At 36.4% G+C, this 144179-nt stretch overlaps 1 long non-coding RNA gene across 2 annotated transcripts; it reads left to right on the forward strand.

Annotated features, from left to right (window-relative positions):
- The first annotated feature begins 4858 nt into the window (after nt 1-4858).
- Nucleotides 4859-58909, forward strand: LOC140621530 (uncharacterized). Of its 2 annotated transcripts, XR_012021274.1 has the most exons (5): nt 4859-5007; nt 41471-41603; nt 43646-43879; nt 44507-44604; nt 58636-58909. It is a non-coding gene; the product is annotated as an uncharacterized lncRNA (long non-coding RNA). The 2 variants fall into 2 exon arrangements; XR_012021273.1 differs by lacking the exon at nt 44507-44604.
- Nucleotides 58910-144179: the final 85270 nt, after the last annotated feature.

Consider the following 144179-nt stretch of genomic DNA (forward strand, 5'->3'; position numbering starts at 1 on the left):
TTTTGGACCTTTATACCCATGACATTCTGGGAAATGACCTTACCATTCCTCAACAATATTTTACAAGTGAACTTGGTGTGGAAAGGATCACTGGCCTGAAATATATCTCTTTGATAGTGGAACTGTTAGCAGTCTTCTCAGTGACTATAGAACACAGTGATGTGCATGTGTGTAAATATCTTGAGATCATCCTAATGTACTTTACTATCGCATGAGATGCAGCATCAAAGGAAGTTGGATTAAACATACCCTGTTATCTTGCTCTTTCTTTTGCAACTCAAATCCATGTCGGAGCATAGCATACAGCAGCTTCAGGTGAGAAGAATTTATGAATGTGAACTTACTTAAATGGAATAAAATATAACCTATGCATATAATAATTTAATAATTTTATTATAATTCTGCACAGCACTTCATGGAATCATTGAACAAAAGATTTGTGAATCTTTAGAGATAATTCAGCTTCTACCTGACACAGACTTTACCTGATACGTGCTTTTCTAAATGCTCTCTTAACACCTCCAGGTGAGGAAGTTCATTATTTTATGATGCAATTTATTAATTTTTTATAGACTTCTATGTGCTTTTAGAGGACTCTTATGCTAATCCAAAATCTGTTTTCCTGTAATTTATATGGGTTTTTATTCTTCCCTGTGGTGCCATGTAGAATAACAGTTTAATTTCAGGCAAAGTCACATACACTTTTAAATTTTTCACAGTATTGGGGCACCTGGGCGGCTCAGTTGGTTAAGCGTCTGCCTTAGGTTCAGGTCATGATCTCAGGGTCCTTGGATAGAGCCCCATGTCAGACTCCCTGATCAGCAGAATGTCTGCTTCCCCCTCTCCCTCTGCTCCTCCCCTCTGCTCTTGCACTATCTCTCCAATAAGTAAATAAATCTTGTAAAAAAAATCAAAAACAAATTTTTGCAATATTTTTAGACTTTTTTTTTTAAGTTTTTTTTTTTTTTTTTTTATGATAGTCACAGAGAGAGAGAGAGAGGCAGAGACATAGGCAGAGGGAGAAGCAGGCTCCATGCACCGGGAGCCTGATGTGGGATTCGATCTTGGGTCTCCAGGATCACGCCCTGAGCCAAAGGCAGGTGCCAAACCGCTGCGCCACCCAGGGATCCCTATTTTTAGACTTCTAAATAAAATCAAATTGAAAAATAATCTAGTATATTTGAACTAGGCAACATATTACAGTCAGTAAACATTTCTTAAAAATGTATTTTGATTTTTCATGAATAAATTGCTAATTGGTTTCTACTCTAGACCTTCTTTATGCATGTCTTCTTCATCCAAAAGTACCTCATCATCAACTCACTCACTGAAGCCAGATATCCTTAGATCCTCTCTCTCTTCCTCAAACCCTCCATATCTAATCCATCAGCAAGTTCTATAGGCTGTACCTACATCATTTGCACCACTTTTGATCACTACAGTCCATTCTCCACATAGAGCTAGTAATCTTTCTAAAATCATAAAATGATGATATTTTGTAGTAGGCAGACTTCTAAGATAGCCCACAATAATTTCCATCTCCTGATATTCATGCCATTGTTCAATTCCTCCCCCTAAGAGTTGAATGGACATATTGGCATTTAATGAATAGAATATGGCAAAAGTAATGGTGCATTACTTCTGAGCTTAAGTTACAGAAGACTGTGACTTCTATCTTGTTTGCTCTTTCTCTCTGGCTCTTCTCAATCACACCCTCCAAAGAATCAAGCTGCCATGCTGTGAATTACCGTATGGGGAGACCCATGGGGCAAGAAAGTAAGGGTGGCCTCCAGCCAACAGCCAACAAGAAACTAAGGCTCTCAGTTCAACAGTTCACATGAAACTGAACCCTGCCAACAACTACATGAGTGAGCTCGGAAGTGATTTTTCCCCAGTGAAGCTTTGAGATGCCTACATCCTCAGCCAGGACTTTGCAGCTTTGTAAGAAACCATGAGCCAGAGGTCCCAGGTCAACTGCACTTCGATTCCTGTAGGAAATAGGGAGTGATAAAAGTTGTTGTCTTGAAACTCTAAGTTTTGGGACATTTGTTAGAAATAGATAACTAATACATACTCCTTTACTTCAAACCCTTCAATCACTTTCAATAAAAAAATCTTTTTGTCAACGATCAACAGCCCATTGCCTATGGCTCTGTCCTCCCCTTCTGCTTCTTGGCTGTTTACAGAGCTCCAGACTGAGTTTCTTTCAGCTCTTGGAGCTAGTGAAACTCTTGTTTACTTGAAACTTGTCCTTGCTGATCTCTCTGCTGGCATGTTTTCATGCCCTGTCTTCTCCGGCTGGTCTATTATCATCCTTTTATCTTCCCTGAACTTCTTCTAACCACTCTTTTTAGATACCTTAATCCTATGTTAGGTTCGGAGCACTTTTCTAACTTGACATGATTTCAGTTTTGGGGCTGCTTCTCTTTTTTAATCTTCCCTCCTACTGAGATCTGGTTAAGCCAGGATTCTGACCTGGAACCCAAGGATCCCCACTGTGCACTGCTGCCAAAACACTAGCCTATGCTCCTCTGTAACCTTCTAGAAGTTAATGCACTTGTCATCAAAATTTCTTTGTAGTTTTAGAGGATGCAATCTGAATAGGAAAAAAAAAAGTTCAAAGAGCATTTAGAATAAAGGGCAGTAAAGAGTTACAACAAAGAATAGGTCCAAATCTAAGTCAGGTGTTAGCCATTTCTTATTATATAGAACCTACTGCTCATGCTTTCTTGGTAGAAGTTTTTATTTTTATCCTCTAAGATTATACAGCAAAGAAATAATTTAGGAATTAATTTTTTTTTGTAATGTGATATGTAGATTACAATTAAACTTTTAAAATCCCTCAGAAGATTGAATTAGATTCTTAGCTGATAAAGAAACCGAGTATGTTTCTCCTTCACCAGCCATTACATCCAGCCTGAAGAACACTTGAAACTATTTAAAATATATTGGTATGAACTGTTTTACCTTAATATCTTCATAGTTATATATTAAGCAGAGAGCCATCTGAGATGAATGAATATTAAGAAAAATGATCAGGGAAAGGTTATATTTTAGGATTATATTACCATGTTTTCCTTGATAGTTTTGAAGACTCCACAAACCGAGTAAAGGCATACCAAAAGCATTAAAACCCAGAGCCTAGAAGACTGTAATATAGGAATTCAGAAATCCTGAAAAGTAGAGCCATGCATTACACCCCATTTCAATGAAACATAATAGCATTCAAGACAAGAGTCCATTACTTAGTTTTTACCACACGGGGTACCCAAAATCCCAGTTCCACTTTTAATGTGATTCCAACTATAAAATGAAATCATTCTCAGTCGGTCAATTTTATTTGCTCAATTTATCAAATGGTTCGCCGAACTACAAGAAAGGACAGTTAGTCCTTTCTTCCGTTTGAAAACATTCAAGCTTCCTTTTCTTTTTCCTTCTGCTGCTTGCCTCAGGGACATTTTATGCTTAAAAGCCTTTGGATTGATTTCTGTGCCCATTGGTGCTTCCATTTGCCATCTGTTAGTTGAAGTATTTATATATTTAGCAACACGGGAAAGATGGAACATGAAAAATTGGGGAAATTTGAATAGATAGGACAGAGCAACTGTCAAAGTCTTTGTATGAACAGTACTGCTTCATAATGTGTGGATAATTTCAAAAAGATATGAGGTTCTAAGATTCCTGAATAGCTTGTTATAAAAGCACCGAAACAAAGGAAAAAGTAGGGCTTTGATAACATAGGTTTATAAGAATGTGTAAAGAATGTTAATAGATACTGAGATTTTTGAAAACAGAGAAGTAGAAAAAACTTTACTCATGTTCTTAAAAAATTATTAACTTGTGAAAGGCCTTATTATTCATGGAGGGAAAATGTAGGCCTTAAACTTGACTGAAACCATCGTAACCCTTTTCAGCCACTGATAATTTATTGTTGCTTTGAGAGCAAAGGAAGCTCTTTAATGGGGCGAAAAAACTCCTCACCTTGTCGCAGAGAAGGCAATTAGATTAACTTGGTGAAAATGTTAGGATTTAATTGTGTAAGAGCTTTTGTAATTTTTACATTGTGCAGATTAATTCTCTTTTTAAAAGATTTTAATTATTTATTTGAGGAGAAAGAGAGAGAGAGGGAGAGAGCACGAGAAGGGGGAGGGGCAGAGAGAGGGAGAAGCAGGCTCCCTGAATGGGGAGCCCAAGGCAAGGGTTGGAGGGGCTTGATCCCAGGATCCTGAGATCATGATCTGAGCCAAAAGCAGACTTTTAATCAACTGAGCCACCCAGATGCCCCTAAATTAATCCTCTTAAAAGTGGATTGAAAGACAAGCATCTTAGAATAATGTGACGCTGGGGTCTTACAAACGCAAAGAGAGTAACTTGTAGAATCTTTTATTCCATAATTTATTCTCTGAACTTTTAACACACACTCACTCACTCACTCACTCACATTTGAACAACCAATGAAAAGCATTACTCATTTGTTTATGTGTCTGGCTTTCTTGGCATTCGCTCTCTCTTCTCCTCCTCTCACTGCTTCATATGTTTTGCCTTATTCTCTTCACTTCCCCTCTGGTTCTCCTGTGACTCTGCACCTCCTTATGGTGGAGCCTGGCCAATGTCAACCATTGTTCCCATGATGTTTACTACCTCAATTAAATCAGGCTGCAACTGGAATGTACTTCCAAGATTTCTCTTCCCACAGCAGTAACTGCTCCCACAAAGAATACATTTGCCTAATATGTCAACATCTGGAAAAGCTGTGGCAGTGGCAGCTTATGATCCACAGGCCAAGCCCTGACATCAGCAAACATGTGAGGCAATAAAGAGGAAGGAACTCAGGGCATCACAAACAATACACACGGGGAGTGTTTGACCCAATCCACTGCTCTGTCCTCTAAAGGAATTAAGCAAAAAAAACATTTTTTTTTTCTCTTCAGGACAGATCTTCAGAAGGGAAGGATCATAAAAGGATTATGGGAATTCAGAGCCATAAGAGAATTTAGAGATCATGTGGTTTGTATGCTCCGTATCCTAGTTTAGAGATAAGAATCCAGATAATGAGGGCAAAAAACTCCAAACTTGGTGATTTTTAATTATATGGGATTTTTTTTAAGATTTTATTTTATTTTTTATTTATTTATTCATGAGAGACAGAGACACAGAGAGAGAGAGAGAGAGAGAGAGAGAGGCAGAGACACAGGCAGAGGGAGAAGCAGGCTCCATGCAGGGAGCCTGACATGAGACTCGATCCTGAGTCTCTAGGATTACACCCTGGGCCGAAGGCGGCACCAAACCGCTAAACCACCAGGACTGCCCATATCTGGGATTTTTATATAGATGCAAATCAAAACTCGAATTAGATTAAGTTTTACTAATCACTATACTCTTAACCTGGGAAAAAATTGTGTATGTGTAGATAGATGAATATTTTTGATTTTGAAATGATTTTGAAAAATCATTTTTTAATCTACTTATATAATAAGAGAATCAAATTTTATATAATAATGAACATATTCTTATGAAAGGCACTTAATAAAATTAACATATAACTATATAAAACTGTAAAAGCCATGTTGTAACTGGTAGTTGACAATAATTAATGTTTTCTAGCTATTTAATGATTTATTTATGGATTTCAGTTTTGTACTTTAAAAAATATTTTCAAATCATGTAAGTAACTTTTTAAAGATTTATTTATTTATTTTAAAGAGAGAAAGAGAGAGCAAGTACAGAGTTGGGGGTGGGCAAAGAGAGAATCTCCAGCAGACTCTTCATTCAGCACAAAGCCTGATGCAGGGCTCAATTCCAGGACCTTGAGATCATGACCTGAGTCAAAATCAAAAGTCAGACGCTTAACCAACTGAGCCACCCACGGGCCCCTGTCAGTAAATATATTACCCATCCCAGGTCTCAAACTTTTATGATATGCCCTTGGAAAACTACTGGGCCACTGATACTATGACTACCTTGCCTAGGTAAATAGAATAGCCCTGAGTTGATATATTGGAAAGAGATCTGAACTAAGCAAAAGAATTAGGTTCATGTTTTGCCACTAAGTTAATATATAGTGTTTGGCAAGTCACTTTTCCTATCTGGACTTGAGTTGAGAATTGATGGGATTAAACCAGTCATCTTATGACAGTTTCAGCTCTAGGATACTCAGAGACTATTTTGAAAACAAGGAATCAAAATTTAAATCCAGGAAGGGAGGTGAAACATCAGTCAAGCAATAAATGTTGTTTGGCTTGGAATGAAGTTAAAGTGTTCATCAAAATTTACAGGTAATAATCACTCCCTGAAGAAAAATAGCTTACTTTTTTCTTTTCTTTTTTTAAGAATGTATTTATTTATTTGAGAGAGAGAGCATGAGTGGAGAAGAGAGGCAGAGGCAGAGGGAGAAGCAGACTCCTCACTGAGCAGGGATCCCAGGGCTCCCTCAGGACCATGAGATCATGACCTGAGCCAAAAGCAGACACTCAAATGACTGAACCACCCAGGTGCATCTTCATGGGGGTTGAACTAGAAAGAAATATACTATATTCTAGTCTCATTTTTACATGAACATGCTTACTTGGTCAACTTACACTAGATAGAATATTGTTATCTGAACAGAAACTAGGATCTTACAGGTTCAACCACCCATCTTTTCTTCTTTTTCTTCCTCTTCCTCTGCTTCTCCTTCCTCTTTTTCTCCTTCTCCTTCTCCTTCTTCTTTGGTTTATGAGTTTTAAGACCCAGGTAAAAATCTCAGAAACTCTCCTAAAGAACATCTAGCTTTCAGTTATTTCTGAGATTTTTCTAAAATGATTGATACATATCTCTATTGATTAAAATAATTAAAAATATATATATAGATAGATAGAGAGAACTTAGGAAGGCATCTCATCGGTGTTAAGGCAAATTCCTAAGTTTTCAGCATGTCCTTCAAGGCACTGCCCACCCTGGTCCAGCTCTGTGTCTCTGGCTCTCCCCCTTCAATCTTCCAGCTGTCTTCCCTAGAGGCTTCTCTCAGTGCTGGGAACACTTCATGTCCCTTCCCTCTCAGGGCCTTTTAAAAATATATATACTTTTAATCTAATTTTAAAAATGCACATGGTGTCAAAAGTCAAATTATTTTCTACTGTTTATAACTAAGCAAAACTCTGAAAGCTACAAAAAGAAAATAATTTCTCGCTACAAACTACTCTCATTCCCTAGAGGAATTCATGTTCACATCTTTTAGATATTTTTCTGATACTGTCCTCCATATTTCTATATAATGTGCTGTACTGCTATTGCTTGAATTTTAATTAAAGTAGTACTACTGATTTCCTGATTTGAAAAATAGTTCCCATCAACCCCTCTGTCCTTCAAACATGTGCACATCTACCCCCACTTCTCATCCCACCATAATTGTGTCAGAATTGGAAAAGTTCAGAATTGATGATCATAATGTGTGTTTATCTAAGTGTTATTTTCAAGTGAATCATGGTTTTATTTTCTTTCTTTAGTATTTTTTTCTTTATTTTTCTTGACTTTTTTGTTTGTCTAGTTTTGCTTGCATGTGACAGCCAATGATTATCTCCAAATTCTTGTACTAGAGGGTCAGATCTCCAAATATTGTGTTCTATAATACCCCAGAGTCTTTTTAAAATACTTTTTATTTAAAAATTGGTCTCCTTGAACATACTGTCTACCTACTGTAATCAGAATGGTCTGCACTTGGACCTATTGGACAGTTGTCATCCTGAGGTTTGCCTTCACTGTGGTCCTAGTGCTTCCTTACTCTTTTTTTGTTGTTGTTGGGCCCTCTGCTTCTTGGATTTTATGTTTTTCTCTTCTAGGTTTCTTTCCTTGACTAATGGAATGCATATTCTTAGATTCATAAAAAGTGAGGATAGGGAAGGGATTTAGCCTTTGAGATCTTGTTTTCCCAAAATTTCTTTGTTGTGCCTTCATACTTGATTGAGAATTAAACTGGCTGGATAATTCCAGATTATAAGTCATTTTCTCTTAAAATTTGATCTTCAACTTCTATTCAAATATTTATTTCTGCTATTGTATTTTTTTCATTTCTATTTCTAGAGTTATTTGAAGTTGCTACATGTTTCCAATATTTTTATAGATTTGTCTTCTTATTCCAAGTGTCTGTCTGTGGAACTCCACCACAATTTTTTTTAAAGATTTTTTTTAAGATTTTATTTATTTATCCATAGACACACACACACACACACACACACACACAGAGAGAGAGAGAGAGAGAGAGAGAGAGGCAGAGACACAGGCTCCATGCAGAGAGCCTGACCTGGGACTAGATCCAGGGTCTCCAGGATCAGGCCCTGGGCTGCAGGCGGCGCTAAATCGCTGCGCCACCGGGGCTGCCCCACCACCACAATTTTTGTTTCTTGAAAGTTCTTTGTGCTCCATGTATTGTTTCTATTTCTTAAACAATAAATAAATCTACAATGCGATTAGAACCGGTTTAGCACCGCCTTCAGCCCAGGGTGTGATCCTGGGGACCTGGGATGGAGTCCCATGTCCAGCTCCCTGCGTGGAGCCTGCTTCTCCTTCTGCCTGTGTCTCTGCCTCTCTCTCTCTCTCTGTGTCTCTCATGAATAAATAAATAAAATCTTAAAAAAAAAACAAACAAAAAAAACAGGAAACTCTGGATTTTCCTATAGCATAATCTGGATTGACTGTTTTGCTAGGTAACATCTTTCTCCAGAAAGGAATCTTATTTCGTGTCTACAAGTTATAATCCTGGTTGCTCATCTGGGGAGCTGTTTGTAAGGAGACCTAGTGTGGTCTTATCTTTCAAGGTGCAGACTTTCACTTCATCTATTGGTTCTCCATATTTTATTCCATCTTCAACTATGACTGGTGGCCAAGAGTCCAAAATTTATCTGGTTTTCTCTAATATAAATATCTAAATTTTGCCAGGGTTGGGAAACACTGAACTAATAGAACCAGAGGGTAAAATGGTGGCTTCCAGGGGCTGGTGGGTGGTGGAAATGGTGAGATATTGGGCAAACATCAAGTTATAAGATAAGCTCTGGGAATCCAATTTAAAGCTTGGTGACTATAGTTAATAATACTGTGTAGTATACTTGAGATTTGCCGAGAGAGTAGATCATAAGAGTTCTCACCACCACACACACAGAAAAAGGTGACTATATGAGATGATACATATGTTAATTACTTGATTATGGTATTAATTTTACAATGTCTACTTCTACTAAATCATCACATTGTACATCCTAAGCATACATAATTCTGTCAATTATACCTCAATAAATCTGAAAAAAATTAAAAATGAAACAAAGGTTTATTCTTCACTTACACTAAATCATCAATGAGATTGGCATTTTCACTCAGGGTCCTTTACTATCTGGAACATTGCTGATTGTAGAAGTTATTTTCACCCATCACCCATACACATTGGCCACAAGTAGTTATTTGACCCCATACTTCAAGGCAGCAGGAAAATGATCCATTTACTCCCACCTAGAAATCAATATAAACCTGACATTAGTGACTAGTTGTCATGCCTCACAGGCTAGTGGATGCCTCCTAATCAGAGCTTAGAACATATTGCCATATATGAGATAAGCACCTCCTGTGTACATTGGCCTCAAAATCTAACCCAACATTCCCCAAATGCTATCCCCAAGCAATGCACTATGAATGCCTGCTATTGTCAGGCAGGAACTAGGCATCCCTTCGAGAAAAGGGTCCAAATAAATAAATAAATAAATAAATAAATAAATAAGATAAAAGGGTCCTGAGAAATATAGTCTCAGGTTTCTTCTCTGGGATAGGACACAGAAGCAACCAAGGGTAATGAAATCATCTTGTCCAGAGACAATCTAAGCATACTCAAGAAAGTTAAATAACTGTCTAGGCCCAAACAGCAAATACAGACTAATCCTTTATGGGATCCATGTTCTTGCCTCTAATTTCAATATAATTTTCATGCTGGTGTATCTCAGACTTCACACAATTATAATTTGTACTCTACCTTTAAAAAGCCTATTATGATATTTATATCATTCTGGAAAGAACCTATCTTTGATTTAGATGCATCTATTTTAAAAGAAAATTAGTGCATAAGAAAATAAAAGTGAAAATTCAGGAGGGACCATGATGCTACACACAAAAAAGCTATTCCCGGAATTCAAAGGTAGAGGGAGTCTAGGAATGCCAGAGAAGAACAGAGATGCATGTACCTGGCCCCAAAGGACTGAGATGAACAGAAGGTAGGGCTAGAGAGTGGGGTTCTCATAGTTCTGCAAGAAAGGAGAAAACTTGAATTAGAGAAAGTTCTCCCAGGGATGAAGATGGAAATGGATTAAAGTTTGGAACTGAGGATCTGAGGCAGTTATGGGCCTCACTGACACAATGAAATAGAGGGTGCGTCTAGAGAAGAGCATTGGAGTTGAGGAGAGAGATCTTGAGGAGGAGAAATCAAGGAATAAATTGCCTAGGGAGGTGTGGAGCTGCCCAGGCATGACCCTAGGTGATAACTTAGGGAACAGTGATTCAGGAAGACTGTAGGGTCTTAGATTGTTTTTAGGGGAAGGCTGCAAGAAGGGGATTCTGAGGTTAGGGCAAAGGACTGGTTAGGGCTTTGGGACTGAGGTGAGGCAGCAGGAGCCCTGGGAACCAAGTGTCCTGACCTGGGCTGGAAAGAAAGAGTCATGCATCATATCAAAGCCATTACAGGTGGTGAGACCCCACTGTAGTAGGCATCTCTGCTTCTCTGAGGACTTTGAATGAATCCCTTCCTACTAGAAATGGGAAAGGAAACTGGCATGAATACCATACCCCTTCTTTTATTTTTGCTTAGTGCTCAAAAGTTTTCTTCCAAATCAAGTCCACACAAAGCAATAACAGTACAGAAAGAATGTTTTTATGATATGTATTATTTTAATAACATGTGCTTCCTTATCCTTTAATGTTTTTGTGGTTACAATAAATACCTGGAGAAAAGTACTGAGGAAATTCTAAATTGCTCACATTTGTTTTTTAGATTTTGCTTCATAGTTCAAACTGATGAAAATAATCAAGAGCTCAGTCAGTGGAGTAGGAACATGAAGATTATTTAATTTATTTAATGAACAATGAAAATATTTTCTATTTTTTTTCCCTCAATAAAATAACATGGTAAAGAACTCTGGCATTTTAAAATAGGGAAATCTGCTATTGAGACCATTGTTTATTTGGGGGAGGGGGTAGGATAAGAGGATATTTTATTCTCTTCTCTCTTTCTCTCTCTCTGTCTCTCTTTTTTTTCAGGAAGAAAGATTGAAATAAGTACTAAAATCTGGAGTGAAAGAGTTGCAAGTTTGCTTATCTTTATAAAGTTTGCTGATATCTAGACCTTGGGACCCAATGCTTTAAGGCATCTTGTTTCACCTTGAAAGGCACCTCCTCATTAGAAAGACTTGTCATTTCAACAAAGAAAAGTCACTGGCTGATAACCTAATCTTTGAAAAAGAGTTTGGATTTTCCTGCAACAAAGAAGAGAAATGCAGTATTGGAATCTATCTATCTATCTATCTATCTATCTATCTATCTATCTACCTATGAAACTAAAAGCTTAAGAGGAAGAGGGAAAAATGCCTTGAACATAATTAGTACTCAGGCTGTTTCATCTGTTAAAAGACTTAGTACTGGGTGAGAGAGCTTGGTATTGTGGTGTCCAGCTTCAGTTAGAAACCCATCCAGAGTTCACCAGAGGGAGGAAGCAACTCACAAAAGATAATTTTTCTCTTTAAGGATATTCTTGACTTTATTGATGAAAAAATAAAAAGAAGGAAAGAAAATCTCTCCCTCCCCATTTCCCCCAGACTGCTGTATTTTTAGCAACAAGAACAACAGCACAACAACATTTTTTACTGATCTGGAATAAGGCATGCCACATTTTTCTCTTGAAAATAATCATGATGATAAGAATGATTGGATTGTTGTTTTTGCTATTGTCACTGGGTCATATTGGCAAGCCTTAAAAACCAGAGTGTCAGGAAGTGATATGGGAAGGAACTCTTAAAAACAAATGTGCCCTCCTAACTTTGTAGATCCTTCCAAATTCTTTTCAGCTTAAAGTTTGTATTTTCTGCTCTAATGTTTCTTAAATTATGTTTTTCTGTAGTTCTCTGAAGTAGTGTATTTGTCTCTGCTATAACACCACAGGCTGGGTGGCTTAAGCAATGGAGACATATTTTCTCATAGTTCTGAAAGGTAGAAGTCAAAGATCAAGGTTCAGCCTATTTAGTTTCTGGTGGAAGCTCTCTTGCTGGCTTGCTGATGGCTGCTATCTTGCTATGTGGTCACATGGCCTCTTCACTGTGTCTGTGCATGGAGAGAGAAAGAGAGGGGGGTGGAGAGAGAGAGAAAAAAAATCTCCTCTTCTTATAAGGCCACTTGTCCTATTGGATTAGGGCTCTACCCTTATAACTTTATTTAACCTTAATTACCTCTTAAAGGCCCAGTCTCCAAATACAGGGGTTGGGGCTTCAACATGAATTGGGCAAGGGGGCTACAACTGAGTTCATAGCAATCCATATATGAAGTACATATTTATCAATGACAAATCATGACAAAAACATGAAAGACAATCTGTTTCTTGATAATACTGTGTTGTTATAAACACCTGAAATTACCTGTAAAGAGACCATTTGAACTTAACGGTTATTGTTTAACTTTAAAATATGCAACAGCTTACATTCTGGTTACACTTAATATTTTTTTTCGATGTACTTCCTGCTCAAATATTTTGTGTGATTCTTCCAAGGCACTTGTGACGAGAAACCTATCATTAAGCCTTGGCTGAGGAAACTGGGTCATAACATAGCGGAGAGAGTGGTAAGTGCCCTGTGAAATGAGATCAGAAGAGAAGCTCTTCTGCTGTAGGGGGTTCAGTTAGTGTCTTGGGATATGGGACCCTCTCTCTAGAGTGAAAGTGTCGTTTTGGATGAAACTCCAAGGTTCCTCCTGGCTGTAAAATGGTCTGTATTTCTATAAAACACAAAGAAAAGGAAGAGATCTTCTGACAGCCACACTGAGAATTAATAAAAGTTGTGGGTTTAAAACCCTGTTTTCCTGACTTACAGCTAATGGAAATTTCCAGAAATACTAAAGGTCTACTGTCAAGTCCCTCATCCTAATTCTCTTGACGGCATAGAAGTCTTATGTTTGCTTACTTCAGTGGTTAGAAACACAGAAGAACATCTCCCTTTAAGGCTTATTAAGAGAAAATAACTGCTTAACGTTCCATAGAGAGTGGTGCTTTTCCTTAAGAAAGAGGGGGAAAATGACGACTGCAGATGTTTAAGAGGTTGGCTATAAATTCAGTGAGCTATAAACAAGAATTGTGATGGGAATAAAATCCAATGCCCTTATAGGGAAACCCAGACATGCAGATTCGTACATGCGCCTCATGTTAGGTTTTTTTTTTTTTTTTTTTTTTAAGAAGCTTGTGGTGGTACTAAGGGTTTGCCTGTAAAATGAGACCTGAATGATGTCTGGCAGATCTGAAGCACAAAGAAAGATCTGAGAGCCCTTGTGTTTACACTTGCACGATGACGGTTGTAAGCAGATCTTTCTAAACACGACAGAGCAATTTAGAAGGATTAAGATCTGAATGTAGCCAAGTGTATGCCACAATTCTCCTGCTTGCTAAAGCTTCATGAAATTAAGTTCCCCCACGCTGATAAACCTAGAACAAAGGGATTTTGAAAGTTCCTCTTAAGGAATTTGCTCTCTCATGAGATCTTGTTGCTTGTCCCTTGAGTTTATAGTGTTGCTTCTTTGTTCTATGGGGATAATCCATGTTGGTTATTTTCCATGTAGTAGCAAACAATTTCTCTATGAGGTAACTCCCTAAAGCTAGGGAAGAAGGCACCGAGAGAGTTTTCAGTCTCATTCTGAAGAGAATGCTTGCATCGCTTGAGAATATAATGGAAAACGTCTTTCAGTTTGTAAGTCATTCTTGTTTTGTCTCCATTCCAAGATAAATTCCGTTTGGGGGAAATTGCAATACAGTGTTCGGTCATTTTTGATTTATGTTAGAATAAAAGAGTAACTCAAATGCTGGAGCTTTTTCTCTAATGCTGTCCTGAGAGTTCATGTCTCAGTGCTGCCTTTCAGGTGAAATCACATCATGATTAGTCCTTTGGCTACTGCATTCAGTTAACACTATCAAATTCTCAGCTCATGCTGGGGAGGAATCTCAGCTGTATGGGAAGAGGACATATGTTTTGATACATTAAATTAGAAGTAACTCACAGAAGATTCATGAGTTTATGACGAAGTTATATATCCAGACGGTTACATCACTGAGTACTTCACATAGGTAAGAATGCTGCTCGGAACATTATTATGTACAAAGACATAGGACTGATTAGCACCCTTTTGCTGACAGGAAATTATATATATATGATAGACATATTAAAATATGCATTATATATTAACATGTAACACATAATTGTATTCATAAAATATGATAACATTAATAACACATTAATTCTATATAAGATTTACCATATAATTATATCAGCCTTTCTTTTTTTAAGATTTATTTATTTATTCATGAGAGACACAAAGAGAGGCAGAGACACAGGCAGAGGGAGAATCAGGCTCCCTGCAAGGATCCCAATGTGGGACTTGATCCCGGATCCTGGGATCACACCCTGAGCCAAAGGCATATGCTCAACTGCTGAGCCATTTTTAACTGCTATTAACCATTTTTTAGATATGGATCCCATTCAATGAAGTGCTTTTTGAATAATTTTATGAATTCAGCACTCTTGTTGGTATTGCTGAAGATACAAAAGAATACGATAGCCCTCTAAGTGGTTCAGAGGGCTTTCAAGGAAGTTCTTTATTTCCATCCTTCCTAACATGAATCTTAACTCTTGGGATCCAGTGAGGAAAGTTACCTTCTTCTATTAAGTCTTTTTGGACTGTATTTCCAGTCTTTTGTGGAAAATAGGTTTTCCTTGTTTCAGTGACAATAGCCAACATTCCCCATGGATATAGACACTGTTACAAGATTTATGACCTGTTTTAGGTTTGAGCAAAGGGAAAGCCTAATCTTAATAAAAATAAACTTTTATGGAATAGAATATCATCAGTATTTTGTATCAGTTTGAAGATAAAGAAAAACTGTTCTGGGATGATGTTCTGAGGACTGATGCTCAGTTGTGCCAGAGTCTACTTTTGTTTGGTTGTGTAAGAATCCAAAATTATCATGTGAGGAGCAAGTTTGTGACTGATGGACTTCCAACACCACCTCCTACTGGGAAGGTAGTGGCCTCACAGATATTACTCCCAATACTGTGAGGTTGTTTGCACACTCTAATTTTTTTTTCCATACCTAAGGTAAGACAACATGACTTTATCAAATGAGTATATTCCCTCTGTGTCCCTGACAATTATCATTTCCAATCTTTATCAAGAAAATGGTTCAATAAGAAAATGTGTTAGGGTGCAGTGTTGGTTAGAAGGGCAGGGAAGGGGCACCTGAGTGAATCAGTTGGTTAAGTATCCAAATCTTGGTTTTGGATCAGGTCATGTTGTCATGTTTGTGAGATCAAGCCCCACATCTGTCTCCGTGCTCTGCACAGACTCTATTTGAGATTCTTTCTCCCCTTTCCCCCACCGTGCTTTCTCTGAAATAAATAAATAAGTCTTAAAATAAAAAAGGCAGAGAATACAGAAACAATGGAATTTTCTTTTTTTTCAGAAAGCAGCTTGATACTTAAAAAAAAAAAAAAAAATCCAGTTAGTGGATCAGGATCTACCAGTAAATCTTGGAACTATATTCCTTAGTTAGATGCTACTCCATTTTCCTTCTTTACCATGTTTCTCTTGCCAGTCTCAACTCCCTCATCTCCATTAGGCCCATCATCCAGCAGTTCATCAGAATTTCTAGAAGATGAGGAATACAGAGTTGTGCCACCAACAAGAACTTTAGATCATCAGCACATTCCATACCACCATGTGTTCTCAATTATCTCCAGAATTTGATTAGATGACTCCAAAAGGCTATAGACTCAATTTTAAATTCAAAGATATGATACTGTTAATGCATTTAATGAGCCTGTGGAATTCTCACACAAGATCTTGTGTAACTTTATTATTATTTATTATTATTCATATTAGTCTTTGTCTAATGTGTTTGAATAGATTTTTTTAAAAGACTTTATCTATTCATGAGAGACACACAGAGAGAGGCAGAGACATAGGCAAAGGGAGAAGCAGTCTCCCCTGCTGGGAGCCTGATATGGGACTCGATATCAGACCCCTGGGATCACGCCCTGAGCCAAAGGCAGATGCTCAACCTCTGAGTCACTCAGGTGTCCCCCTAGATTTTTATATGTAAATTAAATAACCATTCTTACTCTCACTGGCTTGTTTTTAGATAATTTTTTGACTCATAATGCTTTGCCTCTAAAAAGGTGAGATTTCTCTAACTTATTTAGATTACTTTATACAGTTATAACACATAATAATTTCTATTCATTCATTCAGCAAGTATTGATGCCTGTTTTTTAAAAGTTATGCTTTATCAAAAAAAAAAGTTATGCTTTATCAAATTCATACATATGCATGTTTAGTCATCCAATAACACAGAAGATTATGAATAAAAGCAATGGCCTCCTTCCAACCAATCAGCAGCCTCACAAGATAAAGAAAATCTTTTCAATGGTTTGTATTTTTATTTTCCAGTGTAATTTTTGTCATTATGTATCTCTTATTTGATCTCTCCATTTTCCAGATAAAACCTATTGGCTTCTCAGTATGAAAGACTATGATTTAGTTCAAAATCTTTACTTGTCTTGCACTTGGATGTTGATACCTTTATTATTATTTTTGTTCCTCAAGTAGTCAGCTTTGTAGCTACTATAAGCTTTCTTTTTAATTTTTTTTTCAATTTTTAAAAAAGATTTTATTTATTTATTCATGAGAGACCTAAAGAGAGAGGCAGAGACATAGACAGAGGGAGAAGCAGGCTCCCTTTGGGGAGCCTGATTCAGGACTTGATCTCAGGACCCCAAGATCATGGCCTGAGCCAAAGGCAGACACTCAACCACTGAGCCACCCAGGCATTCCTACTATTAGCTTTAATTTATTTTTTTCCACTAGCTTTCTACATCTCAATTTAAGCTAAGAGTACTATTTATCCTATTCTTTACTGTATCTTGTCTCTCTTCTTCCTGCTACCATATTCCATTGACCAAATCTTTTCTTTTATACTCTCAAGATCATTAACATTTACAATCTATCTAGCAACCAAAACCAATCAACTTCCCATACCCCTGGTGTGGAAGGTCCAAATGTTTTGAGTTGGTGAATAGATTTTATAAGTAGGTTTGGTTGAAAAAGCTATGGAGAACTGGGAGTCCTAGTATACCAGAGTATTGGCAGAAAAATAAACACATAGATCAACAGAACAGAATAGAGAGCCCAGAAATAAACCCATAATATTATAGCCAATTAATCTTCAGCAAAGGAGGAAAGTATCTTCAAAAGCATATTCAATGGGAAAAAATAGTCTCTTCAACAAACAGCATTGGGAAAATTGGATAGCTACATGCAAAATAATAAAACTTAACCACTTTCTTACACCATACACAAAAATAAACTCAAAATGGATTAAGGACTTAAATGTGAGACCTGAAACCATAAGAATTCCAGAAAAAAAGCACAGACAGGAACTTTTCTGACATAGGCCATAGTAACATTTTTCTAGATATGTCTCCTGAGGCAAAGGAAACAAAAACAAACTATTGGAGCTATGTCAAAATAAAAAGCTTCTGCACAGCAAAGAAAACAACCAATAAAACTAAGACGACTGATTGAATGAGAGAAGATATTTACAAATAATTTATCTGATAAAGGTTTGGTATCCAAAATATATAAAGAATTTATACAACTCCCTGCCCCCACAAATAATCCAAGTAAAAATGGGCACAAGATGTGAACAGACACTTCTCCACAGAAGATATACAGATGGCCAACAGATGCATGAAAAGACACTCAACATCACTCCTCATCATAGACATGCAAATCAAAGCCACAGTGAGATATCACCTTGTACTTGTCAGAATGGTTAAAATAAAAAAACACAAGAAACAACACGTATTGGTGAGGATGTAGAGAAAAAGAACCCTCTTGCACTGTTGGTAGGAATGTAAACTGGTGCAGCAACTGTGGAAAACAGTATGGGGGTTCCTCAAAATGTTAAAAATAGAACTACCATACGATCCAATAATTTTATTACTGGGTATACACTTTCCACCCAGAAGTAATATTTCATTCATATTTCATTGATCAAAGCAAGTGCCAACACCCCATCAAATATTAAAGGGAAAAGTGCAATCCTACAACATGCCTGGAAAAAGAAGGAAATCAGATGATTTGTGAGTAGTCATAATTCCATACATTGCTTATCAATGAGTTTCCCTTCCATTTCCAAGGCATTATCTCATTGTCTTCTAACTGCTCTTCCACTGCTGGTGACCCATACCCCGACGAGGTAAAATATTAGAAATTTCATTTTAACTTCTAATATTATACAATTTTATCCTGGTGCGATTCAGTGTGGATTTTTAAAATTTCTTTTACTGGGCATTGAGTAGGACTTTTAAGACTGAAGACTTGCATCCTCCAATTCTGAATGAATTCTTGAATTATTTCTTCAATAATTTTCTCCATGTCTTTGTTCTATCTTTCTGGAATGCCTACTAGTTTACTTAGAGGTAAAATAGAGCTTTGAAAATCTTACATGAGAGATCAGAAAAATGAAATATAGTAGACAGTTCTATGAACTTAGTTGAATGGTGAAAAGGAAAGATCTGTCTTGTAGGTCTGAAAACACCATAAAGAAGTAAATAAGTCACTAATCACTACACTTTTAGCTATAAATCCATCATATTAATGTCTTTTTCACCAAAATATTTTAATATTTTATTATATATTATATATTCATATTTTAATATTTTATCAAGGATATGAAGACTGATTTAAGTTATTTAAAAAATAGAAAAGAGAAATTATTACTTAGTATAATAGAAATTATTGCTTAAATATATATACCAGAAAATAAGAATAATATATGTCAAATTTTAAATACAAAATAATTATTTATAAATATAAAATCCAAAACTTACATTACATTTATTAATTATACTCTGTATTGATGAAGAATATTTTCAGCTGTAGGTAAAGCCAAGTAATAATGGCAGTGGATAAAAGTAAAAGGATAATTATTATCCACCTAAAAATAGGTCCAGAGGTGTAGACCTACTATTGTTTTGAAAGTTAAACCATATCACCAAGGAGCACAGCTCCTTATAGCCTTCCATTTTGCCAACCTCAGAAGGTTTATTTTTCTAGTGGATGTGGGTCACTTATTATAATACTATTACTTATATAGGTGGCAGCAATTAGGTGACTTAAGGGAAAATGGCTAATATATTTCCCAGAAGTCAAAATTATAAACTTATGCCTGGGATTTTCACCTTAACCAGACAAATGGTCTCATTTTGCTGTGCCATGTACTGTCCAAGACCAACCAAAACTCAATTAAATACAATGTTTTATAGGTGCCAGTTCTGAAATGTATGTGGGAAACAGAAATCTCCACCTCCACCCTCCTATACCAGTGATCAGATGTCAAATCTTCTTCAGGAGAAGAAAAATGATGTCATTTACTCTCTTGGGACCCAAGAGTTTGGATAAATGCTAATGCAAAGGTGTCAGATTCTATTCTCAACATCTGATACCTTGAGGAAGGTCCAATTTCATGGCCAAGAACCAATGCCAGGAACAGGAGCCAAGTACAGTTGGATTGACATGAAGGAAATTCTATTCTTGGGGCAACTTAGCAGCAATCAAGGTCCATGGAGCCTGGGATCGGATAAAGTGCCTGAGATACGGTGGCAAAAGTTACAGAACACATTTGCCAATAAGAAAATAGGCTGTCTTTTGTAATGATTGATCCTCTTTGTTCCTATTTGTTTAAAAGGCAGTGATTCTTTTGCTCTTAATTTTAGAACTAACAGAGGATAGATCAGCCCATAAGACAAAACCAAATCTATAGACACTACAGCAAGGAGGGATAGTCACTAGTTTAAGTGTGTTCTTTGCATTTAAGGCAACACTTTGTCCTGGTATTGTATTCATGTTCCTCTTATCCCAGAGGATGTTGTATTTTGGCCATTTCCCTTTTACCAGGTACATTCTTAAAACTTGGAGTGGTGTTTCCAGAGACTATTTTACAAATAAAGTCATTTGAGATGTTGGCAGTTTTTTACATACTTGAAATCTATTTCAGAATAGAAAGTACCCAAAGAAGCACTAAAGTTAAGGACACTGGGTATTTTGCCTGCAAGTGTCATGAACAGGCTATGTAAATGTTGGCAACATAAGCTTTCTAGAGCTTCTCATCTGTAATATGGAGCCACCAGGTGGCTAAAATCTTTCCAATTTCACTAGCGTGTGATTCCAAGATGATGAATGCTCTTAGGCTTCCCCTGGGATCACATCCCATGAGGCAACAAGGAAGCCAAGTATGGTGAACTCTCTTCTTCAGCCTGGCATAAACCACAGTTCTGGGGGCAGATTGGAGGTAGCTAGTTTTCACCCCATTTACTCCCTCTTACCTTACACGTTGCCATTTCTAGGCTAATTCCATGCTCTTATAATTTAGGCATGAAAGTTCTAAGAGTTTCCCAGCAGGCCTTTGGTTTGCCTGTTAACTTTGTGAATCTAAAATCCAGCTTCCTTTGTTTCTTTCACTTCCTTTCTCTTTCTTCCCCACAAGGTTTAGATAATCCTCTGCTGTCATATTCGATTTTCTAATTCTTCCTCAGAGTGACAAGCCTATTGTATGCATTATACTGCATACGAGAGATATGGAAATATAGATTCCTCAACTACAAACTATTGAGTTATACCTCAAATGAACTCTTGTCCTAAAATCTTTCACAACGTGTTTGTATCTGAAAGAGCTAAACCAGATTGTTTGACATCTCAGCTGTGGGGCTGAGAGATGAGAAGGCCCAATTTTTGAGTGCATGCAAGGAAAGAAATCTCAGAAAATGTGTTACTAAAATTCTTTCAGACTGGGATGCAACTCAGGTCATGTGGAAGCTGCTGCCATTTTGCATTGTCATCTATAGCTTGGCATCACTTTGGGGCTCTTTTCTTCATTTCTCTCATTTTATGGGCCGATGCTAACATTCTTCCTGATATACTTCAGCAATAGCTCAAGGTGCTCACCAGTTTATAGTCTACATACATTTTTTTAATAAATTTATTTTTTATTGGTGTTCAATTTGTCAACCCAGTGCTCATCCCATCAAGTGCCCACCTCAGTGCCCACCACCTAGTCACCCACACCCCCCGCCTACATTTATTGATCTGTATAGAACAAATAAAAGAAGCACAGCTTACACCGAGTTTTCTATGTATCATGTTGCAGTTTCTTATCACACAGGACAGAACAAGTTCTTTATTAGAACCTATAAATTGACCAGCATCAATAAAGGAATCAGATACTTCACTTTTATTGATTGCCTATTTTATGCAAGGGATTATAAAGAAAGCAGGGGAGTATAAGATGCGCTCATGAAGAGCTCAGAATCTAGCAGGGAAATAATCAGCTTATCATAAAAAGATATAAGACACATGGTAGGCAAAATAATGCCTCCTTTCCTCCCAAATGTCCAAGTCAAGATCTCTGAAATCTGTGAATATATTATTGACAAAGGAAAATTAAGATTGCAGATGGAATTAAGGATGTAATCACCTGATCTTAAAATAGAGAGATTATCCTGGATTTTCCAGAAGGGACCAATATAATCACAAAGGCCCTTAGAAGTGAAAAAAGGAGGGATGCCTGTGTGGCTCAGTCGGCTAAGCATCTGCCTTCCACTCAGGTCATGATCCCTGAGTCCTGGAATCTGGATCAAGTCCCATGTCTGGCTCCCTGCTTGGTGGGAAGTTTGCCACTGCCTCTGCCCTTCCTCCTATTTGTGATCTCTTTGTTTCTCTCTCAAATAAATAAATAAATAAAATCTTAAAAAAAAAAAAAAAAGAAGAAAGAAAAAGGGAGGCTGAAGAGGAGTCAAAGTGAAGCAGTGTGAGAGGATTTTGACCTGCTGCTGCTGGCTTTGAAGATGGAGGAAAGGGGACATGAACTTTCTACTTTAGATGCTAGAAAAGACAAGGAGATATAGGTTCTGTACAAGGGCCTCCAGGAGGAATGCAGTCCTGCCAACAGCTTGATTTTAGTCCAGGGAGGCCCAAGTCAGATATCTGACTTACACAACCAGAGGATAATAAATGTGTGTTATGTCAAGCTGCTAAATTTGTGGCCATTTGTTACAGCAGCAATGGAAAACTAATATAGGGCACATGATTAATGCCCATTGAAGGGTTATATTATAACCAGTCAGAAGAGAGAGAGAAAATATGCATGAAAGTACTTTTTTGAACTTGAAAGCACTATTGAAATGCAATGTCCGTTCTTAACTGCTTAAAAAAAATAAAAATAGCAAAAAAGAGGTTAATAATAGTACTTACCTCACAAGGCGGTAATGAGGATTAAGTAAATCTATACATATAAAGGGCTTGGAACAACGTCTGACATATAAGAAGTGACATATGAATGTGGAGTGTGACCATCACTTTAGTGTATTCTGTTAAACCACTTAAGTTCAATTAGCATTGCATAGGAGCAAAATATGCCACCCCAAAATACACCTCTTTGGCATAAAGATTATCCTGAGCTGGTTATTTTTAAGAAACTGCAGACATAGAAGAAGCTCTGAGAACAGAGTAGAAGTTACCCTTTTGTAAAGGACATTTACATTTATAAGAAAAATCTCCATGTAGAAGTTTGCCTCATTCTTTGTACCAGGAAGAGAAGGATGGGCTCTAAATCTCTAGAAACTCTTATCAATGGAGAAGGCCATGATTTACATCTTTATAACAACTTTACCCTTGTTTACTATGTTTTACTGGGAATCTCCCATAATGGGACCTTCTCCCCAACCTCTTCTTTTGTCTTAAAGCTGAAGATGCTATTTAAGGTGGTGGCTTGGGCCATTTCAAGAAGTTACTCAGCTTTTTTGCAAATCTCCCTTATGTACAAGAGGGATACTGATATTCAATTTTTTTTGTTTGTTTTTCTCCTGTTAATCTGTCTTTTTATTATAGGAGTAGAAGGATAGAGGAAAATAATTTGTCCTTACCTGCAGTATAGTTTCGAGTGGCTCAGTTCACTTCAGTATATTGCTAAGAGTATAGAACCCTGCGCCCGTTAACTTAAGATCAAACCCTGGTTCAATTACTTTCTAACGATGAGAACTTACTAGTTTTAGGCTCTCAAATTCCCTAAGCACTAGTCTCCCTTCTCTTGAATAGTAAGACAGCATAGAAGTCATATGTTACATATATATCACTGTTCGGTTAGGAAAGCAGAAATATTTGTAACTGGAACCCAAAGGGTCCAAGAGCACCTGGCTTTGGGCATCCCTAACAGACCAGATTCAGCTACTTACCACCGACAAAACCCAAAGGCAGACAGATCACTGGTGGTGAAAGGAGGGAAGCAATTTATTTCAGAAAGATCAACATAAGGAAGATAGCAGACTACTGTCCCCAAATCTATCTCTCAAGTATTGAAAATATTTCTAGGTTCATCTAAGTAAAGTGTAAAACAAAGGCAGGGGGTGTACGTGCATCTGGGCAGTAAAGGTCAGGTCAGTGATTGTCTTGGGGTCAATCACACGGGGCCTCACAGATCAGGGCAGTTGTTGCTGGAGGGGTTAGTTTGGGTTGCCTTCAAGAAACCCTTTTCCCACAGGGATTTTTGCCTGAGTTAAGAGATAAGCTGGAAAGAAGAATTTAATCAGTTAGAAGAAACACACTTAAGTCAAAATGGAGGTAGTTCAGGCAATAATTGGGTCCTCTTTCACACCCTGATGTTTGGGAATGCCACCTTCTCCTGTTGCCCTTCCATCCCTGGGGTGTTGGTGACTTTCTGCTGTGCTAGTCTCTGGATTGTCTCAGATCCTGGGCTGATGGGGAACCAGTCCACGGAAGGTGCTGCTGGTTGTATCCCACAAGAGCTGCTTTTTGAAAGGCGGTTGCAGCAGCCTAAGACTCCAGGGAGAAATATCTTGGCTTCACTTTCCTTCCATCCTCTGATCTCACAGTGCCTCCCACTGGTTGAACCCAGCCAGAAACCAATGAAGCAGTGCCTGGGAAATGCCTCTCTCCTTGCCCAACAGAGCAGAGCAGGAGGGGGAAGACAGGATCCGAGAGCAAGCAGCAAAAGAACTGCACACAGGCATAAAAATAGCCCCTATGTTATTGGCTTGCCGGTGAGGTTTAAGCAATCTTAACTGTGAGAGGTACTTACATGGCACCTGCAGGCCCTACACACATGGTATGTGTTCATTTTATGTTTATTACTATGGCTATTGCTTTATCTTTAATTACATAATTAAAGCAATGAAAGTGATGCTTAAATGTCTCACATAATCCAGGATTGCAAACTATTCTAAATGCTTTCAAATCTATTATTGTTTCCTCTGGAGGGAGCATATCAAGGTGTTGAGCTTTATAAGGTAACAAAATGCTGAAGAATGCTCTAGAGAGAGCTTGATTAGGGGAATGGTGATAAGGAATATTTGCTCTTTGGTTTCTCATACAGAGCTTCTAAAACACTAGCCCTTTCCTGATTGATAGTGGGGAGGGGTGCATCTAACTGTTATTCTTAATAAGTACCTTTCATCCATACCTGATGACTCTTGGTCATCTCATTGCATAGCTTCAGGATCATTGCCCAAGGAACCAACCATGTGATTAGAACGTTGAATATTTTAGCCCTATCACACAACTTCCAGGGAGGGGAGAGGGGTTGGATATTGAGTTCAATCACCAATGGCCAATAATTTTATTAATCATACCTATGTAATGAAACTCTCCTAACACCTCAGACAGTTTGGAGAGCTTCTAAGTTGGTGAACATTTCCGGACGCTGAGGGATGGTGTGCCTGGAGAGGACATTGGAGCTCTAAGCCCTTTCACCTATACCCTGCCCTATGCATCTCTTCCATTTGGCTACCCTTGAGCTGTATCCTTTAAAATAAGCCAGTATAAAAAAAAAAAAAAAAAAAAAAAAAGCCAGTATAATAGTGCTCCCCTTATTCATTGGGTGTACATTCCAGGATCCCCAGTGGATTCCTTAAACCATAGAGTCTTGAGCCCTATATATACTATGTTTTTTCCTATACATTCATGACTATGCATAAAATTTAATTTATAAATTAGGCACTGTAAGAGATTAGTAACAGTAACTGACAATACAATAAAATAGAACAATTATAACAATGTACTGAAACAAAAGCTATGTGAATGTGGTCACTCTCTCTCTCAAAATATCTTATTGTACTACACTCACCCTTCTTGATGTGAGATGATAACATGGCTTCCTGATGAGATAAAGTGAGGTGAATGACACAGGCCTTGTGACATAGCTTGTTAGGCTGCTATTGACCTTCTAGACTAGACATCAGAAGAAGGATCACCTGCTTCTGGAATGCTGTTGACCTCAGGTAACTGAAACTGTGAAAATCAAAACTGTGGTTAAGGGGCAGACTACTACAATGGTAAAGAAAGTGCTTCCTTGAGTTCTGTGAGCTGTTTTTGCACTGTTGGGCCTGAGGAAAGCATCTTGGGACCCTCAATTTAGAAAATGTAAGCCTGAAGTATGGGAGTTGTGGGCCTTGCACTTGGCTGCTGAAGTGGGGGGGCAGTCCTGTGGACTGAACCCTTCAATCTGTGGAGTCTAAGGCTAACTCGAGGTAGTTAGCTTCAGAGAGTTGGAGGACGGTGCTGGAAAAGACACCATGGATTTATTGTCAGGAGGAAGAAACCCTCTCATTTAGCGTCAAGTTGTTAAAAGTAAACACAGCACAGAGGGACACAAACTTCACCCAAGGTGACTGGTGCACACAAACCTTTCCCTCCTTCAGCTATATGATCTCGCTTTGAACACATGTTGGTGAACTGTACAAATAGCTTTTAAATCATCTTTTGAGAAAATTTAATAATAGTGCTTTGGCTGTCTCTTGAGTTTATTTAAGAAACTTATCTACTATATTGTCAGCATGGAAAATTGAATGTCTTGCCAAGTAAAATATACACGCAAGTCTTTGGTAAAGTGTTTCATTTTTATCTTGTTGCACATATATGTTTAGTGTTTGCATTAAAAAGGCTCATATAGTGTCCTCTCACTTCATTCCACTTTTCATTCTTTTAAAAACATCCACATTGTGTCTGAGATCCTAGCTTATTTTAAGTCACTGAAAATTCTTGTATGTGTCTATACTGTCTTACCTATCTTTCCATATTTCTGCTGAGCTCCGAACCCACATGTAGCTACTGAATGGGTGTTTTTAATGGGTTTTCCAACAGAAAATCATATCCTGAAAGCGGTATATTGTTGTTAACCTCAAACCATTGCTCTTGCTCCTGTCATTCATATTTCAATGTATGAAGCCATCTTCCCCACTCCCAACGTTAGAAATGAAGTCATAATAATGTCTCTCACTCACTTCCTTTTGCTTCTCTCCCTTCATACCACCTAAACAGCCACAAAGTTGTGAGTCTAGCCTGTTCAAGAGTTTCCAACCTTTTCTACCTTCCTCTCCTCCAACAACTACTGTTGTTGGCTCAGTCTCATGCCATTGTGCCTGGCTAACAGCCCAAGATTCTTATCTCATCTATTGCTTCCAATCTGGCTCTTTTCCCATCTATTAGCTACCATTACAACTTGAATATTTTTACAAACATAAATTTGGTCACAATATTTCCAAGTTTAAAAGTATTTGTTTGTTCCCTATAATTTCAAGTTAAAATTCAAACTGTTAAGCTAGCTTGCAATGCTGGCAAAATCTGTCATTGATTAACTCTCCAGCATTATGTCCTGCAAGTACTCTTTGATAATATGAACTTACTTTTAAGTATATCAACTAAGCAGCCTTTTCTCAAGAATGCTTTCCTGGAACTGCACCCTTTTTTAAGGAACATTTTTTGTTTGTTTGTTCAATGGATAAATTTCTATCACTGCAGTTATCATACAGTACTCTCCTTTTTTTTTAAACTTGTGTGTCTGACTTACTTGGCCATAAGCTATTTGGGGGCTGGTACCATACTTATTAGATTTTGTATGGCAAGTGCCTAGAACTGTGGTGTCCAATATGGGTGGTACCCACTGGTCATATAAAACATGAAATGTTGTTAGTCTATGTTGAAAGGCACTATAAATGTAAAATACACATGAAATTCTAAATATTTAGTATGAAAAAAAGTGTAAAATGTCTCATTAATCATTTTATATTGATTAAATGTTAAAATAACATTTTGGGTACATTAAGTTAAATAAAATTTATTGCTAAAATTAATTTCATGTGTTATTTTTACTTTCTTTTAATGTAGCTTCTAGAAGACTTGATTAGGTATGTGGTTTGTGTTTGTGGCTCACTTTAAAGCATCTATTAGACAGAACTGGCATACAGGTAATCAAGAAGTATTTGCAGGGGTGCCTGGGTGTCTCAGTTGGTTAAGTGTCTGACTTGATTTTGGCTCAGGTCATGACTTAGGGTCATGTCTGGCTCCCTGCTCAGTGGAGTATGTTTTTCTCCCTCTCCTTCTGCCCCTCCCCTTGTTCGATCTCTCTCAAATAAGTAAAAAAAAAAAAAAAAAAATATTAGAGCATTTGCAAACGGAGACATGTTTTTGAAAGAAGACTCGAGAACAGGTCTAGATTTTTGACTGGGATACAAACTGAAGGAGAAAAGATAAAGGAAACTGGATTATGCACTCAGCTAGGTAGTGGGGACCGAGTTGCCCTTGGAGGAACCAGAGGTCTATGTGTTGCTTTCGGTTTATTTGTGTTGGAGATAAATCTGAATTTGAATTCTAAAATATGAGAGCTGGAGAAAAACTTCTGAGGCAAGTGTTATTTGTGTTGGTTAAATATGGAGGGATGAATGCAAAAATTGACCTAGAGATCTCTTCAAACCCTTAAAGAAATGGCGGGCAAATACATTATTTGAAAAACAATAAACCCACAAAGACAAATAGAAAGATGTAGAAGATAACAGCAATACAATTAAAAAAAGGAAATGATAGAGAAAAATAAAAATGAGTAATATGTAAGAATTGAATATGGTTGGTCTTCTAACAGGGATGATCAAAGCACAGAGCAAGAACTTGAAGCATTTCAGAAAATATAAAAGAACCCTTGGAAGTTAAAAATATATTGATGGAAATGAAAAATTCAGTTGAAGAGTTGGAAGATGACATTGAAGAAACCTAGAAATCAGACCAAAAGACAGAGATACAAAATAGGATAAAGGGATCCCTGGGTGGCGCAGCGGTTTGGCGCCTGCCTTTGGCCCAGGGCGTGATCCTGGAGACCCGGGATCGAATCCCACATCGGGCTCCTGGTGCATGGAGCCTGCTTCTCCCTCTGCCTGTGTCTCTGCCTCTCTCTCTCTCTCTGTGACTATCATAAAATAAATAAAAATTAAAAAAAAAAAAAAAATAGGATAAAAAAGATAAAAATTAGATGATTAATTTAAGACTTCCAACATCCCAAAAAGAGGAGTTTCATAATAAGAAAATTGAAAAAAGAGAGAGAAGGAAATTATCAAAGACAGATATATTTAAAATATATTTAACTTTAAGGAACAGCCATTTTCTAATTTAAAAGATCTTGCTAAGTGAGTGAAAATAGACCCAGACCAAGAAGCATAATTGTGAAATTTTAGAACAGTTGAGGTAAAGAAAATCTAGAGGCTTCCAGAAAGAAAGTTTTATGCAAGGGATGACAACCAGAATGTCATCAAATTTTTAAGGAGAATGTAGGAAAACAGAAGACACCAGAGAAATACTTCCAAAATGTTTTACAAAAAATTATCTAAAACCAAACATCTGTAATACCTTAGACAAATATCCAGTGTGAGGTTAGGAATAAGATAATTTAACATATGCAAGAACTTAAATTATCTTTCATAACCATGCAATTATCTTTCATAACCTCCCAACTCAGGGAGGAAACCAAGAAACAAGAAGCCATAAGATTCAGCACAAGAAGGAGGCAACAGGAATTCCCAGGAAGGTGGGAAAGAAGTCTAAAAACTGTGGCTTTGCAGTAGGCCTGATCAACTGCTTTCTATTTTTGAGCACATCAGAATGAACCGAGAAAGATTTTTTTTTTTAAGATTACATTTTTAGAAAAAAAAAAAAAAAAAGAAGATTACATTTTTAGGATACTTAGTGTGTTTAAATGTACCACACCAAGAAGAGATTTATGTGCTTGGCACAGCATCTGGAAATAAATAAAAGATAAGAGGATAGTAAACTAAATAAAAAACAAAGCAAAGCAAATATAAACTTCAGGAAAGATAAATGTTTTGCAAGAAGGAAAAAAATAACTTGTCTACATTGCTGAGCTTAGGATCAATAACACCGATTATTGTTCTAAACAAATTAACAGTATAACTATCATGGATTGATGGACAGACTGAAGTTTATGTGTATGTGTGTGTTGGGCTTATGGGGTGGATGAATGTGGACAAGGTAAATCTTCCCTTTTCACAGGAAGAAAGTCAAGTGAAAATGTCTAAAGCTTAGCTTTTTAACATGCTCTTCAGGGATATAGAATCTTGTAATAATCACTGTTCCCCAGAGAAATCTTATAAAGCATATATTTATTAGATTTAATATAAAATAAACATAATATGAGATTTATAAAAGATATATGCATTTTATAAGGAGTTGGCTCACATGATTATGGAGGCTGAGAAGTTCCATAATCTGCCATCTGCACGTTGGAAATTCAAGAAAGCTGGTAGTGTAGTTCTAGTCCAAATCTGTAGACTTGAGAACCAGAAGCCCTGATGGTATATATCCCAGTTTGAGGGCAGGAGAAGACCTGCTATTCCAGCTTAGCCAGTCAGGTAGAAAGCGAATTTTCCATTCCTCCACCTGCTTGTTCTATTTAGACTCTCAAAGCATTGGATGGTTACTCTACCCACATTAGGGAGCGCAATTCATTTAACTTAGTCTATTAATTTAAATGCTAATCTCATCCAGAAACAGCATCACAGACAAACCCAGAAATAATATTTAACCAAACATCCTAGCACCCTGTGACCTAGTCACGTTGACACATAAAATTAACCATCATGGATGTAAATATAAAAAAAATATCCATTGAAGGAGCTTAATATGCATGCCTCTAGAAAATATCAGTTAATTTATTTCTCATAAACAGTCTTCTATAATTCTTAGAATTAAAAAGTGACAATGTGCATAAATAAACTTGATTACTTCATCACGTATGTGTGCATATGAGCAGGGACACTGCATAGTTAAATCATTGAGACACAATTAGATCAGTCAAAATCTATAGACTAAGTTCAAGTCATAGCATGTGCTAGTGCAGGCCAGATCAAAGGTCCCAACTTTTGGTTAGTGATAGAAAGCTCCATCCTCAGATTTTAGAGAGAGCCATGATTCAATTCCTAAACCTTTGGCTGATGGGATCCAAAACATCGTGTTCAATTTTTTAAATACATTTTCAATAACTGAATGTATCTTACATGAACTAGCACAGATTTTGTAATTTGTACAAATTTTGGTGCATGGTCTATGTGAAGTATGATTGCTGCAAGGCACCTATTTCCAAGGAATGAGGAGCATTCCTGAATGCTTTGTAGATGTGAAGCATTGTCATACTCCACGATATTTCCTCATTCAATAGTCTCATGAGATATAACAAGATGTAAGAATAATTATTTTCACTACACTGATGAATAAATTAAAGCATAAGATATAAAATAATTTGCTCAAGGTTCTACGTGCACTTTTAATCCCAGGACTGTAATGATTACTCTAAACAAGTGATGATTTTTTTCAGAATAATTATTTTGAGGGGTGTTATGTGTATTTAATTGATACTTCTGCCATTGCTAAAATACTAATAAGTATATGAATTTCCATTTTAGCATCACCTTTCACATCACTATTAAACAATCTCAGTCAGCAGATATTTTGTATTTCAAGAAAGGATTTGCATTTCCTTTAATATTTAGCTGAACTGATACTTGATAAGCTAAATTGATAATTAATTTGGACATTTATTTATTTATTTGATCAAAAACTACCAAATAAATCTTTCTATCTTGTCAATAGAAAGCATGATTTATGGCTAACAAATTTGCTTGGGGGGCAATTCCCCAAAAAGAATACCTAGTGTGTAGTGAGCAGACATTGTCATAAAAATATATGCAGCTTCATGTGGTAATGTTTTGAATGACAATATACATTCAAATATCTCTCTCTCTCTCTCTCTCTCTTTCTCTCTCTATCTATCCATCCATTCATATTTATCCAATACTCAGAAAGGGAAACTGAGGAGCATGCATTTAGGAGTAAATATTACCATCACACTGATCAAGATCAGTGTAATTGCCTCCCTTCTGGTCTTGCTATTTCATTATGCAATTTGGTGACAGACCACTGACACCATGACGATGAAGTGGCATAAGCATTCTGTTCACTGTGACAGGTATTCAAAACTGGTTAACCAAACAAATAACCTCACTCTGATGAAATGTTTAACTCTTTATTTCAATAGTGATATAGCACCTGTCTACTCATCTACCAAGTAGCCCTTTCTCTCTGTTTTCCTACTCTCAGCTACAATGTAAATATGGTTACTTTAGTTTCCTGTAAATAGGAAAGGAGCTTAGGTCAATATCCTCCCAGTTTCCAACTTTTAGCACAAACTTCCAGATTGTGGCTGCAAGTTCGTAAGTGCAGCTCAGTGCTTGCTGTGTGTTTTTATTATTCTCTTCTGCACCTTAATGCTTGTTTCAGTTATTTTGGAATCTGTAGTCTTCATCAGATGCTGAGTGGCTGAGAAGCAACTCTAACTGCAAAACTCATTAATACCAGGAAAGAAGATTTTGCTAGTGTAGGGGAGGAAAATTATTTTCTTTACTCTTCTAGATTCTTTGGCTGGTAAATTGATATAAGACAGATAAGCAACAGAAAAACAAATTTGCTTATGCATGTATGGGAGCCCCATAAGAATATGAGACCCAAGGACCAATCCTAATTGAGGTTTATAAGCCATCCTGAACTTAGAAATGGAATAGGAGCCTGGGGCTTCAAAGGGGAGGAGGGTAATCCACAAAAAAAAAAAAAAAAAAAAGAAGAGCAGATGTTTGGTAATTAGACATTTGTCTGCCATATAGATAGGCCATTCAGATAAAAGTTATCTCTGGTAATAGTTCTCTCTTTGAGCCAGGCTCCCTATCTAAATTCTTTTAGGTAGTTAAGGGAGTGGTAAAAGTTTTTAAGTCAGCTAGGTTTTGATTGCCTTCAACTCAAAATAATCAATATGCCAAAGTGGCATAATTGGGGGTTACATATTGGCTCTTCTTTAATAGAAAGACTAAGAATTAATATAGGCAGTTATTTCTGGTTTTCTATTAGCTTCAGTAGCCTGAATTCTAGTGTATACCTTACTGATTAAATCTTACACAGTCCTTCCTCCAAATCAACAAAGATGTGAGTGACTTTTGAAAGAACATCACCTGGTTGGAAGAATTAAACCCTCAGCTATCAGGGATACAAAATATATAAAGAAAATAGAAAGGAAAAAAAAAAGAAATAGAAAAGAACATCCATTTGCAACAACAGGGATGGACCTAGAGGATATAATGTTAAGTGAAATAATTCAGTAAGAGAAAGACAATTTTACGATCATACGATCATAAAATCATACGATTTTACTCACATGTGGAACAAAACAAAGAAAAAAAGAGAACAACAACAACAACAACAACAACAAAAAACAGACTCTTAAATATAGAGAACAAACAGATTGGTTGCCAGATGGGAGGTGGATGGGAGGAAGGGTGAAATAGGTAAAAAGGATTAAGAATGCACTTACCACGATGAGTACTGAGTAATGCACAAAATTGTTGAATCATTATATTGTTCACTTGTGGACAGTGAATATACAGTAAATTAATATAACTCTGTATATTAATTGTACTTGAATTTAAAAAAAGAGACAATAATGTCTTAGGGATAGGTGAATAATTCTATGTAAGAGATAAGTCACAACATTCTGCTATATCACCACTTCTGAATCATATAGAAGCTCTGGTGGAGACAGAAATATTAGACTTAGCTAAAAGGGAGATTGAGGGAATATGATTAAACTGCATTTTGCCCAATGTGGTTTAAAGTCATTATAGAAGGTTGGTGCAAATAAAGTGCATAATTTGTTAAAGATTGGAAAATAGAACCAAGGCTAGCTTTGGGCAAAATATTCAAGCAGAGATCTTTGTGACCTGTGCTCCTCAACTTTTTCTGCCAATGGATTTGCCTTATCTCTAATATCTATCACTAAGGGACCATGATTTGTAACTGAGATACTAAAATTTGCAGGTCCCAAAGGATTAATATATTATTCTCTTGGACCTTTTTTGGAGATCAAGAACAGATTTCTTCGGGATCTTAAGCTAAAAGATACCTCAGGGGACAGATGAGCAAAACTGAGGACTTTCTTGGTCAGAATTCTATTTTATTTACTTTTTTTATATCTTGTAAGTCAAAACCACAGAGATATTCATTTCACATCTTCCATCTGCTTTCAGAGAAAATAAAATTCCCTTTGCTTTTCCTTGTTTTCTGAAGTCCCATGGAGGAGTTAGCATGCCAGAAATAGTTTGCACTTTATGGTCATTCCTTTCGGAACAACAAAAACAATAACAAGAAAAGAAGAAAGCTCACAGTCTCTTTACTTTTGTAAAGTTATTTGCTTATATTTTTCTTCAGGGGACTTTGGAAATCACTAGAGAATTGCTGTGTGGTTTAATGGACAGTGACTGGGTTTGGTAATCAGGGAGATGAGGGACTGAATTCCAGCTCAACTGCTAAGTGGCTTTGTGATTGCTCTCCATTTAAATGTTCTAATCTGTAACAAGAGGGCAATAAAGTCCTCCTAACATAGTCCTTGAGTGTCTGACAGGAGACCGCCTTCAGACTTCAAGCACGACGTAAGTTTTTTCCTGGGTCTCAAGCTTGCCAGCCTACCATGCAGATTTTGGACTTAACAACCTTCAAAATGGCATGAGCCAATTACTTAAATCATTAAGAAATAAACTTCTTAAAATAAATCAATAATGCAATAAAAATATATAAAAACATATACAGAGAGCTCTTTCTTAGGAGAACCGTGACTAATACAGATTTTCAAAGTAAAATCCTTGACATTTGGTGGGTCTTCATTACATCCTCATTCTATCACCATATTCCTACGTGAGAGAAGGATCGTGGTCACCTTTTTTTTTATTATTCATTTTTATGTTCTTGGTTTATGTCAGAGAGGAAGGAGAACTGGGTAAACACTAGAGCTCAAATAAGTCTTAATAGTCAATGATGAAGTCTGTGGAAGACTTATTGGACACCTAACAAACATTTGATTTCTACTTGTCAATCCAGAATTTGTTAATTCATGTATTGATTTATATATCCATTCACTCATATATTCAACAAATATTGAAGTCACTATTATGTGCCAGACAGTGTGCTACTTGCAGAGGATACATAAATAATCTTCTAGTGGGAAGATGCATGACCAGACTAAATGAGGCACGAGCCAGCAAGCTCAACCAAGTTCGTGTCCTTCTGGGAGGCTGTGCTTCCACTCCCCTTACCAGAGGGAGGGCACCTAGGTCTGTCTCTGTGCTTCCAGGCATGGGTGGCCACAGCCAGTCCCATGAGCCACACAGAGTCAGCAGAGACTCTGCTTTGCCACCCAGCAGGCTCTTCCCCTCGTACAGGTCCAGGAGGGCCCACCCCACAGTGAGCAGTCTTTGTCTCACGAAAGGCACTGATTGCTTTGGCTTTCTGATCTTCATCTCATACCTTTTCCTGACCCCCACTGTGCCTTGAAGCTCATGGTGGGGGAGGGCCGCCAGCCCTCTCTTGCCATCTGTCTGCACTCTCCTCTCCTCCCCACATGTCCTATAATAAAGTTGGAGAGACTAAAAAAAAAAAAAGCATTATGATAATTATCACAATTAACATTTATTTGATGAATTCTCATTGAGTGCTGCACACTGTGCTAATTATTTTTACATAAATTATACTGCTTTTATCTAGGAAGGACACTATGAGATTGTGATATTGTAACTTAAAATAATAAATAGATATTTGGTCTTCACTTATTTTTTTAATGATTTTATTTATTTATTTATTTATTTATTTATTTATTTATTTATTTTTAAGGATTTTACTTATTTATTCATTCATGAGAGACACACAGAGAGAGAGAGAGAGAGGGAGAGACACAGGCAGAGGGAGAAGCAGGCTCCACGCAGGGGGCCCGATGTGGGACTTGATCCCGGGACTCTAGGATCACGTCCTGGGCTGAAGGCAGGTGCTAAACTGCTGAGCCACCCAGGGATCCCGATATTTGGTCTTCAATGCAGGTTTTGGCACAGAGTTCCCAAAACCCTTGGAATGTCTCAAATGAGGACAGCAATAAAGCTGTCTTTCATTATGCTAATGGAGTGACTTTTGGGAAGTATCTAAGGATGGGAGCTGGTTGACAGAGGAACGACCATGTGATTAGAAGTTGGACTGTTCAGTCCTACCCCCTTGATCTCTGCAAAGGAGAGAGGAGTTAGAGGTTTAATCAATAGCCAATGACCAATGATTTAATCAATGATGCCTATATAATGAAGCCTTCCTAGATACCCATAAGGACAGGGTTCAGATAGCTTATGGATTGGGGAAAACATGGAGATTCAGAGAGAATGTTGTGCCTGAAGAGAGCATGGAAGATTCATATACCTCCCCCATACCTGGTATTATGCATCTCTTCCATCTGGTTATTCCTGAGTTACATCCTTTTATAATAAATTGGTAATGTAGTAAATAAAGTGTTTCTTTTAAGTTTTGTAAGCCATTCTAGCAAACTAATCAAACCTGGAGAGGGGGTTCTGCGAACCTCTGATTTGTAGCTGGTTGGTCAGAAGCACTGGCTTTATTACTGGCAGTTCTTATAGGAATGAACGCTTACTTTGTGGGATCTGATGCTATCCCCAAGTATAGTGTCAGAGCAGAGTTGAATTATAGAACAGCCAGCTGATAAGCCAAGAATCACATTTTGGAATTGGTACCAGAACCTTTACATAGATAGATGTTGTTATTATAACAATTTTACAAATGAGAAGATATAGAGAGATTAAGTAACATTTAAGGACAAATATCTGAAAAGTCTGACAGCCAAGATTCTGAAGCCTCTTAGCCATTTTAATTTTACCTGGAAGATATGGGGCGTAGGAGCAGTTTGGAGCTATGAAGATTAATAATCAGTTTCACAGATGAGATCATCTTTGACCTGGGAAGGTGAGAAGAAATAAGGGAGGACAGATTAATAGGGCCCAGGCCAGAAATGGCTTTCATTTTTACAACATCTTGTGTGGATGTGAAGACATCTAAACCTTTTTAAAATGTAAATTATGTGATCTCATTTGGGTTTTAGAAAAGTAATCCTGGCAGTAAAAGGGAGGGATATTGGATGGGAATTGGACCAGAGACAAGGAGACAGGTGAGGGTACTTCTAGTCATCTGGGTAAAGTTGATGGAAAGCTGACCTAAGGCAGCAGGACTAAGAGGAGGGCTGAGTATGTCAAAAGGAGAAACGAGTGGCTGAGATAGGTATATTAATTTAGGGCTTTCAGGAGAGAAAGGAGTCCTGGATGACTCTTCCTCTTCCATACCATATTTCTATTTGGGGTAACTGGATCAGAGAAATAAGACTTCCATTCTCTATAATAGCAACTAAAGATGATGCATACCCTTCTCTGGGGTGAGGGGATAGGAGGATATGCTCAGTCTTGTCTGTGTTGAGTTTAAGGAGTCTATGGACACTGAGGTGGAGATTCCCTTATTCTGTGAAATATGTAGATCCAGAATCTCAGAAGAAAGACTGGGGCTGGCATATTGTGAAAGTCAACAGCATTTAGGAAGTACATGAGGCCAGGGAAAGTATGGACATAGAAGATGCTCCAGGTGAGAGTCCTGGCACAACCCAATATTTCAAGAGTGAGCAGAGGGGAGAGGCGACAAAGGAGACAATGAAGAAACAACCAGAGAAGCAGGAAACAAAACAGGATGCTTTATTATCCTAGAAACTGAGAAGCAAGGAAGTCTCAACAGTAATGGTTATTAGTAATCTATTTATTATAATAATATTAACAACACCATCAATAATTATTGCAATTTTATCTTGCTCACATTTTCTCACTGAACCTTCATAACACCCTAGTAGTTTACTATTACCACCTCTTAATTGAGGCTCCAAGGAGTTAAATAATCATCTAAGATTGCATAGAAAATAAGTATCAGAGCCAGGGTTTTAACTTGAGGAAACTGCTGCTAACGCTTTTGTGATTGACCATTGATTAGAAATTTAAAGGTCAAACAAAAAAGTTATGACCTGAGAAGGAATTTGATACATAAGAAATCGAACCAAAAGCCAGATTTCAGTTGGTTAAGGAGAAAATGAGAGTTAAAAAAATAATAATTCAAATACCCTTTGTAGAAATTTCACTGTACGAAGAGGGAAGGAGAGAGAGATCTTTTATTTTTATGACTTTTTTAGAGTAGTAGAGCTATGCAACCTAAGATGAAGTGAATATGCTGAAGAAGTGGAAAGTTGGTTCAGAAGGAGACGTTAACAATTTCTGGAAAATAGAAGTAGATGAAATTCACAGGAAAAGTGACTGACTGGCTTAACATATCTACTACGAAAGTGGTATTGACTTTTTCCTCTGTATTCAAACTCTGTTTGAGTCCTTAAAAAGATAATCAGTAGCTTTTCATCACTTTATTTTAGCTTTTGTTTTCTTTTTCATGATTCTTAACCATATGAAAGATGATACACATATGACTGCATTTTCATAATTTATAATCATTTATCCAAAAATCATCTTCTATTGTGGTCAGCTGTCTCCCAAATTTAATTTTTGTACATATAACTATGCATTTTGTCCTAGTGAAGAGATCTATGAGCTGACTTCTTTCCATCAAATGCCCCTAGACTCCTCACATTTTAGGAGTTTCAGTTGACAAAAGAATTTCTATCCCTCTTAGACTTTCTCCAAGTGCTCAATACTTTGGAATGGCCATATGCAGGAAACAAATGACTCTTCTGACGTTGGCTGCTGAATGGTTTTACTTTCTCACACATTCTTGGACCATGTAGTGTTTTTCCCGTGCAGGGCCTGTGACCTACAGATGGTTGTGGCAGATTCAATACATGGAAAAAATACAAAGATGTTCATTATTACATTATTCTACATTTTCCCTTCTCTTCTTGTGGGATTGTTTTACAATGGCTAAATTTAGTGGTTGGCATTTACCATAAGTGACTGGTGGCATAGGAGCCCAGCATATAGAAATTTATTTCAGCTGAATGGACTTCTAAAACACCATTGACATAGAAACAGGGGAATCATAAATTTTAGCTGAAAGCTAATATGCATATATCCCAAAAGGGAAAATGTCTCATTGGACAGTGTAAAAGAATTTTGAGGTAAAAGTTGCTAAGAAGAGTTCAAGATTTGAGAGTGAAAATATAGGAAGAAAAATTTTAAAATCAAATAAATGGGAAATAGTATCTTAGGAATTTTGATTACTCATGTAATCAAATATCTTTTACTGCTAAAATTACTTTTATATTCCTAGGTGAGTTCATTATAACATACTTGGAAACAGACTATTAATGCTAATCGATTGTGGAATAAAAGCAAATACATTTGTGTGTTTATGTGTGTGTGAAAGAAGGCCTCTATCTTCATGAAAGCCCATCTTGGGATTTCTTTTTTGTTTTGTTTTCTATTTTGAGAAAGGATAATCTATTAGACCATCAATGTCAGACTCGCCTGTCACAATATTTCCTTCCTGTTGAATACTCATTCACAAATACCATGCTAAGAATGTTCTAATTGTGTTCCTTTGTGTTTGAAATGCATCTTCACAGCTAATGGATGAAATAGGAAGGAATCATAATAAAAAAATTCACACCACTGTGGGCAGAAAAGTTAGGAGGAGGAGAGGCAATGGTTAAAGATTTTAGAGTTAATTATCTTCAAAATCCTAAGTTTTACTGTGTAATTTCGGGCAAGCTTTAGATTTTATTTTAAATCTTTCAGAACCTTGATTTCTCTGTCTGCAAAATGCTGATGTAATATCACTTCAAGCAGTAAAGTTTACCACAGTAGAAAAAGCTCAGTAAATGGTGGTTTTTGGTCAAAATGAACAAGTTACCTTAATGGAATTGTGTTCATTAGGCTGATGGGGATGAATTGTTTTGGAGTCTTCTGAAGCAAGGCTGTGGTAGAAATGTAGAGATGCATGTAAGCCTTTTGTGGGAGGTGAGAGGTGACAGGAAGTGGGGAGGGGAAGTTGCCCAAGACAGCCCAACTGTTTGGTAATGAGTGGAGTGTCTGTGGCAGAGTCTTAATTGAAGAACTAGCTATTAAGTAAGAGGCTCTTGTTATGTTCCAGTGACCATGTAAGTGAAGAAATCAGAAAGCAGGGTAGAGATGAAAACCTGGGAAGAAGGTAAACCAGATAAATTGTGGATAAATGGTTTGGAATTGAGGTGGTGGTGAAAGTCACTACAATATAGTATGTGGGGGAAGGATGTGGGGTGTCAACAGCTGTGAGCTTGGCTACTATAAGCTATAAACTATACAAATGTGTGCTGCTAGCATTGTGATGTTGAAGAATGGGGTGGACTCAGAACATCAGGGCCAACATTGTGAACTTATGACTTGTGTAGTCACGAGGAGCTGCATGCTTAGAAAGACTCATGCTTGGTTTGAGATTCTTAAAATTTTTGAACAAGTGGCCCACATAGTTATTTTGGAGTGGGCCCCAGAAATTTTGCAGACATCTCGTGTAACATGCTTGTGCTAGATGAGTAATTGTCAACCATCTAGTAGTTGTGCTACATGAGTGATAGCACACCCCCCCCCCCCAGACACTTGGTAATATCTGGGATCAATTTTGATTGCCATAACTGGGGGCATGCTACTGGCATCTATTGAGTAGAGCCCAGGAATGTTGCTAAACACCCCTAATCCACACTAGAGCCCCTCACAGCAAAGAATTATCTGGTCTATAAATGTCAGTGGTGCTGAGGTTGAGAAACTCTCATTTGGTTTGGTGGCAGTTTTATTAAAGGCAGATTTATCTGTGGATCTCTGGACAATATTATTGCTACCTAATCTGGAAAGGTGCTAAGTTAACTGGTAAACGTCAGACAAATTAAGCTGCGTACAGTACCAAGTTGCACATTTTGCATAACATTCTGGCTAATGGATGGATGTATTTTTATAACAGAGTCAAAGTGTCATAAAGTTGAACTGACTTGATGCCAGAAAAGACTCATTTGACTTGGCACCTATAATTAGCCCACCAGCAGCACCTGTGTAATTCTTACGATCCTTATTTTTTAAGTCCAGCAGTGAAAAGATGGATTCTGGCTTAGTGGTCAGAGGTTTCTTTCCTAAGTGCCAAATCAAGCTTCTTGCTATAGTTCACTTCTGGGTCAGTTTCCTATTAGCTCAGAGAAAACATCTCACTCTCTTACTTTCATTGGCTGAAACAATGCCTTGTACAAAGTAGTGTTTTCTTAAAAAATTTTGGAATAAGAGCTGTAACATGTAAGGAGGGCCTTGTCAACTGCTTGCTCTGTCGTTTTTGTTAATTTGTTCTTGTGGATTACAGAGATATTGAGCCAAATAGCTTTGCACACTAGGGATTATTTTACATGAACCCAAATTGTGAGTTTCTTCCCTACATAGGCAGGATTACTTCAGCCATGGGGAAGGTATTTTATGACCACAGATCTGACATGCACATCTAAGGGTCAGGTCAGATATATAGATGTGATGGCTAGGGACGTAAACGGGAAACAGATGATAGGAAGTGGATAGACTCATTAGCAAGACTGGAAAGAAGCACAAGGTGAATGCCCTAATTATTGTGGGACAATCACGGTTGATTTATGCAAGAGAGCCAGCAGGGTTGTTTTTAAATTTTAATTTTAGATCATGGGGTTTTCCTTTACATGTCTCTCTCAGATGTTTCTTCCTATTTGGCATGAGAATTCTTTATCACTCTTCTGGAAAGACTTTATGATTAATTTCAATTAAATTACATTGGATCTGAGGGAAATTTAAATGTATCATTGATTCTGACTTCTCTGCTTTCAAATTGTTCACATATTGGTTATGGAGACTTTATAAGCCCATTTGAATTTTAAAAAGTGATTTTCATGATATTTTGTATTCACCATATCTTATAGACATCCTGGAACTCAAGACCACAGAGAAAGTTTGCAAAATCTGGAATCTCTTAGGCTCTTTGGTATCGGAAATGTTTAACATGAAGAGATGTTCTACACATCAGATATCCACACATTTCTGATAAAATCTTAGGTAAAGTCTTTACATATAGTATAAACTAAAAAGTATGAAATCAGTCTTGTTAAATGGAATGATTTTAATGTATTATTTAATTGTATTTTTTTTTTCTATGTGGACAAATCAAACTTTGTTTCCTGGGGAAATTTTACATGTTTATACTGTTTAATATTATTTTTGATTCTGAAAATAAGAGACAGTAACTTATATTATGGTCTTTTTCTTTCTTTCTTCTTTCTTTCTTTCTTTCTTTCTTTCTTTCTTTCTTTCTTTCTCTTTCTTTTTCTTCTTTCTTTCTTTCTTTCTTTCTTTCTTTCTTTCTTTCTTCTTTCTTTCTTTCTCTTTCTTTCTTTCTTTCTTTTCTTTCTTTCTTCTGAGTGAGCCAGCAGTTAAAGAAAAAATGTATGCTATAGAAAGAATCACATTCTGTAGCGAAAAACATTGGATAAGATATTGCCTGTAATGCTTTGGAACACCAACTACTTGTTTACTAAGCCTATAGAGGAAAAAGGTGGGAAAAAGTCAGATATGAGAAGTTTATACTGATTATCATTTGATGAATTTAGGAAGTTATTACAAAGAAATAGATGAAGTCAGGTAATAATTGGCCTGATTGAGAGCATACATGGAAATAATAATAACTGTGCAGGAATTTGGGGCCTCTCAGGATTGGAAAAGCCTCCATTACCCAAATGGAAAGAGTTAAGGCCTAAAAAGCTTTCAGTTTCAAGGAACCATTAAGACCCAGCATTGTGTCAAAGATCATATTAATGATAAATCTTATTCTCCAGCGTATTGGCACAACAATGTAGCCACCACAGACCTGAAACAGAGTACTTACACCTACGAATTCAAGACATGAATCAGGTTTGATGATAAAATATAGAAAACACTTTGGGTATTATTATTGAAAATGTACATAAAGGATTCAGGATAAGATTGCCAGACTTAACAAATAAAAATACATAATACCCAATTAAATTTGAATTTCAGGTAAACAACAAACAGCATTTTAGCATAAGTATGTCTCAGGTATTATATATTATACTTACAGAAAATATTACAGGGGACATTCTTATACTGAAATATTATTTCTCATTTATCTGAAATTAGAATTTACCTGGGCATCCCGCATTTTATCCGCTAACCATAATTCAGATGCCTTCAGTATTTTGAAGGGGACTATATTACAAAGAACCCATGAACTCAAACAAAAGACATCCTTGAGTTTTGGAGTCTTTACACATCACTTGGGTCCCCAAAATTGCATGAAGGAAGTGAGCTAGGAAATCTGAGAAGCCCACTAGGAAGGCATACTTCCAAATGCCTACTTCAGTTGTGGCCATGGAGAGTAATGTTAAGAAAGAAGCTTCCAGAAATCAGAGCCAAGGGCTGAAGAGAACGATGGATAAAGGCATTCCTCAGACTCTACTCAAGGAAAAGCTTCCAGTGCTAGGGCATTCATACCTATTGGTGGTTTCCAATTATTACTGTGTATGTTGCTCTTGAGCCTCTTGTGTTTCCTTGTTGTGGAAGTTGATGAATGTTGTGCCATCCCTCCTTCCTCATTTTATATTGACTGTGGGAATGAGAGTGAAGGTGGGATGATAACTTGCACTTCAATATTTCCTGGATCATAAGAAGCTGTATCTGGACTGGAGGGTAGAGATCCTAGACTTGGAATTGAATGCTCTCCTTGGACGGTGGTTCTCTCAGAGAGATGTAAGTCTTCTCTATGTGGGAAGAAGTCTGTAGGCTACAAGGGCTGAAAAACCCAAGTCATAGGTTTCCCCCATAGTGTAGGGAAGAGTCAACAAAATGTTGGTCAAGTTCCGAATGGCAAACGTTTGATGCTTTGAGGGCCAATAGGTAAAACAAAGGACATAATGGAGCTATGTATTTAATAACTATTTTAAAATGTAAGAGGCATTCTTAGCTTATAGGCCATGCAAAAATAGGCAGCAGCCTAGATTTAGCCCCAGACTATAGTTTCTGACCCCTGAGATCATTCTGCTAGTAGGAGACAGCTTCTCACCTGGGATTTGATTTCTTTGCAGGCTCTCTTGTGGTTTGGTAGGTCATGTGACTAATTCTCACCAATGGAATGTGAGCAGAGATAAGTATGGTCACTTCTGGCCTGAAGGTTCTCATTTTCTTCTCTACTCCATCACCTGGTTTTCATGCAGAGGGTAACCTGGGCAGCCAGGAGGTAGAAATGCAGAACCAAAATCAGCTGGCTGCCTAATAAGAAGATGGGGCAGATATCTACAATCCCAGGAACACATGCTTGGGTAAATTATGTGAAACATAATACATTTCAATTACATTAAGCCATTGAAAAGTTGGTTGTGTTTTGTTTTTTAAAGTTACAGGTTTATTTAAAAGATGTATAACATAGTCAAATGATCACATTGTGTGGTCCCAGAATTTCAAGTGGTGTGATTTTTCTGGTTTGGTGTTATGCACTTTTTTTAATTTTTTAATTAATTTATTTATTTATGATAGTCACAGAGAGAGAGAGAGAGGCAGAGACACAGGCAGAGGGAGAAGCAGGCTCCATGCACCGGGAGCCCGACGTGGGATTTGATCCCGGGTCTCCAGGATCACGCCCTGGGCCAAAGGCAGGCGCCAAACCGCTGCGCCACCCAGGGATCCCTGGTTTGGTGTTAGAAATACTTATTTTGTTATCTAAAAAGTTACAAAGAGATAGATCTAGAAATAACTATCAGAAATATGGGTAGATACATCTATAGTCCACACAAAAATTTGTTGAGGTAATAAATGAAGCTAAGACTTCTATAAATCATATATTTCAAAACAAACAATAGATACTGTGTTCCTAAAATGGTAGGTAAATCAAAATAAAATCCCAGCTGGTAAGTACCTCCTGACCTCTTCCACCTGTCCCCTATCTTCAGTTTCTGAGGCTTTCCAGATCCTGGCCTATGGAGGGATGTCACACTGCCAGCTGAGGGGTCTTCTTTCCATGGTCTGCTAATTCAGTTAGCATTTGTCTGTAAGTTTTTCAACTTATCGCATTGTGTTGCTGTTTAATTCTCCTTCATTCTTTTTATTTTTGTGGGTGTATGATTTTTGTTTGGGGGAAAAATCCTCTTTTGACATATGTGTGAGGTCTTAGAAGGATATGGAACCAGATATACATCAAATCCACCCTGCCTATTTGTAAGATTAAGTATTTTTTAATAGTCAGATCAACACAGTTTGGTGATGCTGGAAACTGGGTTTTGGATAGGCAGAGTAGTTTCTTCAGAGGGAAATGTCTGCTTTTTATCAAAACAACAGTCCTCTTAGGAATGAATAGGATCTGACCACCAACCATTGGTGCCTAAATTACTCATGTCATTAAAATAGAACAGGGCATGGTCAATAGAATCCACCCAGGTTTGTTATAAATAGCCAGGATCTTACATGGGGAATTTAATCTCATTCTCCTGGAATCCAAACCTTGTACCAATTTACTCTAGGCTAGGAATGTACTTTTGTTTTCCTCCTAAGAAGAAAAATATGAAAATATAATTATACAGTTTGTTCTTGGATATGTTAGATTTGATGGGGCCAGCAAACTTTTTCTCAAAAGGGTACAATAGTAAATATTTTGGCTTTGTGGGCCATATGGTCTCTGTCATACTACTCAACTTTGTCACTCAAAAGCAGCCATAGACAACAGGCAAGCAGAGTATTCCTAGGGTACATTGGGAGGTACCTGATGGCTAGGTATGACCATGGAATCATTTTTTAAAAAATTTATTTATGTATTTGAGAAAGAGAGAGAGAATAAGCACCTGTGAGCAGGAGGAGGAGGGGCAGGGGGGAGGGAGAGAATCTCAAGCAGACTCAGAGCTTTATCCTAGGACCCTGAGATCATGACCTGAGCCAAACTTAAGAGTCAGATGCTTAACTGACTAAGCCACCCAGGTACCTGATGGAAGCATTTTTTTTTTTTTTTTCATGGTGGATAGTTTGTTTGTTTTAAATATTTTCTTTCTTGGGGATCCCTGGGTGGCTCAGCAGTTTAGCGCCTGCCTTCCGCCCAGGGCATGATCCTGGAGTCCTGGGATCAAGTCCCACATCAGGCTTCCTGCATGGAACCTGCTTCTACCTCTGCCTGTTTCTCTGCCTCTCTCTCCCTCTATCTGTGTATCTCATGAATAAATAAATAAAATCTTTAAAAAAATATTTTCTTTCTTTATTTGAGAGAGAGAGAGTGAGTAAAGGAGAGAGAGAGACAGAAAGCATGACTGGGGGGAGGAGCAGAGAGATAGTGAGAAGAAGATTCCCTACCAAGCAGGGATGGAAGGTGGGACTCCATTCTGGGACTCCAGGATGATCGAAGCAAAGGCATTTAACCAACTGAGCCACCCAGGTGCTCCCCCATGGAGGCATTTTAAATGAAGCATTTCAGTAGCCCAGATAACAATGTAAGAAGACAAATTGTTATTATAGAGCACACCACTGTAAACTATCAAACAAATATCAGTTCCTGAAAAATAATTTTTAGCCAATTGGGAATTTCTTTTACCCAGGATATTACTCCACAGCTGCTAAAACATAGGTATTTACATAAACCATCTGTAATAAAATGAGGCTCAGAGACATGGTCAGCTAAACTAAAAAAGATAGAAAATAGTTTGTATTGATATTTCCTTTGTTTTTTGTTTTATTTCATCTTTTCTTTTTTTAAAAAGATTTTTAAATTTATTTATTCACGAAAGACACAGAGAGACAGGAGAGACATAGGCAGAGGGAGAAGCAGGTTCCCTGCAGGGAGCCTGATGTGGGACTCAATCCCAGGACTCTGGGATCACACACTGAGCCAAAGGCAGACGCTCAACCACTGAGCTATCCAAGTGCCTTTTTATTTCATCTTTTCAAGTTCAAGTAGCTCTATAAGATAGGGTAGGGTGCTGAACCTCAAACTTTAGCGTGTATAAGGATCACCTGGAGGGCTTTTTAAACTATGAATTACTGAATCCCACTACAGGAGGTTCTGGTTTGGTAGATCTGGCATGGTGCCTGGAATTTTGAATTTCCAACTTTCCAAGTGCTACTATTTCAATATAACCACCCAGGGAAATCTTCACTCAACACCTACTTAAGTAAATTCTCTAGGATTGGGGTCTGGGCATATAAATTCTTAAAATTTCCATCCTGAGATTTCAGTATTCAACTGGATTTGAAATCAATGTCATATATATATATATGTGTGTGTATATATATATATATATATATATATATATACACACACACATCTAATATTTTCCCCTCAATGCTTTTGTAGAATAACTCTATTTTTGAAATCTTGCTGATATCTGGCTATTAGAAAACCAATTTTAGTTATTAGAAATGGACTTCAGAAAAGACAACATCTCCATTTGAGACATTCACAAATATTGGATAACTGCTTGTAGCCTCAGGAAACTAAACCACCTTTCCACTCTGGTCTTTCATGAATATGGAAAGTTGATGAAGTCTGTTTTCCACATTCCTTCCAGACTGATGATAATGACAGAAAGGATAATGATGATAATGATAATGATGATGATGATGATGATGATTTAACAAGTACATAGACTGATGTGTTTCTACATTTCTATTTACTAGCACTCTGTCAGCCTGGATAAGTAATTTTGTCAACTGAAAAATTGACTTCACTTTATAATATGTGCCATATTAGATGTTAGAATACTGATGCAGGTATTAGATTTTTAGAGTTACTACCTATCTTTTCCTTTGTTGCTATCTTAACTGGCAAGACCACCTGTTATTTCAAAACAGAGTCACAAATAAAAAGCATGTGCACTGTAATACCTGTGTATTTATGAGCAGTGGTAAAACAGAAAGAAAATTTCCTAAGACTGGACAGCGCAATTGCATAATTTTTCTTAGAAAACAACCATAATTCTTATTCTTTTATTATAAACATGTGATTTAGGGGAATTCAAAAGCTATAAATTATTTGAATGTCTCTTTGTATATTAAAGTTTTAAAATAACATTGGGTTTTATGAGTGCATTCCATTTCTTTTCTTAATCATTCTCTTGAATAAGCCAGATTTTTAAATGTTTTCTTTGAAGTTCAGAGTTCGTTCCTCAAAAGTTTATGTCTTTCCTCTTTGCCTTTTTTTGTTTGTTTGCTTCCTTCTTACATCTACCAGGATTCAAGTTTGAGTGGAAAACTCCTGGACTTCCTTTGTAGGAGGTCTCTGTTTGCAGGCACCATCACTCTCTTGTATAAGACTTTGCATTGGCTTTCTACTTGTGAGCAGAGCCGTAAAAAAAAAGAATGAAAACCTTCTGGACTTTCCTTCCAGGAGGTTTTGATCCTTTTTGATAATTCTGATGCTTTAACATATAGTTTGATTGATAATAGGACAGGACAATAAGATGATACTGCATGCGAATTGTTTCTTACTTTCAATGATCACAATATAGTGTTCTTTAAACATCACCTGAGGGGAAACAGGGAACCCCAATCTTGCTCACTTTGTTGCTTTCCTTATTGGAATCATGGAATTGCATAGATAGATGTTTGGGAGAGTCCTTTAGCACTATAGTAAGTTGAACTTTGCATATTAATAACTTTTGGATAAATCTACTTTTCAAAAACATATTTTTTTAAATTTATTTTAATTGATTTATTTAAGTTTTTATTTTAATTCCAGTTAATTATGTTAGTTATACAGTGTTATGTTATATTAGTATTATATTAGCTGTACAATACAGTGATTGAACAATTCCATCCATTACCCAGTGCTGATCACAAGTGCCCTTCTTAGGATGATGGGGTGACTCCAGTCGATCAAGCATCCCACTCTTGATTTCAACTCGGGTCGTGACCTCAGGTTCCTAGGACTGAGCCTCGTGTTGGCCTCCACACTCACTGGAGAGCCTGCTTGAGAATTCTCTCTCTTTCTCCCTTTACCTACCCCCACTCACATGCTCTCTCTTTCTCAAATAAATAAATTAATTAACAAACAAACAAACAATACACCCATTTGCCATCACCTATTTCATCTATTCTCCCCCCTCCCCTCTGGTAAACATCAATTTGCTCTCCGTATTCAAAAGCATATTTTTAATCTCTTATTCTGACTTCCCCAAAGTTATTTGGTCTGCAGATAACACAATTGTCAATAAATGAAAATATGAAAGGAAGGAAAGGAAGGAAAAATATAATGGTTTGGCAGAAAACATAAGGCAATCTAGTCTTTTGTTATATATAAACATTTGATAATGGGATTCTACAACAAGGGGGATTTAGATTACACCGCCAATTGTTTTCTCATGGGAGAAAATCCAATTAGGAGAGAAAACCCAGCCTCACAATTATTTTATGTGTCACTTCTGCTGTCTTGATCAAATGCCCCTTGTTTAATGATTGCTTAGTTATTATGAGTTTTACTGACCTTTCCCACAGGCTTTGAAAATCCATTCAAATTCCTTTTCTCTCTTGCAGTTTCTTTACTTAGCACTTATTCACTCTACCCGAACATTTTCTGTTTTCTTTTCCTGTTCTCACTTTCTTTTTGCCACTGTTTTTCCTTGCTGGTAAGATTAGTTACTTTCCCATTAACTCAGGCCACATATTTTTCTACACTGCCTGCATTCTTTGGCTGGTGTACGCTCCCACAGATAGGTCCTAAGTCCCCAGGTTCACTAAACGATTCCATTCTGGGCATCTGGTCCTTTTGATCAAGGTTTTGAATCATTGTAGGAGATAAATATCTATTGACTCTGATACCCAGAGAGATTGCACTTTATTGAAGGCTGCAAGCTAGAAATGATCTAGGGTGTAAAGGGATTTCGTTTAAAGCCTGCTTATTGAAGAGGCATGGGCTTTACCAATCCCTCAAGTATAGAACTGCACAGAACACGTGAGTTAAAGAAAGAGGATATACTATGTGCAGTTGAAAAGGAGAGAGAAAGAGAAGTGATATAAAACTTCCTGTTGGGTTTCCTGCAGCTAAAATAAATGAGTGATGCATTCCTGACACAGGTAATAAACTAGTGAAAAAATGAATTAGTCTTCTGAGGAGGATTTTCAACTAACAGCCTGTTTGCACAAAATCTCTTTCAACTGAATACAGAGGGATTGAAAAGATCTTGACTTTTTCCAATCCTATTTGAAAGGAGGCAGAAGAAAGGAATAGAGACATCAGTCTACATAATTCTCATCAGTAGGGAGTAATTGATTGGTTGCTGGACAGAAGAGGATGGTAGAAACTTGAGGACAAGAGACTATGCCGTTTTTGTTTGTTTGTAATAGTAAAGATTTGCAAGAAAGGAGTGCAGTGTGAGCTGCCATGTTTTGGAAGACAGGTTTTAAAATGTTCAGATAAAGTAATTCCATTGTTTGAAATTATGAAAGATGATATGTTTTAGGAGAAGAGATAAACTTAATATAATTCTAACTGTAATCACAAATGTTATCAAGACTGAATAATGGGAGATGAGATTTTAAAATGATATCTCTGCCATTAAATGTGGAAATAAAACAATACAGTACTGAAGAGTTTAGGCTTTGGAGCCAGACTACCTGGCTTTGAATCCCAACGACTGTACTGATCCACTGAGGGATACTGTCAAATTACTCAACCTCTCAATGCTTCAGTTTCCCATTTAAGAAGTAGAAGATACAATTTTACCTACATTTTAGGTTTTTGTGAAAGTTAAATTAATAATACATGTAAAAAAATTACCAAACTTACTAGCACTTGGCATGTAGCAAAAATACAAATCCTAGGTATTATTTAAAAGGAAAAGTTATAGAAAATGGATGACAAAGAGTATTATAAAATTATATACACTAAGATAGTTAAAAGACAGGCAGAAAAATATTCTCAATTGAGCTGAATCATACAAACAATATTTTCCCCCATTACCACAATATACTGAACGAGAAAGATAAACTCTCTGTGTTCGGTAATGCAACACTGATGGATAAAAAGAAAAACAAATAAACCCCTGTCTTTCTCGTAAATTATCTGGCCTGAATGATCTACAGAAGGAAAGTGATAGGAATGGACATAATTTAAACTCAAGATATAAGAACACTGAATAAGCAAACATCTCGGATGTTTTAAATTATAAATAGTCTTGTGTTTAGAATAATTGTATGTAATTTGATCAGGATTTGAATGAAAATGTAGAGATTGAGAAGGTTCCGGAAAACTGGAGAAAAGCAAATGTTTACTAGCATTCCAAAAAGGAAGAGAGTGAATTCCACACTTAGCAATAGTAACAATGGTAACAATAGTAGTAGTTACAGAGGAGTTGCAGCAGCGAAATAATTGTCGGAGGAAATGACAATAGTGTACTTAGAATAGACTCACTACAGTATACAAAATGCTTCAATTAGTTTAAACTTTATGAAAAAATGTATAAAGTATATATTGTTATTATTCATATTTTACATATAAGGAAATTAAGAAAAAGAAATGGAAGTCATGGAACTATACATGATGGAACAGAAATAGAACCCAAGCAGCCTGATTCACCTAAAACAGGTGTCCTTGTTTTAACCCTGTTCAGTAATGAATGAAATACATTTTTCATGTATTTAACTTACATTTGCAGAGGAATGCTGCAACAGGATCTAATGTAAATAATATGTAGGCTTTATTTTAGCAATGATTTTGAGAGAAATAAAATGCATAGTAACTTTTCAATCTGTTCTTTTTTTTTGCTAAGAAAAAAATTGTAATTTAATATTTGATCCATGTGATTTGGCTTTCATACAAAGTATTTGCCTAGTGTCTTTAATGAATTTTGGGTTGTTTAATTTTCCAGTTACTTGATTTATGACGTCTTGGCACCTTTCTGACAAAAACTGATGACATGCAAAACAGTGATAAATTGGAATCTTCAAGCACAGTGCAAAATTGATGCTTTGGCCTATTTGTTGATTGTGTAAAGACTAGCAAATATTCTAAAGGGGATACACCCTTTTCTTCTGTAAATTATCATGATGTTACAAAATATTTGGGAAATATAATATAAAATCCTTGTTTGAAAGTTAGTGGCTTACTCTCAGATTTGTTCTCTTTCTCACTCTGTATTTACTAGGATTCTATTGACCAGGATCCCCTGCCTTTGACTTCCATGTAATGTTAGGAGGCCTGACTTCTGAGTATGGAAGACTGGATATTAGATTCTAAGTTGACAGTCTTCTACTTTCTGAATCCTGTCATCCTGGGTTACAGATGTCTATTCCAGTAGAGATTGCCTGTAGGTTAGAGCTAGGTTGGCCTTGCCTTTCCATGCTTGCCAATTTCTACACCAAGGTCTGGAGCAGACACCTTATTACCTAAGAAATTCTAGTTATTCTACTTGGACCATCTACACTTCTGTCCTCAATTTCAGTCTCTCATGGAGACTGCACACATTTTTCTCCCTGCATTGTTCTCATACGTAGTTTATTCCCCACTGAAATGCTTGCCAAGCAACTCTAGGGCAGGATTGTCTTATTCCTCTATGTGACACCAGCCTACTGCAGGTTGACCTAAGTAAACATATAAAGTAAACATATAACCTTAGGTGACTCATTTAGTCATAGTTTGAAATATACCATAAAGAGACTGGTGTCAAAATTGTGAGCAGCCCCCTAAAAAATTAATACACTCAATGAATCTTCTGTTTTTCCTTCAAGTATCAGCATGGGCCACAATCTCAGATGACCGTCTTGAGCTTCATGTCTGTGGAGCTCACCATGCTTCTTCCCATCCTCGTAGCATGGCACTTCTGAAAACTATCTGAGAGATTCCATTATTCTTAGGTCAAGATACAAACTCATTCATAATATATTGCAAGTGATCCATCATCTGGCCCCTGCCTAGTTAGTGTTGTTATGTGCCAAATAACATTCATTCTGATTGCCATGTTCCAGCAGTACCAAACTCTTATCCTCCGTATGCTACTATATTATTTGTTCCACTGGTGCCTCTAAGTTTTTACACCTGCTGATTTCTCTGCTATGAGTTACTTATAACCCATCTTCCAATATTCTTGAACCTTTATCTGACTGAATTTAATACAACTTCCTCTTGGGAGGTTTCCCTGATGCCTAGTGACTGACTTATAAATCTGCTATCATAGCACAAAAGATTTATTTTTCTAACAGCATTATTTACTTGCCTTTGTACCTCAAAAGATGATAGTTTCCTTGTAGGCAGGGATGTTTCCTTTATCTTTTTTTTTAAAGATTTATCTATTTAATGGAGGAGGGGGGCAAGCAGAGTGGGGGGATGGGCAGAAGGAGAGGGAGAGAAAGAGAATCTCAAGCAGACTCCATACTGAATGCAAAGCCTGATGTGGGGCTCAATCCCACAACCCTGAGATCATGACCTGAGCTGAAACCAATAGTTGGTAACTTAACCTACTGAGCCACCAGGTACCCCTGCTTTGTCTTTGTATTTCTACAATTTGATGTAACACGAGGCTAGCAAAATATAATAGATTTTAAAATTCTAAAGCATGAACACCTTTGTAAAGTCTTACCAAACTGTTCTGAGTTCTACCATTCTGAATCCATTGTAACTCAAATCTCTTACTTCCATATTTTATTGTTGGTCAAAACTTTGTACAGTATTTTACTTTTCATGTACTATTGTTTGTCAAGCATTTGGTTTACATGCTTAACTCCACTGAATAGTTTTGTGAGAAAGTAGTGTGGGTCTCCCCTTTTTCATGTACTATTGCACAATTCTGGCATAGTTCTTTATAGTACAGCATTCATGATTTTCATTAATAAAGAGAAATAAATGATCTCATAAAGTAAAGCAAATTTCTGCCTTGGTAGTAGGGCTGAAATCTTCTTGGAGTGAAGTCTATTTAGACTCATTCTAGCAAAGCTTAAAAACACATATCAAAAAGTATAATGCTAATATGCTAGTAACTTAACTGTCTACCAAAACAAAGTCTACAGTCTTTAAAGAAAGTCAACAGAGTCTGGACACTGAGCAATCTAAATTCATAATACTTAACATCCAGTCAAAACATATGAAACATTCTAAAGAGCAAGGAAACATTACCCATAACAAGAAGATCAATCAATAAATATAAACAGATGCAGAGATATCTGTAATAACAGCCATGCTTTCTAGTTTTTGTATTTGATGCTTTGACATCTTGGAACCCCTGTCAGGGTCAGCCAATTTCTAGAGATTGTAAAGGACTTCGCTATAAGCCTGTCTTTCACATGAGAGTCAAACAATCCAGAGCCCACACCTCAACCACCTCATTTTCTAGGTTTTCTTACTCAGGGCCACTTTTCCCCTATCCTGATTACCTGAGGTCCAGGTACCAGACAACTAGTGACAACTCCTATGCCTCAGAGCCTGTGAAATTACTCAAATTAGTCAATCTGAAACCTGCTTACTCATCCAATTTCTGTCTAGGGTAGCCATAATAAGGACTCTAGCCCACATTTCCCCTTACTCTCTCTGCCTTCTGATGGACCCTGTTTAAAAGGAGCACATAAACATAATAAGAAGACAAGAGGGAAGGAGAAGGGAGAAGCAGATATTTAAAAATGGAAATAGTAAAAAAAAAATCTATCCAGTAAAATACAGGGAGAAAAAGTCTAATAAAAATAAAGCCTCAGCCACTTCTGGGAGAGTATTAAATGGTTTAACATCTGTGTAATGGAAGTCTCTAAAATGGGAGACAGCCAAAAAAATACTTGAAGAAATAATAACCAAAACCTTTCTAAATTTGATGAAAACTCTATCAAGTCACATTTCCAAGAATCTCAACAAACAGGCAGGAGAACATATATGCACTTAGAAAAAAAGGAAAAAAAAAAAGGTAGTATACAAACCTGAAGACTTTTTCTGCATGCATGCCTGCATATATGTACCCTGTACACAGAAAAGAAGAAGAAAGAAGAAAGAAGAAAGAAAGAAAGAAAGAAAGAAAGAAAGAAAGAAAGAAAGAAAGAGAAAGGAGGAAGGAGGGAAGGGCAAACCATCCAACCTTTTTTATCAAATTACTGAAAACAATGATAGAGTAAATTTTAAAGGTATCTTCAGATTAAGACACATTACCTTCAAAAGAATAAAAATGAAAATAATTGCACACTTTGAAAGAGATACTACTAAAGTGTATGAATAACATCGTTAACATCTAGAAAGGCTACACTCTGGGGTCTTAGAAGCAAGGGCTTCAACATAGGGATACTCAAGGGACACAATTCAACCCATGGATTATCCATACAAGATTGGATAAGGAGAGAGTAAGCCGTGCAAATGCATGTATTGGTTGGAGGTGATTAACTCATGTTTGAGTAGAATTGGTTGTTACGAAGGAAGACAAAATGATGGAAATGGCCATAAGATAAGACTTACAGTGTCTGTACACAATGGATTAGCTTGACAAAGCTATGGAGCAGAAAAATTTTGCACTGAGACATCTTTCCCTGCTGCATTAGAAAATTATATTTTTCTCTCTTTTTTTTTTAGAATTCTACTGCCCATTTTGGCTTGTAAATTCTCTGATTAAAAATTCTCCCATTAATTAATTCTCTCTGGGGCTTGGTTACTAGGTTTTAGAATAATCACTATTATATTATTATTATTATTGTTATTATTATTATTTATACAAAATGAGAATAATGATCATTTTTATCTATTTCTTTTAGTGTTAAGTCAGGGTATGATTAAATAAAGTTCCACAAATAACTTTATCGCTATGAAATGAAATCTACCTCACTGTATTTAGCATTGTGTTGGTTATATCAGATGCTCAGTGGTTTAACACCACCTTCAGCCCAGGGTGTGGTCCTGGAGACCTGGGATCGAGTCCCATGTCAGGCTCCCTGCATGGAGCCTGCTTCTGTCTCTGCCTCTCTCTCTCTGTATCTCTCGTGAATAAGTAAATAAAATCTTTTTTTAAAAAGTTCTTACTCAATAACAATAAAATACTCAGTCTTGATATCTCAATTGAGAATATACCTAATTCTTTTGACCTAGAACAGCAAAGTAGTAGAAAAATCACACCCATGTTAAAATAGATACATTGCTCTTACCTCTATAGAAACAAATACTGGATACACTATTAAAAATGAAATAATGGTTTAATTTTTTTGGATCAATAATTAAGTACAAATTTATTCCTTTCCTGAATTTGTTGAAAACTATTTTTATTTTTTATTTTTTATTATTTTTTTTTGAAAACTATTTTTATTGCTTGAGGTACTCTTGAGGAAATCAGGAATATGGACTTTGACTCAAGATTCCACCATTTTTTCGAGGTTGCTGGCTTCATTTTGTTTTCTCACAGCTGACCATCTTTCTCCATAAAACAAGCCAGTCAACAATTCTAGAACCTTAACTATCTAAACTTTAACCAAACAAGAAGAGATGGACTCTATCTTCTATAGCTCCTAAATATTTCACTTAGGACTGACATCCACTCCTGACTTATCAGCTGTGTACAGGTGTGGAATCTTGGAGGAGACTGTCTATCTTCTGTGAGGTAATGATCACTAGACAAATCCATTTATAGGATTAGGAACTAACAGAACATATCAGAGCTAACATAAAACCATATGTATGGGTGCAAAGAGGTAGGTGGGACATGAAGAAGAGAAGCAATTTCTGGAAAGAAAAAGATGCTGAGTAGATGTCCCCCAAAATGGGTATCCTACAATTTTGTGTCTCTAAATCTTGCTCAAATTATATATTCATTTTTGGTGTGTTGTTTTTGGTTTTTTTTCCAATGGTTTTTAATTGGTTACCATTATGAATAATATAATCTTTTTTTTTTTTTTTTTACAGAATTGTTGTTGCTTTTTTAGTATAGTTGATACACAGTGTTACATTAATTTCAGGTGTACAATATAGTGATTAATTCTTTATTTACTCAGTAAAACCTTTCTGAGTATCTCTGTGCCTGACACTGCTCTAGGGTTTGAAATAAGGCAGTGAATAAAACAGAGTGCATGATACCATGATGCTTACTTTCTGGTGTGAGGTCAAAAGATGGGCAGTAAACAAAGGTATGGATAAATACCTTGTTCCATGGTGTGAGAATCATAGAAAAGAAGTTAAACAAAGAAAAAGAAAGAGAGAGAGCTGAAGTGACTGGACGATGTTTTATATTGGTGATTAGCAAGATTCTCTGATAAGGTGATGTTTGAAGAAAGGCCAGAAGGAAGTGAAGGAGTGACCCACGAGGCTATGAAGGGAGAAGATTTCTGATAGCAGGAAGGGCATATTAAAATCACCTAAAATAAACAAAAATTATATTTTGCTCTAATCATGGTAGATATGTAGATTAGCATGTTTTAAAACTTAATTTTCTTTAAATAATAATTGTAAATATTATTTATGTAAATAATAATTATGTAAATAATTGTACGTAAAACTGAATAAAGATTTTGTTAACATTAGATTTGCTTACTCAGGACTATGTGACCCTCACATTAAAACATATTCCCATTTCTCTTTCCTGTAATGGAAAGAAACATAAATATTTCAATGTCCGTTAACATTTGAAACTAAAACCTATAAAATAATGATAAATGATAAAATACTATCTGTAAGATAGGGATTATATTCCCCATCTCTAACAGTCACCAAAAGAAGCAACAAGAAAAATAAAACGTATATAACTCCCCAATTCCTCTTGATTTGTGTCAGTTTTCCCCAATCACTCCTGTATGAGTAACTCATTTACCTTAAAAGTGAATTTCATGTTTGATGATGCAACCATTTTTGCCATGGCTTACCAAGGCAATTACCAACATCAATATGGCTAGTGACTTTCACAGACATCTTTACACTCTAGCTTGATCACCTTTATTTATAGCGATGGGCAATATTCCATATATAGTGATGGGCACTATCACTATAATATTCATTTTAAAGAGTGAAAAAATGCAAAGATCATTTATTGAAGGTATTGGCATCTGCAGATGTGAACAGTTGTAGTCATTATATTTGTTTTGTGACTGTTGGCTGAAGGGCTTCCCATTCAATGCAAAAAGAGTATTTTCATTTCCTTCAAGTTCTCCCCCAACATACCATGGGGCACAGTCTCGGAGTCATGCTGAATAATCAGTATGGCTTAAAAAAGACTGGCAATAAAGAATACCAATCATGAAAGAGAGTTCGATTTAGATATCTTGGGAAATAAAGAGATATTTGGCAGCTGCTGGCAGTTATGTCTTTGTTACAGTTTCCTAATCTCCTGCAAAGAAAGAGATGTAATGTATCTGACAGGTTCCTCTACTAACTGCTCAGGCAACTGCTCAGTCTGGAGGAGAGGCTGTCAAAGACTGCCTCCCCTTTCATTCCATGCATTCCCTACCCCCTCCTCTTTTGTCTACAAGGCCCCCTTCCACTTGTTACATTGAAATGTCTGTCATCCATTTCTATTAGTTCTACAGAACTTTGATTTTTGCATTCAGAATAGCATTAAAATAACCATCGGAAGATAGTGTTTGAAAGATAATTTCTGGGCTTATTTTTGTTTTGCCTAATAAACATGTTTTGCTACACACAATACTCTATAAATTTATTCTCTTAGTAGATATGACTTGAAAAAGGATTTTAAACAACATTTAGTATTCAGCGACATCTTCAAAGTACATCTGAATTATCTGTCACTGCTATTAAATACTGTTTAGGACTATACATGTAGAATGTAGAAAGAAATAATGCAACTTGAAGCTTATACTATGATTTATCAGTTCTTACATCAGATATAATCTTGAATGTTTATATTTGTTTGTATGAGTTCTAGGATGAGACATTTGATTGCTCACATGAGACTCCAGCATTCTCTGGGGAATTGTGAAGGGTCAGGTTGTAATGGAGGTGCCACAAGACCACCGAAGCAGCCTTGATATCTGGCTCACCAAATAGAGATGAGTTGTCTTGGATAGTCACCGTGACCCACAGTTAGCCTTAGAGAACCAAAGCAAAATTGAATTGCTAAGACAGGGACAAAAATGGAAGATACTCAATGAGGGGTATGAAGTAGAAAGAAACTTAACCTCATCTAACAGGAATTTGCACTCTTTTCAGAGATCAGCAGAAGATGGCAGCCAATCCTCAAATGCCAAATCTTTTCACACCATGTCTGGACTTCCTTGCTCCCCTGATTCAGCTATTCTTATCCAAATGAGAAAGAACACCAGTAGGCAACTAATCAGCTGAAGAAGCCAAATAGCTCCTGCATTTATCCCATAAAAATCCCTTAGTTTGGGAGCAACTCAGAACTCACTGTTCCCATGGCCTTGAATTTTCTGGCTTGCAAGTGCAAACCCCTGAAATAAATTCATCTTTCTGTTTTGCTCTATTTGGTACACAGAGTTTGTTTTTTTGACAGCTTTCCATGAACAGGATATAAACTGTTCAAGTGTTGAGTTAGATTGTGTCGTGTTTGCTATTGTTGGGTACTTTAGTATAAACTTAATTAATTAATTCAGATACTGATACTATAATTAGTATGGTACTATTAAAAAATAGAAAACCCTGAAGATATAAGGTACTGACTTAATTGTTAGGCAGTGTTTAGCTTCTAGGAATATGATTCCAGAGACTAAAAATATGACAAAGGACTTTATTACTCATCGTGCAACGTGTTCAGATTGGTTCTCCTTTGTATCCATTGAGGTGTCCTGGAGAGACGCAAGTGGATGCTGCACACACAGTAGGTTTGCATCATACCTGAAGGGCTCTAAGTTTTGGACACCCAGATCATTTATAGCTGGCTGTAAGCATACCTGCCTGACCTTTGCCCCAGAGGGAGACATTACCTTTATTTTACTGGAGAGCAAATAAACCTGCCTTCTGTTTCACAGGGAGAGACTGTGGCTCCCAAAGCTGTTTTTATACTCACCTTCTAGAAAAAATGATCTGGAACAAGGATGGCCAGTGCCCACAAGACCTACAGAAATGCAACAAACTGTGGAGGATTGTCCCCTATCCATCGTGCTATTTGTTTCCTTGCTCAGTCTCTAAGAATCCATCTCACATTCTACTCCTTCATGACTTCTTTCTTAACTCCACCAATTAAGTACATTTTCCTCCTCTCAACCCTACTGTATATTGTGTTTCTTTTTTTAGATGCATGTTGGTCTGCACTTTTTTCTATTTTCTTTTTATCCTATACCCTACAAATTGAATGTATCTTGATGGCAAGGGAGGTTTTATTCATCTTTATATTTCTTATAGGAGATGATGCATCTCTTACCTATTTCTTGTCCTTTTTTCCTAGAAAATGTTTTCCTGACATAATATCTCATGAAATTCTCCCCAGTGAATCACATAAGCAGCAACCCTATAGTGAGATATGGTCAACAGACCAGAATACAACAAAACACCTAAAACATCTTTTGGATGCATTAATTTACTTGAGTCAAATGACATCCCTGAAATATTCAATAACGAGAATGTTTTTATGTAGTTGATCTCTGAAGAAAATCCAGGTTATTCTACAATTACATGACATATTCTACAATTACATGAAGGATATGAAATGTCTTACAGTTACTAACATTGCTTCTGCTATCACTTGTACTACTTCAATCATTTTTACTTCTACTAGTGTTTAAGTATTCTGTGGAAAGCTAGAACCTATGTCAAGCACTTTGTAACATTGAGGCTTTCATTATTTCTCAGAATTCTAGGATATTGGGATGTTTTTCATTTCAACTTTAAGATCAAGAAATCCAGACTTCTAGGGGCATCTGGCTGGTTCAGCCAGTACAGCATGTGACTCTTGATCTCAAGGTCATATGAGTTAAAGCTCCACGTTGGGCATAGAGCTTACTTTAAAAAAAAAAAAATCTAGGTTTCTAATCTACCTAAACTCACATAGCAAATAAGTGATAGCGTTGGAACTCAAACCCCTCTGTTGCTTGATACTAATCTGAACTCTTAATCATCTTACAATCATAATGCCCTGGGATGAGTTTATAGAGACTCATGACTAAGTCTACAATTGATTAGTGAGAGAATATTCTCCATGTTGATTGTATGCTATTTCTTAAACAGTCTCCAGTTCAGTTTAACAAATTGCAACACCCTATTGTTCTCAGCTACTGAGGATGGAACTCTCATGATGTGTAACTATAAATTATTTTCACTCTTCTGCTGCTCCCACTGGTATATGCAGAGTATTAATTTATAAACTATGATAAAAACCAAGAGGAGTAAAAAACTCAGTCACTGACTCCTGGAACAAGTCCCATTCCTGAGGATAATAAAGTTCATAATATTTTGGGTAGCTTTTTCCCAAATACTAATCAACGTAGTGATAACTTTAAGGATGCTGATAGTTGAAGTCAGAATTCAAAATCAACATCAAGATGTTACCTGGATTGTTGTCTATTACTTGTGGGAGAGGTAATTAGAGGCTATTTCTCATAGGGTACCACTGGGCAGCCTAGCTTTAGCATTCTGATTTGTATGGTCATAGTTATGTTACCCTAAAGCTAACCTTCTAGCTGCACTACCTCTCATTGAACCATTGTAAATGGAGATAACATTTTTTTTTTTTAATAGAGGAAATTGGGCTTCATCTCATGTCAAGACATGCTATTTAAATTTGGGTGACTTCTAAAGTACGAGACAGTTTTTCATGGGATTTGGCTTTGGTTGCTTTTTTCCTCCATCAGATGGTCTCACACTGCCAAGTTTTGAAGTTTGCATGTTCAGGTTATTGAGAGTGCTGTTTTTCTGAGTGCAGATAGAGTTCAAGTTGCTTAAAATAGGGAAAATTATTGCTCCCTACCCCCTCCCACTTACAAAGAGGCTACGGTTCAACATTATTTGATTTAGGTCGAAACTAAAAATAAAGTTCCTCCACGATGTGACTAAACAAGGAAAACTTCTCAAAAGCACTTTAAAAAGTCACAATTGAGTGTGAAGGAGGTAGATGAAGGTAGCATTTGGCTTTGAAATTTAAGCTTGAGGAAGTATCTTCTGAAAATAACTGCAAGCCCAAAGCTAATGCTTTCTAGATCTGTGAGCTTTGATTAAAACCTGATTTTGTTATTGATTTGCTGATTTCTGTCAACAAGTGAGATTTTTAGGTTTCCAGCCTTCAAACTAGGTGTTGCTTAATTTGCATACATTCACGAGAAAGCCAATTACCAGCATTCTTAGAAGGAGGAAGTATTTTACAGATGCTTTCTCATAAATAGTGTCAAGTTTCAATAGGACTACAACCATGGCAAGGCATTTTAGTTCCCTCCCAATTTTCCTTTCTGTTGCTCCTTCTCTTCTAAGGTCTCAGCATCTTTCTGCCTGTTTGCCATACCATGACCTTCTTTGTAAGGTCCTTGTCTACATTATCCCTCCTTTAGCAACACAATCTTGGGTTGTATATAGTCTTCTTCTCTACAGTTTTTTTTTTTTCATGACTTCTGTTACATGTATGTACTTTTACTAACTGTCCTTCTGAAGAATCAAATATATTTTTCTGTATTTTACTCAGCACTTGTCACTCTATATATAATGTCTTCTCTGAGCCAGACACTATTAGAATCATTAAGAATGTGGAGATATACAAGACAGTGGGTTACTGCCTTAAAGGAATTTATATTCTACAGGGAAAACACCTAAATAATAAGGAGCCAAATAAAAATGAGACATGATTGCTGATTGCAGTGATTGCCAAGACAGAGGTAACCATGGTGATAATGAAGAGGGATTCTAGTTGTTGCTTGTGGCAGGGGATAGGTGATGGAGATAGTATGATATATAGGAATGTTGAAGGAAGCCTTTCTGAGATATTTTTCTGCTAAGACTTGAAGGTCAAATAAAAGTCAGTTGGGTAATCATGGGAAGAACATAACTCTACCTGTTCCAGGACAGTGTGTCCAGAGAATGGTCTACAAGTGGCAGGATGATGTGAAATGGGGTGGAAAAGTAGGGAGGGGCCTGCTTTGAAAAAATGTCCTTAATCCATCATGAGATGTTTGGTTTTTGTTCTACAAGCAATGAGATACTATTGTGAAATCAGTAGTTTGCTCAATTCTGAAATAGTGTTTTGCCCTGACACAGTATGAAGTCAGGAGCATGTGTTTGTTGACAATATAATGCCTTGATCAAGTGAATGGTTCTACACTGAAAGAAATTTTAGGCAATATGAGCTATGTGTCATTTTGAGGTAAAAGGAAGACTTGAAAGTGTCCTAAATCTCATTAAGTAGGCAAGTGTTTATTGACATTTTTATTTTTCCCTAGAAAAATAAAAGGTATAAGCTTTTTTTCTTATTTTGGGAGTAATTCAGGAAATCTGGATGGTGCATTGACTTTATCAATAATGTTTTCAGCATCCATGTGACCTGATACAATTTGTATAAGCTTCCAAGAATTTTCATTTACTCATTTGGAAAATTTGGCTATTAAATGCCATTCTCAGTATAACGAATTAAAAGTTAATACCAATCATGTCACAGAAGTGACATGTTAAGAACAGCAAATTTCTATCCTTGTGAAATTTTCAACCTAAGATAGTCCACATATAGATATAATTAAGAGCAAAGTCTTATTGGAAGTAAATGGTAAGATGGATTATATATGTTTGATGTTCATTATTATTTTTGGAATCTTTTTAAGTTTTAACCAATTATATCATATATCCTATAATATAAGATTGTTGCACCTTAGCTGCTCTTCCTACAAATCTCCTAGATTTTGCCTATCCATTTTCAGGCAATATGGGCAAATAGTATTGACAGGAGGCAAAAGAGATCACTGGACTCAAGGCTGGCTTCATATGTATGTGACCTGAACTGTCACACAAAGCTCCGTGCTCAGAATGCTACCATTCAGCTAAAATCTTGAAGTTCTTAATAAGTTTTTCCTTGACCTTCTGTTTTATGAGTGAAATTTGACGGGGCAGTGGAGCATGCATTTTTTTCTTTTCTTTTCTTTCTTTCTTTCTTTCTTTCTTTCTTTCTTTCTTTCTTTCTTTCTTTCTTTCTTTCTTTCTTTCTTTCTTTTTTTAATTTTCCACTTGACCTCTAAAAACTATATAGCCTGTCCTGAATGACCCATCACACACATGCCTATTGTCATTAATCTGTGGGGGCCAGTTTCCTCTATCTCTGTATGATCATCAGACCACGTAACCAGGTTAATTGTTGGTTGGGCATTGACAATTTTGAGCTTTGAGGTATGAGATAAGCTTCCAAGGTGTGTGCCAGGATGATGAGCTACAAGTAAAATATTTTCTTTCCTGAAATTGCGGTAAATCTGTCTTAAAATTGTAAATGTTTTCAAAATTTGTGTTGCTAAATACCTATGCCTTTAAAACAGAGGTTGCAAACTAAGGGCTGGCTAGTGGGTCAAATGAAGTCTATAATTATGTTTGACCAGCATAGAGATTTACAAATGTGAATGTGATTGCTTTTAACTGGGGCCTGAAGTTCTAAGAAGCCAATGGCCTAAACATTGGATTGTCTTTTATAAGCCAGTTTTTATAAGACAGTTATATGAATTGGTTTACCTTTTCTGGTCTTGGAGAACATTCACAGTGGTTCCCAAACTTTAGCATATGTCTAAATCACCTATAGGACATCTTTAGAAAGATTGTTAACCCCATCCCCAGAGTTTCTGATTATGGTAGGCCTGGGGTAGGACCTGGTAATTTTTAACAAATTCCCAGGTGATGCCAGTGCCACTGGCCATTGACTATAATACACATCACCTATCAGTTATGAATAAAATTATCTAAAGAAAGCATATATATTTTAGTCAAGCTAATTGAATAGAAAGTGTAGCTGTGATAGCATATATTAACTGAAGCAATTAGTCAATCCGCAAATGTTTTCTCTCCTAGAGGGAAAACTATGCCACTCTTCACCGATCATCTCACAATCTCATTTCAGAGTTCTCCATTTTGTCTACCAATATGCTTTGCTTTTTCCCAAAATAGTAAAATACCTTTAAGATAATCTGATTTAAAATGAAGTAAAGTTTTGTCACTCTAGTAAATATCAAGAGCAATGAGGTAATGGAACAAGATTGCTGGGAGTGTTGATGATCGATTCACATTGGACGGACCCTTATCTGACTGTCAAGGGGTTGTAAGTGCCCTGAGCCCACATGCCAAGATTTTCCTAGATATTTAAGAACTCTGCAATCTCCTTCACTTAAATGGGACTCTAGGCTGGCAGCCGTGTGGCTAAGTGTTCCAATAGAATATGCAGTTCACTCTGGAGTCATTGCTCTGCCCAGTTACCTCTTTGAGATTTAGTGTCAAGTCATTCAAACAATGTTGCTCTGTGATCATAATCGGCCATTGGCTTCTCAAACCCACACCTTTTTGAGGATATGTGATACAGCTGTGAACTGGTTTTTTTAAAGCTAATGTGTCCTAAAATCCCTCTTTATGTCTGCTTTCCATTTGTTTAATATCTTTGGTTGGATAATGGAATGGAAGGTGACTTTAAATGAAATTAGCATCTTAATTTTACCTTTTTTTCATTTTTTTGTGTGGGGAGTAAAGAGTAATTATTAATACGCTTTTATTTGGCGCACCGGTGGAATTTCCTTTAAAATTTGCCTGTAATAGGTTCATTACTTTTACATATTTCTTTAACCATCACCAGGCATAACTACAGTTCATTTAGTTTTCATATTCAGATCATCCATTTTCTGTAATAATGGGAGATTGTGAGAATGTGAATAAATTAAATCCGCAGTCCCGCAATTACGCACAGGCCTCTCTAATCCTCCAGACTGCAAATCACTTGAGCTGGGAACCGTGTGTCATTTATCTTTGTCCCACACGGCAGTGAACATAAAGTTGCTGTGTATTATAGCTGATATTCAATAAAGGTAGATTGAATCGAAATGACCCCCTCACCTCCACCTAACACACACACAACTTTTTGTTTTAGCTTCTCACTTATTAAAGAGGAGTAATGGTTTCTACCTCACCAGTTTCTCAAATGGACTAATAATGTCCATGTAAAGCACTTAGCTCCATGCCAGGTAATAAATGAGCATTCGATCTATGTTGGCTTTAAATTATTAATAGCTACGCTTACTGCTTTTCTGATTATTACCTGTATTAATGGTTTCAAGCTCTCCTATGGTAAATGCTTTAATGAGAGGGCCATTTTACTGAGCAAATCGAACTGAGTTACCTTCTCTCTTCCTTATTTTCTGTCCAATGTTTTGTTAATTCCTTCATATTCCTGTAATTTGGATTGATGTTAAATCCTGATGTGAACAAAACACTCTAATGCATGCACTATAGCCTCAAGGGTCAGGGATATAAAGCTGTGATAGAGCAAAAGCATAGTTGAAGAATAAACACAGAACATTCCCTCTTCTCAAAAGACAATTCCCTCTCCAAGGTGAGGAAGGAGGCATGATTCCTGGGGGTGTCTGGACTGAGCATTCAGTGTACTGTGAGACAGAATCATTTTTTATTCAAAGTTATATTTTTTTTCAAAGTTATATTTTAATCAGTCATTTATGCTGATACCTATTGCATATCATTATAATATGTGATATTTCATTAAACCTTCTTTTCTCTGAAGGTTTATTCACAATAATGCTGCAAGATAAGTCAGAAGATCTGGGCTATTTTCTACTTTCTCACTTTTTCTTGAACATATCATTCATTTCTGAATACCAATCACTTCACTTGCAAACAGAGTAATCTCTAACATAGATATAATGTTGCTGCCTGGGACTTGTGAACTCTCTTCCCAAGGTTACCCTAAAGCTGGTCCAGATTGGACCCTGCACAACTCAGGGGTGAAATTCACATTGATTCACAAAAATACTGACTATCCCTTCCACTTCTTTTCACCCACGAGAAAACAAGAGAATTAAGCAAACAGGTGTGAAAGGCTTTGGTCATCAGGCCATCCCTTCCCTGACATGAAGAAGTGTGGCCTATTACATAAATTATTTGTGTGCATTTCCAAAAGCAACCAAGAGAACAAGGAGGTCATTAACCATACCTCATGGATTTACTTTCTGTTTTTACTGCTTAATCTTTAAATGGACTGGCTTTGGTGGATTCCCTAGAATTGAGGATTTACATGGAGCCATACGACTGTGTAGGACAGGATTATAAAACTAAAAACACTGTCAAAAATCTTTTTCATCTAAATACAGATTGGGTTTTGTGTGTGTGTGTGTGTGTGTGTGTATGTGTGTTGTGTGTGTTGTGTGTGTGTGTGTGTATTTTTTGTTTTTGTTTTTGTTTTTGTTTTTTTGAAGGAGCACAGTTGCTTGTTTACCTGCAAATATATCTAGCAGATACAAGGAAGTCATCTCTATGCGTTAGCTGCTTCTGGTACTCCACATCTAGGAGAAAGTGGGGCTGTATGGTGAGCCCAAAACAGCACAGCTGTTAGCAATAAGGGGCTGTCTATGTAATTCAGGACTAAGGTCAGATTTGCCTCTGTAGCACATCTTGTTTTTAGCACACGATTCCCTATTTCACTTCTTGACTTGATTTCATAGAACTCAGAAATTACTACGGAAAGGAAAAAAGTATAATGAACTCTTGTTATTCACTGGAATGGTGCCAATGGGAAATTAATGGGCTTTTCTGTAATTACTGAATCATCTCAATTGATGAAGTATTGGGCACTCTGGGATTTCATATGAAGAGACCCATGTGGTTTCAAAATCTGAAAATTGGTAAAAGCCTTTGACAACAATCTCATCTGTATTGGACTCAGTTTTAGCCCACCCCCAGCTCCTTTTGGCCCTGTTCCTTCCCCCCTGTCATGGGCAAGACATTAGGTTATCACCACCAGTCTTTTAGTTCTGGGCCTATCTCTGCCTCCCTGGGAGCAAGGCTGGCCTTCGCCACAGTCTAGGCTGTAGCTGTTCTTAAGGGAGCTGTCCTGCTGCTGGGATCCCAGTCTGACTCCACTATGCCCACATTGGCTGGGCTTTGTCTACCTGTTTCTGTGCTGGAGAGACAAGAAACTGGAAGTAGCTAGCATATTTGTTCGCCTTCTTCCCTTCACCTGATAGACTGTTCTGAAATCTGGAGGTATGATCTCCCTGGAGACTCTTCTTCATGTCTAACCATGTGTTTTCCTTTCAAAGCTGTGGCCAGTTCAACTACTTCCCACCTTTTATCTGTGTCCTTCCTTCTCTGCCTTGTTTTCCTTTGTCCCTCACCCTTGCCCTAACATTGCACTTCCCATTCCTCACCCCCACACCCCAGAGCCTTAGTGTGTAAGCTTTACATTAGGTTCTGTGCTTTGGAACCTGGGCCAAGCCATGTTTTAAACTCTTGTCTAAAGGACAGGAAATGGAGATGCAGGGCAATTACATTACTTTTCCATCGTCAAAGATTGTAAAGTACATTTTTAAAAAGTTCATTTCCTTTGCTCTCCTTATGAAATATCTATGAAACAGCTACCCTGTTATCAACATCCAATTTAAACAACCCTTCTCTGTATCGCTTTCCCACCCCTTCCAACTCCTGCTGATCACTCTCTGATGAATAAAACACATACTTTCTTATTTTGCTGCTATTTGACTATTTCAGTCTCATAATTTCAGTTGAAATATGACTTATCTCCATCTAAACTAGTAAGTTCCCTGAGTGCAAGAAGCTCATTTTGATTTTTTTTTAATTCCCTTGAGTTGGAATCAGCAAAGACACTCCATGCAGGTTAGGGAGCTTTGGTATATTTATAGAATTCTTCTATCTCCCGTGAATGTTTACAATCACTGTGAGACTTCTGAGAAATTCTCCATTGCAAACTTTTAAAAATATCAATGACAAATTATTTTATACTGTTGTACTTCTCATGGATTTTGTGGCTCTTTTTCTCTAACATCTTTCTATCTATACTTGAGCATTTTTGTATCTTGGACTCATTCTTTTATAAGAAGGATAAATTCCCTCCCAAATGAAATATTCTAAGAGTACATACTGCTTCCATTATGCCTTCCAGAAAATTTATAAGACCTAGTATGTTGCTAAATGTCTCGGGGGTATGCATTAATGAACAGTTACTGCATGATCTCCATGTTTAAGGTAATTAAAGGCAAATTTATGAAACATTATAAGTAAAAGGCCACTGATTATGACAGGAAAGCTATTGAATTCAGGATGAGTAGTTCAGCATTTGAATCTTTAAGTCATAATATATTCATAGAGTAGATCCAGGAATACCTCATTTGATTGCGTGTCACTTTATTGCATTTTGCAGATACTGCATTTTTTACAAATTGAAGGTTTGGGGCAACCCTGAGTTTAGCAAGTGTATTGGCACCATTTTTCCAACAGCATTTGCTCACTTTGGGTCTCTATCACATTTTGGTAATTCTTACAATATTTCAAACATTTTATTATTATTGTATCTGTTATGCTGATCTATGATCAGTGATTATAACTCACCGAGAGCTCAGATAATGGTAGCATTCTTTAACAATAAAGTAATTTTAAATTATGTACATTTTTTAGACATGTTATTTCGTACTTAATAGATTACAATATAGTATAAACATAATTTTTATAAATATATACTGGAAAACCAAAAGTTCATTTGACTGATTTTATTGCAATATCTGCTTTATTGCAGTGTTCTGGAACCAAACTTGCAATATCTTCAAGGTATGTCTGTATGTCTAGACCAGTCCTTTTTCTGTAAAATAACCCTAATCAAAGTAACATGTAGGAAACATGTAACTACATGTTAATTATAGACAATACTATAATTAAAATTATCAAGAGTATAATGAATGTGATGCTGTCAAATTAAGTACAGCTCTTTGAAGTGGACAAATAAAGTCATGCCAATTTGCAAGATTACTTTGGCACATTTGACAATCTTGAATTTCTCAATCTCTTGAAGTATGTTACTTTGACCAATAGGCCATCATTCTCCTTATTTATCATCTTCCTTCCCTTAGGAGCTTTTGCCAGGGCTTTATGGCATTCTCCATTCATGAATCATGGACTCATTCCTTGTTTTTCTTCCATATTAAAATCTACTTCTGGGGGAAAATGATCTGTTATAGGCAATAACAGTAAAGTAATATCAGAAAGCATGGTTTACCACTTCCATGATCCTATGAGTTATTCCAAGGCTTATCAATGAATTCAGTTTTTGGTCATGTTTAGAATTCCATTGCTTGTGAACAAAGGAAGCTCAACTAATACAAGCACTCTGTGAGATAGTCTGAAGAACAAAGTTATTCTGTAGGAAGAGTCCTGTGAAGTGGATTTATGATGGGCTTAGGATTCAGGTAGGTAGTTCTACTTCCTGTGTAATATCTCCTGAGAAGTCTCTTTCGTTCTCTTTCTGTTAGCTCACTTGTTTAGGTTTTATTAGTTTTTGGCTGGTTTATAGAAACAGGTCTGCCCTCATATCTCTGCCTTTAATATTTCCAAGGGCAGTAATTCTGAACTGACCATCTCAGTCACTCTTTTTATTTGTATAACTCACTTATCTTCAAGCTTTCACTAGCTCTTTATGACCTCTTTGAACACTCTTCCCATCAAAAGCCAGACGCTTACAATCCATTCTTATGTAGAACTTTATACTAGGAAACACTTTGAAATGAGCTTGGTTTTCTCGGTGTTATCCATGTGCAAATGCTCATTGCAAACTTCATCCTTGCACCAAGTTCTCATGCTTTAGTCTTAACATTAACCATAATGCCCTGGTCCATAGAGTTTTTACCTATTGGAGAATAGCACAAATGATCTTCCTAGAGACTAATTTTTCCTATCTAGTTAAGGAACACATTTAAATCCATGTTCTTGTTAAAAATTTGGACCTAATTTCAAGTATATCTAAAACTGGCTCACTGTAATGCTATACCTAGGTGTGTACCAGGGAGTAGAAGAGCATATAAAATTTATCAAACACAGTTGACAAATACTTTAACCTAAAAGTATGTGTTATAAATTATACATATAGGTATAAATTAATTCATACCTTTCTCTAGAAAACTAAGTGTATGAGGTTTTCTGCAGGTTGGTGAACAGTGTAACAAAATTTATTGCAGTTTTAAATGAAAAGGAATCGACCTCCATTTTTTTTTTAGCTTCTTTCTATCTCATCCCTTTGTTAAAGATATCTGTTCTTATAGATGGTAATAATGTAAATTTGAAAAATAACATTAACCAAATAACATTAATAACCAAGCAAAATTATATAAATGGCTATAATTTTAAACTCCCTTATTCAAAGAAATACACGTGCATTAGTGGCAAAATCAATGATTCTCTTTTCTTCTTAATTACATTTCCATATTTATTATATATCATTTCTGTATTTGTTTTAATTACTTTAGTAAGCTCATATCCTGCCTTTATGTATGTTTCTTTATGTGATACTGGGGTTAATTTTGTTTCAACACTTATACTTTCTTACCTAATATTTCTTCCTTTTTTGCTTACCTAAGTTTATTGTTAAGTATTATTATGACTTCAGACATAACACTCCAATGATGATATAAATAGCTATGTGTTTAAAATAGCTTCAATGTTTCAATCTTTGCTTTTGTTGTGAAAAATACTAACATTGGAAAAGATTTCCATACATATTTACTTCATGCCATAAGGGTGAAGTGAAGCACTCCCTTGAACTTTCTCATTTCATTTTACCTTTCCAACATCATTTCCTTCTTCAGAAGACGTGAAGCCTTCAGTGTGTTAATCCTGTTTAAGTCCCTAAGTGAAGGGTGTCAAGTAGAGTCACTGTCTTCTCTTAAATGTATCTTTTCAGATGAAACTGCAGTCAACAGTTCATTTAAGTAATTAGTCTGAGAGAAAATCTCTGCAACTTCTTTCTACTGCAGAAAGACAGAACAAATATAGTGCCAAGACAACAACTTAGTTTTTTTGTGTGTAGGACTGCCTGTCATTGTAATCTATGTAATCAGAACAGTATCTTTTGAGTTATTAGGATTAGAATTTCCTGATTGAACAAGGAAAAGCATGACAATTGAATTATGAAATAAACACTTCATATGGTTGAACATTATGAGGCTCGGTGGGTATTACATAAAATTTTTAAAAGATTTTATTTATTTATTCATAGAGACACACACAAAGAAAGAGAGGCAGAGACCCAGGCAGAGGGAAAAGCAGGCTCCATGCAGGGAACCTGACACAGGACTCGATCCCGGGTCTCCAGAATCATGCCCTGGACCGAAGGCAGCGCTAAACCGCTGAGCCACCCGGGCTGCCCGATATTGCATAATTTCTAAAGAAAATATCCAGTGTTTACTTCATTAATTAGGAAAAAGAGAGAAAATATGGCATTGATCTTAAGGCATCAATTAGGTATTTTACTTCTATTTCTTCATATCTGAAACAATCCTTCAACATTAAACAATAGAAATCCTCATGGTTCTATTTTTCACCCTTGATGCTCATGTTATTTGGTTAGGGATAGTCCTGAATAGTTAACTGATGAAGGTAGGTTGAGTAAAAAAGAATCATTGGCTTTTGTTTACCTTAGTTTGATGATTTAGTTGCTCATGGTTAGATAACTTAACCATGACAGCTTTGTCACAGTCATGAAAGTATAAGCGTTCTGCAACTTTTGCCCAAAAGGCAGTTTTATAATATTGTAATACATGCCTGAAACTTATCCCTTAAAACAGAAAAAGAAATTCCTTTGCCTCACATGTGTTTGGCACTGAAATGTGTTTGAAGAAGGCCACTTAAAATTTGACAATTTTCTGACATCTCACAATTTCTTCCACAATTTTTATATATAATAGTACAATGTTTATTCTAAAAAAATCATTCTTAAATTTGACAGAACAATTCTTTATTAATTTTAAATGCACATGGCAATACCAAGAGGTTTTGTTGTTCTTCAACATTTCTGACTCAATTTACTATAAATCAGTTATATTTCCTGCAGTGGTTTTTAAATTAAGCTTTTGGCTTCCTTAAATAGAGAATATTGATGGAGTGGAGTGAAAGTGTGGGGAGAGAAGACTTAAAATCAACTTAAGTCGATTATTAAGGAGTCAGGTTTCATGGCAAGCAGTTACCTGAGGATGTTCTGTGAACACCATTTTTTCATTTATTTTTTTGATCATTTATTTATCAAATGATACTACATGACATGAGTTATACTGGCTGCCACTGTCAGCACTTTTTTGTGATTAGAAGGTATATAAGCCAGGGTCATTAAGCTAAAGAGGTATACAGTCAAAGGAGTATCTCCTACACAGATGTGGATAAAATTAAATGATACCATTCAGGAAATTAATCAAAAATTTTACTTCTTTTTTTTGTTTGTTTTTTTAGATGTGATTTATTTATTCACGAAAGACACAAAGAAAAAGGCAGAGACATAGGGAGAAGGAGAAAGCAGGCTTGCTGTGCGGAGCTGCTTGTGGGACTTGATCCCTGGATCAGGGGATCATGACCTCAGCCAAATGCAGAGGCTCAACCACTGAACCATCCAGGTGCCCGCCCCCCCCCCCCCAATTTTACTTCTTTCTGAAATAATTAGCAATGAGATTTTGAAAGTATGATATTTATGTAGAGGAAAGGATCTTTCAAAGTCAAAGTTAACAAGAATAAACTATAGAATATGGAGTATGTTTTAAAATCTAGTCTGAGCTCATTTAGAAAATAGAGACATTCTGATAATTTTGTCAATCAATTTACCCAATGAATTGGGTCAAGTGAGAATTCCTTGATTTTTAATTTAGGTTTTAGTTCTAGAAATTACTCATATATATTTTTTCTCTCTAGATGGCTTGTTTGAGACAAGTTCCAAAAAACAGTCCATGCTTTGCATCTGGTGGAGTCTCTTGAGTCTTTTTTTCTATCAGCTTCCTCTTCCATTCTGTTATCCTTGCAAATTACTTGTTGGATAAACAAGATTGTTTGACGTGTACAGTTTTCCCATGTCTTGGATTTTGCTGATTGCAGCTTGTGAAGTCCTTAATATGTTTCTCTTTCTTTTTGTAAGTAGTTGGATGCAGATGTCTGATCAAGTTCCAGCTCCAATTTTGGGGCAAGAATACTCCCCTCCATAGGTAATCATGTGACTTCTATCAGGTGACATAGTGTTTGTCTCTTATTTTGTGACATTAGAAGCCAATGGTAATCATTGTCTACTTACATTATTTTATTAGAATTTAGCAAAATGGTGATTCTCTAATACAATCATTCTTTCCATTTCTATTAATTTGGACTATTTTTATGGAGAGGTTTTCCCAAGACTGTTTATGCTGAGGTACAACTTATATAGGAAAGGCATAGTAAATACTTATTTTTCCCTTTATTAAATAGCAGAAGATAGAGCTGGTCGGTGAGCATCTTCTAAATGTGATAGACTATTTTTCCTCTAAATATCATTAGGAATTCATGGATTTTAGCATACTTGATGAATTTGAATCAATTGCAGATTTTACTATATTGAAGCTCAATATAATTTTGCTCTTTTAAAACCTGGAACACTCTGATAGTCTCCTTGCTCTCAGGTAAGACAAGCTGTTGTAGGCCCTTCTTATGCATTTCCAATCGAGGACCTTAATCAGTTATTTTCCAAAAAAAACCCTCTGATTTTGTTTAATAGGGGCATTTATTAGAGACCACAGTAGAGATGCTAGTACGTGTACAATTTTTAAACTTAGAAATATTTACTGTGAACATACTAATGAATGCTAATATTTCTGGTTTTCCTCCTGTTCCTAGAATATGCATTTCTGAGTACTTTACTATTGACTTGGGGACACAGAGTTGGTAGATGGGATAAAAGGGTTATTACTGAAGGTGACACGTCACTTTCCAAAGTGAGCACTTAAGAGCTAATATGTGATTTTCCTCGTTCTGCTCCATCACCAGAAACAGAAATCTTGTGTTTAGTCAATGTCATAATGTGGTGATGAATCCTTCAACAAGCTGAGTGACCAGAGAACACAGCCACTCCCATTGATCCATATTTATCATTTTGCACACCTGAGAGTTAATTCTCTGTTGTTTAAGCCTCTAAGGTTTTTAGAATAATATGTTCTACAGTGTAATCTGGACTGACAAAACACTTTTTTAAACACACAGAGAAACTATGCTACATCACCTTTGTTTCTTAGTTTAAATCCCCAGTCTAAAGTTGGCTAATATAGTTAAATTTCTGTTCTTCACTAATGGCAATGGGTTCTCTCTTTCAGCATTCAGCACATTTGTATTTCTTTTGACGTATGGTTTTCTAAAGTATAGTATAATAACCCTAAGTGTTAGTTGTCTTGCAAACATACCTGTTGATCATTTTCAGCAAGTCTGGATTTGAATCACTTCATCCTGGAGACAGTCTGTGACATTTTAGGACACTGATTTTACTTAAGTTTGTTTGTTTATATTCAGTCATGTATATAATCTGCAAAGTATGTTGTGTTGATGATTTGACTGAATGTTTCCATTTTCTGTGGTATGGAGATATGACCTCATGTATATATATCATATATCTATCACCTCATAGAATCTTTTCAGCATAGGTCATTGTAGCTGTAAACTTACTTTGCTTTGGAAAATATTTTGGTGATGCATAATCATTTTGGGCCCAAAGAATCTACTGTTCCTGCTACGACTACATATAAAAGAGCTCTCTATAATAGGACAGAATCAGCATGTAATGCTGGCATAAGCAGGTGCTTAATAAATATTTATTAAATAAAGGGATAAAAGTTGTTATATTTCACATCTTCTGTCAAGAAATAAATATATGTAGAATATTAGAAAATTTCACATCAGAAAAGGTTGTATTCCACTATTATGACCAGGGATAGCTCATAGCGAAGTCTTACTAACACAAATGTACAAAGCCTGATCCTCTTGCCACAAGGTCAGATAACCCAGTGGTGTGATTTTTTACTCAAGGGCACCCCATAGATCAGGTCAAGGTTGAACTTTACTTAAGTCACATCCTTGTTCAGCAATTTCTTTTCCTTACATTTTCTTTTCTTGTTTTCTTATGAGGTTTTTTTTTTTTTTTTCCTAAAGACTAAACCATCAATATAGCACATGCATTCACATTTCTATTTTACTCTCTGCTTTTAGAAAATCTCATCTAAGAGATTTGGTCAAGAATCTACCCTAGGAAGCAGTCTCTAAGATGAGATTCTGGAGTTAAATCTCCCACTGGCTGTATGACAATGAGGACCACATCACTGAAGATAGTGACACCACTGAGTGTCACCATTCCCTGGAATGCTGTAGCAATAAGAGTGAACTGGAATAAGAGGCAATTGGACGTGAAGAACTGGCCTGTGCAATGTGTCTAATGTTTGAGAAGTATAGGGAGGTAGTTATTAGGACAATTGTGATATTGGATGACTATAGCTCTTGATTTCAAAGGTGAAAATTACATGTTCCGGGAGGTCAAACACAAATCCAGAAAGACATGTGGAAGTCAGAGGCTATCAACGGCAGTGTTTTTAAAGGTCTCATCTCCACTAGCCTGAGAAATGGCCAATTTAAAGACTAGACTTACAATGATAAGAGTAGTAGAGCTTCAGAAGTGAATAAATAATCAGCTCATCAAATTGATGCCAAAATAAAGACTCTGATAAGGAAAGAGTGGGGCTCTGAATCTTAGCATGGAGATGCTCTTAAGAACCTGGCACTTACAGATTTCCTTGCACTCACTGAGCCTACACAAATGTCCTGCTCTTCTCTTGTAGAGAAACATAACTTCACTCTATTTCCTTTCCATTTGGGAGCCCTCAAATGTGTTGGACAATGTTGCCCTCCTTATGTGCAGCATCAACTCCTTACCCCCTTAGCATCCCTTAGCCCATGCTACTCACAACCAGAACAATAACTACTACCATAAACTTAGTTAATAGTAGCCCAAATAAAAATTTCTGTGTCAGCTATGGTATCTTCATTAAAGCAGATGAATAGCCTCTGGTGTGGCTACTGACCCAGTGAATGCATTATTTTTCAAAGTCATTAGAAAGTAGGATTAGAAAATAATAGTTCACCCATAACACTTAATTATGTTTATCTATTGTCTTGTCCCAGAGGTACGTTATGTCTGCTCTTGACCACAATATACGGTCCAAAGTGCCTTGGTCCATCCGGATATCTTGCAGACCCTTCATTGGTCCACAATTTGATGACATTATGTTGCCTGGAACTGATAGACAAGTAATTTCACATGCTTTGTCAAGAAATATTTACTGCAGAGGATGGAAAATAAACTAAAACATTCAAAATCCTACTGCATTGGTATTATTTTAGAGGCTCCAGTTGTCTGTGGCAACCTGAGATTTCCTTTTCAAGGTCAAGGACAAGTTACTGAACTTCACATTTATTTCTACTAAAACAGAAGCACAAACCTACTAGGATTATTCAAATCCACTTATACTCCACAGCCCATTTATTAAGTGGTATGGTAGGTCTCTAGTTGTAAGTGGCATAAAGAGATTTGACTTTGTGGCCACTCTAGGCAGTTATGCCCATAATGCAAAGTTGGATCCGATAGACTCCTTTGTGCTAGATATATCTGTGATTTAAAACAAAACAAAAAGAGCTCATGTGGAGTCTCTGGCAAACTCTAAAAAGAGCCTTGCCATGAAAATTCCTAGTGTTGTGGGGCAAGTTCATGCCGTGTGCAGAAGGGAGGTACCCATCATTAATAAAGCAGCTTTTGAAATGCTACTGAGCCCTGATAGAGACAGAATATCCAACCATGGGACACCAAGTGACCTGTTGCCCAGAACTTCCCAACAGGAGCTGGATACTCTCAGAGCCCTTAAGTCATGAGTTTGGGTATCATAGAGGGCTGGTGATCATCACTGGTAAGTTTCAAATAGAAAGTGATGCAGAAAATTAAAGGTGGGAATATTTGAATCTCTCCTTTTTCTTATCTCAGAAAGAAAAAAAAAAAGAATTCCTATATGTACATGATATTTGAAGCTCTAGTGGAGAGATATGAGATAACATTTTTTGAAAATATGATGCTTTAAAATAAATATAAATCATTGGAAACCATTTATGGAGAGAAAAAGTAGTTATAAACTCTAAATCTATTATCCATGATATTAAATTCCATCCTGTTTCTGAAAAACTTCTTTCCAAACCAGAACAGATAATTTTGTAATGGTCTTCAACTGATTTTCAATTTTTTCACCCAAGGAAATCTAGACTAGGTGATATGAATATCTTTTGATCCAAGGAAGATGAAAATGATATAATAGTTTGAGACCAGGAAGGGATACTGAAAGGTGATTTCCCTTCCCGCTAGAGAAAATCTAATAAGAATACTAGTTTATATTTTTTATAAAGAAAGTCATTATGATAGTTTTTCTTATACCTTAACATAGAGAACTATATTTGCCCCCTTAATATGATATTTGAAGGTATCAGAGAGGGGGTATTCTGGAAAGATCCTGGACTTGCATGAACAAATGATATACATAACATATCTGTCTGATATTCTGCAAAATTAATGTTTCCACGATCCATGAGCTATATGCCTGTATATTGTCGAGAAGGGGCCAATTCCTTTCATTTAATACTTTGGGAGTTAATACTAGAATGCATATAAAATCTGATCTTCGGTTGTCTAAGACATCGCCTAAGAAAAGACAAACACTGGAATAAATGTACCATGAAAACTGAGAACCACTGAGCGAGGAATGTGAAATTGCAAGTTGTACTGGTAATTAAATTGCATTGTGTGAAGATCACAGATGTGTTTCTTGTTAATATTCAGTCCATTGAGCTGTTTAATTAATTTATCCTCTGTTTAAAAAGAAGAAAAGAAAATGAAGGTGTTAAATAGACCATTAAAAACTAAAACTAGAAAAATGCCTTTAATTGTTATCTATTTAATTTGCTAATTAGATCATATGGTTAATTTAAATGTTTAAAAAAGTAACAAATTGTTTACTGATCTTGCATAAAATAGCCTATTTATTTTTAAAGAAACTACTTTGAATTTAATTGACTCTACCAATGAGGTAGAAAATAACAGCAACTTAGAAAAGTGTATAACATTATGGTTGGTCACAGTGTTTTCTGGAATGGAATAATTCCTATTCCTTCATAGGTAATTATATATGATTCAATATATTGAAAACAACATAAATGATGTTTTCTAGTAAAAATGTATATTACATTACATACTATGTATGTCTTCATATAATCAAATATTTTATAGTCTATGTCCCATTAGCTGGCCACATCTCTTTTGTGAATAAAGTTTTATCAGAACACTGTCATGCACATTTGGTTACATATGTCCATGGCTGTTTTCATTCTACAACAGCATAGGTGATTTGTTGCAAATAATACCTTATGACCTACAAAATCTAAAATATTTGCTCTTTGTCCCTTTACAGAAAAAGTTTGCTGACCCCTATTACGTTACATAAAATAAAGTAATATACAACATATAATATTACCTATAATAAATACATGATGGCCTCATATTTTAAACTACCATGTAGTAGCTGCTTTAGAAATCTCATTTCAGGGATGCCTGGGACGCTCAGTGGTTGAGTGTCTGCCTTCAGCTTAGGTCATGATCCCAGGGTCCTGGGATTGAGTCCTGTATCAGGCTCCCCTCAGGGAGCCTGGTTCTCCCTCTGCCTATATTTCTCTCTCTCTCTCTCTCTGTGTCTCTCATGAATAAATAAATAAAATATATTTTTTAAAAGAAATCTCGCTTTATTCTCCTAATATTGTAGAAATATGCTCTGTTTTCACTTAAAGCATCTGTAGAAAGTAGGAATTAATGAGTATTTATTTATATATTTATTTCTCGGGTCAGTGCCTGTTGAGAAGCTCTGGAGAAGATTCTAATAATAGCCAAGATCACCTGATCTCTGGTGCTGAGTTGAGATTTGCTCTGCCAGTTCTTGGGAAGAATCCAGAAGGATTTCAAAGGAGGCTGTATCTGGTGATGCAGAATCCTCCACAAGCTGTGACCTTGCATCTACTCTGAGAGTAACCTTCAAATAAGATTAACAGAATTTGTTTCCACTCTTAAAATAAAGTGATAATTTGAGCCATTAAAATAATTTACTTGAATGATTTGAAATATATTTGTTAACTATAAATATGAATATACAAGATAAATTATAGAATATAAAAATAAATTCTATAATTATAATTTATATAAATAGCTATTTTTATTTTAATGAACAAATGAGGAATTTCTTATAGAAAATGGTTGAGACTTTAAGGCTATGACAACTTGTTAGAAATACAATATGAAAAAAATGTGTCTATTAGTGTGTCGTGTATGTGTGTGTGTGTGTGTTTCTTTTTGGCACCAAGCATAAACTAGATCCTTTGCCTGGGAAGAAAAAACAATTTTCAAAATGCTGATATGGGTTGTGGGGGTTGGAAAACTTGATCTGGCCAGTGAATGTTGTGTTGTTTGGGATGGAAGAGGATTGACGTGTGGAGCCATTTTAAGAGGGGGTACAAAGGTTTTGGATTTAATTCTACGAAAATAAAAAAAGTCAGAACTGGGTAGGTCAACCATTTCAGTATGTGGTAGTATGGATAGTTTGTTTAGCATGCATGAGGTCAGGATTCTGGGATGTCTGTCCAAGCAGAAAAAGAAAGCCAACAAGAAGGCTCGAACAGGCACGTGTTAGGTCCCTGTGTGGCACAGGGAAAGGAAGAACAAAATTATGTACTTAGGCATTGGTTTTCCATCACTTGGATGGGGCCTAAGTGTGGGAATTCAGTCTACAGAGGGAATAGATACTGGATGGAATAACAAACTTTTGGACTTCCAAGGGAATATCAATATATTTGACCTTGGCAGTCAAGGAATGATGGTAAATTAAGGACTGTTCCTTGGCAAAGTTACCTTTGCCTGGAGGCCAGAAATACTTGAAGGAAATTGTACCTGTTTCTAGGCTCTGAAAGTAGAACTATTTGAAACTCCCTGTTCTCCGGTGGGTGAGAGGAGACATTTTCAAAATAGGCCTTTCAGTTGTGACTGATCTAAGCTGTGGAGTTGGTCAGAAGACAGCCAACAAGCCAGGACATATTGTATTCATTGGAGTTTCCTTTGGAGCCATCAAACAGATCTGAATTACACAACTCAACCCATTCTACTTAGGAATGGCAGAGGGTAGTGGAGAGTTCTCTGACAAATTTCAAAATATACTTACTAAGTAAGAAGTAGTGGCCAAAGGACCTATCAGATATTGTGGAACTCCCATATTGACTTTAATTTGGTGATCTGATTTATATCTCCTGTGTTTCAGCTTTTCATTCCTGCTTACTGCACCTACTTCATATTACATCATGATTTCAGAGTTTCTAACACCAGGCCAGCAAGGTAATCCTTGTTTTTCCCAGGAATTGATAGTTTGATATGTGTTCTTGACCTCAGGTGTACTCTGGCTGCAATTAACCTGCCTTAGTGACTCAGCAGGAAAGGCTCAAATCCCTTCCACATGCAAAATGATGATCTTGTTATTTTTTTTTTAACACTGCTTTGTTCTGCCTTTCCAAAATCTATCTAGCTGGGTTGTTGCCTGATAGCATGCCAATCAATGCTCACTTGCACAGAGGCCACGCTTACAGTAAGTGCTCCAAGAATACTTGTTTATTGAATTCTAATGACAATCAAAAGCTTGTAGTAATTATTAAATCACCTCAAACCATAGTGGGAAATCAAAAGAGAATGGCATGAACTCTAGCTTTCAATCCGGCAGCTTAGATATATATATGTAAGCTTCTGAGAATTTACATGTTTACTCATCACAGGTTATTACAATTATTTAAAAAATCAAAAGGTAGCTAGAGGATGAAAATTTAATTGCAAATGCTTTAAAATAGGAAATTCCTAGGGATGATATTAGTATTAACTTACAAACCCATGGTTCAAATTGAAAGAAAAGCTATTGAGTGTAATAGACTTACATCACTTCTCATAGCCTTAATCGAAAGAACATACTTCTCACAAATTCTAGGGAAATATAAGGTTGCTCTATTTTAGGTTTAGGTCTGGTTTGTCAAAGTATAAACTACGTACTTGTATTCCATTCAATTATGCATAAAATCATAAAAAATATTGGTTTTGAAAATAAGTTTGATGCAAGAACTACAGGGAAATTAGAGAAAATATGGAATTTAATTTAATAGCAAATCAATTGGCCAATAATCAATTACAAGAGAAGATTATAAAATGTTGATAGCTTGAAAAGAGATATAAGAAAGACAGCAGATTGCATGTTTCTTCCCTGCATCAAAGGATATTTTAGGAGCCCAAGTAAGCAAACAAGTCAATGAAATTGAGACAAAAGAAAGAAAAATATGATGGAAGGATGAGTGTTTATTCTAGGTTTGTCCATGTTAAAGTCTGCAACATAGCAGGAACATAAATTTAACTAAGAAATATAGATTTTGTTAGATTTTTTGGTATTTCTTTTAAATGTTTTTTTTTTTTATTTTTTTATTTATGATAGTCACACACACAGAGAGAGAGGCAGAGACACAGGCAGAGGGAGAAGCAGGCTCCATGCACCGGGAGCCCGATGTGGGATTCGATCCCGGGTCTCCAGGATCGCGCCCTGGGCCAAAGGCAGGCGCCAAACCGCTGCGCCACCCAGGGATCCCAAGATTTTTTGGTATTTCTAATTTACCAAATGATCATTGTATATTGATACTAATTCAATACACCAGGGACTAATGACAAATTTATAAGCCTAAACTGTGTTTTGCGGTAGGTACTTTATAGCCAACTGGTAGGTCCTGAGATGATTTCAGGTGTATGTTAATAGACATTTAAAACATTTTTATTTAGGCATTAAATATGAACTTGAAAATGTAACTGGCACATTAACATGATTTAGGTAGTTGCCCAAAGTTTTGGGTTTTTTTCCCCTAAATTATGTAAGTTCAAAGCATAAGAGAGACTCTAAATGAAATGTTAAATATATAATGAATCATGTCATATACAGATTTGACAAAATGTGTAAAAGTAACATGAAGTCAACTGAGGTTTTGGAAATCCTGAAATAGAATTCCAATGAGACCAGATCTTTTCAGGAATTGAAATGCTCCCATTTATCCTTGGCATACTTCTTTCCTGGATAAGGGATTTGTGAAGCCAAATTGGAAATTGGAAAGTTGACTGGTAATCATAGACCCAACAGTGAAGGGATTTGGCTAGTTTTGATAACCATATCAGTGGGGTCCTGGACAAATCAGGAACCCACTTTGGAACAATGTTGGCCTGTTACAGCTCACTATGGCTGTATATATAGATGTAGATAGAGTTAGATATGAATTTTTTACAATACATAAGACTTCCCTCTATTATCAAGGGATAGTCTTTATAGGATCACTTTGTAGGAACATCCAGAGAAGCTCTTAAAACATTGAGAGTAGGTGGCCCCGGTGGCGCAGTGGTTTAGTGCTACCTGAACCCCAGGGTGTGATCCTGGAGACCCAGGATCGAGTCCCACATCAGGCTCCTTGCATGGAGCCTGCTTCTCCCTCTGCTTGTGTCTCTGCCTCTCTCTCTCTCTCTCTGTGTGTGTCTCTCATGAATAAATAAAATTAAAAAAAAAAAAAAACATTGAGAGTTACACTCCTGAGAAAACAAAGTGTGTCAGCTTCTAAAGGGGACAAAGTTCCTAAGAATGTAGGGCCTCCCCTTGAGAGAGGCAGTAACTGAAACATATATACTCACAGTAGGAAGTACCAGACTTTAGTCAATGGAGGCGTGCTCTTGTTGAGTATAAAATAAACATAATATTCCACTTTGCCCTTATTTACTAACTCTCTAGTCTGTAAAATAACTTACAGGGTTGCTGAGAAGATTAAATACAATTCACATATTCACATGGTAGGCACTCAATAATAAAACTATGATCTTTTCCCTGAGAAGCTGGTCATTGTGTGTGTGTGTGTGTGTGTGTGTGTGTGAGAGAGAGAGAGAGAGAGAGAGAGAAAGAGAGAGAGAGAGAGAGAGAGAGAGAGAGAGAATGTAAATTGTGAAATTGAAGAAACCATATTGTTTGGACAGACATGTGGGAAGTGTGGGCAGGCTTAAGTATAGACTCGAAATCGTTCTGAGGGAGAACATTCTTTCCGCAGTGGAGCTCTGGCAGTAAAGGCTGCTGGGGTGGCAGCAGCAACTATAGTTAGCACGTGGCATGGAAGTAGCAAGGCTGACCTGGCAGTGTCAGTGGGGAGTTGATAGCAGCATGAGTGAAGAGAGACCTCAAGATTCCAGGAAGTATCTGGGGAGAGAAAGGATGATCCATTTTAAGTCCCAACACAAAGAGGGTCTTTGAGAGCAGTGTAACACGATGGTTACAATGGTGGTTAAAATAAGGGATTTTTTTTTTTAAGATTTTATTTATTTATTCATGTGAGACACACAGAGAGAGGCAGAGACATAGGCAGAGGGAGAAGAAGGCTCCTCTCAGGAAGCTTGATGCAGGACTCGATCCCAGGACCTGGAATCAGGCCCTGAGCCAAAGGCAGACTCTCAACCACTGAGCCACCCAGGTGTCCCTAAAATAAGGGATTCTAAACTTGAATAGGTTCACTGCCATTTATACAACTTTGGACAAGTTATTTTAAAAGTCTGTGGACTCATCTGTAATAGGTATAATTGATGCCAACCTCAGAGGATTTGGGGGGCATTCAATGAGAAACCCAGATAATGTGCCCTGCCCCATTAAAAGCACTCGTAAATCCTGGCTCTGAAGGAAAAACAAAAGAAATAAACAGAAACAGGGAATCCCTGGGTGGCTCAGTGGTTTAGCACCTGCCTTGGGCCCCGGGTGTGATCCTGGGGTTCCGGAATCAAGTCCCACATTGGGTTCCCTGCGTGGAGCCTGCTTCTCCCTCTGCCCATGTCTCTGCCTCTCTCTCTCTCTCTCTCTCTCTCTCTCTGTGTGCCTTTCATGAATAAATAAATAAAATCTTAAAAAAAAGAAATAAACAGAAACAAAGCACTGTTATCTGCCTTGTTATAGTGTTGAGAAAAGAATAGAGCCTTGACACATGCCCATACTGAATCTATGATTACATATAAAATGTGTGTGCGTGTGTGTTTTCATACTGAACCTTTTGATTTTGGCACTCACTAGGAAAGCCAAAGCATCAGGGGTTTCTTGTCCACATTTATGATGATTAAATATTCATTTTCAGAGTGTCCTTTGTCAGAATGCCAGTCAGATCCATCTCTAGACATCCTTTTGGAATAAAGATGAGCAGCTTATCTTCTCAGCATGTAAAATAAAGGGTCCTCTATTTCTAAGAAATTAGTGACAAGCTAGTATCTTTGAAAATATCTGTCCTAGCAAATTTGATAAAACACTCTATAGAAAAAAAAAAAAACACTCTATAGAAATGGGAAAGCATCAAAGTAAGGAGAGAGGATATCAGTTGCCCTAAAAAGTCCTAGTGGAGAGCAACGTGCCACTGGGGAGATGCTGCTAGGAATGCTGAGCAGGCCAAGGCCTGTACTTGGGGCAGGATACACAGACGGCTGCTTCTGGATCTGATGTCAAGGATCACTGCAAGGTACCTCCCTGTTCACAGTATGGGAGGGTCTTCCTATGCTAGGGTCCTCATACAACACAGAAATAGCATTGGAATGTTGACACATCAGGCTCGTGTTCAAGAATTTTATTCTTTCCTGTTTCTGTTTCTAGATCTTGAGTATTTAGTTACAGGCATCCCCAGTGCAAAAATTCATCCTCAGGATATGAATGAGAAATTTGCCTTCAAGAGTGTGATGGCATCCAGAACAAAGAGTATTAAGTGAACCAAAGGAGGGTTTTTATCTAAATGTATCAGTGTAATGGACTTCGATTATCATTGCTTTTGTCCGTGCAACACAGGAAGTGCTTACGAAAATTGAAGAACCTTACTAGAATCCCTTTTGTGTGCATTTGTCAGCTCTGTTGCCTCTCTGAATCTGTGCAAAAATACCCCTTTAAAGACCGAAGTTAGAGGGGGTGCCTTCTAGTTCTGTTTTCTCATTCATTTGTGACAGATTATATGAGTGGGAATGTCAAAGCTAAATATCCCAAAATAAGTTTGTGCGTCTTCTCCCCAAAACAATGTTTACAAGTTAGAGAGAGAAAGGGGGGTACACTGTTTGAGTTCTGAAGAGGGGGAGATTAATGCCAGATACTGGAAAGGTATGAAGGTCTTTTCTGAAGGTCCTGAAAGGTGGTTCAATGTTGTGGATGAGAGCAGAGCCTGGCTTCAGATGATCCTCATTCAAAACAGACTCCACTACTTGCTAAGAGTGTAGCCTAGATGGGGATGCCTGGGTGGCTCAGCGGATGAGCGTCTGCCTTTGGCTCAGGGCATGATCCTGGGGTCCTGGAATTGAGAGCCCTGCTTCTCTCTCTGCCTGTGTCTCTGCCTCTGTGTGTCTCTCATGAATAAATAACATCTTTTTTTTTTTTTTTTTTAAGAGGGTAGCCTGGATCAAGTTACCTAGCATTCTGTACCTTAGTATCTCCACCTCTCAAAAATCAGTAGTAATAAAACTTACCTCATAATACTTGTAGATATTAAATAAAATATTAAATGAAAAACACTAGAGGCACCTATGTGGCTTTCAGCTTACTTTATCTACATAAGTATTAGTTATCATTATTACAGAAAAGTATGCATGTAAGTCAGACGTATTTCCCTTGTATGTTCCTTCATGAACTTGTTTTCTGATCCTTGAATTCTAAGATTACAGTATGGACTACGCTTTCTTTCTCATTTTGTGTACATTTGTAAAGATGCCTATGAGTCTTGGCTGGCAGCCACAGCATCTGACTCTAATGGTTGAGGAAACAGAGATGTAATTTTAAGGAGGTTTTTTTTTTTTTTTAAATCTTCACAAATTCGACATATAAGAACTAGTGACTTCTGAATCAAATTATGCAAGTTAATGTGTTTGAAATAAAAATAACGAAAGATGTTTAAATATGGACATTTCTGAGGTAATCCTTTTAACTGTGTCCTTCACATAAAGTAACAGAGTGGAATGTTGAGACTAATTTAATTTTGATAGCCTGAATTTCTGTACTGTTTTAAATAGAGTTTCATCATAGCTTGTCAAAGACATCTGCGGTGTAGTGGAAAGTTGATTGGATTTGAAATTAGACTAATGCTTTCCAAGCTGTTGTCTTCAGGAAACAGGTCCTGCAAGATGTTTACAAGTAGTTGATGAAGAGAAAATTCTTTGACCAAATAAGTGGAAAAATGCTGAATTAACAGGTCTAAGTTCTGAATCTAGCTCTGCCATTTGGAGGAAATGAAAGAAGTCACAGGTTTTCTGAACCCTATTTGTAAGAAACTCAAAATGCTATCTCACAAGTTTTGTTTTTTTTTTTGTGTGTGTGTGTGTGTAATAAATTAGATAATACTAATGAAATGACCCAAGAAAATACCCTTGATGTATGTTGATGAACTCATCTTTTGAGTTCACAATGAAATGGGCCTGAAATCAGGCATTCTTTTCATGTGGTTGAGAGAAATTTTAGAGAGAAATGGAGATGGAAAAATCTTCTGTTTATTAGGAAGAATTTTATCTGCAATTTCAAACCTAGAACTGAATAGAGAAGTTGATATATTATTAATGTTGATAAAACATCATTTGTTGCATGAGAATACTTTCTCTTTGGTGCTTTTTAAATTTATATAATATTTTGTTATTATGTTTACCAACAGGTAAAATGAAAAAAAAAAAAGGGGGGGAGGAGAATCATGAGAATGATATCTGAATAGGAAGCGGGAAAGATTGAAAACTTTATGATGCTGAACTCATCAGTTAAAATGGATGCAATTACAAAAATAGTTCGGTTCTTATGTGTTTAGGAAGCCTATGAAAAATAGCAGTGGAGAAGCTACTGTGTTTCAAAAAGCAATACTAATGGTGTCTGTATTGAAAATCAAGTGGAGTAACCAGAAATATCACACACTGGTGGGAATGTGAAGCGTACGACCATTTTGGAAAATGATTCAAAGGTGTCTACTAAAGCTGGACGTAGGCATACCTCAAGGACCTACAATTTCAGAAACACATGTTTGTCAAAAGGCATGCATTAGAATCTGAAGATTAGCACTATTTGAAATAATCCTCAAGTGGAAGCTACCATCAACAGTAGAATGGATAAGTGAGCAGTGGTCAATTTCCTCAATGGAATGCTATGGAAGAAGGGAACAAACCACCTAGAACTTAAGCAATAATGCAAGTGCTTCTCAAAAACAAATTTGAACGACAGAATGCAGACATGCAAGAGTGTGTGCTGTGCGGTTTTATTTGTGTAAAATAGACAAAACCTATCTATGTTAGAAGTTAGACTAGTGATCACCTCAAAGAGGCAGTGACTGGAACAGAACCCAGTGGGCCTGCCCAAGATCTGGACAGGTTCTGTTTCTTGATCTGGTGCCGGTTATAGGGATGAGGTTAGTTTATAAATATGTATTGAGTCTTATACCCAGGCTATGTATACTTTTTTGTGGTATAGTTTTCAGTAAAAAGAGAAAATCTTTTTTAAAATTTTAAAATAATTAAATTTTACCCACCCTCTACCCCTTACCCCCGACTGCATCCAATTTCAAAAATGAAAATTATCTCTAGATGTTACCTGAGATACCCAATGATTGGTTTCTGCTTTATATACAAGATGCTTATTATTTTCTTCTTTTTATACAGTATTAGAGTTGATCTGCTGTGGAATAATGTTTTATATTTGTTTTGGCTACCGAGCCACTTCTTTCCTTAAGTTGTATTAAGTACTCTTTAAACACCAACTAGCGAGAGCCTTCAGAGCAGGTTGTGTCATAGGCCATTTTTAGGTCCAGCAGCTGTCCTTACTCTGTGACTTAGCCAAAGCTATCCTTTCTCCAGTCACCTTAGAAAACAAAGAAAGAATAGATACACCAATTATTACTCTATCAACTGCAGTTAAGCCAGATCCAGAGACTTTAAACATACAAGTAACTGAATGTTTGCCATCGGTGCTGACACTAGAGTTCAGCAAGTACAAAGGAATTCTAAAAATTCATATTATGGAGAATTGGCAGTGAGATCTCAGGAAGAACTTGGCAATTAAGACAATTATTCTGCAAAATGAAAATAATCTGCATATGGGCATGAGTTATATTTTAATAAAACTATGTAGTCTGTGAATGTATTTTTCTGAAGCATAAGCTTCTGATTTTCCTCTTCATTCCCTTCCTTCTCTTCTAAAATGCTAGGGCTTTGCCACTGTAACTTCTCTGCTTTGCCCTGTTTTCATTTCTCATGGCTTACTTAGTGTAGACTTGCAACATAAAAGCAGGAAGGATGTGTGAGCGGCATGAAGAATCATTAAAATGTATATCCCCAGAACATGAGTAGGAAGGAATTGGGTAAGTAGACAAATTGCTGACCAGGATTTCAAAGATTCATTCTCTAATTTTGCAGTCTTCCAGGAAAATGAGATTATTGTTTTTTCTTCAGTAGTGACACATGCTCACTGCTATTTAATACATTGAAATATTGCAAATGCTGAAAGTGTCTAAATAAAACTTTGAAGTATTATTTAAAAAATGAATAGATTATTACATTAAGAAAAATAAATTTGTAGAGGCGTCCTTGCAATATGCAAAAGTAAGCTGTTTATGTCTGATACTTTACATTAGCCAATAATTTATTTATTTATTTATTTATTTTTTTTTTAATTTTATTTATTTATGATAGTCACATAGAGAGAGAGAGAGAGAGAGGCAGAGACATAGGCAGAGGGAGAAGCAGGCTCCATGCACCCGGAGCCTGACGTGGGATTCGATCTGGGGTCTCCAGGATCGCACCCTGGGCCAAAGGCAGGCGCCAAACCGCTGCGCCACCCAGGGATCCCTAGCCAATAATTTATTAACAGTGACTTTTAAAATTTAAGATCATGGGGCTACCCCAGGGGCTCAGTGGTTTAGCACCGCCTTTGACCCAGGGTGTGATCCTGGAGACCCGGAATCGAGTCCCACATCGGGCTCCCTGCATGGAGCCTGCTTCTCCCTCTGCCTGTGTCTCTGCCTCTCTCTCTTCTCTGTGTATTCTCATGAATAAATAAATAAAATCTTTAAAAAAATTTAGGATCATGAAAAGACTATTTTGAAATAGTCAAGTGTCTTAAATTTTCTTCAGCTCATGATGGTGCCGTGAAGAATCTTTAACGCCCAGGACTACTTTTGAAATAAAATATTTAATTCATGAAAACACATTTAAAAAAGACACTTTCTAAAACTTCTTTAAAAATACGTTAACAAGTAACATGGCTCACAGCATCATGTGGATGCGATATCCTCTCCTATGCCATTAGCGGACGAATAGTCCATGTTCAATTATATTCTTAGAAATAGGTTACTATTATTATTAAGTTATACTTTGAGTAGTTAGTTTTCCTAGTTTCATTGCATTGCATTTCCTCATTAAAGTGATGTATTTTCTGGTGAGGCTGTTGGTAAATTTAACAACAACAAAACACAAACCCAAAAACCTGCTTATGTTATTACAACCAGTATAAGATAAGCCAAGCCATATTCATTGCCCATTAATGAATTCTACCTCCTATTCTCAAAATACAAGACTCCTCATTCTCATCTGATGACTTATGGTAAATACCTACAAATGAATTTTGACAATGAATGGCTCAGTGGCTGATAGCCAAGGTGATGTGTAGTAATTGCACATTAACATTTTCACTTAATAGAAATATGGATTTAGCTATTAACCAACATACTGAGAAAAAAATGCTAGATAGAATCACAAATATTGATACTCTGTGCCATTTGCACATATAACATCCATCCTTTCCCAGTTGTTTTAGAGATCTTGCCTGTTACTGAATCCAGAATGTCTTCTTAAATCAAAGTCATTTCCTTTTAGGTTATCTCATATTTTAAGTAGGTGCATATTGCATTTTTATTGTCAAATTCTCCATGGCTATTCACGAGTGAATAACATTAGAAGTTTGTGTTTTTGTTTATTTATATTTTTTAAAGATTTATTTACTCATGAGAGACAGAGAGAGAGACAGAGACATAGGCAGAGGGAGAAGCAGGCTCCCCACAAGGAGCCCAATGTGAAACTCAATCCCAGACCCTGGGGTCACACCCTGAGCTGAAGGCAGACACTCAACTGCTGAGCCACCCAGGTCTCCCTAGAAGTTTATTTAAAAACACCATACTCTTTTACATTAGTTTTATAGTAAAGTTGGGATGGTAAGTTGCTTATCAAGTTTTTTGAAGTCTTTTAGTGGATAGACCAAAATTTTAAGACCTTATTCAGAGGATCCAAGCTTTTGATTTTAAGAAACTCTTGCATATAAGACTTTATCCATTTCAGAAATCTTGAGAAAATATAAACATAAAAGGATTTTGATAGATATTTCTTTTCCATGTTCTATTTCCCAAATACAGAGTTCATAAACAATTATAGATACTTTCCAGATAGTGTCATCAAGAAAGCATATTATGATTATTATGTGAGTATGGGTATGGTAAAATTGTTATCCATATTATAGAAGGTTGAATGTCCTGAGTAAGTAAGTCTTCTCTATATCAAAATTTTCATTTGTCTTTATGCATGTTGAATGCCAATTTTGCTCTGATGTATTGCAAATGAGCTGCAAAAAACTCTCAGGCTTTCTTGATGACTTCAATTATGCTCAAGGTCTGGAGCCAAAGCTTTTCAGCCTTGGACTAAATTCTTGAGGTCATTAAATCCAGTTAACTATTTGATGAAGGTTTCTTTATCAGTCAGCTGTTTCCTTCCAAATGTAAATGAGTAGCCTGACCAAGTGTCCTGTAGGAGCAAAACAAGGCTTGAATTTCAGATCTGGCTCTTTAATTACAGCTCTGCTATTTTAGGTAAAGCACATGGTCTCACTGAGCTTCACTTTTCCAGGTATAGAATGAAAATAATATTTACTAGGACCGTGATAAGGATTCAATATAATATGATATGATGAAGCATAGTGAGCTAAGTTTCTACTATACAGAAAATTACAAAATATGGAGGGAGGGATATCAATATGATATTGGTTGCTCCCAATATCAGAATCACAGATAGGCATATTTATAAATAAGTATATGGATATTTATAGATAGATTTAATATAAGTATCAAATATCAGTTACATGTCAATTGTGACTTGAGGTTTTTAAATCACTGCAGGTAAAATTGCTTTTAAAAATTACTTATGATATTTAAGTATGATATTTAGTTCACTAAGATGTATTAGAAACACTGCAGCCCTATATTGCATATGACAATTTCAAAAGCCACTTTTATTTTGAGAAACAACAGTAGGGAGTTGATAAAATGGCTCCTTTGTGCAGCTAAGAGGAAAGTTACTGGAGGAGAGTGCTGCTGGCTGACTCTGCTCCTACCTGATTTGAAAAGCTCACTTCTCACTCTGGATCTCAGACTCTTCATCTGTGAAATTGGGCCAAGAATCCACAACTGAGCTGATGTCCAATTATACATACGTGATCTTTTCTCAAGTTCAAATAAAAATCTCTTCTGTAGAGTTTTTTTCAGTAATAAGGCAATCCGATACCCAATATTAGAGTTTTCATAATTAGAGCATCTGAAGTTATTCACAGAGCAAAACATGACATTAAAAACTATTAGACTTTCAATCTAGAGAGAAAATGTATAGGTTTTCAGTAAGTTATGGTAGCAGATGCAGGTACTTATTGGCTTTACAGCACCTTCCCACCCTCTTTCCTCCTTCCTTCTTTCCTAAAATAAACCTTTAGATTTTTCAGGAATCTTATCTGTTACATATATTTCAGGAAAGTCTGGGCTCCTTCAACCTTTACCAACAATCTTAATTAGTTAATTTAAATAATGGTAACTCTATACTCTTTGGGATTGATTTAGAAGGGTTATTGTGACATAAATCATGCCAATGACACATTAGAAGACATATGCTTGGTGGCTTTGGGAAAGATTACTTCTTTTTTCAAAGGAACTGAGAAAAGGAGTTCTCTCCCGGTCCTAGTGTATTGTTGTGTAAAGATTTGGCACATGAGTCTGAGGCAGCTATCTTGTCACCATGAGGATTGTTTTGGTTAGGGTCCAGTAAGGAATTAGAAGCCACAGAGGTTATTTTAATACCATAGAGGATTTAGTTTAAAGAATGATTGATCACATACTGGAGGGATGCCTGGGTAGCTCAGTCAGTTAAGAATGAAACTCTTCATTTTGGCTCAGGCCGTGATCTCAGGATCATGAGAATGCACGCAGACTTGCACTCAGACCAGAATCTGCTTAAGATTCTTTCCCCCTCTGCTCCTCTTCCTCCTGCTCACAGACCTGTGTGCCTGTGCAGGCGCTCTCTCAAATAAAAAGTCTTTAAAAAGAAAAAACAAACAAACCATACATTGGAGAACTCAAAAGGGATAAGAGAACATTAAGGTATCATGGCATGGTAACTGTAGGAAGCATCTTCCACCTTTATGGTTGAGGAAACAGGAAAGAGTTTGGAATTACTGAACTGTACAGTTAGAGGAAGGGCTCTGACAACTTCTATTCTGACCACTAGCTCTGGTGTCTGGGAGGGTGAAATGGGACTGCTTCAGAGGCCAGGAGCACCTGCAAACTACAGTCGCCTCATGGCAGTGGAAGGAGCTGCCCCCGTGCAGTTCACCTCACAGGGACAGGGACAGGCAACAGAGGAGAGCCAGTCCCTTCACACATCCAGTGCAGTCTCTCTCTCTCTCTCTCTCTCTCTCTCATGCCTCCTACTGGGCTATCTCGCAAGGAACCACCTGGCTTCCCAGCCTCAGCCTCACAGTACTAGAGCATGACTTTGACACTGATGGACAGTTGCTCAGGGGCTGGCACAGGGTACAAGTATCAGGACAAAACCATCATGATGAGGATAGAAAAATGGAAAACGACATCACTGAGCTCCTAAATTAGCCAACTCTGAAAAACATAGTATCCCTCTTTGTGTGTACATCATGACTTCCTTTTGTCTAAGCCCATTGAGTTAGATCTTCTCTTTCTTGCTGTTTAAAGTGTCCATATTGGCAAAAGTTCAGTAAAAGGTCACTCTGAAATATCGATTGTACCAGTAAAAATTGATAAAACAAATGAAGACAATTATAAAGTTAAACGATTTTTTTAAAAAAATGTGTGTACATTTTGACATAAATAGTTACGCCATTCAAAAAGAATTATCGAGGGATGCCTGGGTGGCTCAGAGGTAGGGCAGCTGCCTTTGGCTCAGGGAGTGATCTGGGATCGAGTCCCACATCAGGCTCCTGCATGGAGCGTGCTTCTCCCTCTGCCTGTGTCTCTGCCTCTCTCTTTCTCTCTGTGTCTCTCATGAATAAATAAATAAATCTTAAAAAAAAACCACATAAAGAATTATCGAGGTATGTGCAAGAATGTATGTGTGGTTATTTCCTTCACAGTGTCATTTTAACAACAAAACCTGAAAAGTTTTAAAAATTGTTTTAAAAGACTGTTTGCATAAGAATTGGACTCACAGTGTGAAATTGAGTACGTTCTCAATTCTCTAAATAACCTGTATATTCTTCCTCTCTCTCTCCATCCTTGTCTGTTTCTCTATCACACACACACACACACACACACACACACACAGAGCTCAGCCATACCCAAAGACTAGGATAAGTCTATATCAAATTTTACACAAAGACTAACTACAAATGATAGAATTACCCCTTCTCCCCCTTCAGTGGATATCTATTCTTTTTGTAATTACAAAAATAGTTTTTAAACATTTATTCCTTTGATCTTTGTTTTAATGGTATTTCCTCACGTGGGTTTTCCTGGTATATCATGTCAAATTATAATCTACTAGAGACTTTCAATTCTCCTTTTTTTTGTTTTATTTTTCTTTTTAGCACTTAACAGTAACATATTATACATTATATTTATTTTTTGTTTGTCTGAGAGCCAGGATTATTTCCTGTTTTGTTCACTGATGTGTCCCTAACACCCACAATGGCCCCTGATACAGTGTATGGGCTCAAGAAATATTTGCTGAAAATAAATTACTTTGTTAAGTTCACATTTGTGATATTTGCGTAATATGAAGCTTATTTGTTATGCTAAGCAAGGCAAACAGTAAAGGAATTAAGGTATTGTCCTCATGAATAAGGGATTAAAAATCAAAAAACCTTTTAGTGAGATTAGCAAGATCAAATAAATACCACACACAGAGGCCTCCCCTTAGTCAATTTGATACTATCTAGAAGCACGGATGTCTTTGCTAATGACTTTCATATTATAGCTTTTGCTAAAGCTGAGCAGTGGTTTGAGGGTGGGCCCCTGTGGGAGGGAGGCAAAATACTCAGTGCAGAGGGAGATAAATGGCCTTTACAGAGAATACAAATGCATTTTTTGATGCTGTGGAAAACCAGTTCTAAGAAAAGTTGGCTTTTAAATGTTTGGATAGTTCTTGCAATTCCGGTTATGCTAGTATTGAGGCAAAAAGGGTGGCAGCCTTGTAGCAGTTCCTACAAAAACTGGCTGGAGCCCCCACTGCTGTTGTGATCCACTGAGACCTGGCAGGAAAATGAGACTTCAGTTCTTTCATCCCTTTTCTTCTGCTACTTATTTGCTTTGGAGCTTGGGACCTCACTCGTTAGTGAGTGTTAACAAGGCCTTTTAAAAGAAGCAAGTAGTAAGGAGAAAAATAATAAAAGAGTGAAGAAGAGAAGTCAAACCAAAAGCAGGAATAGAGTGGAAAGCAAAAGAGAAAGGAACAATTCCAAAATTGTTTAAGTGACTGTATTTTAATATAGATGCTATGACAATCTGGTTTGTTACCAAACCATGGGAATAGCATCTTCCAAAAATCCATCACTTCCTTTAAACTAAATTTCTTCAGTGTGCAAGTTACTGAAAGTGAAGTCACACCATAATAAACATCATACTAAACCAGATTCAATTACTGAATAGTAGATTCATCCCGGCTGTTAGGATCATTGAAATGACGGGACCACCAACATCTTCATCAGTTTTATTTCCTTATAAAATAAATAGTTTTGATGTTTGAGGCACTTGATGTTAGTGACTAAAAAATTAAAAACAACCAAACACTTGGTTTGTTTTATATGGATATCATTTGAATAAACAGTTATTAAAAAACACATGTACTCTTTTCATTTATTAGAATAGTAGTTAGCATCCTGACTAATAATTAAATCAATGATATTTGAGGGACTTGAAAGAGGTCAATTATATGAATACCTAAATTAATCCTAGTGGATAGTTTGTGTACCAGATGCTCAGAATTAGGATAGTACAAAAAAGGTTAATTAGAAAGTTATTTAATCCTAATTTATTAACTCAAACACATTTATCAAGCACCCTCTATGCACCAAGCATAGTACTTGGGATATGCATGAGTCAGCTCTTTCCTGGAGCTATATTATATAATATATAACCCCTTACCGCTTTGTCATGGATCCATGGGTTATCTGTAGCTCTTCTGGGCTCTGTAGGGCTCGGTTGAATTTGGATTTAGGCACGTGTAGGATTCAGGTCTGATCTCCTATCATTCCAGGAACATGTCCAAAAAAGTAGCATTTACCATGGACATGCCCTTTTCATGGAGGAAAGCCTTTGTTTAAAAGTGGCACACTGTCATTTCTGCCCACATTCCATTGACCAGAACAAGATACAGAGCCAAGTTCAACATTAGTGGGGTAGTAAAGTATAGCCTTCAAAAGTACATATTTGATGAATAAGAAAAAAAAAAATAAAGGAATCTGTCAAAAGTATAGCAAAGAACAAAAGAGAAAAAGATACCTATAGTTGTAGAGCTTACATTTTTGTGGGGGATAAGTAATAAGAAAATAATGTAATACAAATACATTAATGCATGTCAGAAGATAGCATTTTAAATAAAGTAGTGCAGCACTCATTGAAAAGGTGAGCTATGAGCAAAGACTTTAAGTAGTGCTGCATTGGGCCATGAGGATATTTAGAAGGAAATCCCTGCAGACTGAGGGACTAGCCTTTGCTGAAGTCCTAAACTGAGGACTTGCATGCTAGAAAAAGAATAAGAAACCAATGTGTCTGGAAGGAGATGGACAAAGGGGAGAAAAACAGTGGCTGAAGTCAGAGAAGCAATGGGGCAAGGCATTATGTGGGTCTTTCACAGCTAATTATTAGGATTGTGGCTTTCATTCTGATTGAATTATGGAATCAGGGCAGCCCGGGTGGCTCAGTGGTTTAGCGCAGACTTCGGTCCAGGGCATGATCCTGGAGACTCGGGATCGAGTCCCACGTCGGGCTCCCAGCATGGAGCCTGCTTCTCCCTCTGCCTGTCTCTGCCCCTCTCTCTCTCTCTCTCTCTCTCTCTTTCTATGTGTGTCTCCATGAATAAATAAATAAATAAATAGATAAATAAATAAATAAATAAATCTTTAAAAAAATTGTATGGATTATGGAATCATCGAGGGAGACAACATATGTCCAGAAATACATAGTACCAGTGTTTTATGGCATTAAAAATCACGAACAAGAGAAAATTATCAAGGAACAGGTGTACATTGTGAAAGTAAGGAAGACTACAGGCAGAAAATCAAAGGGTACTACACAATCCATGAGAAGTTTCCTGTAGAATATTTGTTTGCCTCACACTTGCTCAATATCAGTCAATACAGCTACAAAACCTCGGTGGTTTTCTTGTCTACTTGCTTCTCTAATTCAGAAAATATCTGTGTGGGTGTGGAATCTACCTATGTATCCTGCCGAAATCGCTGTTGTCCTTTCTGATTAGTGGAATTATGCTTATTGGCTGCTAAACCTTTTGAACATGGCTTTATTCTGATAAACACCTACAAATGTTTATCTGGTTTCTCTTTTCATGTTTCCAATGATGAAATGGGCTCACGTCTACATCAAGTAGCCCATGACTTTATTGGCTACTTCTAGTCGTAAGAATCTTGCTAGTCTTTATCTGATGTCTCTCTCCCTGTAATTCCCAGCCTTTGGTTCCAGTCCTGGCCTTAGGAAAGTCACCATTTGCCAGTGGTTCAAATATTTGTAGGAAGCTGTCCTTTCTTTAAGTCTCAGCTCTGCTAAGCAAAACATTTTAATATCATTCACTCTGTTGTGTAATATGGTTAATTGAGCCTGTACATGATACTGCGCACTCTCTTTTGGGTGTTTTCTAGTTTGCAGCTTACAACCGAAGTGACTTAAAACAGGACTTCTCATTATAGAAGACAGTGAGTGCATATTCTGGCTTTTAGAATTACCGTTATTTTATGAATGTTTTTATTTTGCAACAGTGCTTATAAAATTATTACTTTATAAATGCTTCAATTTTGTGATCTATTTATAGACAGCCACTTATTTATATTTGTCAAATTGTAGAAAATACTCTAACATTCGTCACTGCCTGTGAAACGAACTAATATGTAGATTCAAATCATCTACTCATGTTTTCCTTTACTTTTTTGAAAACAAAAGTTTAAACATCTTTATTGAAATAACATTTTAAAATCACATTTAAAAAATAACCTTAAATGCTCAGTTTATCCCAAATCGCCTATTTAGTGACCTAACGGTTACTCTCTTTTCTTCTTCATGACAATGTGTCACTACATAAGCAAAGGTCCATTTCTGAGATGTTATTCTTTTACATCATTTTTTATGTCTCTTTACTCTTAACTTGGCCATAGGATCGCTCCCAAATTGTTAATTCCACAAAACCTGCCTGGAAATGCAACTTCTTCCTGGCTATTGGTAAGCTTAGGCTTTCCTCCTCTCAAAGTTCTTGTCATTTCCACTTCCCCAACCTGATAACAATTTTTGATAAGAATAAAGTTAGAGAAAAAGAAATTCTAATAACAACAATAATATTTGAAGTCATGGACTCTTCTAAATGCTCTACATTTGTTAACTCCTTTAATTATCACAAAATAGCTTCATTTTAAGGATGATGTAGTAAAAGCACAGAGAGATGGAAAATTTGCTCATCATTAATTTAGTTAAGCTCATGAGGCAAACAACTAGTTAGTGGTTGCTCTACTGGGATTCTACTTCAGGCAATCTGCTGTAGAGTGTGCACTATTGGCCACTAGGCAGTTCATATGCGGGTTGAGTTGCTGGATCAATTTTATTCAAAATTCAGCAAATATGAATTGAGCCCTGCTACATTTGAGGCACCATGTTATTTGCTCTGGACTCTACCTGGTATTATCAGAGACTAAAAAAAGGAGATATTACTGAGTCAGCAGGTCTGAGAGTATTTAACAATGAAAATGACATTATAGTAGACCTAAAAATGTGAGTTTAATTCCCAGTAGAGAAGGATATGGAGAGGGGACAGCCTATTAGGAAAATATCTGATAAGAAGGGAAGGAAGAAGATAGAGGTGAGAGTGTATGGAAGAAAATAAAATGCAATGGAATAGTCTGGCTATAAGAACGTGATCAGTAGTTTGGATTTGTCCTGCAAGCAACAACAGGGTCATCTTTGAACATTTCAAAGCAGAGGGGAGATTCAAACATCGATAGATTTGAAAGATGTCTCTAGCTATGTTATGAAAATTTATGAAGATTTGTGAAACAATTTATAAAATAAGGCACGTCTTTTTAAAAGGTAAATTATTAGTTTTTGTGAGTGTTTTTTGAGGCTTTCTCTTACTCTGAAATTTAAAAAAGAAATATGTCGTAATCTGTATCACACTTTCCAGGCTATCAGTCTGTGTAATGGAACTCAGTGCATATGGATTATGGGTGTTTTTGTGGTTACTAATTTACTCTGGCATTTGGAGAGCTCATTACATTTGAACTCAGCTTCTCAATGATTTACAAATTTCAACAGCTACACAATTCTAAGTACAAAAGTATGAGGACACAGAGATATTTGGTCAGTAGCTACCTATGTATGAACAGTCTATATAGAGGTAGATTAAGTGAAGTTGAACTTCACTTGGACTTGAACTTCACTTGAAGTCCTGACTTCTCCAACTGTAACCAGTAATTATCATGTAGATGTACACTTCAGAATAAGATATTTATTTATTTATTTATTTACTTATTTATTTTTAGAGACAGAGTGCAATGCAAACACAGATGGGATAGGGACAGAGGGAGAAAGAAAGAGAAATCTTTTTAAGATTTCTTTATTTATTTGAGAGAGAGAAAAAGAGAGAGAGAGAGAGAGAGAGAGAGAGGACAAGCAGGGAGAGAGAGCGAGAATCCTCAAGTAGATTCCCCGTTGAGTGCAGAGCCCAACTCTGGGCTTGATCCCATGACTCTGAGAGAAGGACCTTAGCCAAAATCAAGAGTCAGACACTTAACCAAGTGAGCCACCCAAGTGCCCCTAGATGTACATTTTCAATAGTGGCTCACTTTTCAAGAAATGTGAAAATTAATTTTTTTTTAATGTGGTGCAGAATAAAACAATGACTAAACATAGTTCTGAAACTGACACCAAAATGAAACTCTAAAAATAGATCCGTACCTGAGATTAACTTGTCTGGTCTCTCTCTGCAAGTGCTCTTACTAGGGAGTGTATAATCTTGATGTTCATCATGATAGAAGAGACATAATAAACTGACCAACCTTCTTCTTCTAATATAAACAAATTCTTACTTTTTATAGTCCTTGAGAGTTTGAATAAATCAAATTTAAATAAATTATATATTTAAATAAGTTAAATAATATTTTGTGCATATGCTTTGCCTAAGACAACATATTTTAACAATATCAAAAATGTCACATTAGCAATATAATTGTTCAAACTGTATTTTCTTTCTTTCTCTCTTCCTTTCTTTTTTTTTTTTTATCTCTCTCTATATATATAGTTAAGATTCTTTTATTTGAGAGAGTGAGAGAGAGACCCCTGGGGGCAAAGGGAGAGGGAGATAAATCCTCAAGCAGGGGATCCCTGGGTGGCGCAGCGGTTTGGCGCCTGCCTTTGGCCCAGGGCGCGGTCCTGGGACGGGGGATAGAGTCCCACGTCAGGCTCCTGGTGCATGGAGCCTGCTTCTCCCTCTGCCTATGTCTCTGCCTCTCTCTCTCTCTCTCTGTGACTATCATAAATAAAATAAAATAAAATTAAAAATTAAAAAAAAAATCCTCAAGCAGACTCCCTGCTTGTTGCAGAGCCTAACTCAGGGCTCCATCTCAGAACCCTGAGATCACTACCTGAATAGAGTAGTCAGACTCTCAACTGGCTGACCCCACAGGGGCCCCCAGTATTCTCTTTAAATATACTTTAAAGTAAAATTAATGTTGAAGTTCATCTAATCCAAAGTTCTCATTATTGGATGAGCTATCGAAGTCTAGCAAAGCAAAAAATTCACCTAAATTGATAAATTCGCCTAGCTTTTCTTTATCCAAGTTTACTGTTGTTGCCATCACACCATGCAGGCATATAACAACCTTGTGAAACAGGCCCTGTGATTACGGTCTGTACTTTGCAGACAAATTTGAGGCTTTTACAAATCCACTAGCTTTCCTAAGTCACGTAATTGATGAATGGCTCTACTAAGGGTATATGTTATAGTTTGAAGGAAAATAGTATTGTCATAAAATAATCACGTTTTAATGAATTAATCTTTTATATAATTCACAGGTGGCTCTTAGTGAATAATTTTATTGTCAATAAAAACAATTTTCAAAAAATATTTGATATTCTTTAAACTAACGATCCATGGCATGTCCAGTTCAAGCTTAGAGTTCCTTGCTTGGCCTTTCTTTTGCCCTTTTCCATTGCACCTTCACTAATGTTCACTCAGAAAGTGCACAAAGACATAATAAAATCTTAATCAAATCAGATATTCTAAAAGCCAAGTCATTTGGCCAATTAAGCATTTTTTGTTCAATGAAAATTTGTATAAAATATTTTAACTAGTTATTCTAGTTTAGTAAGCACAGACTAGAAAGTACAATTGAAGCTTTCTTTGATGAACTGAAGATTGTATTATTCTAAGCCTAATTTTTTTTTTATTTTCTTTCTAAAGCACTTTCAAGTATCACAATTGGAGAGATGAAATCCATTAGGCTTCCAACTTACAATGTTGACAATGGAACCCATTTTTGTTTAATAATTTGCAATGCTATGCTATATGCTATATTGTGAAAGACTTTCTTTAAACTATATATACTGGCAATAATAAGATTGTTTTATTTTTATTTAATATTGTCTTCTGAGGTTAAGAAAAAAAATGGGAAACATACAATGTTTTCTGGTTAAGTGAGCACTGGTTAGCTAAGTTACCACTGTATTGATTGTCAATGTAAGTCCTAGGCTTCTTGATGGAATAAGCAAATCATCAGCTTTTTAAAGTTAAGGTAATGTAGCATAATTTTAGTGGTGTAATTTCATTACTTTGAATAACAGATTAACAAATACCTAAAAGAACCAAAAAGAAAAATGAGGAAAAGTAATCCTGAACCATTTCACTCAATAATAATGTCTTAAAAAAAAATAATGTCTTAACAATATAACTTGAACTATATAATTTCTTGAAAAAAATGTATGAGTTCATTTCTGTTCTATGGATATTTATTGTGTATTTAGTAAATTCTAGATGTTGTCATAGACAACAGGGAGGATGAAAGATAAATAGGACATGACCATTCCCATTAATGAAAATCAATCTATTAGAGGAGATAGATCTAAGCATTATCTTAGAATTTGCTAAGTTCAGTGACTGAGATGAACAATTTCTAGAGCAGTATTATTCAATAAAAATACAAGATGAGCCACAAATGTGAGCCACATATGCAATTTAAAAGTTTCTATTAGCCACATTAAAATGGTGAAATTTATTTTAATGACATATTTCATTTAATCTAATATGTGAAACTATTTTCATTTCTTTATGCAATCAATATAAAAATGATTAATGAGATATTTTACATTCTTTTTCTCTATTAAGTCTTTGAAATCTGGCATATGTTTTACCTTGAAACAGTTCACCTCAATTTGGACCAGCCATAGCTCAGGCACTTCATAGCTTCACATGGCTAGTGGCTACCATATTGGACAGTACAGATCTAGATTAACAAAAGCAGTGATTATTTCTACTTAAGAAAATCAGGAATGCCTCACTGAGGTAGGGGCTTTTGAACTGGCACAGAGAATGTACAAAGCTTTGAGAAGTGGAGCAGAGTAAGGAACTTCAATGTGAGTGGCTTGTCTAGAATGAAGGAGTAGCAGATGGGAGGTGGGGGGGCAGCAGGGACCAGACTTGGAAGGACTTTACCTACCACTCCACATCTAAAGAGTTCTTATCTAATGACTCCTTTGACTTATAACAAGACTATGGTATTAAATCTCAATGGCCTGAACCTCTCAGGAGAAAAAAAAAAATATATATATATATATATACACACACATTATATACATATTACATTTCTTCTCTGTGCCAGAGGAAAAAAAAAATGTATCAATGAGTAAATGTCCATCTTAAGAAAAAAAAGACTATATGTCTACACTTTAAGGCTGTTGAAACCACCAGCTCAGTCTTTCACCTTCCTGTTCTTTCTTACTTTGAAAGGCAAATTTGCAAAAATGACTGGGAAACCTACAGGATTAGCTCATGTTTTCCTTGGCCTCTTGCAATTTTGCTCTTCAGATGCCCACGCTACATGTTTGAATCCTATGCTGGCAGAAGACAGTAAAATATTTGGATTCAACCAGAGGAATGTGAGAAAAAAGTGTTGGGAAATGTTTGGTGCCTTTCGTTTCCTTTTACACGACATTCTTTCATAGATTCATTTGTTAGGGCAAGCAATTCCTAATATTGCAGCCACAACCACAGACTTCTGACCTTTACTTCACAGAGAATATTTTTGTAAATATAGACTCTTGGGCAGGGACAGAGTGGCCTAGCGAGAAGTCATTCATTTTTCCTCAGGGTAACCTATACTGTACTCTTCCAACTGAAGAAGTACACAGCAATAGTCTCTGATCCCTAGAAACTTGTGTCCAGCAAGCTACAGGAATTGATCAGAGACAGCAATAGTCTCTGATCCCTAGGAACTGTGTCCAGGAATATTTGCTACATTGATTTTGAGGATATTTAGATCCCTAGGAACTGTGTCCAGGAATATTTGCTACATTGATTTTGAGGATATTTAGTTAGTTTGAGGATATTTAGTTTTGAGGATATTTAGTTTGAGGATATTAGTTTGGTTCAGACTTCATTTAATTTTGAAAAGAAAAAATGGAGTGAGATCAAGAAACTTCTATGTAAAAAAACATCTCTCCATCAAGTGAATGTGAGGGGATGTCATATGAAAAATAGCTAAATATCTTTGGTGCTCATCTCATTTCTTTCTATCTTTTCTTTCATATGAGATCTAAATTTAAAATACACGCAAGTGTGTGTGTGTGTGTGTGTGTGTGTGTAAAATATATTTTGATTTGTGAAGCTGTTAGCTACATACTCACTTTTCTTCCTCTACCTTTCTCTGTAAAGACTGATTTTCTCCAATGCTTTATTTTACAACCATTTCTCTCTGAGTATTTACTCTCTCTCTCAAACCACATTTGTGGGTTTGGCTAACTCTTATATAGTGTTCATGTCTGCTTCCTATTGCAGATGTTAGAAATTTCTATAAACATAGTGGCTTCACACTATACACATTTATTATCTTACAGTTCTGGAAGTCAAGAGTCCTAAACTCAAAGGTGTCATGGTGTGTCTGTGTTCCTGCTGGATGCTCTAGGGGAACTTCTGTTCCCTTGCTCTCTCCAGGTTCCAGAGCCTGCCTGCTTGGGTGGTTTCCTCCATGTGGAAGGCCATGTGTATAACATCTCCAAATCTCTCCCTTTCTATAACTTCTGTTTCCTTCTTTCCAGCTCCTTCTCTGACTCTCCTGTTTTTATCTTTCCCTGAAAGGACACTTGTGATTATATTTTATCACTTGGATAATCTAAAATAATCTCCCCATCTTGAGATCCATAAATTAATCATATCTGCAAAGTCTCTCTTGCCATAAGAATTCACATATTCATAGGTTCTGGAGATATAGGGGGAGAGGGCACTCTCCTGCCCACCACAAGGATGACTCCTAACCTCTTTCTCTGGATCCCTAACTCTCCCTTCATTTTCCAACTGCCTACATGCACGCATGCACATCAAACACAGCAGGCTGAAAGGCGAATATTTATTCTCCCATAAAATCACCTCTGTTCCATGGGAGCCACTGGAACATTGCCTAAACAGAGTTGCCAAGCTAGAGAACTAGGGATGGTTCTAACTCCAGCATTTTCATCCCCACTTGCACCAAAGCCAAGAAAGACCTATTTTTTTTAACTACTAAAATTTCTAAATGCATATTCTCTGCTTCATGTCTCTTACCTCTCCCCCGGTTCAAGTCATTTTTATTCTCATTTGAACTGCTGCAGTACCCAGGAACCTCCACTCCCAACCTGCCCCCTCAGATATATTCCCCACAATTCCATCTCAAATGAAAATTTGACAGTATGGTTCTTACCATGAAGAACTTTTAAGGTCTCCTGGCTGCCTATTCTCCTACACATCCTTTCACATCCCACATGAAGCCTTTCCTGCTCTAGTGCATTCTATTTGAGGGATTTGGAAAAAGTATTTGCTTTGTGACAAAGCAGGAAATCATATTGACTACCTTAAAAGCAGGTGAGCTTTTGGCAAAAGAAATACATAAACATACTTCAAGTAAAATACACTTGTTTAGAATTTCCCTGTGTTTGAAATATAGGCCCTCTTTCTTTCTTTCTTTCTTTCTTTCTTTCTTTCTTTCTTTCTTTCTTTCTTTCTTTCTTTCTTTCTTCCTTCCTTCCTTCCTTCCTTCCTTCCTTCCTTCCTTCCTTCCTTCCTTTCTTTCTTTCTTTCTTTCTTTCTTTCTTTCTTTCTTTCTTTCTTTCTTTCTTTCTTTCTTTCCTTTTTTCTTTCTCTCTTTCTTCTCTCCTTTTCTCTATTTCTTTTTAAACAATATGCTTGAAAGGTACCATAAGTCATTGTTCTTTTTTTTAAGTATGTATGTATGTATGTATTTAGACAGCAAGCAGGATGAGGGGCAGAGGGAAAGGGACAACATCTCAAGTAGACTCCCTCTGAGCCCAGAGCCCATGTGGGGATCAATCTCAAGACTCTGAGATCATGATCTGAGTTGAAATCAAGAGTCAGAGGTTTAATTGACTAAGCCACCTGGGCATCCTAAGTCACTGTTCTCATCAAGGACTTGGTATGGGGGTGGTTTCAGGCATAGGAATCTGTTTTGAAAAGATCCTCTAATACTCTTTCTCATCCTTCCTTCAGCCTCACCCCTGATTTAACCTAACCATGACCCGAGCAGCTCTTACCACATCTCTGCTTCCATCCTTCACATATGTGTATTTTTTTTTAAAGTATTACTTTAGCATATGAAACTCAAATGCAGCTAGCTCATTTTAGGAGATCTAAACTATCCTAACAACTTTAACCAGTTACATTTCTGTAGATACCCCATACAACTTCTAACACAATGATTCCTGATGTTTAGTTTCCTTCAAGGTTATTTCATGTAGGTGGAAAGAACAAGAGATTGGTCACCCAAAGAAATTCCCTAAAATAATCTTTCCCTCAAGCAGTCCCTGCTGTATGTGTGTGTGCCTATGTGTACAATCTTGTTTTACCCAGAGGTCATGTGACACTGTTCTGAAGAAATGGGTAGGATGAATGGGAATTGAAATTCTTTTCCTCAGAATCCAGTATTTACAGTAATGTCATGCATACCAAAATCAGATGCATCAGATGGCAAGTTCTCTACTGCAAATGGATACTATCAAATATAGAGTATTGATATTTCTTCATCTACATACTATAGCGAACCACCCATCCTGGAAAGGATGTATATGCACTGTTCTTGATCCCTAGCTGCCAAAATGTGGCCATTTGACCTTGTGTCTGCTAATCAGATGCCTCCATTGAGAAAATGGCATAAGGATATAAAGGCAGACAAATCCATTGAGGAGGTGATAGTTGAAAACCCAAGGTGCTATCATGAGTTTCTAGTGATTGAGCTTTCTAAGAAGACAGTTTTTAAGGGAGAATTATGGCTATTTTCTCAACCGCCTACCTCTCTTCACTTCTATAAGTTTCTCACCCTAGTTCTCTAGGCTTTCACTAATTTTTGGAGCCATCTGGGAGTCTTACTACAAATAGTTTCTACCTATCAAGTTTGCTAGAATTGGTTTGTGTTGCTTGCAACCAAGAATACTGACTCATTTAGTCAGGAGTTGGTGAAAGAAGAACATTGAGAAGAGGTGTCTCAGTAAGAGTTGCCCCAGAAGCAAACCTTGAGGCATGGATCTTATTTGGAAGGTATCTTCAGGGAGCACTGGTAAGGAGGTGGGAAGGAGTAACCACAGCTGAGTATAACTGGGCCTCATTCCTGCTGGGAGAAAAGTTGTCACTCCTGAGGGTGAGAAAGCTGACATATTTATCCTTATAGTTCCATTTGTCATTGGCTGAGGGCACTCCCTGGGGAAGGTAATTCTCCAACATTTCCATACTATCCAGTTCATAGACTAAGAAAAAACTCGGCCTGGGAACCACATGCTTACACTTTCTACCCATGTAAGAGGAGTGAATAGTATGGGCTTATATAGGGAACACTTACATCGCGATTGCTTTTGTGATGTGTCAACTGGGCTAGGCTACGGTTCTCAATTATTCTACCAAACACTGAGATGTTGCCATTAAAGTATTTTATAGATGTAATTAAAGTTTAAAGTCTTAAATGGTTTTTAAGTAAACAGGATTATCCTAGATAATCTGAATGGGACTGAATTAGTCAGTTGTAAAACCTTAAAAGGAGGGTTGACATTTCTCCAAGAGAAAGAGAAGAAACTCCTCTTGTAGACAATGCCTTAGATCTATTCCCATGGTGTTCCATTCTGTTGTGATCTTCCCTTCTTGGGGATGAGTTTCAGATGGTGCCCCTTCTTTATCTGCTGTTTGGATTGTGGACTTTGATAACCAGTCTCCACAACTCCACAACTATGCTTACCTATTTATCTATCACACCTACATATCACAAATAACACACAGACACATCCCCCCCTACAAGTTATATGTCTCTGGCTGAATTCTGACTGGTAAAGACAATTGTGGTACATGTAAGTGGGTGCTGCTACAACAAATACATAAAAATGTGAGGATGGCTTTGGAATCAAGTGGGTGGAGTCTGGGAGAAATCTGAGCCAGGAAGAGGATCTGCACCAAAAATCAAATCTTCTGGCACCTTGATCTTAGAGTTTTCAGCCTCTATAACTGAGTAATTAATGTCTGTCATTTAAGTCACCAAGACTATGTATATTTCAGGCTTATTTTAGTAATATTTCAGATTATAGGAGCTTGAGTTGACTAAGACCTGGCCAGATTTTGGTCCATTCAGGGTAAGCCTCAAAGACAGTGGTGTAAGGAAATCCTACCATGGGGCAGATCTTCATCCTTGAGTGAAATTCCACTTATTGTTTTCCTATGAAACTATGGTTGCTACCTTGCCCATTTGTGGTTATCAATGGTCTAGGAAGCACCTAGATATGCCCCCAATGAATCTCTTGATGCTTATGCCTCTATTTCCTAACAGGAATCTAATTTCCTCATGATAATCAGGGTTGATCACTACCAGTACAATAACACCTCCTTCCCTAAATCTACTGGGACGAGGAACCCCAAATGACCAGGTGCAATTAGTGATTTTATTTTAAGTTGAATCGTTGAATCTTTACCATTTTTTCTTGGTAGAAGAGTCCTCTTTACCCCTTTCATCTTCCACTAGAAATCAAGACTTCTAGTTCAACAAGGCCCAAAGCTATTGGGAAGGGAAGTATAATTTCCTTCAATGGATCACTGGCAGTTATTGTATGAGAGACCATATTTTTTTCCACCTTTTGGTTCCCGAGTCTGTGTCCTCTTACTGTCTATCTCATAGTACCATGCTGTGGCTATTATTCTAAGTCTATACTTTGTCCTGAATGACAATGCCTCCAACCTATAAACTGTCATCTTTAATCAACAACATAGCTATGCTTCTAAAAGGTATTTCGGTATACTATCAGGCAAACATCTCCATGATACTAAAGTACATACTAGGGATCCCTGGGTGGCGCAGTGGTTTAGCGTCTGCCTTTGGCCCAGGGTTTGATCCTGGAGACCCGGGATCGAATCCCACGTCGGGCTCCTGGTGCATGGAGCCTGCTTCTCCCTCTGCCTGTGTCTCTGCCTCTCTCTCTGTGTGTGTGACTATCATAAATAAATAAAATTAAAAAAAACAAAACTTTAAAGTACATACTACAAATAATCAGTCCTGTGTTCATGGGTCCAGGGTCATAGGTCCTTCCTATAACCTGAACTTCCTTAGTGATATTTACTGGTAAGCAGAATCATGATTTTTAATGAGTCTTTGCATTTTGGTGCTGGCCACAGCACTACAAACATGACAGGAAATTTCAAATTCAGAAAACACATTAATCTCTATAAAGGAAAATGGCTGCTTCCCTCACTTTACTGTTGAAGTGTGTAAATCTTTTGTGTCTCATGTCAATGCCCCAAAGAGAAGACTGGTTGTTTCCTCAAGGGTTAGTATTATTACTCAATGTTTTTCATAAGTCTGTTCTTGATAGGTTAAACATTTAACAGCAGTAAAAGTTTGATCAGACTCGGTAAAAAGAACTAAATGATTTTATGTTCTTGGACCTATGTGTTGCCTTCTATCAGACATACTTATGGATGAGCTCATCATATAGCTATTGGGGTGTTTGATGACAAATGACAAAGTTTTTCTTAGCTCTGCTGATGGGTTATCTTGTCTACTAGTTTGTTTAGTGCCTTCCAGATTTTGCTGCTTGCAGGCACTTGACTAGGCAGCCAAGGCATTGGGCACTGCTCAGAATCCCATCAACTTAGGTCACTTCTCTTTCCACACAAAATTCACTAGCACAAAAACATCTCAAAGCTCGGCGAACTGACAGCTTTCCCTCTCATCAATATCCTTTAGGGTCATCTATAAATGACGTTGTGATGTGACAGCAGTCTATTTGGGTTTATAGTAACATATTGAAGTGACCCATCCATGAACGGGGTCCAGATTTTCTTCCTATCCTGTCACCTGGTTATAGGGAATGCTCCACAAGGTTTTTGATAGGAGCTAAAACATAAGTATTGGGAAAGAGGCCTGGGTGACATGAGATCTTATCACCTATTTGTATAATTTATTCATGCTTTTTAGAATTGGTTTGGCTCAATAGCAAATGTACTATTTCCATCATATGATAAATGTTCCTATGCTTGACCTAACTTACGATTTGGTGGATATGCAAATATCCAGCTCTTGATGGGCATCTTTTTATCACACAATCACTAGACATCATGTGTTCTATTGTTTAGTCTCAAGTAGGACCCAGAAGCACATAAGGAGTTGTTTTTCAAATGGTGATTAGTTCTTTGCTAAAATGGTATGGCCTTGTTCTATTACATTGATCTATGCTGAAGTTTTCTCTGTGGCTTTCCAGAGATTGGATATGATGTATGTATCTACCAACACCACTTCCTGCACTATGTACTCTGCTATACCATTTAAGCCAAGTGGCAGAAATACTTGTACCACAGCCTGAAACTGCTACAGCACCAACCCACCATGGATCACATTCAAAACTGACAGCCTTCTGAGTTTCTTAATGCTTGGGTAAATCAGTATTCTCAAGTGTGGAATGCACATTTTCCAAAACCCAGAGGTCAGTTGAGGTTATCAGCACCTGGCTTTTCATCACTTGTGTGGATTGGAGTACAAGGGAAGAGATAATAATTGGTTTTGTAATACCTCTTCCTAAGAAATACTTGGGGTAAATGATAGTTTTATGGATCATTAAATTGTTTAGCTGCTGTTAGTGATTATACAGATTCTGAAGGAAGAAAATAGAAGACTATCGATAAGGCCACAGAGTAAATGCCAGAGATGATTCTTTGTAGCATTTAAAGAGACTCAAATCTCCTTCAAATGAAGAGTAGAATGTGTTGGAAACCAAGCAGAGATTTGATAACATGACAGCTAGAGTTGAAAGGAGGCTAAATTCATATTACCCCAAAATTCTTTTATATTGAATCCTAGGCCTTGCTAGGGGAGAACTGGAATATGGAGGCTGGAAGCAGGCATTTGGGAGGCTACATTTGAGAATCTTAAACCTTGTGATCCAGCAGGACAAATCCTCTCCTTCCATCTGGATAGCCCTCATTGACTGAAACTATCCCAAGATTGATGTTTCTCAAGCTAGTGTCCTCCTCACTATCTATTCCTATTTCCCATAATTAATTATTTTTACACCAATCATGAAAGACCAGTCTCAGCATAGCCCACACAACAAAAATAATGTTTTTTTCCAGGGGAAGAATCATTCCACATATAACTACAGACCTGGTTAATATCTACCAACTGGAACTAGGCAGACCTGCCTGGGAATAGAGCTTGGAGATGTTAGATGAGAAACAACAGAACACAAGCCTGGAAAAGGATGATTGTTCATATGGCCACAATTGGGGGGTGGGGGGAAGAACTAACCCATTATATCTACAGAAATTTAGCAATTTGTGTATCTATTTTCTTCTCAAATTTGCAAGTCTGACTTCTTGCAAGAGTCTAAGTCCTTTGAGGCCCCAGGACACCATCATGGATAACTGCCCCTAACTTTCTATGATTTCAGTAAATATGTATTGAACATATGATGTAGGAATGATACATAGGAAGGCAGTAAGCCCCTGGAAGGTATTATGATAAGCTTGTCATTCATTTTCATTTGCCCCAACCAGGCCTAAAAATAAATATTTTGCACTATGAGCCATTCTGAGAGAGAAAGTAACAGCAATGAGAGTCTTGAAAGGAAATTTGTACTTAATTTTAGAATTTAATTTGATTGGTGACAAGAAAATTTTCATAAAAGTTGTAAGTTTTAACTCTTCTCATAGGAATGTTAGATGATCAAAAAGAGTGGTATAAACTGAGCTATGTGCAAGCAATGAGTCCTTGTTAAAAAGAAAAAAAAAAAAGGAAAATATTCCTAGATTCTAGAGATAATTGACAATTTGGAAAAATCCACCCGGCCAGTTAGCTTTCCTCATTCTGCAAACATTGAATAGTGTATTTTCATTATAAACTTACAGCCAAAGTGCAAGACTAAGCTCTGAAATGCCTGTGATCACTCATGTGGGCAGGGACTGCTATGATTGGCTGAGATTCAGGTTTGAGTGTCTGTGTAGACAGAGCAATGCCAAAAAGTATTAGATCAGAGCAAATCTCCTTCAACATCTCAGAGGGGAACTGAACTAGGGGCTCTAGAAATCATTTGGTTTCACTATTCAACCTACTTCCTTGCCTTCAGAGACTCCCTGCCCATGAAAATAGGAACTGTCACTCCCTAAGAGCCTCACAATAAAAAGAAATAGAGTGGCAACCCATGCAATATAGCATATTTAGTGGTGGTTGGGAGTAGCAACTGCTGTTTATCAAGACAGCTTATTTATTTTCTTTGGTTTCAAAATTTCTAATTTTTCTTCTGCTAAACAGTATCTTTGGAAACCCTATTAATTCAATTCTGGGGTCCATCTGCAGATAAACATATATGTCATTTTTATTTCAAAACATATTAGCAATTTCTTGTGGTTTGAGTTCTTTCTCGGTGGCTTCCATCCTGGTCCCTGCTCATCTTACCCTCAACTTTCAGGTCTTGAAAGTCCTCACTCCCACTCTTTAAAGCAGCTTCTTAAAGAAAGTCTACAGAAGAATAATGTATTTGTGAAGAAGCAAGGTTTGAAGTTTTCATTAAAACAAATTCCTTGCTTCTCTCTTTGCCTGTGTCTCTGCCTCTCTCTGAGGGTCTTTCATGAATAAATAAATAGAATCTTTAAAAAAAAATAAAAAAACAAAACAAATTCCTCACTGTGGGCTTCTAGCTCCCTTCCTTGAATGTTTTATGGCCAGGTTATATCATCTAACATACCTTTGCTTCTGTTCTTAAAAAAAAATAAAAATAAAACCACAGTATTTAATTAAAAGCCTTCACTTCTGCTGCGAGGCTTATTATACTATCAAATGCTCTTTTCTAGCTTTTCTGTTTCAGCCAGCTTTACTTTTGTGAACCATGGGGGGTTTCGCTGCTTTGTAAGCTCTGATGGAGCTATTTTCATTGATCTATAGCTGTTCATTGGTTATTTTTTCTTTTTTTTTGCTTCTTTTTCTCACAGAAGAGATGAGTGTTGGGACCTCCTAGTCTGCTATCTTGCTGACGTCAACTTTCATAGTACAAATTTAGAAACAACTTATCATGATAAAAAGTGAAATTTGGTAATTTTTACTTTATTTGTTTTTTACTAAACCTATAATATTATAATAGGAAAATGTGTGTCCTCATCAAGCAATGACATAAAGTGGTTGAGGGCTTTATGTAATTAACTTCATGTTCAATGACCCAATTTGATTGTTTTTATTAATAGAACTGACACGAAAACAATTTTTCTGGTGAAACTGCACCATATCATATCAAAATAATACTTGAGGCGTTTTCTAAAGCTTAACATGCCTGTCAAAAACACAAGTAGAAGGTTTTATTTCCTCCCTAAGTGGAAAATGGGGGAATAAAGAATCTGACTGCTGGAAGTTTACCAGTTGAAGTAAACATAGGACTGGTCAGTTTGACAAAGAGACTGGTTCATTCTTTTCCTGCAAAGCCAAAAGTTTCATGTGGAAAACATACATTCAGTAGCATAGTCTAAGATATACAGAAATAATATGAGAACTTTGGGAGTATAAATAATGGAACTGGTAAAGAGGAGAAGATTCTTCTTCGTTACCAACTACTACTCTAAGAACCAGTGCACTACTGTCCGAAGTCCCAGTAGAATGCCCAAGCACCTGAACAACACACTTAATTGGGCCCCTTCCCCCCCACCCCCATCACATACATTAACATTAAGTCAGTAGAAGTACAGGACATCATGACATTTTATAAAGATGATAATAATGGCAATCCTTTAGGTGTTGGTGATCTGAAAGTATTTTTTTTAGTGATGTTTCCCAGCCATTCTTCTGATCTATAGAAATTCAAATTGAGGCTAAAATAGCTAAATCATTGGGTTTTAGGAACTAGCTTTATTCTCTTTCAAAGGAAATTTTGGAGACAGTAGAAAGGCAGGATTTCATATTAAATATCAACTCACTGAAATCTCACAATTCAAACGAATCACTTCTTTTTTTTTTTTTAAGATTTTATTTATTTATTCATGAGAGACACACAGAGAGAGAGAGAGGCAGAGACACAGGCAGAGGGAGAAGCAGGCTCCATGCAGGGAGCTCAACATGGGACTTGATCCTGGGACTCCAGGATCACACCCTGGGCTGAAGGCAGTATTAAACTGCTAGGCCACCAGGGCTGCTCAAATGAATCACTTCTATAACTTGCACTGAAAGTGTCTTTCTCTCTTTCCTTTGGAATTATTTAATTAGTTTATTTTTACAGTAGTACCCCCTTATCTGCAGTTTTGTTGTACATACTTTAGGTCACCTGCCATCAACCATGGGTCTGAGACAAATGATCCTCTTGCTAACATATCGTCAAGTCAATAGTAGCCTACTGCTTCATCACAGTGCCTTAGGTCATTCACTTGATTTCATATCATCCAGTAAGCATTTTATCATTTCACATCATTGTAAGATGAAGGATAAGTACAGTGCAATAAAATACTTTGAGATAGAGAAAGAGACCACAATTAAATAACTTTTATTACAGCAAATTTTTATAATTGTTCTATTTTATGATTAGTTTTGAATGTTAATCCCTTACTGCACTTAATTTAAAAATTAAGCATTATCAGCGGTATGTATGTATACATACATAGTATATATAGTATATATAGAGTTCAGTACTATCTGTGGTTTCAGGCATGCATTTTGAAATGAATTCCCTGTGAATGAGGTAGGATTTCTTCACTCAAATTCTAATTGATTGAAAACAATTCAAAAGACAAAAGTTAATTTCCAAGATTAAATCAATTTGAAAGAGCTGTTATTTACTCACTGGCTGATTAAATTTAACTTTTCTCCATAAATATATACACTTAGTATTCTCTAGAATGAGATATTAGCTCTTCTTGGGCATTAGCTTTTCACAAGCACTTATTTGTTCTTCTCTCCATGATCTTTCATTTTCTTTGCTTTTGTAGTAGATAGCTTGGGTGACTATAAAGCACATGCATGATGGCATTCACATTCCCAGTACTTCCCTGACATCTTCCATGTCACTCAAATTTTTCATGTTCATGTCTCCCCATGGACTGAGGTAAATTTTCTTAGGACAAGAAGTCAGCATTGTGACAGACTTTTACCCTGAACATATGGAAGAGATCTGTCTTTTTTTATTAGGTCATTCAGGCCAGCATCTTTTCTTTTCTTTTGTTTTTCATTTGGTTAGTTTTTCTTAAAGTGACCTCCTATAGGTGGTGGGAAAAATAAACTTTCAAACTGCACTGATATCAGTACTTACAGATTCACCACACAGTTCCAATCACTTAATTATTACAACCCAGCAGACAGTTCTTAGTGGGTTCAGGTCTGGTACTTCTAACCAGGTGCCAGTTTCTAGATGAATTCCAGTCTAGTTCCCTATTTGTTGACTCTCTTTCCTGGATTATTTAATCCAAAAAGCTACTGATTGTGTGTGTGTGTGTGTGTGTGTGTGTGTGTGTGTGTATGGTCTGTTAGTTATGCTGAACATATATTTCTGATGAGGTGGGAAAATCTTATTAGTAGTTGCCATCAGAATTCCTTTTAAAAATGGAAATTATTTATTCAGAGGAAAGCACACACATACACAAACTCATGACAAGTGATTGAGGGTAGGTAAGATCTTCAGGGACCTGGAAATTGATGGAAATGTTTTAAGTGATATATTAAAATATACCTGCCAATCTAGGAGAAAGAGAGAAGATGAAGTGGAGCTACTCAGATGGCAGAAGCTATATGGAATTTAAAGTAACTCCACCCATTAACCCTAAGATGTTGAGTGAAATAACCAAACTCAGAAATGTTTGTTTGGAGTAAGGGTGAGTATAATTGCTGTGTGTTTGTGGGTGTGTATATAAACCAGTGATAGGGCTGGGAACCTTTCTGTACTGATGCAAGACAAAAGCCCACACAAACAGGCAAATACATAGAGAAAAGCCTGAGGACCTAAGTCTCAGAAGCTTCCAGAAACTGTGAGGAGGTTTCTGGACAATCACATACTGAAACTATTTCAGGCCAGTTTTAACCATATCTCCAAGGATCAGAAGGAATCATGATAACATGTGTCACTTGGGACTGATTAACAAATGAAGAATGATCCCCTGAAAAAAGAACAGGAGTTCGAATTAACCTTGGTTCTGGCTTTTCTCCCGATTAAAGAAAAAGAAACATTATTTAAATTGTAAAATGAGAATCCTTTTCGGACTAGATTAAACCAAAGAAATTCTTCCCATATCTTGAGACCAAAAAGATATTCTCTTATATTTTCTCCTATTAGCTATGTAATGTTCTCTTCTACATGTAGATATTTATTCTATCTGAAGTTTATTTTTGCATGTGGTATGAGGAAATAAATGTATTTTTCTTATAATGCTCTGACACTGCAAATGTCATTAAAAATAATGCAGTTTTTTCCCTGATGTTCTTTTTTTTTAAAAGATTTTATTTATTTATTCATGAGAGACACAGAGAGGCAGAGACACAGGCAGAGGGAGAAGCAGGCTCTATGCAGGGAGCCTGACGTGGGACTCGATTCTGGGTCCCCAGGATCACTCCCGGGCCAAAGGCAGCACTAAGCCGCTGAGCCAACCAGGCTGCCTCTTTCCCCAATGTTCTGTGATGCTACTTCCCTATATGCTTTCCATACAATCATAAATTAGTTGAAATCTCATTATCTGATGACCCTTCTCATGATTTCATTGTGGCTTTTCTTTCTTTTTCCCTTTTTCCTTTTAAAAAACTAGTTGGGGGAGGGAGTTTGGGGGGACTGTAAAGACACTGAATGTGGTTAGTATTCCATCTCTGAAATTTTATAAAGTAGCAATACCTAAAATATTAAAATTAAATTCAAAACCACAATGTCTTAACAGGAGACTCTCATAAAAAGGCATCAGTTAGATTCATGTACTAAGTCTTCACTTGAGGAAACATTTATTGAGCACTTATGATATGCCAGGCACTAGTTGAGGCTCTAGGAATATGGAAGCAAATTAAGTATGAAGTCTGTTAATTGTGTTGCTTTATTTATCTTCATTGGCCCATCAACTTCTATGACAGATCTTAGAATTTAGAGAAAACAAAAGAAGTAATAATATTAGACAAGGTCAGCTGAAGAAGCACAAACAGAAGCAAGCTTGTGTGGGATCCCCCAGAGTTGCTAAATGGAAGGACCATATTAGCTATTGACTCCATATGTCTTTTAGAATTTGGACTATGGTATCTGCTATGTAATCAAAGCTGTCATATTCTAAAGACAGAAATAAAACTGATACCTATAAATTGTACTGGAACTGATTATGCAGGAAAGACATTTTGTCTTGTTTTATTTTTATAAGTAGGCTACTTGTCCAATGGGAGGGTTGAACTCACAACCTCACAACCCCAAGATCAAGAGTCACATGCTCTACTGACTAACCCAGCCAGGTGCCCATATAAAAGCTTTTATGTCTTAAGTTTTAGCAACAGATCCTTCATTCAGAGCTATCCTTCTGCCCCAGCCCTCCAGCAGGCTATCTTGTCTACCCAGAGCAAACTCAAGAACAATAGAGAATATCGAAAGAACTCTTTGGAGCTAAAATAAATATCACAAACTCATACACTGAAATTCATGGACTTTAGGCATAACAAGACTTCCTTGGATTCTTGCTTTGTATATGTTTTTACTTCAGCAAATGTTCTAAAGTTTATTTTTTAAAATAACCTTTTAAAATAACTTTAAAGTTATTTAGTTTATAACTAAACTAGACTTTCCTGTCTAGCGCACTACAGATTAGAAGCAGAAATTAGATGTAAAATTTGTAAAAATGGTGGTAATAAAATTAAAGGAAAACAACTGATAGTAGAGTTATACCTGACAACATGAAAGGTGACATGAATGTAAGAAATTTAAAACACACACACACAAAAAAACCCACAGCAAAATGAGAGGATGCATTTAGCATTATGGCAAATGGTCTTGTGTCCCCCTTCCATCTGGCATAATAATGGCTGCTCAAAATAGTGTCCTTACCCTTGGAGAAAAGGTAAATTTTATATTAAGTATCTCAGGTTGAAAGACAGATACATTTGTTTTGTACTTTTAGAATTGTTTTTCTCAAAATAAGTTTTGCTTGAGAAAATGTATATTCGGATTCAATTGTGCTCTCAAGCACCGTGATGGATTTTCACAATGGTTATTTCATTCACCTTGATACATACACGGTAATAGAGTATGCATTCTTGTTCATACGTTTACAGGCTAAAAAAGCTTACCTAAACTGCCTCAGTACCTCACTCCAGATCATATCACTAGTTAGTGATGGGGCTGGAATTGGAATCAGGTGTGCTATTTTTACTTTATGTGATGTAATATAGAGCAGTGGCTAAGAGTGCTATCAAGTTCGAGTCTCTGGGTTTGCATCTGACATTAGCCATTTGGCTGTAAGAAATGATTTAGACTTTCTGAGACAGAACTTTCTTCTATGTAAAATAAAAATAGTAATGCCCAGTCAAATAGTCATGAGGACTGAAGAGATAAAATATGTAAAACTTTACGTAGTGCTTGGCACTTTGTAATGACTCAGTAACCAGACCTATTCTATGCCTCTTAACTGAAGAGGCTGCTGTCATATGAGAATTCTAAGTTTAAAAGATCGCTAGCTTGGTTCTTCAGAATTCAGAATGAACTGTCAATGTGTTTATATTAGATTTAATATATGACAAGCAGTAAATGCTTATTTTGTTGTTGTAATCGTTGACCAGTATTCACTTAAGCTATTTTTGTCTAAGAGTCATCTGCTTTCTGATTATTTATCTAATCCCTCTGTCTCCAAGCCCTGGAAACCATTTTTTGAGGTCTTACTACTTATCATCAAAGGAAGTAGTTGAATGTGTGTTAAGAGATTAGTATAAAGCTACCCCAGATAGGTAGGAGGACAAATCAAATCGTATTATAAGCAACAATGGATAAATAGCAGCTAAGATGCTAACTAGAAATGATTAGTTTTAACATGTTGCAATTCAAATAAAATGTATATCACATTTTTTGTTGTTGTTGTTGTTCAAAACAGATACCTACAAGACAAACTGACTTTCCAACAACTGGTAACAAAAATAAATGCTCAATATGCTTTCTTTGCTGCTCCATGCTGTTTCCTATTCTTCCCAAAGAATCTAGAGATTGATCTTTCAAAGTCTATTAGTTGACATAGCTTCTCATTTAAAGCTCTCTGATGGTGTCACATTGCATGTAAAATAAAGTCCATCTTTTCATGGCCTACAAAGATGATATGGAACCTGGTTCTTGTCTCTCTGAACACTTCTTCCCTCTGCCCTTTTCTGTGCTCATTCCACGGAAGACACAATGTTTTCCTTAATGATCCTTGGATGCATCCACCTCATGTCATAGTCAGAATCCTTTCACTGAGAGCACCTTTCCATATATGCTGCCTTGTCCTCATTATTTAAGTTTCCATTCACTTGTTCTAGAAACCTCCATGACTCCTGCCTGATTACCTTCTGTCCCATTACTTCCTATGCCTAACACTTGTCAATGTCCACAAGAATATTGGCACCAGAGTAATGAATGTTATATACTTAGCATAAGACCATAAAAAAGTTTTGTTTTCTTCCATTTGTGCCTAAAAATATTCTCTATAGTACTTCCCTTCACTATTTTTTGAGAACATTTTGATATCTACTATTCGTAAGATATCCAAACTACCAATTCTTGCTTCTTCTATAACCATTCTTTTAGTCAGGTCATCCATAAGTTTTTCCCAACAGCCATATTTATCTCCAATATCTATAATGGATTTTTATGAAATTTGTTTTCATTTCACAGATGCAACTTTACCCTTTATTAATTATACTTGTATAATTCTTGTATAAAGTCTTTTTCTGATTGCTCTAGTACTATTATTTTATTGTGTTAGTATTTTGGCTTGTTATTTGATTTTGTGGTCTCTGTGCTTTTCAAACAAGCTGGAGTCTTTGTTTCTCTTAGCATTCACAATTCCTTAAGAATTGCCTGCTGCCTCTTCTGGCAATTCCTACCCAGGTGAGAGGGAGGAACTTCCAGAGTTTGTGTTTCTTACTTTTCATCAATAAAATGGGAAAGTGAGACAGTGGCTCTGTCTCTTTTGTAATTTTCTTTGAGTTTTGTCTGGCTTGGACGTTTCATTGGGTAGTCCTAGTCACTTGCTCCCTCAGATTTTCAGCTTCTATCCCTCCAGGTATAGAGATCCTTATGATTGTTCCCACTTTATTTGGCATTGTCTTCCACAGGTTCTCACAAGTGTTCTAAGATGTCATTTGCCACTTTGAATCTCATGTGCTTTAAGTTCTTCTAATGTTCTTGAAGTAACTTCTCTTGTGTGTTTCTAAGAGAATCCATGCATTCACTGTACTTTTAAAAATATTTTCCAGTATTTCTATGATCTCACCAAAGAAAAGAGATTATAGAATGTGCTCATAAAATGACATAAAAGCAAAAGTTACTTTAGAATAAAAGTTTCAATTAAAGGTAAAATTGATTATAGTATTTTTTTTAATTTTTATTTATTTATGATAGTCACACAGAGAGAGAGAGAGAGAGAGGCAGAGACACAGGCAGAGGGAGAAGCAGGCTCCATGCACCGGGAGCCTGACATGGGATTCGATCCTGGGTCTCCAGGATCGCGCCCTGGGCCAAAGGCAGGCGCCAAACCGCTGCGCCACCCAGGGATCCCTGATGATAGTATTTCTTTAAAGAATCTAGAAATGTCCCGGTAATCTCTTGTATATATGTGTTTTTTAGTAGATGCCCAGAAATAATCTCAAAAGATTCACTCAGCCTCATATCTCTTTGTACCAAGGTAAGTCCTCTGCATTTGCAGGATGTTATATAGTTTGCAAAAATACTTTTATTGGCTAGTCATGGTATATTAGTAGATATCATAGCTATTATATCATTGAATTGTCATATTTCATTGATATTTATAACATACTGCTAAGAACTCATATAGTGTTAAGCATTTATATTTATTTGGGAATGGATAAACAAAATACAATATTAAAAAAAGAAAATACAATATTAAGATATTTAAAAGCTTAGCCAGAACTACACAGACATCTGATGCAGAAATTTAAAAAAAATTTCTGACTATTTAATGATTGAGAAAATAGGTCGACCCTGTCTTTGAAAAACTTTGGTATAGCAACATGGATGCATATGGGACTATTCTCCACTTTCCAAAGAACCTAAAGCCAGTCAATGTTTATTGGAAGCCTACTCTGTCTAGGATATTGTTCTATTAGGGGGAACATACAAACAAACTCTTATCCAAAATTAACTTACAGCCAAAAGGTATTGGATATTTCAAGAACTGGTTTAAGCACATTTCTTATAGAAAAAAAAAAAAACATAGTGATTTTTCCATCTACAAAGGTTAACTTTGATCCCATCTTCATATGACTGGGGGGAATAGATGATGACAAGTTTGGACGAGGATTTTCCTTAGGTTAAATAAAGGCAAAATCTGATGGAAAAGATTTAAGGAAATGGGAAGTAACTTGACTATTTGCATGATTGTACTTTCAGTGGAAATTTGTTTTAGAGATCGCTAAGTAGCAAAATGTACCACTATAATTTATAATTTTTCTGCCTTTTCTATGGGGAAATAGAAAGCTCACCTCGGTTCCTAAATTTCAGTACTTAAGCAGAATTAGCAAAATAATGACTCTTCCCACACTTAATTTTGTGTTTATGAACCCAACCCGTGCAGAAGTTTCCATTGAAATTGCTAGGTTTTTTATTTTATTATTTATTTATTTCTTTTAGTTCTTTGGATATGATTTTTGGCTTGATTTCGATGTTACTCATTTGTTTTTGGACCAGCTTTTACCATGTGGCTGGGATTTTTTGTGTTGTAATATGAAGTTGCACCATTGCTGTTCTAAAAAGTGGAACTGAATGGAAATTAAACCTCAAAAAACACCATGTTCGAGCAATGTTAAACATTTGACTTGAGCTGACTAGGGCAAGGCAGGGCAGTGCATTTCGTGTTGTATTGGATTCTTTGTTTTAGAAGCACTGTGTTAGAAAGTAGCAAGGTTTCCTGTACATATTCTAGTCAGCACTAAAAAATGTGCCAGAAGTCTCCAGTTGATCTAGTTTTAAATAAATATCAATTCTGAAATGAAATCTTCTTATGTAAATGCAGTTTTATTTTATTTTACTTTACTCTTAGAAGTAAAAAAGAAATAAACTAACTAAATAAGATTTGTAACTTCATTAGAGAGACAGAGGTCAGTGCAATGTTGAATTTTTCTGTTCAAATATTCTGTCTTTAATTAGTCTTTGGAAATAGTGATGTGTTATCATTTTCCTTGAAAATATTTAACTGTATGAGGCACTCTTTTTTAAAAATGCAAAGGAATTACTGATATATAGTTAAAACTTTTCATAGGAGTTTCACTAAAAATTTAAGAGTATTGGCATGAAATGAGATTGGTATTGCAAAAATGAAGGTTCCTATAACATAAATATAAAATTCATCCTTTCTCCCTCCATCTAAAGAGTGGAAAGTTATTTATTTTGCTAACTCTATACAAATTTTAATCAGTACTGTGCTAATAGTAAATGAAATTCACATCAAATGGGATAAAAATGAGTTTTTATTGTAGCTTAAGACTTTTTTTTCCTCCCTCTTAAAGCAAAAAGACCATTTTCAAGTTAAAAGTATATGGAAAATCAATTCTACTATTTATCTATAATAAGAACTTTTTAAAGAATCTTTTATTGATGTCTAGTAGGTAATGTAATATGGAACTAGTAAAAGAAAATAAAAGAAATATAGTGCGCTAGAAGACCTTGAAACCAATGTAAATCCAAATTAATAATGGAGATCTCTTTTTTGGTAAAAATATTGATAGTTTGATGGTCTTACAAAAAGACATAATTACCCAGGAGGCCAGATTATTCAGTGGAAATATCAGTGAATTTTGAAACCAACAAAAAATGACCTGTGAAAGTAACCAAGCCAAAACAAATGGATGTTGAAGTAGTTTTCTCATGGTTCACACCCATGAAATAGCTTTGTCATGATTTTTACGTTGGCAAGCATTTCATCAGGATCATAATGAGGTAAGTAGATAGACATCATGCACTACCCCAACCTTATTAACCAACTTTTTTCTTTTAAATGGTCTAGTTTTGAAAAGCAATATCCAAGAACTCACAAATCCTCACTTAAATATTTTTAGTAAATATTTGGCATTTAAAGAATTTGAGGTAAAAAAATAAAGAGTCTTTGATTCTTTATGTGTTCAAAATGCCATATTTTGGAAGAAAATTGAGACAGTGAAATAGTTCTCCTCAGTGCTTGACATGCATTATGTCATTTGGTTCTCATGACAACCCTAGGAGATAGGCCAGTTTATCATTTGTATTTTACAGTTGCAGAAACTAAAGCTTAGAAAAGTTGAGCAACTTGTCCAAGATCAGACAGTTGGTGAGGGTGAAGTGGGGAATGAACTGAGTAACCTGCCTTTGGAGTCAATACTTTCCACCATGTCTACACTGCCTTCTTGTGCCTGGGCTCATGACAACAATAAAAGGGCAGGAAAGAGGGGCGGTTGATGTTATATGTGTGGGGAAAAGACTGTTTGATATAGGGACAAATAAATGTAGGTTGGAATAGAGGGAGTCCAATGCCTAAGGCAAGTATTTTGAATCTAATTTTGTACACAAGGAAAAAGAAAGCATAGACTATCCCTGAGCAGACAGAGTGACTTCATTCCAGATTTGGGACTAGGTCTCTAGCAGCTGAGAGCAAATTAAAATTGGTCAATAGAGACTTTACCAGAAATATGCAATCATGTGTTTATTCAACAGATGGTCATTGAGCACCTAATCTGTTCCAGCCATAGTTCTAAGTGCTGAACATGTAATGGTGGACTAGAGCAATAAAGGCTCTGAGCACATAGAATTTACTAATAGTAGAGGAAAGCAAAAATAAACAGTGAAACCAATAAATAAATGACGTAACTTCAAGTGGTGAAGTGCTTGCAAAAAGCAAAACAGGAAGAGAGGATAGAGAGAAAAGGAGAGGAAGGATATTTTGCATATTGGTGGTCAAAGAGATCTTTTCAAGAAGGTGACCATGCCACTGAGACCTGAATGTGTAGACCAATCCATCCACATGAAAAGTTGCAGTAGTTTTCCAGGAAAGGGAATGTACAAATATATGGTCTTGTTTTAAACAAGCTGGATGTGTTCCAGAGAAAATTAGAAGCTGAGTGTGAGTAATAGTTGGTAAGGGTAAGAGTGGCAGGATGTGAATTCAACTAAGTAGAAAGGATCTAGATCATGTAGGGCTTTGTGGTTCAGAATAAAGAGTTTGAAATTTAATTTAAGCAGAATGGAATACTTTGCAAGGATTTATGCAAAGATGTTATGTGGAAAATGGATGGGAGGGTGGAAGGGGGAAGGAATTTACGTAGGAAGTCCACCTAAGAAGATGTTGTAGAGCAGCAGGCAGGAGATAATAGCAATTTGGACTGGAATTTAGGAGGATAGGAGTAGATATTTTTAGGTAAATAAAAAATTCTATTTGACATTTTGAACATGTTAAATTTGATAAGACTGTTAACATCTGAGTGGAGAAGTAGACTAGGGAGTTAGCTACTTGAAAATAAAGTTTGAGTTGGGGTTGGGAATGTGATATGTTTTTATAGGTGGTAATAAACATTTAACATGGGAAAATAGGACAGAGCCCCAAGGGCTCCAAAATCTAGAGATCAGGAAGAGGAGAAAAGCCAATTACCTGTTATAGAAATGGAAAAATAAGGAAAGCAAGGTGTTCGTAAAGCCAAGAGAAGAACAAGTTTTAAGATGGTTAAGTGCCAAATGTAAATAATTCACGCAGATGAAAATTCAAGATAATGTGTACAAAATTCCTTTGCAGAAACTTGGACATTTTGAACAAGGACCCCCCACCCCCCCCAAAAAAAAAGCAAAAGAAAGAAGACAAGTTTTTCAACACAAAGCTTAGTTGACAAAAATAAATGAAAATCACCATCTTTGAATAGTTGATGCTAAAGGAAGTTGAATCAGAGTGAATTGGAAACAGCTCCAAGATTTTAATTCTTAAGGGAACCAGAGATATAGAGTGAAATTATGTGGGAGATGGATTATTTTAGAATGGGACACACACATGTACACACACACAAACACACTTTTTGAAATTATTTAGTTGAGACCAATGATGCAAAGAAAGAGGGAATACCAAGTGAATGCAAGGAGGAGAAAGAAGAGGTGATCTGGACAGAAAGTGATTGTATTCAATGGAGGAGGAATCCTTGGTATATAATGGAAGCACTTATGGAAAGATGAAGGCAGACACTAGTAGATTTATAGTTCGATGGTGGAAAATATGAAAGGGTTTCTATGTGAGAGAGATTTTGTTCAGAGTCTACTAAATATTTTCCCAGGGAGGCTCATTGTAAAGTAATAGAACCACACTTTCTCCTAGAATTCCAAAAATATGAGTGCTTTCCTAGTCACTAAGGGACCATGATGCATAACACTATGTGTCCCAATTGCAGAGGGTACCAATGAAAATACACAAACCATTTGTTCTAAAAATGGTCAGCTTTACTCCATAAAATCATATATTTTTGAAGCCTGTATACATGTATTGGTTTTTATTTAAATTTGTTAAGATCAAAGATGGCATGTCTAATTAAGAAAAATTATCAACTGACATTTTTGTTTCAAAATAACACATAAACATTCATTTAACCTTTATCTTGGTGGAAAACCTGTCATATAGGATGCTACACAAAAACACTTAAAGCATCAATAATGACTTCATTCCAGACAGTAATTAAGAAGCACGGTATTTGAAAGACATTCTAAAACTTATTTTGAAGACAAAGTGCTATAAGTTAAAAATTAAAAATATGAAAATAAAGAAAAGAGGGAGGTATATAGAAAGAAAAATAAGGAATATAAGCTTCCCTCCCCTTATATTTATGGATCTCTTCAAACAATAATTTTGTAGCCCTTTGTTACTTTGGATGGCTATATATTTCAACTTTTCCATGTAAAACCAATTATAGTTAATATTAGAAAATAATTTTCTCCAAAAAACTTAAATCTAGATTTACCTCCCAAATTTAATGTAAAAGGACTTATAAAATATACTTTGATCAAGTAACAACTAGAAAGTAAAGGAAATGATGTAAAAATACCTAAAATCTCTAGTGTTAATATACTTGTTGGAGTCATATGCATACAAGTATTTATATGAACATACGAATGAAAACCAGCAACATTATGTGCCAACTATACTTTAATAATAATAATAATAAATGAGAAAACAGATGCGATAATTCTTATGTCCACATGTCAATATCAAGTTAATTTTCAACTCTTCCACATACTTATTCAAATTATTAAATATTTTAAAATGAGAATGGCTTTATAATATTATTTAAAAAATCTGCAAACACAAACAACATTTGATAATATAATAAAGTTCAAAATGACAGGAAAAATTACCTAAAATTTCCGTCCTTCTATTGAAGCACTTTTGGTATTTTGGCAAACAATTCCTGATATCATTTTCCTGTATACATAATGAGAAGTAAACATATATACATCATTTGTATAAATGAGATCACGCTATGTATCTTTTAACTGTTTGTTCATTCAGTATTGTTGTAAATATCAATTAAAGTATTTCCATATGAAATACATTTTATTTGTATATTTTTTATGTTATTTCAATAATCTGTGTTGATAGACATTCATCAGATTTTCATAATTTTGATAATGTAAACAATGTTACAATGAATATATTTAAGCTATCTTTAGTGCACCAGTTCAATTATCTATTAAGATAAATACTTAAGATGAAATTACTGGGTCAAAGAGCTTACATATTTTAAATCTGAATAACGATGTGTTTAACATTTATAGATGTTGCAAAAGCCTCAAGTAAAAAGCCATCAATTTTAGAAGATATACTTTTTCAAGTTTATGATCTCAAACATAATTAAGTTAAAATATCCTGACAAGCAATCAGAAAGAGAGTCTTTGAAATTAATGAATAATTTTATATTCTTAGAAATTAACTTTGTTCAAATTGTGATTTACCCAGTTTTCTTTCTATTTTTTCTGTTGTTTAGTTTTTGTTACAATTTTAATAATAAAAGACAAAAGTAATCCTATGATTATATCTGTGTGGTCTCCGAATAATAATAATATTAAATACAACACTCTAAGAAATTCTAGAACTCTTCAAGTCAAGGTCATGTTTACAGATTGCTTAAAATTTGACAGATTTCTTTCAAAAATGAAAACAATTTTGAATATTCTTCTGGGTGATTTTGCCACAGACATATTTCATAATACTGTATTAAGTTCAAATGCTTTTTGTTGGATTTCAGGGTTTCAAGTCTCGCTTTGCAGCTGCGAATGATAACCTCTCAACTGCTCGGTTGAATTTATGGGAGTTGTACATGATTAGGTGGCCTGCCAGCCAGTCTGATAAATCACTGTTCAGTCTGGTAAAAAACAAGCCCTGAAAAATTCATTTGTCAAGATCCTGTGGAACAACTAAAATGGACATGATTCTTGATTATTACCAATACCTCATTTGTCCATTCTTTCTTTTCAATTATTCTTCCTATCCCAGACATGTATATCCACTTACAACTTGGTCAAGGAGGAAAAGTGTTAGCATTAGGTTCAGACGTAACACACTAAACAAGATTCATCAATCAATAGGTGTGTATCCTTGAAGGGTTTACTCTAACTTATTTCGAGTTTCCTCATTCACAAAAAGCAGAACATAGTTACTTCCTAATAATGATTTCCATTTTTTTAACCACTTCATTGTTTAGATTTGAGAGTAGGCTTTTCACCATAAAAAGTTATTGTCATACAAATACTGTTCCCAAAGCTTTTATACTCTTTAAAATTGCTGGAGATCTCAGAGAACTTTTGTTTATATGGGTTATATCTATCAATATTCTCTACATTAGAAATGAAAAATGAAAAGTTAAAAAAACTATTTAAAAACAGTAATTAAAATGAACCTATTATATGTTAAATTAAGTTACATATGTTCATGAAAATTTACTTATTCTTTTTTTAATTTAAGATTTATTTATTTATTTATTTGAGAAAGAGAGAGAATGAGTGAGGTGGGGAGGAGCAGAGGAAAAGGGAGAAGTAGACTCCCTGCTGAGCAGGGAGCCTGACCTGGGATCCTGACCTGAGCAGAAGGCAGAAGTGTAGCTGACTGAGCCATCCAGGTGCTCAAAATAACTCATTCTTTAGAAAAACAATAAGAAACTTTCATCATCTTACATATTTGCAAATTTCTTTAATGTGTTTTAATAGAAAAGAATCGAAATTTCTTATCTGTTTTTGTATCCAGTTTGTCAATGTCAAAATATATGAAGAAAATTCAGCCTCACCTAGTCGGAAAGGGAAGCAATAATTTTTTTTTTTTAAAGATTGTGTTTATTTATTTGAGAGAGAGAGCAAGAGAGTGTGATCAATGAATGATCAATGAATGGTCAATGGATCATTCACCCAGGAATGATTTTGTAACATCATGTGTTGGTTATTTGGACAATATTAGTCAACTGAGTTAGATAGCCTTTCCAAATGTTGACATATTTGATTACACGATATCAAGAACAATCATTGATATCACCACTGATCTTGCATGAAAAGTCTTTAAGTACTGGGAAAGTGCCAAGCTCACAGTGACAGATAAACATTTCCCAAGCCTCTAATTTTTACTGGAATGTTTGAATTTTAACAAATAATGTCTGGTGTTTTCATTTAGGTGACAGACTCACTCAATTCTGAGAACATAGCTGCCAAACATCTGAATTGAACTAACCATAGTTTAATCCATTAGTCATTATTTCAAATAAATATAAGGTTCCAGGAAGAAGATAATAATATAAACTTCCCATTTCATCACACAGAATATTAAAAAGATGTGTGCATGATTTAATAAAATTTAATAATGCCATACTTTTTCACAGTTTTAGGTGAGTAAAATATTTTATGTATATATGCTGTTTTATATTTCATTTTTACATCTATGTTCCATTATATATTGTTGATCCATTAGGGCAGAATTATTCTAGTCTGTAAGATCAATTCAAGCTCTTCATCTTTCTAGCTGTGTGAATTTGTTTTTTAAAATTCCTGGGGGCGCTTGAGTGGCTCAGTTGGTTGAACTTCTGACTCTTGGTTTTGGCTCAGGTCACAGTCTCAGGGTCGTTGGACTGAGTCCCACATAGGGCTCAATGCTCAACATGGGATCCACTTTAGATTCTTTCCCTCCCCCTTTCCCCCTCCCCCAACTTCTCCCCCTGCTACTGCGCTCTCTCTAAAATAAATAACTAAAATCTTTAAAACGTTTTCCAAATCTCAGTTTTGTCAGAGATAATTAAATAAACATATAATATACAAATATATGGAATAATAATAAAAGATAATATGGCCTGCATGATGTATTAGATATAAAATATAAAAGATATTAGACATAATTAGATATTAGACATAAAAGATAATATGGCCTGCATGACACAGTTATTGCAAGGATCAAATGAATATTTCAAAGTCTTGGTACAGAAAGCACTCAATATATGGCATTAAAATAGTAAGAGTAAAAGGTATTAGAACAAAGGCCAAACACGTGTCTCCCCATTCTATGTTCAAGGTTCATCTCAGTGTGGTAGACACATCTTCTTCCAGTTACAAGCATCAGAAATCCACAAAGATGATTCTTTATTTCAGGTTACCTCATATTTTTCTCTCTACCAATTTTTAAAATAAATTGTAGTTCATAATATAAGCTGTTTTTGAGAATGTAATTAGATCTTTCCTTATCAATGTGATCATCATACTTAGAGAAGCACTGTCAAATGCCTTTTTAAGTATAATTGAACATTAGTTTGAGTCTATTAGACATGACACTTGTCTCAAGTTTTAGCAAATAGCTCATTCAACTTTTCTGCAAAATAATCTCCCTGGTGAGATATTTCTTCTTGGCTCCCCCCACCCTTTTTCTTTACCAGTCGTTTCTGTAGTTCTTATTGCTTTGAAGTTTAAAAAGGCAATTATCTCTTTATATTCCTTTTGACATCCAAAGTTGCTTTAAATTGTATATAACTGGGAAAAATACAGACCTCTTAGATTTTATTTTAGAGTTTTTCTAACAGATCTTATGCTAGCAGACGATTTTATTTTTCACCCTATATTGTTTGGAGAAATGTGTCTTTACTGTCCTCACATTTAGCATAATAGAACTAAAATAATAATGACAATAGCAGTCATGACATCCACAACGATAATTAAAATTTGGGACACCCAGGTGGCTCAGCGGTTTGTGCCTGCCTCCAGCCGAAGGCGTGATCCTGGAGTCCTGGGATCAAGTCCTGCATTGGGCTCCCTGCATCGAGCCTACTTCTCTCTCTGCCTATGTCTCTCTCTCTCTCTCTCTCTCTGTGTGTGTATCTCATGAATAAATAAATATTTTTTTAAAAAAATAATTTAAAACAAACAAAAACAACAACAAAACTTTCCCTGAGTTTGTCTCTTTGGTCTTTTCTGTGTGACTTTTGTACTCAAGAACATTCACTTAAAAGTAGGAAGGGGCAGCAAAAGGGCTGTGAACACATATGTTAACATTTCCAAATTATGCTCATCTTAAATTATCAATACGATTAATACAGGTAATTTTAATTGCTATCAGTTTTGACCTTTATCATTACAAGGTGTGCATTAAAACTCTCTTAAAACGATGAACATATTGGGGCTCCTGGGTGGCTCAGTCAGTTAAGCATCTGCCTCCAGCTCAGGTTATGTTCCCAGGGTCCTGGGATAGAGCCCTAAGTCCCTGGGCTTTCTGCTCAACAGGGAGTCTGCTTCTCCCTCTGGCCCTGCCTGCAGCTCCCCCTGCATGTGCTCTCTCTCCCTCTCTGTCTGTCAAATAAAGAAATAAAATCTCAAAAAAAAAAAAAAAGAATGAAGATATTAATATGCCATTTATAGCCAGAGGGAGCACAGTGAAGCGGAAAAGTGCAGTGAGGAGGACATCTGCTCAGTAAATATTTGTTGGCTCACTGTGTCTCTTAACATTCTCCACAATGTATCTTAAGAAAAAAAAAATGTTTATTTTGTTGTTCTTTACTGTGAGATCCTTAAGAAAAAGGAAATAATTGCCTTTGTTCCCTTCTGACCTTTTACTTATCTTGTTATGAAAACTAGAATTCTTTTTTTTAAAAAAAAGATTTTTAGGGCAGCCCTGGTGGCACAGCAGTTTAGTGCCACCTTCAGTCCAGGGCGTGATCCTGGAGACCCGGGATCGAGTCCCACATCAGGCTCCCTGCATAAGCCTGCTTCTCCCTCTGCCTGTATCTCTGCCTCTGTCTCTCTCTCTTTGTGTCTCTCATGAATAAATAAATAAAATCTTTAAAAAATAAAAAAAATAAAAAGGATTTTATTCATTAATTTGAGGGAGGGAGACAGAGATAGCAAGAGAGAACACAAGTAGGGAGGAGAGGGAGTAGCAGACTCCCCACAGAGCAGGGAGCCTGATGGGGGGCTCCTTCCCAGGACCCCAGGCTAATGACCTGAGCCAAAGGCAAATGTTTAACTGACTGAACCACCCAGAAGCCTCCTCAAAAATAAGTTCCTATTCTGTTTCATGGGTTTGTCTAGTGTATGTAGGAGATAACCTAGGTTAAGTCTAGACAAAGGTAAATTAGCCAACAAGTTAATGTGGGCTTGAAATGAGATAGGTTTACAACAGATAATGTTTTAAAGACAAAAACATCTTGCATAGTTGAGTCAAATAGGTGCTTTCAAACATTCCACACTGATTTAGTGTTCAATTTCTGCATCATTGATTTTCTTTTACCACAGTGATTCTTCTTGTTTTTCATAATGCCTTGTTCTTCATTTCTACAGACATTTGCTCTGTCTGTTTTAATATTATGCCTCGAAAGAAATAAGAAGTTGTTTGAATGAGGTTTTCTTTTGTACCAAAATGGTTATTGAATTTCTGGGCATAAGCTTTAACAATAAACATTAACAATAGAGACAAGATACTGTGTTTTTGTGTCTGTGAACTATTTTTTCATTGAGGAAGGTATTTCTACAATTTCTAGAATAGCAGCTAAACTAGTTGACACAAGAATAATGAAGGACTTATTTAACTATGGTCATATTGGATTGTTCTTTTAATCTAAATATGATTATTAAAGTGAAATTTGATAGGATAGTTTATTAAAGCATATATACATATAATAAGAGAAATTAAATATAAGCATATTGGTGCTATGTCACTGTATTGGTAATATTTTGAGGGACATATTTATTTATTTTACAGAATTTTATTTATTTATTTTTGAAGATTTTATTTATTTATTAATGAGAGACACAGACAGAGAGAGGCAGAGACACAGGCTCCCTCCATGCAGGGAGCCGGCTACGGGACTCGATCCTGGGTCTCCAGGATCAAGCCCTGGCCTGATGGCGGCGCTAAACCGCTGAGCCATCCGGGCTGCCCTTATTTTAAAGAATTTTAATTAATTATTTGTAGAGAGAGTGCAAGCAGGGTGGGGAGAGGCAGAGGGAGAGGAAGCGAAAGAATCTCCAGCAGACTCTGCGCTGAGCATAGAGCCTAATGCAGAACTCCATCCCCAAACCCTGAGATCCTGACCTTAGCCAAAACCAAGAGTTGGATGCTTAACCCACTGAGCCACCCAGATACCCCATTAACAGGCATATTTAAAAGACACATTACACTGACAAAATTGTGTAGCCTTCTAGAATAGTAAACGAGTGGAATAAAGTGAGATAAGTAAGTACGAAAGGTTTGGGAACTATGCCAGTTATAGGCTGTCCAGCTCTTCTTTTCTAGTTTCCCTTGCCAGATCATCCTCCTCTAGCCAATTTTAAAATTTTTTATTTTAATGGAAATAATATATATTTCTGGTTAAATATCTAGAACTATAACAGGATGTATACTGTGTAAAATAAATCTCTGTCCCTCTGTAGACTCCAAGGAAGTCCTCTGTAGTACTTCCCCCCTGTAGTACTTCCCCTACCCAGTCTTACCTTAATGGAGACTTTTAGAATCTCTCATTTCATACTTCTTTCCCATAATTTTATCGATCTTCATGAATTTACTACTCCAACATTCAGGTGACTCCCAAATTTTTATGTCCATCTCACACAACCCAGCTTCCTACTAGACTCGTCCAGTTAAATATCTAAAAGACACCACAAATCCTGCAAGGCCAAAATTGAACTCATTTGTCATTCCTAAACTTGGCTCTTTCCAGGACAGAGTTCCGTATCTCCGTGAATGGTATGATGCAGGGTAAAAGTCAGGCATTATCTCAGACCCCAACTTCTCTAATTCACCCTCATATGTCATCAATCACCAGTCCTACTTCTTTTGCCTTCTAAATTTATTTTTATGTTCTTCTCTCCATGTGCCATCAGCATCCATTTAGCCCAAACTCCTGTCATCTGATACTGTTTCATTGTTTTTCTAAAAGGCCTTTAATCTATGCTGTGCCTACCAACATGAAGTAGGTTTTAAAACTAGAATCAAATGATGTCAACTCATTTGAATATTTTTTTTCATTGCCTTTAGCAAGAAAACCCCCAAAAGTTTAAAACAGCTTCAAAAGAGATGCAAGGTCTCACCCCTTGGTAACTCTCCAGCCTTATTTGCACACTCTCCGTTTCTGAGCGCTAGCCACAGGTCTCTCAGTTCCCAACATCTTCTCCTATTCATGCTTCAAGGTCTGTGCTTTCTGCTTGGAAGGCTTAATTCCCATTCGTTCTTCCTCATTTCCTCAAAAAACATTCTGAACAGTTGAAATACTCACTGTATTTCTCCTTTGTATCAATTATCACAGTGCATAATTATATTTTTATCTGTACAATTATGTACTTTTTAATGTATTCCACTGGATAATGACTTCTATGAGGCAAGGACACAGTATCTACTAGTTTAAGATCATGGATTCTGGAGCAAGATACCAAATTCAAATGCAAGCTCTAGTATATATAACTGTGACAAATAACTTAATGCTTATAGAATATTGTATTTTCATCTGAAATATCTTCTTAGAATTTATGTGAAATACAAGTGAGTTTATGTTAAATGAGTAGAATAGTACATGCACAGAGTAAGCGCCATACAAGTGTTAGCTATTCTTGTTTATTTTTTGTTTACCATTGTTTCCCTATCACTGAGCATAGTACTTGGGATATAGCAGGTGGTTAGTGAATTTGAATTTATGATATTAATAAAAGAGGACTGGTTTATGATTATAACAATGAAAGATAAAAAGGATGGATAGCATTATCCTTGGAAAGGATGAATAAACTGATTACTTGAAAGAAAATTTAGAAAGACTGTAAATGAAATGCATGAAGAATGGAGTAGTGTTGAAAGATTTGTTGGCTAGGAAACTAATCACTGGTTTCGGTTACATGATCCATCTAGAAAGTAACTTTTATTTAGGGGGGAAGAGATGAGATGAAATTGAGAGTTTCTTGATTTTTGAAAAGACTATGTGAAATCCAAGTTGAAATGTGTGAATAACTTTTGAAACTGTGAGATGAAGTGATTTAAAAAAGCTCAAGAGGGATCCCTGGGTGGCTCAGCAGTTTAGCACCTGCCTTCGACCCAGAGCATGATCCTGGAGACCCGGGATCAAGTCCCACATCAGGCTACCTGCATGGAGCCTGCTTCTCCCTCTGCCTGTGTCTCTGCCTGCCCCCACCCCCAACCTGTGTCTCTCATGAATAAATAAAATCTTATAAATAAATAAATAAATAAATAAATAAATATAAAAAACTCAAGATTGATGGCCAAAAGGATAGAGGTTTAGTTGACTTTGTGTTGTGGTGGCAACTTCTAACTCTCCACAGAAGTCTTTGTCTCCTTTCTTCAATGGTAATAGAATGGGAGCAGACACTTAGTTAACTAGCTAGACTTCTTTCTTCAGCCTTCCTTCAGTTTATCATTCTATTATGTTGGTATAAACTTACTCATGTGGGGTTTCCACATTCTTTTATCCTGCTGACAGCCCAGCTTAGAGAATACCTCAAAGTCTTAGAGATTGCAGAACTACAAATAGAAAGGGACCTACATATGTAGTTGATGAATCGAATCACCTGACAACCCAGGATGCTTTTCCTGAACTTCTGCATAAGAAAGAGAAGTAAATTCTCTTATTTAAGTTGCTGAATTTGGAATCTCTTTGTTAAAATAATAGGTCTTTGCTACTAACACTGAGAGGGGAATGTATATTAAAAAAAAAAAAAATGTGTTTCCTGGCTCTAAGATTCACTGGTGATGTGACCTAGGATAACGTCTGTCTTTGATTATATTTTCTATAAATAAGAACAGTGAAAACTGTCAAAAGTTGTTTAGAAATAAGATATGTCTGTCACTGGACCCTGCGCCTTACCTAGAGTAGGCAAGTACTTAATTATAGCAATTATTGTTATTATTTTGTCCCTCTGTTTCTATTTCTTCTCTTCCTTCTTAAAGGAAATGTAAACTGCATACGTTAATTATAAACCTGTCAATTCTCTTAATCACTTCAGGACTTGCAATTTTGTATTCAGGAAAAAAATGTTAATATAGCACAAAAAGTTGGTTTCCTTCTGAATTCTTATTAGAATATTGTACATTGGAAATGAGCTTTTAGGAATGCCTGGGTGGGTCAGTGGTTGAGTGTCTGCCTCTGGCTCAGAGCATGATCTGCGGTCGTGGCATCGAGTCCTGCATCGGGATCCCAACAGGGAGCCTGCTTCTGCCTCTGCCTATGTCTCTGCCTCTCTCTTTCTGTGTCTCTCATAAATTAAAAAAAAAAAAAAAAAAAAAAATTAAGAAAAAAGGAAGTGAGCTTTTATTTAAAAATTAAAATCCAAGAATACCACTTATCTTACAGTTAAAATGTATTTATTAGACAAAATAAATATTATAAACAAATATAAACAAATGAAGATAAAATTCAGCATATCCCATTTCCTTATTTATCACAGCAATTATGCTTAATTTTCACCCAGAAAATATGAATTGCATTGTGATCGATAATTTTTATGAATAGTTGTAATGAAAAACAGATAGTAGTTTATTATTTTCCTAGATGAACTTGGGACATTTTATATACTGAATGGGCAGTTTTTAAGTCATTAAGAGTAGTTTCTTACTTCCTCTTGGATAAAATAAAGGGCATATTTCACTTGAATGTATAAAATATAAATTTATTGAAACAGTGAAAAGGCATTTATAAGTTTTGAATTTTTTTTCTCTTTGGTACTAACACAGAGCCTCAGTCTTTTTCCCCCTATAAATGAAAAATTTTTCTCCTGACTAAGGGAGCATCATGTTAAAGAATGTATCAAATGTTACAGACATTTCTAAGGAATTCTCTCTAATGCAGATAGGAAAAAATGAAAACATTTAGGGCTTCACTTTACAAACTATTGAAATGCAATATTTCTACCATGAGCGGTCCTAATTTTCTTGACGATCTTAACTTAGAAGCCTGCACATGAGGTAGTGAATGGGTTGGTTTTTATATAGCTTGGTTTATTTTTTAAAAAAGATTTTATTGATGAGAGAGAGAAAGAGAGATAGCAAGAGAGAGCACAAGCTGAGGGCAGGGGCGGGGGTCAAGGAGAAGGGGAAGTAGGCTCCACTGAGCAGAGAGCCCAATGTGGGCCTTAATGGAATCTTGGAATCATGACCTGAGCGAAGTCAGATGCTTAACCAACTAAGCCTCACAGATGCCCTATTTAGCTTAGTTTAAAGCATGACTAACACATTGAAAGACCATCTGAAGGAGCAGCACCTCAGGCTTAATATGGGTTCCATGAGCAGAAAGCACAATCCTCTCAGCCTGACTCCTCTGGAGGAAGGTAGACTCATAGGCAGAATGGAAGGGGAATGGAGAACAAAGGCATATCCTCTTGATTTGGAAGGGAAACTTTCTTCCTAAAGTAGTGAAAAGGTAATCTCTCCATGATATGAGAAGGGGCATTTTCAGTAAAGAATCTGAAAATCTTTATATCATTGAATCAGTGGGAAAAAAAATAAAATAAAATACTGAAAGCAAAAACAACAACAAAAACATTGATATGGTGGTTTAGAAAGACAGAAGGTGAACTTGTATTTTGGTGACATTTCTAGTGAAATCTACTTACATATCTGTGAAGAACAAAATGAAAGCTACTGCTCCACAAAGGGAATCATAGCAATCATTAAAGGACGGAAGATGTGGGCAGCCCAGGTGGCTCAGTGGTTTAGCACCACCTTTGGCCCAGGGCATGATCCTGGAGACCCAGGATGAGTCCCATGTCGGGTTCACTGCATGGAGCCTGTTTCTCCCTCTTCCTGTGTTTCTGCTTCTCTCTCTCTGTCTCTCTCATGAATAAATAAATAAAATATTTAATAATAAAAAAGAAGGAAGATGTTTCTAAACATAAGTGTAGAGAGCTGTTCAAAAACATCCTGTCAACTATACGTCAGTTTTGGTAAGAATGAAGGCTCTAATTAATATAATTCCACTGGGATTATGAAAAATTGAACAGATGTATATGGTATTTTCTAAGTTTCAGTAATGTTTATAAATATCTGGCATTAGTAAAAAGATAAAATCTGAAAAAAAATAGAGAGAGACTTCTAGTTTCTGATTCTACAGATATGGAGCTTTGAAGTCATCATCCCATCTTAACAACAAGTAAACAGCTGGACAGACTAAAAAATCAACAATTCTTAGATCCATAAGAGATGGGAGGACACAGGGCAAACCATTGCCCCCAAGGTTGGAGAGATAGGTGGATACAAAGAGCCACAGGCTTTCGAGAGCAGAGGCTCAGGATCAGACATGCCTCAGGAGCAGTATTGGGGAAGGAAAACCCTGAACTATAATCGACAAATTGCTGGGGGCTTAGTATGGACTACTCAGAGAGTTAAAAATTACAAGGGGAACAAATCCTAGGGTGCCTCACAGTATCTGGGAGCTCGGACAAGTTACCACAGTAAATATTGGAGGAAAAAAATCCTTCCTGCTTCTAGAGCGGAAGGGGAAAGGAGCCACTTGAAATATCCCAAAGCACTCTATTCTTAACAAGGCCTGCCTCAGGAGAAACTGAGTAAGGGAATGGTGAGGCTGGGTAGGGAGAGATAGGTAGAGGACTGCATGACTGGCTCATGCACCTGGCTCCAAACCAGCCTCACAGAAATCTCAGTGTGGAGAAATGGTATAGATGAGATATTAACCAGAGAGAAGGGAACATAACAAATATACCTTGTTTGTTTTAAATATATATGATATTTTCATGATATTTACAAATCCACCTTGTTTGTCTTAAATGTAATAGGCAAGATATTTACAAAGTTCCCTGGTCAGTTTTCTATAAAAGACCTACCATAAAAGTCCTTAGTAGCTACCCATTCAGGATGCCTCTCACTCTATAGCTCCTTTTCTTTCCTTCCTGCTTTCACGTTCACTTAATAAACTTTCACTTCTCCCTGTTGTGTCCCCAAGATTCATTCTTTGACTCTGTGAGACAAAAACCCTGCAAACCTGCAACAGAACAATTAACCAGAGCCTAACCTGTTAGTGTATTATTAGAGTCTAACTGACCTGCAAAACACCCAACTGTAGTCCACTACAGCCATCCTGTCTCTCATATGGGGGGAAAAAAACAAACAACAGAGAACTTCTAGTGAAGTTCACAGTCCAAGAAAATATGTAAGTAAAGGGGGGGCTCCTTTCTTTTTCTTTTTCTTTTTTTTCTTTTCTCTTTTTCTTTTTGGTTTAAAAATTTTATTTATTTATAAGAGACACAGAGAAAGAGGCAGAGACATAGGCAGAGAGAGAAGCAGGCTCCCTGTGGGGATCCTGGTGTGGGACTCCATCCCAGGACTCTGGGATCATGACCCGAGCCAAAGGCAGATGCTAAACCATTGAGCCACCCAGGCATCCCAAGGGAGGCACTCATTTCAATGCCACTTCTGTAGCTCAAAACTCAGGGAATGGTGGGCTTGTCACTTAACCCTTCTGAGATAGTTTATTGGGAGAAATATGTAAAATATTTGATATCACTAAGATCTTTCTGGCTATGACATTTCTTTTTTCATGAGAAATCTATGCTGCATGCCTTCACTTGCAGGATACACTCTCAACTATTGTTATTCTCCACTCACTGTCACTGTGTGCTGTGGGAAAGCATAATTTCCAGGTTTAAATAACAAATATCTTGAAGTTTTTTAACCAATGTGATTAAATACATTGGTATAATGGGGATGAAAGTTAATATCTACTTCACAGTTTGTTAAAATATAACAAAGCCAACTCAGTGGGTTTCCTTTAGTCCCTCCTGGAACCTTATTTTTCACTTTACACAAGTCTGACAGTAAGACCGGTACTTCGCTTTGGGTGAGAAACCAGCCATTTAGTGGGTAAATTAAATTATTGGAACAATAAATCATAGGACTAAAAGTATTGTCAATGTATTTGTAATATTGTATGGTGGCAGATGGTAGCTACACTTGTGGTGAGCATAGCATAACAGAGAAGTCGAATCACTATGTTGTATACCTGAAACCAATGTAACATTGTATGTCAGCAACACTCAAAAAATATGTATATATTGGTTATGGTATTAGGAATTCAATTACAACCATGTATCTAAGCCATCTCTTGTGATTCACTTTTTGTCCGTAATAAGTGTGACCTTCCCAAACCCCCACATCCTTGTTGATTCTTGTGTCCTTTTGTCTGTATTCTACTCATGGGAGGAAAAACAGGAAGGCTATTGATCAGCCTCTGAAAATCAAAACAGATACTCAGTTGTTAATTCTTTTTTTTTCTGTTCATGTTTTAAAAAACCATCAGTGTCACACTCTATAAATATCATACACCAAGTGTTGTAGAAATTTATAAAAAAGTACTCAAGAGAACAATCTGAAACTTTACATTTGTTCTTTTTTTTTTTTTTTCTAACGTGACACTTTAGCTATAGTCAGTTGCAATTGCTTTTTGAATGTGAGGTAAATGAATATAAAGATGCTGTTTTTGTCACAGTTATATGAGCTGTTGATCGTCACAAGATGAAGGACTGGTCATTGACCTTATTTCAAGCTGCAGCCAGAGAGTAAGGCCTAGTTAGAACAGAATTTTTTTGATTCTTCTTTCTTGCGTAATCAAGAAAGTGACACTTCCTGTTATGTATAATAAATTGACTTGGGAAAATTTAAGATACGATTACAAACTTAAAATATGGGTGAATTATGTTTGGTAGCCTTAGAGGATGCTTCTAACTTCCATAAGTATATTTGATTGCTGATATTTTCTGATAAGCTCCAAATACAGACAAATATCTATCTAAACAGAAAACATAAAAAGTTACATACTTTTAAGACTTTTTTTTTCACATTAGAGCTGTATGTTTTAGTAAGACTGGTTCCTATGCAGGAATATATATATATATGGATTCCTTGTGTTATGTCCCATTTTGCCAGTGGATTCAAGTGACTGCCAAGACCACATTGGTGGGCTTGCGATGGGTGATAGCCATATTCCCCACCCATGATGAATCATCCCATGGTGAGGCTTATGAAGGGTGGAGAAAGTCTCAGTGTTCTGAGACCTCTGGATGGAAAACATACTGGGAAAGTGCAAGCCTGTTGTCCTAAAGACAATACTGAATTTGCACAGATTCAGCATCATGTGGTTAGGACATCTTGAACTCATTATTGCAAACTTGAACAAATTGGTATAGTTTCTGCCACATATTGTTTTTTTGTTGTTGTTAAACTTAAGATTAAATGTGTGCTTCTCTAACCTTGTACACCCTTTTGATTTTAGTAAGCTTTTAGAGTGATGTAAAAGAAAAGACATGTATTCCATTTTACAGTGAGGGTGTAAAATTCCTAGGGGCTCTATATTCTATGTACTTTGCTAGGGCTGAGATCCCATCTAGAAAAATGGCATTTAGGGAAAACTGTGGTGTGAACATATCCTTTTCCCCTTGTGTTTCTTTCATTCTGATTTCTTTCAATCTATATATGTCATTTTTGTTAGAAATTAGAAACTATAATAATCCGTACTTTTTCCCCTGAATTCTTACCCTTGAGCAAAATAGCATGAGAGAGATGAATTTTAATTTCAAGACATTTAAAATTTTGTTCCTCAATGGCATGGAATAGAAATGTTTATTACTTTGGAGGATTAAGATACTTAATAGAGCAGGAGTTCGCCTTGACTAATTTACTGAGAACTGGAGTAAAGTGCTTTAGTATGTTAGATACTAATATTATCACAGTGCTATGACATTGAAATAATATTCTCTGTGTGGCTATATTATGATATTATATTAAAGTGAAATGGGGCTTTCACTCTTAAACAAGGTGGGCTAAACCAGATTTATACTCCTGCATGAAACCATTAAAACACAGATGAAATATACAAAATAGTTTTCAAGATGTTTGATGTGATATAAGTAAATACAATAATTATTGAGAAAGAAGAACAAAATTAAGCTGCCCTATCATTGCCCTAGTTTATTGCCTTAAGAGGGGTTCTGGCCTGCAGGAGTGGGAACACAGGCCAGTCTGGTGGTCTCCAAGAGTTCAGGAGAAAGAAATCAGAGCACAGGATCCCAAGGTGAATAGCTGGCAGGACTGAATGCTGGAGAGGAGAATATAGACATAGAGGTTTCCAGAGGTTCTGTTTCAAATGAATATGGACTAGTGTGTATATGGGGAAATTCCCTGAGGCCAAAGAAAGAACTACATGAAGGGATTAGAGTTAATAGTGCTAAGCACTCACCAAAACTAGAAATAGTGTGTGTCCCTGTTAGGTAGACAGGAAAAACTCATGAATTGGGCTATTTGGTGGAGAGCTCAGAAGGGAATTGTCTTGGTAGTGGGAAGTGTTTCTTCCTCGTCTGAGCTCTTTTCCAGTACTGCTTAAAAAAAATACCTTAAAAGCAAACTTGAAAAGATCAAACTATTTCCAAGTAATTTAATTGCATCCCAGAATAAAGCTAAATTTACTTATCAGAATACAAAAGTGCTCAGCAAACATAGGCAAAATGCACAATATCTGAGGTCCATTCAGAGATTATTAGTCATTAAAAAAAATCAGAAAATACCTCCATCATAAGGAGAAACATAGATCAATTAATACTTCCCTGAACTCAGCAAACAAAGACAGCCAAAGAGTGAATTAAACTATATCCCATGTGTTCAAAAATTTAAGTAGAGATTGGAAGATATTTTTAGTTCAGATATTTTTAAACTTTTAGAGATTGAGATCTCTCGAAGTGAAAAAGCGAATTTCCAGTGAAAATTACACTGGATATGATAACAGCAAATGAGACCATGTAGAAGAAAATATCATTAAATTTGAAAACATAGCAAATGTCCAAAATGAAACCAAGAAAAGACAATGATAATTTTTTAAAAAAAGAACAGAATGTCAATTACCACGGAATACCTTCAAGCAGTGAAATATATATGTAATTGGAGTCCCTGAAGAGAGAAGGATAAGTAGGGGAATAATATTTGAGGAAATAAACAATATACTTCTAAGTTTGACTAAAACTATAAACCTACAGATCTAAAAATATTGATTAGCCATTGTGACCAGGAAATGAAAACTCTACCCAGGAATACCATAATTGCATTTCTCAAGATCAGTGATAGAAAAACTTAAAAGACTGGGGAAAAATAAACAAAAACAAGGACACAAAATATACAAGGGAATAGACATAAGAATGAAGCCAGCTTTCTCACTGGAAACAGTAAAATCAAGAAAGTAGAGCAATATCTTTAGGGCACAGAAAGAAAATCTCAGTTTAGAATTCTATATCTAGCAAAAACATTTTTCAAAAATAAAAGCAAAATAAGGAGAACTTCAGATCTATAAAAGCTGAGGTCTTTAGTCTTTAGTGTACCTCATTAGAAGAATGGTAGAAGAGCTCCTTGAAGCAGAAGGAAAATAATACCAGTTGCAAATCCGTATCTATATGAAGGAATGAGGAACTGAAACGGTACTACATTGTTAAATATATAGAATTCTTACTATTTAACCATTTTAAAAGATAATTGAATGTTTAAATGAAAAATTAATGTCAATACTACATAGGGTTTATGAAATATATAACAATAAAATATATGATAAAATACCACCAAGTTTGGCAGGAGAGAAATGGAAATACAAGGGTATCATATACATCAAGTATCATAATACTCAAAGTAATAGTTATAAGTTAAAGACTTATAGTATAAAACCTAAATCACTAAAATAACAAAAGGAGTTAATCAGTCAATAAAATGGAATTATGAAAATATGTAACTGATCGAAAAGAAAGAAAGAAGAGGAAGAGATGAACTGAGAGAAAACATATAACAAGACAAAACAATCATAAATATCAATAATCACATTAAACCTGAATCATCTAAATAACTTAGTTAAAAGATAATCATTGTCGGGATGTCTGAGTGGCTCAAGGGTTGGGCGCCTGCCTTCGGCTCAGGTCTTGATCCCTCTGGGATCATGTCCTGCATCGGGCTCCCTGCAAGGAACCTGCTTCTGTCTCTTGACTCTCTTTCTCTCTGGCTCTCTCGCTCTTGCTCTCGCTCTCTGGGCGTGTCTCTCATGAATAAATAAATCTTTTTTTTTTTTTATTTTTAAAGAGCTAATCATCATCAATTTGTATTTAAAAAGCAAGACCTGGGCACCTGGGTGGCTCAGTATATTTAGCTTCAGACTCTTGATTTCAGCTCAGGTCATGATCTCAGAGTGGTAAGATGGAACAATATTTCATGGGGCTCTCACACTCATGAGGGAAACTTCTTGAGATCTCTCTGTGTGTCTCTCCCCACTCACTTTCTCTCTCTCTCTCTAATAAATAAATAAATCTTAAAAAAAAAAAGATCCAACCAAACATTTCCTAAATAAAACACACTTTATACACACACACACACACACAAAAGGAATAAGTTAAAAATAAAAACATTTAAAGAGATAGACCATACTAACACCAATTTAGGGAAAGCTGTCATAGCCATGTTAATATCATAAATTAGATTTCAGAACAATAAATATTATAAGGAATAAAAAGAAATTTCATAATAAAAACAGATGAGTAATCAAGAAAATAATTATAAATATTAATACACAAAAATAAAGCTTGAGGGCACATTGGTGGCTCAGACATTAAGCATGGAGCTTTTGATTTTAGCACAGGCCTTGATCTCAGGGTCATGAGATTGAAACTGATGTCAGATTCCATGCTTAGTGGGGAATCTCTCCCTCCTCCTGCTTATGCATGCACACACTCTCTCAAACAAACAAACA

Source organism: Canis lupus, chromosome 30 (genome assembly GCF_048164855.1).
Source record: "Canis lupus baileyi chromosome 30, mCanLup2.hap1, whole genome shotgun sequence".
In the NCBI taxonomy this organism is placed as follows: Eukaryota; Metazoa; Chordata; class Mammalia; order Carnivora; family Canidae; genus Canis; species Canis lupus.